The following is a 144179-nucleotide window of genomic DNA, read 5'->3' as shown; positions in this document are numbered from 1 at the left end:
CCTAAAGATTAAAGAAACTGAGTGAAGTTCAAACAGGATAAACCCAAAGAAATCCCCTTCAAGACACATCATAATGACACTTCTGACAACTAAAGACAAAGGAAAATCTTGAAAGCAGCAAGAGAAAAATGACCATAGCTTTAGGGGAAAACAGTTGGATTGACAGTAGATTTCTCATCAGAAACCCTAGAGACCAAAATAAAGTGGCACAACATTTTAAAGAAAAGAACTGTAGATCCAGAATCCAAACCCAGTGAAAATAACCTTCAGGAATACAAGACAAAGAGAAATCAAGATATTCTATGATGAAGGAAAATTAAAGAATTTATCACTAGAGACCTAACCTAAAAGAATGGCTAAGGGGAGTTTTCCTAAACAAAAAAAGAAATGAGAAAAGAATGAACCTTAGAACATGAGGCAAGAGGAACATGATAAGCAAAAAATATGGGGACTGCAGTCTTCCTCTTTTTGAATGTTCTAAATTATATTTGTTTGTGGAAGCAGGATTTTAACACTGATGTGGTTCTAAATGTACATAGAGGAAATATCTAACTGAAAATATGTAAACAGCTCATACAACTCAATATCAAAACAAACAAACAACCCAATCAAAAATGTGACAGAAGGTCTACATAGACATTTCTCTAAAGAGGACACACAAATGGCTGACAGGCACGTGAAAAGATACTCAACATTACTAATTATTACAGAAATGCAAATCAAAACCACTGTGAGGTTTCACCTCAAACCGGTCAGAATGGCTATTATCAAAAAGTCTACAAACAATAAATGCTGGAGAGGGTGTGGAGAAAAGGGAACCCTCCTACGCTGTTGACGGGAATGTAAATTGGTGCAGTCACTGTAGAAAACAGCACGGAGATTCCTTAAAAACTAAAAATAGAGCTACCATATTAAACTAGCTTATTTTAAAATTTATATGGAAAGATGAAGTAGAATGGATAAACTGATTTTGAAAAATAAGAATGTCTAAAATTAAAAAATAGTGACAATTTCAAATGCTGATGAGGAGGCAAGGAAACTGAGTCACTCATTCTTGCTGCTTGAAGTATAAAACGGTACAGACCCTTTGTAACACAAGTTGTTATTTCCTTAAAAAACTTATCATACAACTACCATATAAACCAGGAAGTTCACTCATGGACATTTACACACACAAAAATGGAAACTTATGTTTACTCAAATGACCTGTACACAGATGTTTATAGCAGCTTTATTTTAAATAGCCAAAACCTGGAAAGATGTCCTTTAAGGGGTGAATAGTTGATAAAAAAGAAAAACTGAGGTGTACCCCATCATTGGTTGCTTTCAGCGATACGAAGGAATAAACTACTGGTATACACACAGTGTGGCTCAGTTTCCAGTAAATTATGCTGAGAGAAAAATTAACATACTGCTTGGTTGTATTTATATACCATCCTTGAAGTGACAAAATTATTGAAATAGGGAACAGACTAGTGATTGCCAGGGACTAAGGAGGTAGTAGGGAAAGGAGAGGAAGTGTCTGTGTCTATAAAAGGACACTATGAACGATACTTGTGGTGATGGAATTATTCTTCACCTTGACTGTATTGATATCTTTATCTTGGTTGTGATATTGTATCACTACTATAGTTTTCCAAGATGTTACAATAGAAGAAAACCAAGTTAAGGGTACACAGGACTTCTCTGTGTAACTTCTTACAGTTGTATGTCAATCTACAACTATCTCAAAATAATAACTCAATTAAAAAGGAAAACATGGTAAGGATATATATTTTTTTAATTACCGAAAGAAAGAACCAGGCTTACCCACTACCAAAGAATAGTCTTCAGAAAAAATAAGCACCTCTGAGGAGGCAATATGCATAGTCCTACCAGGAGCCTAATAAGGGTGCTGAGAAAAATATTGTCACATAAAGTGTGTAACCTTTCTAGAGACTCAAGGAGATAATTTGGGCAGCTACATGTTGAAGAACCATAAAAGCAGTTATACGAGATTAGGACACCTTTAGAACATGAAATGGTACCAGAATTATATCACATCTTCCCCTGAATAGAAATTTTATTTTATTTTTTCTATTATCAACTTTTTGTTTTCATTCTCTTTTTTTTTTAACATTGAAACCAGATAGGGTTAAAAGGTTATAGTATTAGGGACTTGGTGTTTCATAAACTGATTAGGCGAGCAGCATTTGATTAAGTGTTGATTGAAATAAAGACTAGAATTCCATTTTTTTTTTCTTTAACTCTCCCTGCCTCAGGTGTTGTCTCTTTATTTCCTATAAAATTCTTTTATTTTCCCTGAAAACCTAATAATGTTAATGCCTTAGATTAGGGGAAGAAAGGCATAGTTGTACTCTTAAGAGTGTTTAAGGTTTGGATTGGCATAACACTATGTCAACACTGGGAAGAGTCAGCAATGTGAGTTATGTGTAGAAGAGGAGAAGCCTATGGAGAGTGTACTCTGAGTTGACCATATAGTCAGTCATTTCAAAGGGATATTTCTGTACACCTGTAGAAAGCATTCTGGCATAAAAGACTGCCAACAAGTTTCTTTTTCTCTCTCTCAATCTCTCCCTCTTTTTTTTTTTTTTAAATGCACATTTTTTTAAAAATTAATTAATTAATTAATTTATTTTTGGCTGTGTTGGGTCTTCGTTTCTGTGCGAGGGCTTTCTCTAGTTGCAGCAAGTGGGGGCCGCTCTTCATTGCGGTGCACGGGCCTCTCACTATCGCGGCCTTTCTTGTTGTGGAGCACAGGCTCCAGACGCGCAGGCTCAGTAGTTGTGGCTCACGGGCCTAGTTGCTCCGCGGCATGTGGGATCTTCCCAAACCAGGGCTCGAACCCGTGTCCCCTGCATTGGCAGGCAGATTCTCAACCACTGCACCACCAGGGAAACCCCTCTCCCTCTTTTTATTTACTGTCTCTATTTCATTCCTTCCTTTCCTTCCTTCTCTGCCTCAGTATTTTTTAAGCTTCTATCTTGGTGTTTGTTTGTTTTTTTTTTGGAATGAGGTCATTGCACCTGAATCAAATTCTGTAGATAATTCTTAAGTTTGGTTCTATGTTTCAGGAAAACAAATAATATTAACTTTTAGGTTCGCATTTCTAGTGTTCACACATAATGCAAACATTGTGCCATTATTTATCACATCCATCTCCCTGTGGGCTGAAGATAGAGATTGTTACGGTGGACATACCAAAAGAAATAAATCACTTTTAAAATAATATCAGAAGCAAGAACTTATATAAGTTCTAAATCCTAAATCTTTAATGCTCCTGATACCCGCTCTCTTATACCGAATCAGGCCTGGTGAACTAGATCAAAGACTGCTCCAAACCATTGTCACTTCAGTTTTTCTCCCCATTTGTCCACCAATCCACTGAGCTTTTCTTTTTTTCCCCAGGTGATTCTCTATTGAGTTTACATAACAAAATTCATTATTTCAGTAAATCTCTAGTCAATACACTCAAGCATTTCTTCTCTTCTTCCATATTAATATAATATATGCATATAAAATATTCACATAAATATAAAATAAAAAAATTATGAAATAGAGAAGAAAAGTAAAATCTTTCTATTTTTGATGATTTCCTGCTTTCCAACTGGGCAGGTCAAAATATACATTTAGGGTCTAGTCCAGCAATAAAGATCACAGGGGTGTATTTATATTTAAAATAATCTTGATAATTCACTTTTTGGCTGACATCATGTCAGAGATGATTAGATTAGACAATTATTTTTTCCAATCATTTTTATATTGTACTTTGATCTTATTAGTAGTATATTCAATATTTTTGGAAAAAAGATTTTAGACCATTTATTCATTAATGAGTCTTAGCTAACCCTAGATAGTGTAATATAAATGTATTTTACTGGATGCATATGAATTTCTAAATGATGCTATTCACCGTGAGAAATAAAAAGAGCAAACATGACACTTTTCCCCTCTGTATTCTACAGAACTTCTTTTTTCTCAAGGTATTTTACTTCAAATATACTCTTCTTGATCTCCATAGATTAGAGAAACCAGTAATATATGAGAATTTCCCTTTCCTCATATCCCTAACAATAGTTAGCATTCTCACACATTTTGAATTATATAAATATGGTGGATGTAAGCTGGTGTCTCAATAAAGTGTTATTTTATACTCACCTGATTATTAAATCAAGTTACTTTTCATGTTTATTCACAAGCTCTTCAGCTTAATCTACCTCGTCACTGAGCAGAAGATCAAGGTCACATATCTTATAAACATGAATGTGTTAAAACCCCAATCTCCATTCATAAGTCCTGTCTCTTGAGCTGTCATGTTGTCAGCTCAGAATTGCTATTCTGACTTGTGTTTTTGAATCCCCTCTTAGTTTCTGGTCGCTCCATAAAGAAGCCTTTCCTCATTACTCCTTCTGATTGGGCTAGCATGTTGTTTTTTCTTCATTTATTTCTGAAAACCATTCTGAATACATATTACGTGCCAGGCACTACGTCTTTTCTACTTTCTGAGAGCACACTGAGAAAAACAGCTTTAAAATGTGATTATATAGCAATACTTATCATCTTGTTAAATTTCTTTTTTATGTCCTTGTGTCTTCATTGGACTCTATGCTACTTCAAGTTATAGACGTTTTCCTTTAGGTGTTTATCATTGTAGTGACCTCGTGAAAATCCAGTATTAAAAGAATTAGCTATAAAAAGAGATTCAGTATATATGCACATGTCATTTGGTGTAGTTAATAGTGCTTCTGTTTCTGACATGCAAATACTATTTCATATGATACTCAATAAAGCATCAAATTGTTTTAATTACCTTCCTTTCATCCCATTGTTAAGGGAGGGGTTTCCACCCTAGGGTTATGAGGATGGCCAGACCTGACACACTGCATGGGACAGATGAGACTGACAGCAGGTGATTAGTCACATATACTCACGGGTCAGAGGAAGAGGACACCATATACTAGGCAGGGCCATATGGGGTTGTACTTGAGAACAGGGTAAACCAGGGGCTCTGGGAGGTTGCTGGCTTTGTAGTGTCAAGGGGTGGGGTGCCCCTGTTTCCCATGGAAGGATGTGATTAGCTTGTCTGAATAATTCCAGAGACTGGCAGAGAACTGAAACTCACTGCTCATGTATAAGCAGGAATTGTGTCTCACCCCTTAAAAGAGGAGGGTTGTTTTTCTGGGGAACCTTATCCATGGGAACAGAGTGGGGAGGCCTACTTGAAGTTAGGCCATTTGAGGCCATCCCAATTTTACTAACTGTCAAGGCAGCACATAATATTGACCTTAGTTTTAGGCCTTAAACATCACACAAATCCAGATATATAAACTGAGTTTATTCTAATTAATGTTACTTTCATGCAGAGATTAGCAGGTTTTTGGTTCCTAGCACTGGTTAGAATTTTCAGTGACCACAAACTAGAAACATTATATGGAATTTTATTTAAATTTTGTTCCTATAGAAGGAGTGTATTTCCACAAATTAAAATCATTCATAAATAAAGTTTTCTTCTTCTTAGTTGGTCTTTACAAATCCACATGATTGTAGAGAAATCTGCTCTCTGACGGTTGTTGAAAGCTGCCTCTCAAGGTGAAGAATATACACAAGCTAAAAAAATAATGCCAGATGCACATTAGTTATCAAAACGAATGCTGTACAAGCACTGAAGGAGGAGAAGTTCCCAATATCCACAACTGTTCCCTGAACACGATTCAATGAATAAAAGTACCTGTGAAATTGCTGAGTCTCTAGAAGAACTAAATATAAATAAAAGATTTATGCCATTTTCAGGGCACTACAGAAACATAGTAGAAAGAAAAGTCTGCATAATTCAAATTTGGATGATACAGTGAATAGTCAGGGGAGCATAGTGAGAAGGCTACGTACTTGTAAATTGATAAAACAATGTCACAGCAATAAATGGGTATTGGAAATACACGAGTAAAATCCAATGGGAATAGTAATGAAACATTTAGTTCATTTTTATTTTGTCAGACTCAGAAGGCAAGTTCTGTTCAGTCTAAATTGATTGCTATTTTGATGGATTACATCTTACAAAGTTAACCAATGTGCAAAATGTAAAACAAAAATATAGTATATTCAGTGGGGAAATCAATTTGTGGGTATAGGGTACTATAACAAAGCTCAAATTCTGAGAGGAACACAAAACATGTATGGAATTAAAATAACTGTGTTGAAGGGATAGAGGACATGACAATTTACACAAGGTCATACACTAAATCAGATATTGAATAATTACTTTCCATAGAAGTTCCAGATATATAATTAGCTTTAAGTAATATTTCTTGATTTTTTAAATTTGCTCAGTCATTTCTTCTACCACTAATTCATGGTTTACTATGCATAGACTTTCTGATAAAAAAAACTGCAAACAAAGTAGAGATGGTTTCTATTGTCATGAAACGTACAGTATAATATGAAATTTATGACTGTAGTTCAGGAATCAGATAGCTGTGGTTAAAGTTTCAGGTAACTTACTATTTCTATCTCATTAAATAGCCAAATAGAATCTTCTGTGATGATGGAATGTTCTAAATCTGCTCTGTCCACTAATACTGAGCACTTGAAATGTCACTAGTCAGACTGAAACTTTAATTTTGTTTAATTTTAGTTAAATTTAAATGTAAATAGCCACATGTGGTTACTGGCTACCACACTGGACTGAGCTGTAGAACTACTGTAAATATCAAATATGCATATAGCAGTTAATACAGTGCCTAGTACATAGTAAGTGCTTATTATCAAGTAACTATTAACATCCATGATGATAACGATAATGTAATTTGGGGGGAAAGAGATTAAACAGTTTCAAAATGAGAAAACTTCTCACAAAACCATCTAGATATTAAAGTTCAGTAATAGGCATTGATTTCTGAGGAATCATAAGGTAAATATTTATCACTGATGCTTATGGTCACAGTACTGAAATTTAATATGCATACAATGAGTATATTAAAAAAAACACAATAAGATATAATCCTTGAGTGGCCAAAAATGATGTCAGATGCAAATAGCATTCAAGCGTTGGGGCAGATACTGATATCCACAGATGGGAGTCCTGAAGATTCTTTTCCCATTCAAAAAAAGGGATATCTATAGAAACACCTCTCCAAAGAGCAGTAGAATTATTCATCTTCTTCAAGTCTCAGCACTGCAATTTACATTGGTGTAGTGATGCAATGCCTCAAAATCTCCTACCACGTAATGAAAATGTTCAATAATTATTAGAAATAGGTCACACTGTGTGTGTGCTAGCTTTGTAATGTTTGGAAACTGTTCATCTCTTTAATGATACTGTTTCTTAGGGTACAAATATTCTATAAGGTAAACAGATTTTCAAAACAGCATGATATCTAAACTGGCTCAAACTTGAACTAGAGAACATTCTTCACAAAATGGTACACACTCAAAAGGACTGTCACTTTCTTCATCCATACACTTTTCCAACTTTAGAAATGTGTAAAGGATTTCAATCTTTCTCTTGGAAACCTTCTGCAATCTGTTCCAACTCCACCATCCATACATCACCATCATGGTCTGTGTTCCAGAAAACAGTTCTGTTCTGACTAAACTCCCTAATCCTTTGGTTTATGTTTGGGATTTGGAAAATAAGAAACTCCAGAAAGAGATTAGGGGGTGGGAAGAATGAATCCTTACCCTATATTTTCAGGGCTAAGGAAGGTAAAATTTCCCTTATTTCATAGCCTTAGGATATCTTATTGGTAGTCTTAAACCTTGTTCATAATTTTTAAAACTTTTGCTTATTAAATTTGTCTCAATTACTTTACAAGTGTGAATTGTTTGCTGCCAAGCCCCTGACTGATACAAGAACCAGTCTTGGTATAAAATTGTGATTTTTAACTCATGGAGAACCAGGATAAAATATTGGACGCATGTTTGCATGAACAGACCTTTAAGAATTTCTTCCAAATCTGTGCTTTTGGGATTATAAATCTTAACTGGATAAAAGACACATTTTTATATAAGACAGTTTGCCAAACAGCTAGATCATAAGACACAGAACAAAAATATGGACAAAGAAAAAGAAGAAAGAGACTGAATAAGATCAAGTGGAGATGAACATTACGGCAGGACCGTCATCACGATAGGTCTAGAGCAGAAAAGTCATCGGGGTATTGAGAATGAGACAGCAGGTGATTACGTGTAAAGGAAGACAAGGTAATTGTATCATTAAAATTTGTAACTACAGGCATAAATAAAATATAACGAGACATAGAAGAAGAATAAAAATAAAGCTTAGTCCTAGATAATTATTATTTTTATATATTCTTGTTTGTTCATATACCCAGAACTTCCATGTACAGTAGAACAAGTTGTGTGGTATTTCAGATTAAGTGAAAAGTCACAGTAACAATGAAAAATATTAATTTGCATATTGACCTATTTTGTGAACCACTAGAGTATATGAAAATTAATTTTAATTCCAGATACAGAATAAATAGAAAGTATGTGATGGTATATGTATATTTACTTTATCCTGTGAATGAGAATAACTTTATGTCATAATTCTAATCATGACAACTCTTCCCATTCAACCCACTCCATCTTAAGACCCAGGACAACTGAAAAAAGAAATTTTTGATCAATGTTGCAAGTTCCTCCACAAATTATATTTCCACAGGTTTTTCTCTCTTATGCTGAACAACACAAAATGTAAGGCATTCTAACAATACTATAATACACTGCTAGAGATAGACTCTGAAGCCAGATGTCTTGGTTTACTTTCCAGTCCATAGTTGCTATACTGCATTGGTAAAGTTATCTAAGCTCTCCATTTCCTTATTTAGAAAACAGAGATTATAGTAGTCCTAAACTCTATGTTGTTATGATTATTAAAGTTACTTCATATAAAACCACTATAAATATTAGTTATTGTTTTTATTTTGGCACCATTACAAAGGGCTGAATTTCAGACTCATGATACACAAGCCTTATTCAACTCTGAGCTTTACTCATAATTAGCAAAGTATGCTATTAATAAGGAACCACAACAAAGCTGCATCACTAATCACAGGGCTCTGAATTTGTCAAATGCAGCTTCCTAAAAGCACTTTTCTCCTCAGGATGTGTTTTGGGTTCACAGAGATGAACACCAATCATGCATGGTACAGTCAGTGCTGGAATTTCTACTTTTTCATGTATTGCTAGTCATAGCTAGAGATATGATAGATTCTTTCAGTAGTATGCTGTGCGGCACGGAAAATGAATAAACTATAGCAATATATGTCTTCAATGCATGAATCTAATAAATATATGAGTTAAAGAATAAAGAGACAAAAGCATACTTAATGTATATATTCATTTATAAAAGGTTTGGAAGTAGACAAAGCTCTAATGTAATGCATATTCAGATATAATCTTGTAAAGAAAGATGTGATTACTTTAAGCCTAGATAGTGATTTCCTTTAGGGAGACTGATGGATTTATGTTTGGTGGGAGAAAGTGGATTGCTTCTGGGGTTCTATTTCTTATCTTAGGTGATAATGATATGGGAAGGGTTTTTCTTTTTGGAGAAGGGGTATGATTTTAAGTAATCCATATTACACTGGACTCTTACATTTTCCAGTTTTCTCTACATAGATCTTACTTCTCAATAAAAGAGCCAAAAATAATAGACTAAATTTATAAAAAGGAACGAGAGGGTATTTTTTCCATAAAAATAGATGTGTATTATGCACTCAACTGAATATAATTTTTAGTCACATCTCTGATTGGTATGGAAATCTACTTTTGAAATATTTTTTGACTTGATAGGGTAAAGGTTTGCATTGGAGTAAATACGCAGATTAGTCGTCTGCATTTGTGCGGTTTGTTTTGTTGCAATGGCCATTTACTGGTTTTGCAGTTTGAAAATAATCGACGATAAAATATTTAGAGAGAGGTTCTGATTGACTACTATCTCAGACTTTTGCAGTGACTTATCTTTAAATACCATGTCTCTATATCTTAGGAAGACAGTGGATACTGTTGTCTGCTTCACTCATCTGCTACTACATCATTGTTTTGCAGTGTTGTAGTATGAGTGAGTTTGATTCCATCTCCCATCTCCTAGAAGGACCATGATGGCAGATCTTTTTGCAAAGTTTTCACTTCAAAATCTGATCCTAAATTATTCTAAATGGAATCAAGCCCAGAACGTTGGGTAATGGTTGAAAAAAATGAAGTTTTCTCTTCTGGACAGTGTGTAAAAGGAATGTGAGATCTTCGAGTTGCAGCATCAATTTTACTACTACCATATAAGCCAGCCTGTGGATGAAGGTAGCATCTAGAAGAGTTCAGAAATGAGATAATTTCAGTGATCTTGAGTGGTCACTTGTTCTAAAATAATCTGGGTCTTTAGTGATTTGTGAGTTGGAAAAGATCATCTCTGTGGACCCTGTTCTTTGTGAGAACATGAGGCAAGTACCTAAATATCCTTTGTCATTTGTCAGTGTGAGTTGGATTTTCTGTTGTTTGCAATTGATCATATTTTACCTGATGTAATGAAGACTGGATAGTGAACAGAACATCGTCTATTATGCTTTCATATATTTTAGATTTTATATTTGTGGATCTTTAAATTGTTTCAGAGAGACTTAGATTTTCAGTAAACAAACATTATCTTCTACTCACATCTGAATAAAATCACAATGGTATAGGATACATAATAAGTAAGCAAATGCTAATCTAAAAACTCTCTGCTATAGGTGATTCAACTCCGTAATCTTCAGATTTTGACCTATTTTGTCTTTAAGCTATATTTCAAGTTTGAAAAAAAGAAACTATCTCTGAATGGTAAATATAAAATCCTTGATAATTCCAAATGAATATAAAAGGCTTTCTATGAAACTAAATGATTTTTGGCATGTGTGCAGTTGTTCATCACAATTTTATAAAATAGTATTTGTATTATGTGAAGCATAGATGCAGTTATTTATTCCTGCCAGCCCTGACTTCTCAGACATTAAAAAATTTAACTATATGTTCCTGCCCCAAATCCCTTTCATACATGTTTTCATAGCTCTAGCCCCACTCCTATGACCTAACAGAAGAATATCTCACATTTGAACTCACAATGGTATTTGTACAAAAATCTGACTTTTCAGGAAATATTAGAGATTGCCTTAAGAGACAGAGCTTAACAAGAATGTTTTGCAATTGTAGTAATTAAAGTCCTGGTTCTTAAAATTGGCCATTGAGTGAAGCCAGAGTCAGCAACAAAGTGAGTAACTATAGGCATAACCTTGTTCCAAAATGTAGGTAAATAATGGAAACTGAACTATTAAAAAAGACTAATACATTTCAGTAGGAATACATGCCTCAGTCTGAATTGAAAAATTAATTCTAGGATTTGTTAGATATGTTAATTGGTTCAAATCGCAATTAACATATGAAAAGGAAAGGAAGAGACACTGAAAATAGACTGTGAATTAAAGCAGCAAAAGAAGTAATAGAAATAAACCTTACATGTGACAGCTTGTCACCTCCACAAAATAGGGCTGTGTGGCAATATGGCAGCCGTTGCAAAGCACTGTGACACTGATATTCAAGAACCACACCAATGTTGGTCACATAGACATTTTCTTTGCAAATATTCATGTCATTAATCTTCTTTCAAAAATCGCTGAGGTATAAACATGAGCCAGACTTGCATTTGTGCACAAAGAATGTGCACAAAAATGAGTGTGTTACACTCACTTTTACTGTTTCTGTTTTACATACATTATAGCAAGTATATGCAATATGAGATGAGGCCAGATGTTCTGAATAATTGGTTTACCTGCCATATACATAGAGCTCACACTGTATACTAAGAAATTCAGAAACTCATGATTTGGTATGTACTATGTCTTTTGTTTGTTTTACAAAGTCTTTCCTAGAATGGGTTCTAAATGAGATTTGCATTATAGCAATCCCATTTATTTCTATATTGTGGTATAATAAACTATTCATTACTTATGTAAACATATACCCACAGCTATAGATGGAGGGAGAGAGAGAAAAATTATTTAAATAAAATTTAAAAACACAGCATACAATAGAAAACACAATACATATTCATTAATGCATACAGTTAGCAAATATCTACGTATATGCTCAAAGCACTGTGTAAGAGGCTAAAGAAGAACGATGAATTCCTGCAAAGAGACTCATCATCTCAGATTCCAAGCAAAAAGAACAAATCAAATGGAATCCTGTTGGTGCTCTTTTGGGGGTGTAAGCAAAACATTATTGAGGTAGAGAGGAGAGAATCTGTTTTAAGAAATGGCAAAAGGCTTTGTAGAAATTTCCATGAAAGAAAAGGCATGTGCAATTCAGGTAGAGACACAGTATATGGGGCAGATAGTCATATGGCCAGGCTATTACGAGTAGCTTATTCTGGCTCTGATATAGTTTGCATAGGTAAGTACAGCAAGATGATTCTGGACAGCTTTGCTGGACCCAATCACCAAGAGTTTTTATATCTCCTGGAGAGTCTGAAAGATCACAGTAGGTTGAAACAAGGGCAAATGCACACACTAAACTCATTTTAACTGCAATGCTAAAGACTAAATGCGGCGGTACAGGAAGGTGGCAGAGAACCTATTAAGATATCAGTGTTATTGTAAGTGAAATTTGACAGGGGCTCTGAGTAGGACAGGGGCAGTGGGGATGAAATAAGTAGAAATGTTTGAAGAAGGTATTTAGAATTGAGCACCCACGGGATTTAAAGTTACATTTAGCAGTCAAAGGAAAGAAAGGCACTCATGACCATCCAGGTTGTAACTAAAGTGACTGGAGGCTGATGATAAGGAACACTAGACATGAAATATTTTTTAAGGAAAACTAAAATGAGTTTAGACTTCGGACGTACATATTGAGATTCTTATGGGACATATGTGCTTGTGTTTGATTTTCAGTTAGTCATAATTTCTGAAATTTGAGGCACAGTTTAGCTCTCATATAGAGGCATTAAAGTTATTACTAAATTATATATAATATATAATGTTATATATTTTACTATATTACTATATAAAAATAAAATATCTTGTCAATCAAAACCAAAGATTCAGAGCTATAACTTATGAGAAGTTATAATGATTAGAAAGCTAAATTTAGAAACTATGCAAAGATAGTCTGATCTTTACTATTCAACTCTCTAGCTGACCGCTGTTATGTTGACCTTGTGTGCAGAGAAAGGACACTCAACCAAGGAGGGGGAAGAATGATATAAGTCATGAGTTAAGTGATTACTATAGTATTTTAGATTTTTCCCACCATCAGATAAAATTTATTTCACATAATAGGTAAGTTTACTGAATATCTTGTTTCAATTTTTAGGAATACCAACATCTTTTGCTAAAATAGTAATATACAAATCTGTTGTTTTTAATTTAGTAAGAACTTTTCATGCTAACAGACTCACAAAATCATTTGTCAACATTGAGAAGGATTGTAAGATTAAGGCCCTAGAAACCGTGAATAGGTGTTCTTAATGGAACACTCACCCCAAAACTTTTAAAAGGATTTGAATGTAAGCACCTTAAGCCAAAACATCTACTTCCTTCTTTTATGATTTTGTTGTTGTTGTTATCCCAAATTCTGTACCTGGGACATAGCATGCACTCAATAAATGTTTACTGAACTGAGCTCTGCAAAGTACCAATATTACATTAATTTTACTTCGTACAGTTTATTATTATAGATACAGAAATTATATATGTTGTACCATATTATTGTTAGATAAATTCATTGAAATGAAGCAAACATGTTGTTATTTCTAATTTACTAAGTCAAGCCATGTAGAGTTAAAGAATTTGGGCATGGTTACATGGAAACAACAGTACAGTCAAGACTAGAACCAGGGAAGGAGACGAATCTCAAGGAAGCCGGCTTCGGCCCTGCGGCTGCTGCCGTCATCACCGTGGAGAAATTGTTGGAGCTGGCAGCCTAGGAATGAATCTCCTCTCAGCCTCTAAGCTCACCTGGTCAGAATCCTTGGATGCGCCTGTGGGACCCTTCCCTCTAGCCCTGTGGTTTGGAACCAGTGGCTTTGGGGCTGTAAGAGGATGGGCAAAGATTCTCAGGGGCTGCTGGATTCATCCCTGCTGGCATCAGGCACTGCCATCCGCTCAGAGGATGAGTCGCCGCTGACAGGGCAGAAGCGGGCCTCGTCACAGGCTTTGGGCACCACCCCTAAACGGAGAAGCTCCTCCAGGTTCATCAAGAGAAAGAAGTTTGACGATGAGCTGGTGGAGAGCAGCGTGGCTAAGTCCTCTACCTGGGCGAAGGGGGCCAGTGGGGTGGAACCAGGGTGCTGTTCCGGGAGTGAACCCTCCCTCCTCCAGCGAGAAGAAGAAGGTGTCCAGGGCCCCCATCATCCCTGTGCCACCCAGCGCAGCCCCAGCCCTTGGACTCACCGAGCGTGTGAAGAAGAGCAAACAGCCACTCCAGGTGACCAAGGATCTGGGCCGCTGGAAGCCTGCGGACGACCTGCTGCTCATCGATGCCGTGTTGCAGACCAATGACCTGACATCTGTCCACCTGGGCGTGAAGTTCAGCTGCCGCTTCACCCTGTGGGAAGTCCAGGAGCGCTGGTACGCCCTGCTCTACGATCCTGTCATCTCCAAGCTGGCCTGCCAGGCGATGAGACAGCTGCACCCAAAGGCCATTGCCGCCATCCAGAGCAAGGCCCTGTTTAGCCAGGCTGAAGAGCAGCTGCTGAGCCAAGTGGGATCGACCAGCCAGCCCACCTCAGAGACCTCCAGGACCTGCTGCACAGACGCCCCAATGCCTTCTACCTGGCCCGTACTGCCAAGGCTCTGCAGGCCCATTGGCAGCTCATGAAGCAGTATCACCTGTTGCAGGACCAGACAGCCGCTGCCCAAGAGGGACCAAGTGCTGAACTTCTCCGATGCAGAGGACTTGACTGACGACAGTAAGCTCAAGGACATGTGAGAGGAAGTCCTAGAACATGAGCCAACAGTGGCTGACCGGCTCCAGAAACGAGAGATTCGGCAGCTGGAACAGGAACTGCATAAGCGGCAGGTGTAGTAGATAGCATCACAGGCATGAGCTCTCCGGACTTTGACAGCCAGACCCTGGCAGCGCTGCGGGGCCGCATGGGGCGGTGCCTGAGGCGCTTGAGAAAGATCACCGTAGGCAGAGCAACCGAGGAGAGCCAGATTGACGTGGACCTGTCTCTGGAGGGTCCGGCCTGGAAGGTCTCCCGGAAGCAAGGTGTCATCAAGCTGAAAAACAATGGTGACTTCATTGTCAGTGAGGGCCGGCGGCCCATCTACATTGATGGACGGCCTGCGCTGTGTGGCTCCAAATGGCGCCTTAGCAACAACTCCGTGCTGGAGATTGCCAGCCTGCGATTCGTCTTCCTCATCAACCGGGACCTCACTGCCCTTATTCCGGCCGAGGCTGCCAAGATCACGCCACAGTGAGAAGTGGTGGCAGGACCCATGGGCTCTCTCTGGCCTCAGTTTCCCCTGCCATCCCAGACCCCTGGAGCTGGGAACTCAGGCTCCTGGGAAAACCAGAGGGGGCTGTGGGAGACTCAGCTCCTGGTCCCTTGATCTGAGCCTCTGTGGGAGGGCGGGGCTGGCCCTGGGGAAGCCCCTAGAGGCTGGGACCCTCAGGCTTCCTTGGTGCCAGAGCCCCTCCCCTTCTCTCCCTGAAGAGGACCCTACCCTTTCCCCCAGATTCCCACCTTTGCCCCGTGTCTCCAGCTGATTAGCTTCACACTTTTCCTTTATTATTTTTCTTTTGTAAATACAAAGCACTAAGTTCCAAAATAAAAAAAAACTAGAACCAGGTATGTTTACCTCTAAGGTTAAATTTCATTCAACTATTGTTATCACATTTGTGACACTGCAAATGCATAAGTAGCCTTATTTATACCCTTCAACGAAGAACCTATATAATAGAAAACATATACAAAACTTCAGAAAGGGATATAATAATTTACTTCATTTTAAACTATTATGAATGATACACTTTTAAACCCTCATGTAAAATACAATATTACTCTTCCACTTTTAAGAACACATTACTGAAGATATATTAAACAAATAGTAACATACAGATGATAATTTAATGAATATAGTAATTTGGTAAAATTGTTTGAATTTATAAAGAAATAAGACATTTTACATATGGTTGGAAATTCTTTTGCAAACTTCCCTAGCATCATTCTCCTCTCACCCAAAGGTAACATTAAAATATTCTAAAATTAGTATTTAAGATCCTGAACATATTACTTAATATGATGGCAGTCATAGATAGTAGAGTGTATTGTAATTTTTCCTTTACAGTAGCAAATACTTATTAGAATGCATTATAAAAACAAAGACACTGCATACAATTATCAAAAAATGATAAAGTGTCAAACTACTAATAGAGCATATATAAAAGTTATGGGGAAAATTTAAATGTTTTATTAAAATATATGAAAATGACCATGTATAAATGGATGGGCTATCATATTTATGAAAAGGATACATCTATATCATGATTATTAACACTTTATAATTTGTTCTACTTAAAGGGCTTCTAATAAAAATTTTAATAGGTGTTTGTGTCTGTATTTGTGGGTGTGTAAAATTCAAAAATCTTTTATAAACCTTTGACGTAAGTTCTTAAATTAACAATAATTAAAAGAAGAATTATATTGAGAAAATTGCTTTACAAAATATGTAAAAAGATATATAGTATAATATTAACACAGGGATAAAGAAAACAAAGGAACGTATTAGAAAACTGAAGGAATTGTTCCACATATATATGGAAATATGTAGGTCAAGAACAGCAGCATTAAACTGAGAAAATTCATTCCTTATAAGGAAAATAAAAGACAGATATCTTCTCACACCACAGCTAGATGTACATTCTGTGTGGATTATAGATATAAATGTGAAAGCTAAAACTCTAAAACGTGACAAAGACAACTTCTGCTCTTCAATCTGTTCTCACTTTTCATAGTAAACAGCTTAACAACAACAACAATAAAACAATAAAAGACAAAAATATGGCTCACATGTGGGCACATAATAAAGAAACATATTCAAAACTAAATTGTGTTTAGTTTTGAAATTAGAAATTAGGTGTGACCATGTAAGTACATTTTCTACAGTAGAAAGCAAACAAAGGTTATGTTCAGAAATTCTGGGATAAGACACTGAAGACATCCTGTGTGCATGTCTCTTCTCGCCTTTCGTTGGTTGGACAGAGATGATAGATGCTCTACAGGGGACGATCCCAGAATGACTGCTGTACAGCACAATGGCTGGATCTGAGTAGGCTCAAACATTATGACCAGCAGTAGTGTAGAACTCATTACTCTAGAAAAATGGTACAGATGAACCTATTTGCAGGGCAGGAATAGAGATGCAGACGTAGGGAACATGTGGACACACTGGGCAGGGGGAAGGGGGTTGGGATGAATTGGGAGATTTGAATTGACGTATGTGCACTGCCATGTGTAAAACAGATAGCTAGTGGGAACCTGCTGTATAGCGCAGGGAGCTCAGCTCGGTGCTCTGTGATGACCTAGATGGATGGGATGGGGGGTTGGGGGGAGGTCCAAGAGGCAAGGGACATATGTATACATATAGCTGATTCACTTCATTGTACAACAGTAACTAACACAACATTGTAAAGCAACTATACCCCAATTTAAAAATAAAGTATATCACTTTGTTAAGATCCACATATATCACGGTGTTTGCCTGAGGCTGAACGTTGAGATAATAAACGCATATATTCCTAATATAAATGGTTACGCAGAAATCTGGTGCCTCTTTTTAAAATAGCACCTTGGCAAGAGCTTTCTCATTCCAGTTCCTGCAACACGAAAGAAGTACAAATACGTCCAAATAAGAGGACTTAATCTATGTACCCAAACTTTTATGTGTATGTAGCTGACAAGTATGGCTGCCACAGGAGAAATTACTGTGGGAATGAGTAAGTGATGTGAGCTAAATCTACTTTTCCCCATTTACCTTCTGTACTTCCTAAATTTTTAATATGTGCATATAAACCATTCAAATATATACGTTTCAATATTTGTGTGCATTACATAAACACACACATTAAGCAAACAAAACAAAAGTTTGAATTCACACTTTGGCAAGGGAAGGTAATGAGGAATTAGTAAACTCAAACATTGATCCTTTGATATATATTTGTAAATTGATACAACTTTTATAGGGAGCTATTTAAATATTAATCTCTTTTAATTATAAATACACTTACCCTTTGACCCAGAAATATATTTCTAAACATATATTTTATTGATAAACTTGCACATATATAAAATGATTTTTTCTGTTTAAGATGATTATTTTCAGGATTATTTGAAAGTTTAAAAAATGAGAATTAATCTAATCCATCTATAAAGACATTGTTAAATAATTATGATAAAACCCAACAATGATACACTATGTACCTGTATCAAAGAATAGGTTGTTTATGTTCTAAAATAGAAATTTCTTCAAGATTACATAGTAAAAAAAAATTACATAGTAAAAAAAAAATAGTGCAGTATGGAACAATGCGTTTAATGTGCTGCTATTTGGGTAAAAATGCAAAGAATCTGTACTTGCTTGTGGATACAAACATCATTTTAAGAGGACTCAAAAGGAACTAATGGTATTATCTTCCTTCTGGGGAAAAGAAATGTGAGGCTGAAGGAAGTAGCCGCAATGCAGACTTAAACTTTTAAATGTTGCCCTATATGAATATATGACCCAATAAAACAGTAAATTAAAAAAATATATATACATTTATGGGATAGGGAAGAGATGGGAGGCAATGAAGCAAGTCTTCAAAAAGAAAATGGAAAGAGTATACTCTATGACCCAGCAATCCCTTTCAAGGTATATACCTTTGAGAAAACTAGTCACAGGTCTCTAAGGGGATATGCAGGAAGATGAATTATGAAGAATGCATACTATAGGATGCTTTTCTGCATTTAGAGAAAAATAACACTAATTATAAGCAAAATTGGTAGGTCTTAAAAACATGTTGTGGAAAAAGGAAACAGAATGGCATCTATAGCACAACGGCATTTTTATAAATTAAAAATACATGCACAAAAAGCAAAATTATGTATCTTTCAAGGATATATACTCACAAAAAATCAATGTCAAACACATTAGCATGGGTGACTAAGGTGAAAAGGAAAGTATTAGTGATATATTGCTTCTTAGCAAATAACTCCAAAGCTTAAAGACTTAAAGCAATAATGATTTTTACTTCACAGTTTCTGAGGGTCAGGAATCCAAGAATGGCTTAGTAGGGTGATTCTGGTTCAGGATTTCTCTTGTTGCAGTCAAAAGGTGGGTCAGCCCTATAGGCATCTAAAGGCTTAACTGGGACTAGAGGACCAAATTCCAGAATGGCTTGCATAGCATATGGCTGTTGGCTGGTGACCTCAATTTCTTACCACATGTGCATCCTCACTGGGCTTGCTTGAATGTCCTCAAGACATGGCATCTGGCTGTCCCCAGTGCAAGTGAATTCAGAAAGAAAGGGAGCAAGATGTAAACCCCAAGGTCTTGTAAGACAACATCAGAAGTTAACATAACATTCCTTCTGCAATATTCTCTAGGTCACACAGCCCTACCCTGGTAGATGTGGCAGGGGGCTACACAACAGTTGGTAGGAATCATTAGGGGCCATTTTGAGTCACAAATAATAGATAATAAAAAGATCAGAAAAAAGGGAAAAATTAATATACAATCAAATAAAACAAAATTAATCATATACTGCCTAATGATCATAGTGCCATGAAATGATATGGTTAGTTTAACTTTATGTACATGGGTAGAAAGGAAAACACACATACAAATGTGTTATTCATACATATGCACATAGCTATTTATATATTCTCTTGCTGATAAACTTATTTCCAATATGTTTTTCTATTACAAATAATGATACAGTAAAAATTTCTGTATACATCTTCTTGTGTACATGTACAAGAGTTTTAGTGAAAGATATATAGTTTTAAGTGGAAATATCAACTTTTGTATGTACATCTCCAACTATACTAGTTGGTGCTAAATTTCTTCCCAAAGTGGACATAATGATGGGCAGTCCCAACAGCAGTAAGTGAGAGTTCCCATATTTATTATCCTTCTTAAATTATGGTACATACCAACTTGAATCTGGTGGATATGAAATGGAATAATATTATTGTTTCAAATTAGTTTTTCTTCCTGATTAATACTGAGTTTGACACCTTTTCACCTTTATTTCATATTCATATTTCCACTTCTGTGAATGGTCTTTTCAAGCCTTTCTTTTTTATTGGAGTTTTTTGTTCTTCTATTATTTGAGAGTTATTTTTATAATCTGATTACAGATCTTTGAGTCTGCAATGTTTCTATAATTATCTCTAAGTCTGTGGGTTGTATTTTTTATTTTGTTTAGAGTTTCTTTTGACGGATAGAAATAATCATTGCATGGTAGTCAAATTTATACAGTTTCCCTTTATGGTTAGTACTTTTGTATTTTGCTTAAGGAATCCTTACCTAAGATTATAAAGATTCTTCTCTACATTTCTAATGTAAATTTAAAGAATTTATGTTCAGTTTAAATTTTTAATATGCCTGAAACAAATTTATGTATGTTGTTGTAATAGCATAGAATTATATTTTACTTTCTAGGGTGACAGCCAATTGCCCTACAATAATTTTTGTAAGTTCTGACTTTTTAATGTATGGTAAATACATCAGCCTAGACGTATAATAGTAAAAACAACAATGACAAATGTACCTACTCACCAGTCAGACTCATTAACTTTGGACTTTGCGGTCATTGGCTGAGTCACTAGAACTTGAGCTCTTGTGAATTCCTTTTTTGGTCTCTCACTTCAAACCATTTATTGTCCTGCTGAAAGAAGAAATGTAAGAAATAGGACTTAAAATTTCTTGAAGTCAATACCGGACTGGCCCGGTATGATGTTTAATTGTATATGTCAACTTGGCTGGGGCAAGGTGCCCAGACATGCGGTCAAATGTTACTCTGGATGTTTCTATAAGAGTGTTTTAGATGAGATTAACATTTACATCACTGGACTTTGAATAAGGCAGAATGCCCTCCATAATGTGGATGGGCCTCATTCAATCAGTTGAAGGCCTGAATAGAACACAAGACTGATCTTCCCAGAGCAAGAAGGAGTTCTACCAGCAGACAGCTTTCAGAACTGAACTGCAACGCTGACTCTCCCTAGATTTCTAGCCAGCACATCCTGTAGGTTTTGGACTTGCCAGCCTCCATAGTCACATGAGCCAATTCCTTAAAATAAATTTCTCCGTATATGTATACATACATCCCTTAGGTTCTGTTTCTCTGGAGAACTCTGGCTAATACACCCCATGTGCTTTGGTCTTTGCTAACTGACCATTTCACTGGTGCTACTGGCAACAATCCTATATGTTCTAGTCTCACTGTTTAACTGGTATCACAGTTAAACCCTCTCGCCCCCATGTCCTGCAAGAAGAGAAATAATGTGATGGAATTAGTTTCCATTGTTTGCCTCTTTGTTAATTTTATTTTATGCCTTAGAAGATCAACAACACCTTACCTTTCTCAAATGCATTGGAGAACCTCAGCTGGGAGGTCCTCAGCTACCCAGTTCTAGCACATGCCTCTTCCTGAATACTTTCTCATGCATATGTATATAACAGGAAGTACCTTTCTTTATACTGTCCATCTAGTGTCACATTGGGGCAATTCTTGACGTCCATACTCCACTAAACAAACGTGATAATGTCCAGTTCCCAGGACTACTTTTGGGACAACTCTTTATTTTTTTCTTGTATTATTAAATTATAATAATATTATCCTTAAATTATAGGATTTATATCCAAGCAAGGTCTGCTACTAGAGGAAACTTTTATTAAGTATGATCTTATTGATATTACGTCAGATATTACTCTAGCAAAATTAAATTTGCATGGGGATATTTGTTAAGTTTTACTTGTGAAATCTGTTAAATTATAGATTTATATTTAAGAGTATTACTTCATGTTTCTCCCTAATAAGAGCCTGAAACTGATAAACTATTTTGATCTTTTTAGTTATATGGCATGGTATGACTTAATGATATAACTGTTCCCACATTTAACTCTGACTACTTTTTTGGAATACATAATTCTTATGTTTATTAATCCTACCTTTGTCAAATAATGTGTTTTGTAAAATATCAGTTCACTAAAAAACACAATTACCTGAAGTTTATATTTTACCTTTTTTCCCTGTCTAGTTAATGACTGACACATTGCTTTCTTCCAAAATGGTTAGAAAAGAGCTTGAAAATGCATAAAATACAACAGTCAGCACTATTAGTCAAGATAAAGAAAATGAAGTGATAAAATAAGAGGAAACAAACCTGAATTTAATAATTCAGCCTAAGAACTTGTTTACATTGTGGAGTTTGACCACACATCTGGGCCTCAGTTTATTAACAGAGCAAAAAATAAACTTCTTCATTTTAGAAAAAAATTCAGTTGCTAAGAAGAAAACACTCAATTCTCACACACTGAAATTGAGGCATTATGAAAATATACACCCAATTATGAATACTGGCTTCTTTTGTGATTTAATTTAAGAAATGTGAAATAAAGTTCCAAAAGTCATGTAATACTGTTGATTTTTTCTATTAGCACCTCTCTCACTTTTTATATTAATATGGTACTGAGTTCCATAAATTTGTAAGTTCCATAAACTTAACTTTTGTTTTGGACATTGATGTTATCATCTGCTAATCTGAAGATGCATGTCTGTGTGTGTGTGTATGTATTTTGAATGTACTTATGAATTATTCAAATATTTCTCAGATTCATTAGAATTCATGAGCTGACTTCCTAGTTTTACTCGACAAAGTTTTGTAATGTTTTAACGTATGAAAAATCTAATCTCTAATAAGAATAACTCGAGACAGATGTTTCCTATTTAATAATTACAATTATTTGTTTCAAACAAATGTCATAGAAAGAGAAACTCCTCCTAAGGGACAAATACAAGGACACTCAAAATGCCATTTTCTGTTGAAGGCATATCAGTATAGTTAAATTTGATTCTATTCAATAAGCACACATTGAGGAACTAAATTGGGAGCTTTAAAAGCTATAAATTTGGTTTTCATCTTCAAAGAGCTTACTATTAAGAACTAGTAGACAGGTCGTGAAAAATGGGCTGGGACACAAAACTTGAAGAATGAATGAAAATTTAACAAATTGAATGAAAATTTAACAGACAAAATGGAAAATGTAAGCTCCTTGCAGGCAGTAGTTACCTGTTTTATTTAATGTTGTGTGTAGTGCCTGGAACAGTGCAGGAAAAAACAGTTGATTCTCCATTAATGTCCACTAATATCTTAACTGAATTAAAAAAATTTCAAGAAAATGCCTTTGTTAGCATAGGAAACAGCACAAATGGTTTGTGTATGATTTTTACATTTTAATTTAAAAAAAGATCCAATTCTTCCACATAATAATTTCCTGGAAAAATACCACCATATTAAAGATATCAAGTAACTTTTCTTTTATTCAGTAACTTTTTTATGTCTTTAACATGATAATTGACTTGAAGGGTGCATTAGAAATAGGTTATAAATGATAGAAATGATACACAGGTTAAAGAAAGAGAAAGTAATGGAAATGACAATGGAGATTTAGCAGATACATGTTCTATTTATTTAGCTTTCATTCTTCAGCTTCTTCTATGTGGTCAAAAGATAGCATATCTGTTTTGCTGTGGAACAAATCTCTTGTTATACAGAATTCACATATATATTGGAAACTCAAAAACCTCTACTTTCATTTCCAGTTTAAAATGTCATCTGGCTAGTAGGCCTGAAGCAGCCTCCTCTACCTTTTCACTAAAGTAGTTAGGAAGAGACTTAAAAAGATGAAATTGCACAACACTGTGAACTGGGACTCACTGTCAACTTATTGTTAGAATACGAGAGGAATTTCCATTAACTACAAAGCTAAGGGGAGTGGATTAAATACATGATATAGTACGATGCTGCTAGTGTGCCTGCCTGCCAGAAAGTAGATAGAAAGACCTTTATTCCTTCCCTCTTTCTCTAATTCCTGGATCAGAAACAAAATCTCAACAAAGCAGAAAACTGAATAGCCATCCTTCTACTGACTGCATGCTAAATTTTAGGCAGTGTTTCAGTTTCCCATGCCCCCTGCCCTGACCCCTAATACTATGTCTCATTCTTTATCTCTTCAGATATTATAATTTCAAAAAAATGGAACAAGGGAGGGAAAAGAATTATTGAAAATGACTTGAAAGCTGAGACTGATTCTTGTGACTAGAGTACTAATTGAGGAGGGGAAAGGAAAACATGGTAAACCCTAATAGGACTCTTTTCTGTATTTGCTCTCCATCTGTTAAGACTGTTAGACACATTTAATGTAAATGAGAGAAGACCCACATCAACCGATGAAAACACTCATCAAATAAATGGCAGATATATGTTGGAAATTGGGCTGGGAATTATGTATACTACACTCTGTAACTTTATGCAATTACTTGCCTAAGTTGACAGGATTTGGATATCCACCTCCCTTTTTAATGATAGGAAAACATGAATAACGATATTAATAATAACAACATCTATCTGAGATGCCCCTCCCCTACACACATGCACACACATTGTCACTCAATTTCCTATTATCCTGCAATATTTTTCTTTATAGTACCTATGACCTCTGAACTATGACTTATTTATTTATTTCTCTGTTAATAGTGATTTTGCTGATGATTATATGCTCAATGAGTGCAGAATCCTTTTCTGTTTTGTTCACTGTTCTCTTCTCTGCACTTATAAGAGTGTCTGACACCTAATAGGTGCTTGACAAATATTTATTAAATGAAATAGTGAAAGAGAATGAACGAATTCCAAGAATTCAGAGGAGAGAGCCTCACTGAAGTGACCTACTCTAAAAATACAGTATTTTAGACAGTTTAGCATCCTTGATAGGACATGAAAAGTAATGTCATATATTAAACGGGTACAGGAAGCGTAGAACACCTGATTAAAAAGCCAAAAACAAAGCTAAAATGGAGATTGAGGGGAAAAGATTGCAGATAGCAAAAATGCATAGATAGGTAATTATCTCCTGCTAAGCCTTAGATCATGAAGTAAACTTATACCTGTCAACATTTACTGGAATTTCTAATGTCTTTCCTAGCTGTACTCAACTGATTTAGTTAGGTAGTAATGCCATACAGACTTTAAAATAGAAGGCTATTCCTAAAGACTATCAAAATATTAAAACATGATACAAGAAGCTTCTTCCTCAAACCTTGACCCTAATTATAAGCTACTCCATGCAGATATATTTCTGAAGTTATATGATTAAACCCCATTTCTCTGAGGCAAAAACAGTGATTATGATGCTTCTGATGAATCTTCAGAATGAATATAGGTCAGGGCCTCTTGTTCGACCCTGATTTTTTTTTTTTCTTTTTTTGTCCAGAGAAGTCAGATCTTCAGGATCATCATAGAACTCCTAGCAAAATTATTTAGTGCATTTATCTTAGCACTAAAACCAATATTCTGGATTTTTTCTCTTTATTATGTTTGTCATAAATAAGACATACTATAGCATTTGTATGCCATATTTACACATAATGTTATATGCTTTCTGCTAAAAGATCTTATTATATGAATTAATATAAATATTTCAGTAGACGCTAGAACTTATATCTGTCATAAGGTGTATCAACAAATATAAAGATTTTAAATTATATCCTATTTTGATTATCATAATAAAATTCATATTGGATATATTTAAAATAAGATATTATGATGTGGAAAAACATATCAATGATGTTGATAACCAACTTAGCGTTCTTTTCCAGAATGAAGAGAAAAGATATGAGAGGATGAAAAAATTGGAAAGAGCAGTTATAATTGAGGACAGAGAATCAAGATCCAATATAAGAATATAAAAGTGTTTTTGACAGAGACACCTGACAAATTTTTGGAAAATTATCATATAAAACATAGCTGTGGGGAGTTCACTGGTGGTTAAGACTCCGTGCTTTCAATGCAGGGGGCGCAGTTTCAATCCCTGGTCAGGGAACTAAGATCCCACTAAATCCTGCATGCTGCATGGCACGGCCAAAAAACAGCTGTGAATTTACTGGTTTAAAAATAATATATAAACATTTAAGTTGAAAGTCACACTGCACTCAACAGCAAAATTAATGAGAGAGTCTAAATGATAACACACTTCCTGGTCACATTTTTGTTGTCTTCATCAACTTGGGACAATAAAAATGCTAGAAGGAAAGTAATCAATGCTTACAAAATTTTAAGGGAAGACAATCATGTTCCCCAAATTTTATATCCTGGGAGTTTTCTTTCCATGTATATTATCAGTCCCAAACATACAACTCAGAAACTATTCTACTCAACTTCTCTTACTCTTAAAAGCAAGCATACATACAAACAAAACCACCTAGGGTTTTTAGAAAAAAAGTAAAACCCACAAATCAAATCTGGATAGTTTAATCAGTAAATTGATTTATTAAATGATATTAAGCAATTTTCAGAACTGCTTGGAAGTTTGGAGGAATCAATGCTTTACTGCACCTGCTATTGCTGCTAGCATTGATGTGGTCCCTTTGCTGGAACCAGGTTTGCTAACACTGAGAATTTGTGGTCACTACAGATAACTCTGCTACCACTGAGGGTTGATATTCTGCCCCTCACCTTGCCAGCAAAAGTGAATGTCCTACAAAAGCCTATTTCATCACATGGGTCACTTCTGAATTAAATTCTTATGCAGGTGTTCTGATTGGGAAATTAAGTCACATAGGCATGATTTTACTGTAAAGGAGAACGGGTACTTAGCTCTGACTTTTCTGTGTGAAGAGCATGTCAGATTGAATACATAGGAATTTATCCAAATATTGAAAAGATTATTCACAAGATGAGAGACAGTCATGAATATGGAAATTACCCATGACAACACCACCACAAACAGCAAAATAACACAGGAAAGCAAACTAATCAACCCATCAACCAACAACTGAGTGCTAATAAACGAGATTTATTCCTGTTGGTGGAGGCATGAAACATTAACATCTCAAGAGTGGGCATGTCTTGATGCAAAATAATTCCACCATTTGGGCTGAACTATAAACTTAGGAACCTTGAAGCATCATGTGTTCTCAGTACAGGTTGTGGAACCAGGAAATGAATGCTAGACCTACTTCCCAGAGCCATTCCTTTTCTGGTCAGTTTCTTTGGAATTAGGTGATAACATGCCTTGCTTCACATCTTTCAATCAATAATTTAGAATACATTTTATTCCCAGGATTAGTAACATCTGAAAATGAATCTTCCAGGACTTGTTAAAAAGTGATTAAACCATTGACTTGTTTGGGAAAACGGTGCTAGGAGAATTACTGAACAAAAGTTTCAGGTGCTAGAAGAATTAATGAACAAGAGTTTGTTTCATCTTCAGAAATGCAGCAGTGCATAAAGCGACATAATTGCCTTCTGCGTTTCCAAGAAACTTGAAAATTGTTTCCTCACACTTAAAGCTCCGATTAAGTATGTAGTTATTGGATAAAAAATATGTGAAATTGTAGCTACACAACACAGCCATACAATTGGAAGGGAACCCCCAACTTCTAGGGATAATATACAGCGTCAGTTTAAATCACATGTGTGAATTAGCTTATGATATGGAGGGATATGGGGCAAAAGCACCCAAATTTTTAGTAAATATAGTATAAGATGGGAATGGTGATGCTGAATAGTTTATAGTTTTTCTGTAACCCCCAAACCATTATTTTCTCTTACTGCAGGAAAATAGAAAATAACAATAGCATGACAAAAGAAAAACTAAATATGCTGGTTAGCTAGTATCTGTCAAATTAATTAACAGATATTGATGACAGTGGACATATGGATACTAGTTTTGGATAGGACATTAAACATTAAACCGCTTTAACTCTCAATTTCCCCATCTGTAAAAACGTAATAATGGTACTTAACTCACAAGATTTTTGTTAGAATTAATTGACATCCTTTACAAATAGCAAATACTAAATAAATAGTATATCATCATTATTATTATCTTTATCGTTGCTAATAACCCACCTTACCACATGTATTAAAATAATGATGAACACTCTACAGAGAAGAACCAAGTGAGTCATATCTCAGTATTCAATAAGTGATAATTGAATAAATCAAATAGAATTTCCCTGACCCCTTGACATGGGCATGTAAAATGAATAACTTCATTGACACATTTCTTGTTTAAAATTAGAAATCTGGAATTAGAACATTTTGATGTGTCAGACTACTGTAAGATGAAATAGACTTGAGTGTGTGTGTGTGTGTGCACGCGAGCGTGTGTGTGTTATTATTCCTCCTAGTTAATTGTTTATGAAGTATTGTGGTCAGGAAAGAGTGGTTTCCATTGATTCACTAGAACTTGATATATCTAGACTTTATAGCTAAAAAAGTGTGATCCTTGCTTGTGTCATGTACATAAAGAAAGCTTCAGCCCTAAATAGGGACAAAACTTCTTGAAATGAAAAGTATAACAATGCAAGGAAGTTTTATAGTAAAATAAAATATGAATTCTCATGCTAAAATTCTAAGGTTTGCAGCTCCAAGAGTTGTATTTTAGAAAATATGTCCATATAGTTGCAATAAACAAATTATTTCAACATTAATCTGCAACTTTAAATTTTAACAAAATAGCAACTGTGTTTACCAATAGGTTAGTAACCAGGTATTCCCTACACTTCAGTCCTCATAATGAGGCCATGAGGAGTTATCAGCCCCCGCATTATATTAATGAGGAAACTGATGCTCGCAGGAGCTGACTTAACCAATAGAACACAGAGAGTAAGTAGAGAAGCAAAACACACCTTAAAATCTGGCTGCAAGCAGTGCCTTGGCTTTGATGCCATTCTGTATGCATTCAACAGTGTCACCAACCTTCTCATCAGTCATTTTGAAATGGCAATTTATCAACTAAAATACCATGCCTTAATTGATGAAGCAACATAGAACTGAAAAGTTAAGTATCTACGCTCCAAAATATTTCAAGTTGCCATGCTATGAATCCTGGCTCTGCCCCTCATATCTCTGTAAACTTGGCCAAGTTTATCTTTGTGCCTCCATTGATTGATTAATTGATTGATTGATTTATACAAGTCAAAGTGTTGATTTTAGTTTTTATTTTTTAAATGAAGTATAGTTGATTTATAATATTATATTAGTTTCAGGTGTACAACATAGTGATTCAAGATTTGTATAGATTATACTTCATTTAAAGTTATTACAAAATAATGGCTATATTTCCTGTGTTGTACAATATAACCTTGTTGCTTGTCTATTTTACACATAGTAGTTTGTATCTCTTAATCCCATACCCCTATCTTGCCCCTCCCCCCATCCCTCTTCCACTGCTAACCACTAGTTTGTTCTCTGTATCTGAGTCTGTTTCTGTTTTGTTATATACACTCATTTGTTTTATTTTCTAGATTCCACATATAAGTGATAATATAGAGTATTTGTCTTCCTTTGTCTGATATATTTCACTAAGCATAATACTCTCTAGGTCCATCCACGTTGTTGCAAATGGCAGAATTTCATTCTTTTTTAAGGCTGAGTATATTTCATTATATATATATATAATGTATATATATCACATATATATATCACATCTATATATATCACATCTTCTTTATCTATTCATTGTTGATGGGCACTTGGCTTGCTTCCATATCTTGGCTATTGTAAATTATGCTGCTATGAACATTGGGGTGCATGTATCTTTTCAAATTAGTGTTTTTCATTTTTTGTTGTTGTTTTTGGATATATACCCAGCAGTGGTATTCGTGGACCATATGGTAAGTCAATTTTTAGTTTTTTGAGGAATCTACATACTGTTTTCCACAGTGACTGCACCAATTTACCATTACACCAATAGTATACAAGTGTTCCCTTTTTCTACATCCTCACCAATATTTATTATTTTTAGACTTTTTGATGATAGCCATTCTGACAGATGTGAGGTGATACCTCATTGTGGTTTTGATTTGCATTTCTTTGATGATTAGCAATGTTGAGCATTTTTTCTTGTACCTGTTGGCCATTTGTATATCTTCTTTGAAAAAAATGTCTGTTCAGATCTTCTGCCCAGTTTGCAGTTGGGTTGTTTGCTGTTTTGATATTGAGTTGTATGTGCTGTTTACATATTTCCTGTGTGCAAAACTTTTAAGTTTAATTAAGTCCCATTTGTTTATTTTTGCTTTTATTTCTTTTGCCTTAGGAGGCAGATCCATAAAATTATTGTTACATTTTATCTCAGAGAGTGTCTGCCTGTGTTCTATTCAAGGAGTTGTATGGTTTCAGGTCTTACATTTAGGTCTCTAATCCATTTTCAGTTTATTTTTGTACATGGTGTGAGGAAACGTTCTAATCTCATTCTTTTACATGTAGCCACCCAGTGTTCTCAGCATGACTTATTGAAGAGACTATCTTTTCTCCATTGTATACTCTTAACTGCTTTGTCATAGATTAATGTCCAAGACTGTGTGGGTTTATTTCTGGGCTCTCTATCCTGTTCCATTGACCTATGTGTCTGTTTTTGTACCGGTACCATGCTATTTCAATTACTGTAGCTTTGTAGTATAGTATGAAGTCTGGGAGCATGACACCTCCAGCTTTGTTCTTTTTCTCAAGATTGCTTTGGCAATTCGGGGTCTTTTGCGGTCATTTATTCTTATTTAAAATAGAAAATAATAATCACTCGGTGCATACATTTTGGAGATAGTTCAATAATTTAATACATATAAAGAACTGACAGTGCTCTTATATGTAAGAAGTGCTGAACACAAGTTTATTATTATTAAAATAATTATTTATTTTTTAATATTACTTTTTTCCATATTTATGGTCTTTTTGTATGGAGTCGCTAAATTATATACAATCAATTAGTAATATGGAACATCCATTCCATACCAGGAACCATAATCTGTTATACAACTTTCAACAGAAAAATTTTACATTAGTGCAAACTTTCTGCTTGTTAATAGTATCCATAATTATTAATATAAAACATTTCTAAATTTCTATTGCCATGTTTTTATAAATAAATCAAGTAATATGCTTATATTCACAGTATCTGTAAAGCTAAGGAAATCTAGGTATGTAAATATTTTTACAATTATTACAGTGCAGACTTTTCCTTCCCCAAAGTAAATGACACTGTGCCAGCAACCCTGTAGATAATTAACATATGTTTCTTAAATTACAATGAGATATTAAAGTGTTTTCTGTCACTGTCTAAACCTAAGTGGCAACAGATTGTTAAAATGTACATCCTGTACTTCCAGAATACATTACACAGTTGCTCTGTGTACTTGGAATCTACACAGTGAAGATGCATTTGAATCTACTACTACTCTTGAAGGGCTTTGCCAATTTGGAAGCAGAGATTATTATTATTAATCCGTGTCCCTGCTAGAAGTGAACCTCTTCTTGGCAAGTTTTCCTTTATATTCTTCAATTGTGATTGTGCCAAAGGAATATAAATTAAATAATGAGATCGCTGGAGCTCCCCAGATGCTTGTCCTGTTACATGATTTTCATGGCCACAATTCAGATCCTATGTATAAACAATAGTTCTGACAATTTCCCTGTGGAAGTGCCAATAATTGTGCATCGGGGGAACTAAAGCAAATAGAAAAGCTTATATAATCAGAAAGTTTACTTTCTCCAAGATATTCTTTAAAATATCTCTAAGATATTCTTTCAAATAAATAGATAAACCTTAAGCCAAACTAATTTTTTCTATATTGCAGTAAATCATAAAATATATACATTGTAAGAATGGAGAAAGGAAGGAACTGGTAAATTAAAAGTGAAAAGCAAAGGGCAATGCAAATGAGGGAGAAAATTGTAGCCATAAAAATAAATTCTTAAAGTTTATCTTGAAGTATAATTTTAGAAATAGATAATTTTGTTGATAGAAATATATTGCTACATTAAGAAGACAAGTTTTGATTTAATAGAAAATAAATAATTCATTTTCTAAGTCTCCATACCGTTTAACTATGAATACTTCAACAACAGTTTAGCACTGAATTTGAAAACTATATTTTGTTGTTCTTGAGAGAAGAAATATTTAATAAATAATTAAAATAAACAGTCAAAAAATGGAGGACCTATTAACCTCTAGCATATATAATAAAAAATAAACTTCCTACTATATACAGTCAACAGTTATCAAAATATAGAGATTTACTAAGTTCCTTTACATTATACTACCAGTTTTTATAAAATTTGATAACCTTCTTTAGGAATATAGAGAATAGTTTTTAACACATTTTAAAAACTACAGTTTTTTGGTATTTATTCAGAAATAATCTGGAAAATGCATATGTTTTAAACTACACCAGGACAAAGTAGTACTTATTTCTTTTTCTTTTTTTCCTTTTCTTTATCTTTTATTTTATTTATTTTTTTGATAAATGACTCGGAGGAGGCCTCAGCAAAAAGATAACATATCTTAAAATTTATTATTGTCAATAGTCTGCATGACCTTTACTTTAACTGCATTGTTGCTGTCAGTAATAATCCAAGGCTGCACTTTCAATGATAAAATGAAAGACTTTGCATATTGAATCTCTGGGTCTCCTTGAAAGTGTTCAGATATCACAGTCATTTATTCCCATTGTCAGAGCAAGGTCCATTATGAAAGGCCATCTGTCTTTACTTGAAGATGAAGAGTGGAGAAACTCCACTTCTGCCTTGAATCAAGTACTAACTACTTCAGGGCCCTCAGATGTATCAACATACTGACTCACTGTAGGTGTGAGATATTTCTCTCTCTCTTTCTCTCTCTGTGTATGTGTGTGTGCCTTCCTCTTTTGGCTCTGGGCATGGGTCTTTAAGAGTTTGCTTTTCCTTTATAATACACAATTTCAGTGGCACATAAAATAATGCTTTATCACATCCCTGAGAGTATCTTTTGAACAGGGCTTTTCGTTTGTCTAGTTTGTTTGTTCTTTTGTTTTTCCCAACTTAAACTGGCAGCTAGATTACTAGCAGAATTTTGAAAAAAGCTTGCTTTGCCATCTTTAGTAATAATACCAACAGGAATCATAATAATACCTTTTATAAATATGCAATTTCAAAATTTTACTTTGAAATAGGAACAAATTTCATGTATTTATGATGAAATATTCTTATTTAATAATTGGCCAGAAGATATAACAATATCTAAATACTGCATGGAACTAATCATCCCAACTTATAAGAAAATATAGGAAATATATACAGAATAAAGATAGTAAATACCATGGTGCACATACTATTAGATGATGCATTTGCCCCAGACTCTAAGTCAGATAAATATCACAACTAAGTCTGTCATAGGGAATCCCTATTTTCCTAAAATTGTCATGTCTGAATAACTTCAGACCAAGCACTTAATTTTGGCTACTTCACTCCCTATTCCAACAGAAAAACTTGTGTCTCAGATTTTAGTCTCAGACTTCTTCAAGGTAGGGAAAATAAAGAAAAGATTGAAAGAATTTTAATTTGTCAACATACCTGAACCTTACCTAGCTGGACACTTGACACTCAGAAGAATGTAAAAGAGAAGGAAAATGTCCAGGCCTTTGCCAGAAGAAAACAGCCAGGGGATGAGACTTGAGTTTTCCAGGGCTGTTGTATCAAATGACTAAAACCTGGGTGGCTTAAAACAAACGAATTTATTCTCTCGTAGTTTAGAGGCCAGGATTCCAAAACCAAGACGTCAAAGTCCATGCTGTCTCTGGAGGCTCTGGGAGAGAACCCAATCCTTGTCCCTTCTAGATTCTGGTGGCTGCTGGCATCCTTTGGCTTTTGGCGTCATCACCCCAATCAGTACCTCTGTCTCCACATCACCTTCTGCTTTGTGTTTGTGTCTAATCTCCTTCTGGTTCTCTCTTATAAGGACACTTGCGGTGGCATTTAGGGACCACCCTGATAAGCTAGAGTGTTCTCCTCATCTCTAGATCCTTAATCATAGTGGCAAAGACCTTTTTTCCAAATAAGGCCACATGTACAAGTTCCAGGGATTAGGACATAGACTTATCGTTGGGGTATGGGTGGCATTTTTCAATTTACCCCAGGCTATTTACCATTATTGGCATGGAAGCAAAAGGAAAATGCCACCTCTAAATGGTGATCTTTTTACACAGCTTCAATTATGGTGAAATACATATCCTCACATACGACCAGTTCTTCAGGGGGTAAAAAGAGGTTTTGGAGAGCACTGACAACTCTTTTATGCTATAGCAAAATTAATATTGAGCATTTCCAAAGTACTAAATAGTTTAGAATAATATGGAGGTTTTTGGACAACTTCCAAAAACTCCCTTTAGAATATGAGCATATTTACTTGGTTCTGATTGATGCAAAATAAGAACTGAGAAAACCACTATTTTTACTTACTTAATATTTTATATAGAAATATTGCAAAATAAATAAAAGTGAGATTGCATAGATAAACATCTAATACAATTGAATGGCTAGTATATGTCAATGGCAGGAGTAGATAAGAGGTGGATTTTTTAGTGACTTTAATGATGTTTGAATTGATTCCTGGGGGAAAAAAAGAACTTACATTCATTTTCTGTATGTAATGATAAGTCTTTAAAAATGTGAATTAATTTAATTAGCCGGCGGTCCTTGATTGTACCTTAAAAAAAAAAAAAAAGCACTTTCTGTAATGCTTTTGTATTTCTTTAAAGAGCTGAACTAACTTACTTTGATGCAGAAGTCGGCAAGGAGAACTCATCTGCTAAAATGCAAACTAGGGATGCTTTTCTATAGCTATTCTTGGGTGCTCTCAAATCAAGCTTTTTGAATCCTAGATCAGCTGCCTCAAACACCCCCTTATTTACATAAACTCTGGGGCTTTTGCAGTCATCTCCATTGTGCAGTGGAGTTTTTCTGCATGCATTCTGATTAGACTTGTGTAAAAATGCATAAATTTCTCATCCAATCAAAGGCTGACCTGGCGAAAACTGGCAGGGAGTGGGCAGAGTGGCAGATTACTAAATTGGCAATACCTTTTTAACTCTAGTTCATTTGGATGAAATGAACCAGATCTTAAAAAGGGCAGCAGTATTGGTCTAAATAGGATAAAATGCCTTTGACTCCTGGAAAGGTACTGCTGCAAGAAACACACAAAGAATCATCAGGAATAGAAGATCAAAGATCAAAATGGGTATTTTTCTAGAATATAAAACAAGTAAGATAGCCCAATGAATATGTGAATTCTTCATATTCTATAACAATGTATTTGTTATAAAGTAACTTACCAAGACAATAGACTCATTATAATTTATTACTTCTTCTTTTAATTTCTATCAAATTCCATTGGAGAAGGAAAGGTTTGACCGTAAGGTTAAGTATTGTAGATTATTTACACTTTTTGTTATCATGTCAGATGTTTGGATAGCACTTGATAATAAAGCACACTCAAGAAGAAGGTAAAAATCCCCATGCATTTCTCTGTATTCTATTTCAAACAAATATGAATGTATTATAGGGCATTTTGAACTGTGGAATGTAAAGAATGATGAAAATATATAAAATATATTAAGAATAACACCCCTATAATTATCATGACTACTTAAGTATTCTAAAATGACTCTATATTACTTCATTTATTGAGAGGAAATACACATATTATAAAAGTTTTCTCTTAATCTGATAAGAAAGGGTGGTCCTTAATGACTATGATTTTTATGAAATACCAGCAAGAATTTTTTTATTTTCAAATCTTACCAAAGTTAGAAATATCTAAGGTCAAATCAATCATATAATATTATCAGTTAAAGGGATATGGGTCGTTGCAAACAAAAAGAGCAAGGTGAGGGATATATATTTTGGAAGCAAATTTATAATATGCCAGAATAAAAAGTTATTGAATAGTACAATGATTATTAAGTGAAAGTTGGAAAATGTTAAATTATATTTTAAATTATTTTATTGGTAATACAAAGGCATATATGAACATTTATGTGGTATGTGCATGAGCCTCACTTTAGATTATGGTACAACTGAAAGAGATGTTAAAGAAAGTCAGAGCTGGACAAGAGTTAAAGAGGTAAAATGAGATTTTATTCAGAAACTATTGCAATAGGGGAAAAGAGACCTCAGAATAGAACTGGGCTCAATTCTGCATATGACAAAGGGCAGTGGGGATTTATAGCCAAGGTACAGGGTTGGGTGGCGGTCAGAGGATGGAAAATTACTAAAAGGAGACATCAGAGGTAGAGGGGATTCTTCTAGACCTCCGGAACAAGATTCTTGCTGAAGGCAGGCCAGAGGGATCAGGTATCACCTGGGTGGATTGTGGAGGGTGAGACTTGATTAAATATGGAGAGTGATCAGATAGCAAGGGTGGGAGATTCACTCTACACTGACTTCGCAGGATTCTGGCTAAAACCGGGCTGTCTCAGACCTGTACAGCCTGGCAAGCGTGGGGCCTAGTGGAGCAGAGCATCAGAAGAGCCTGACTAAAGTTGAGTCAAGGAGAGGGTCTTTGTCAGGGCTCATCTACATTTATACTGACCTTGTTTGAGCTATCCTGTGTGTATGAGGAGAGGAAGAGAGAGGGAAGGAGAGAGAGAACCCTATATGTACATATGTACATATATATATATATATATATATATATATATATATATATATGATTCAAATGTTAAAAGGTCCTTAATTTTCAAGTGGAGTCAGTCAAAGTACAAAGCAAGTTTTCTAAATAGGGAACCTACATTCAAATTGGAAACACTACAGAGGAAACAATAGGACGATAAAACTAGCTTCCCTGAAGGACTAATTGGGCCATTAGATGCTCAACCATAACCTGAGGCCCTAATTACCTCTGCTTTATATAGAAATTTCTGCCTGAGAAGACATCAGTGGATTCCTGATCTAAAGGTATTGTTACAAAATATTTAGCTTGTATGAAGAAAAGTACTTGTCTTCTCCAGAAAGAACAGTAGATAGCCGTGCAGAATATATTATGCCTTCTGTCTTTGCTCCTCTGCAGTGATTTATTTTTTAAATTTTTGTCTTCTTTTATGTTTTTTACATTTCCATTCTTTTTTGAAATATTTCAAGTTGAGGAGAAAAACCAAAAAGGGATGACATGACTTTCGGTAATTACAATCTCTCATCATAAAGTGTCAGTCTAGAGTTCTTCCAAAATGTTCTCTCACCCATGACTTCAAACCCCAAACCTACACTCCCCTCCCTATTAGCTTATCAGTACACTAATATTACTCCCAAATATTCACGGGAGTAAGAACACAACAAAACCTTTTTCTTCCTATCCACCATCCTTCTCTTATTTCTCTAACAGCAAAAATTTTAAATATATGTATTTCATGATTACTACTTTCAAGTCATCATTTTCCACTGCTTTTTAAATCCAGTAATTATTGGCTTCTATTTCAAGCTGTCACTGAATTAATAGTCATCAAAGACCTCCTACTATTAATTTCAGTTCCCAGCTGACACGTTACTCCACTGCAGTTGCTTTTAACATGGTTGTCTAATCTCTGCTCTGAAACCTGATTTTTAAATTTATGAACACTACTCATTCTCAGTTCCTCTGCTTTATGGGCCTCCACGTCTTTCCCTATGTTCAAATATCACCAATCATTAAAATTCTGCCATCTTTCCTCTTCCTAATCTAGATTTACTCCGAGTGATTAAAGCTACTGCTACAGCTTTAGTGAACGCCCATACGTTGAAGAGTGAAAACCCTGAATCTCTATTTGAGGCTCCAAAATCGTATATGCCACTGTGTAGGCAGAATCTTCCACAGAGATTTCTCACTCATTTACTCTCCGTAGAGGACATGTGTCATTGTTTAATTATTTTATTTTTCAGCCAACTAACATCAGAAAGCACTTTTTATTTGAGCAGAACACCCTAGATGTTTTCCTGGGTGACAGAGCAGGATTTTGTCTTCTAGGCAAGAAGCCAGAAACCTCTCCCCAGTGCCAAACTCTGACATGTTATGTAGGCTTGGCTGGTTACTTAGCTTTTATCTGAGACTTGAATCCATAGTGAAGGGCAGGGAAATTCAGTACAAAATTGTCCGTAGTTAATGGTGCAGGAGGCTGTGATGACACCAAGAGACCACCAGCTGGCATGCCACAGCAATGCTTACTGACACTGTCCCTGCATGGCACAGTGGCGTGTAAACTGTCACTGCCTCACGTTCGAAGATTTCTGTCAACTTTGTGAGCCTAGTTCTGTAGACGTCATTGATTTTGTAACCCATTCAATAAGATTCAAATAATTTCAATTTTCTGTTTAAAAATAACCGTTTCTATTTGAAACGTTTGAAAAAAGAAGGTCTGATGGACACCATCCCCCAACTTCCCTCTCAGGCTAGCTACACACTGAACATTTCACATCTTCACTGTTTATTATTGTAGTGATTTGCACTTTCACCCAAAAGTCATCCACACCAGAAATATGAGTGCAATCTTTGTTCTTCTCTCTCTATATCTAATTATTTGCTGAATGCTATTAATTCTATAGATCTTACATATCTTTTATGCCCAATGCCTCCTTGCCAGACTAATTAATCTCTTCTTACTGAAGGCCCTAGTAATATTTCAACTAGAGTGTTGTGAAGCTTATAACTGCATTCTTTGTTTTCCTTATCCAAAACATATATTAATGCTGGCAAAATATTAACATTAATGACAGACAAATATTTCTAAAATACAAATCTAATTATTTTATTAGTCATCACCTTTCTATAGGTTGGTCAATGGCTACCCATTGCTTTTTTTTTTTTTAGTGTAATCTTTTTTTTTAATTTATTAATTTATTTTATTTATTTTTGGCTGCATTGGGACTTTGTTGCTGTGCAACTATCTCTAATTGTGGCAAGCGGGGGCTACTCTTCGTTGCGGTGCGTGGGATTCTCATTGTGGTGGCTTCTCTTGTTGCGGAGCATGGGCTCTAGGTGCGCAGGCTTCAGTAGTTGTGGCTCGCAGGCTCAGTAGTTGTGGCTCTCGGCTCTAGAGCACAGGCTCAGTAGTTGTGGCACACAGGCTTAGCTGCTCCACAGCATGTGGGATCTTCCCGGACCAGGGCTCAAACCCGTGTCCCCTGCATTGGCAGGCCGATTCTTAACCACTGCGCCACCAAGGAAGTCGCTACCCATTGCTTATTGGATAAAAATCAAAACCAGAATTAGAACCAGTAACAACCGTAGCATTGTTTTGTTACATGTAATACAGTAAGTACATAGACATACACTTGTTCTCTCATTAACACACAATGTATGTGACTTACATCCTTATCATACTCATGATCTTGTGTTGGACAAAGTCTCCAAAGTCTTCAAGCAAGGCCTTCTATACTGAGCTCAGAAGATTTAGATTACCTATACCACCACTTTATTGGAAGTGTACTACTGCAGCCTCTGATTAAAGCATAGAGCTAGGAGGCCAGATGACCAAATGTTTTTTGAACACAGCTTACTGACTCAAGGGTGGGCATTTTACCCAACCTAAGCCAACTGATTTCTCTCAAATTTGAATTAAGAAGCACATGGTTAGGTCTATAGTGACAGCCACTGGATTTAAGAAGTTCATGTTGAGTCAAGGACAGGACTGGGCTAGTGATAACCAAAACCACTTCGCCACTGTGAAAGAATAGACGTAGCAGCCTTTAAAGAACAAAAGCTGACAGAGAGAGAGAGAGCGAGAGGGGAGAGCAGAGAAAGGAGAAGGGTTAGGGAGATTAAACAGAGAAAAGAGATACAGAGAGTCACTTAGCCCCGCTGTGTGAAGATTTCCCTACAGTGAGGTCCCATGGGTTGTTCTGATGCATTATCATATTTCCTCCTTTATGTAAACCCATGTCATGGGCTCTTGTCCTTTGCAACTTAGTTATCCCTAGATTAGATGCTATGCCAAATCAATGTTTCCTAAATTTAAGGTATGTTCTTTATCTTCTCTTCATCTCAAAACATTTCAAATACTCTAACATTTTATTTTCCTTTTCATCTGTGTTGGTGACTATTAAAGGATTATTTCAATATCAACTTTGACTTCAAATTTAAACCGATGTTTTCTTGTGTGTGATGTTTATATTACTTTATCCTGTGAGTATATTTGTGCTGATTATTTTAAATTAAAATAATTTTTCTAATGTTCTCTCAGGGTGCAGCTTTAGTTAGTAAGACTTTTCTCCACTCGCTGCTCTCATAATATTTTTTCTGCTTCTCTCTTGACCCCTTTGAAATAACATAGTCATGTTTGCTGCTTTCAAATCCTCTAGAATCTCTCCCAAGTCTAGTGAACTTTAAAAAATGTCAGTTAAAGGTTCACTGGTTTTCTTGTTCACTTCCTTTAAAATTCATGGAGAGCCGCCATCAACATCGCTGCTCTGTCTACTTGAAGCATAGTGCCCTTAGCAGTTCTGCTTTTTATCTATACCTTTCTCGCTCTTTTTCTTACAATTTTATGAAATCTATTCTTGGTTGAAAATATCTTATTTCTTATTTTTTCTGAACACAGATTTAAATAAACATTTTCACTTCCTTGACTGAAATGATAATGATATAGTCCTGTTACTGGGGAAAATGGTTTTTATTATACTGAAATTAAAATAGCAGCAAATACAAGTAGTTTAAAACGAAGCGTTATTAATTATTTTCTAAATATTTTAAATAATTTATTGAAAGTTATGCTTATGTGGAAAGTTTCTGGGGAATTAAAAACCTATCCTTTTATTCCTTAGAAATCACGTGCAAAGCATTACTGCCTACTTTAAGATAAGCTTTTTTCTTGAGGTAAAGGAGTTCAGTGAAGCAATAGGTGTATATATATACACACACACACTCCCCTAAAAAGGAGACTCTACAAATCAGATTTCTATTATCCAAACACTATACATTTAGTCATGTTAGCTATGGCTAACCAAAAATTCCACAGGTGAATATAGAGAACTATGTTGATATCTTAATAGAGATATATGTGTATATATATAGCCAAAATAAGAGAAGAGTAATTCTCTAAATAAAGATTTAATACACACTGTCATGAATATAAGTTTATAGTTTCAATAAATAGTTTTATCTCTAGGTACATATTCAGAGACTTACCATCTAGGTCTTAATTAATCATTTACTTGGAATTTGAGAAATTTTATATTAGGCAGTCCAAACTAATATTTATTTTGAAAGATTATAAGAAATATTTAATTTTTCATGTTATTTTATAGTAGTATATTCGTGGAATAATATAGTCAAGTCATATCATGAAATATCCCCAAACTTTTAAAACTCCTTAATCAGATAACATAGGCCACATAGACAGGCCTGAGGTTTATTGAAATGTTTGGTTTTCCATGACAGTTTAGATTAAAAACACCTGTTTATTTTTGTGGAAATTGTTCTACTCTCTCTGTGTTTGTAGGTTCTGTACAAGTATACAAAAAAAGGGCTAGTTTTTGTATTATGGACTCACCTGCCTGGAAATAAGTTACCATCAGAAATGTCTATTGGATACTGACAGATTAGATCCTTGCATTTTCTGAAACATAATGTGACTCATGTTGTCAAGAAAAAATGTTTTATTCAACATAATTGCTTCATACTATATATATTACAAGAAATTAATGTGAATGAAACCTTGTTTATACGGCATGATAAAGAATTCAACTTTTTTTAATATGACACCTCACATTTTATTATTTTTTTTAATATTAAAAGAACAACATTTCCATATTTTTTTCTTCACCTTCTGGGGAGGGTTTCAAATTGAAACTTTCCTTGTTTTTGAGGAAAGTTAGACTAAAATTTGTCATGGCTAATGATTTAAGTTCAGAATTTAATAGACATTAAAGAGAAGGGGAAAAAAAACCCCACTGGCTTGGGATTGGTACAGGAGTTGAAGAAAGGAGGAGTGTTTGGTGGGAACTAAGGGAGGAAAAGATGGTTTTCCCCAGCAATAAATTGGGTCAACAAGTTGAAGAAAAATGTTTCAAAAGGTTTTGAGCTATTGAAGGGCTAAACCTAATGATTAGCCTGGAGGGGAAGCCCAACAAGGGGGAAGGGCTGGTGAGAAAGTGATTAAAGGCCCTGTTTGTGACAGTGGTAACTCACAGAAATGCGCTTTGAATCATTATCTACACTGCCCCATCCGCCTCAAGTGGGCAACACCGCTGGCTGTGTCCCGGGACTGGAAACAGTATCATCTATTCCATTCCTCAATATCCACTTGCTCAGCACTCTACAGCACCTCCAGAGGGATCCAAGCCTTCCATGATGCAAGAATTTTCCAAATCACATTCGGCTTGGAAACTCTGCTTACAATTACGCTGGGATACCCATTCTTGCCATTGTTGGTTCACATCCTCCTCCAGAGGTTCCTGGGTGAAATGTGAAAGGGGCCCTGTACTCAGAGAGGGCAAGGAGAGGCCAAAGAAAGAGGCCAATCACTCCAGATTGGTAGGTGGCAGGCTTAATAAGCAAGAAAACTTACTCAGGAAGCTTGTCTTGGGCGACCTCAAGATAAGTAGATTTCCACACTTGCCTGCCAGAATCTTAAAAGTTTCTGTAGAAGCTTCAACGGTGTTCAGTCACGTGTGCCTTGCAGATAGTCGCAACACCTCACTCTCCCAAGGTTATGTCCTTGGAACAGCTTACACTGTGGGAAGGGTAGGGAGAGCACACATTCCAAGAACAGGAGAGGGAGGGAGGAGCCTCCGATTGTCCAGGTCCATTTCTCAGGACAGTCAGTGATCACATCCTCAGTTACCTCCTCCAACACCCTTGATGCGTTATTTTTTAATATACACTGATGGATTCAGTTTTCTAATATTTTTATTACAGATCTTGTATTCACATTGACAAGAGAGATTGGCCTACAATTTTTCTTCTTTCTTTATCCTTATGTTGCTTTGGAATTAGGTTTATAATAACTTATAGGTATTAAGGAAAGTGTCACTTGAAAAAAAATTCTCTAGAGGGATTTTTTTGTGAAAATTATATGTTTTTCAGCAGTTACAAAAAAATTCTCAATCTTTTCTTTTGAACCTTGGAAAAATTTAAACTATTGTTTTGTTTTTAATGATTATAGAATAATACAAATTTTCTTTAAAGTTTTCTCTTTAGTAAACTTTCACAAGTTGCATATTGTAGAAATTTTCCTTCTCCCAACTGATTTTGTTTATTCGTGTCTTTTATTTCTTGACAAATTTTGCCAGATATTTATCAATGTTTACAGCTTATTTCAGAGAAAAAAACTTGTTGGCTTTGTTGCTCTCTTCATTATGTTTTTATTTTCAAATGGATTCATTTCTACTCTCAAGTCTTCATATTTATAACTTCTTTTTTCTATTTTTTGTTCTTATTTTTTTTTAACATCTTAAGTGGTGGGCTTAAGTAAATATTAGCTTCTCTTCTTTTCTGATATAATCATTGAATGCTAAAAATTTCTAAGTACTATGTTAGTTTCATTCTTTCCAATTAAATATGTAATGATATATAATTGTTTAGCTCTAAAATTTTTAAAATTATTCTTATGATTTTTGATGCATGGTTAATTCAGAAATATTTAATATTTCCAAATAATTATAGCTTTTAAAGCTATGATTTTGTTAAGTTATATAAAAGCATTTCCAGGCTTTTCTTGTCATCTTTCTCTTCTTTGCCTTCATTTGGTTTATGTTTTTATATTTCTCAATTCATTTTTATTACCACTCATTTAGGAATTATTAACTCTATTACTGTCTTAAGTGGTTAAAACATAACTCTGATTACTTCCTTAGTGAATTACATGATGTTTTCTGATATTTAAACATTCTCTCTTTTTAACCCAATAATTGGTGCATTATTTTTACTAGCTTATATGGTCAGTGTCTGTTTATATTTACCTATAAAATTACTGTTATTTTTTGATAACCATATTTTTCTTGCATCTCAGACTTTATTCCAGGATTGTTTTTCTCCGTACTGGAATCCCTCCTTATGAATATCATTTAGAGTGGATCTGCTGGTGGTAACCTCTATCAGTTTATATTTATGGGAAACATCTGTTAGTCCCATACATTAAAAAGAGTTTCACTGAACCATTCTCTATTGGCAGCAATTTTCTCACTATGTTCTACATGTCATAATCACATTGTAGTCAAACTCTGGAATACCAATGGCAATGAGAACCCGCAATATTTTGAAGAGCATTTCAAATAGGTTTGTTTTTCTTTTTTGCATATCTGCTTTTTCTTGAATATTGATTGACTTTTTACCACTTCTTATTTTGTAGTTTTATAATCAGATCATTTATTTTATAGCCATTTCCCTCCCTATTCCTCCCAGTCTCTATGTCATCTTTATTTTCTTATATTTGGTTCATAATATGTAAACAGAAACTTTATATATTGATACTTTTTAAAATGTTCCCTGGTAAATAATTTCGTATTTTTATTATTTCTTTGATTTCTCATAGAAATTGTTCATTTCTCTTATGAAGCAAATTTTTTATTGACCGTACAATGCTTGTGTGTGTATGTGGGCGTGGGAGGAGCTTAGCTCATCTTTGAACTTGGAAAGATCTTTACAGACTTATTTTCAAATATGTAGTTTATGTTCTCTCTTTGAAGCTCTCACTTTACACTTGGGTGGTGATGGAGTTCCTACCTTAGACTTTTAATAGATGCCAAAGTGGCGTGAAAACTCTTTGGTCAAGAGTTTTCTAACCCAGTAGATTGGTTGAAATCTACTAGGCATTTTCTGGAATTATTTCACTTTCTTGCCTGAAAACATCCTTTCTCACTGTCAAATTTATGTAACTCTGAGGAGAATATTTGCTTTTGGTTAATTTCAGGCAGTCCCTATTTTTAAGTTTATTAGAAGTGATGCATTGAAAATTACAGAACCAGTTGTTCAGTGTACTGGGGCCTTTTTTAGTGTCTCCACACATTGCCCTAATATCCCTTGTTACAATGGGCCGTAATACACATCTTCAAATCACGGCCCTATAATATTAACTAAAGATTTAAAATAACTTTAGAAGTAAAGGATATGTGGAATCTATAAAACAAACAAACAAGAACTTGAGCTCATAGATACAGAGAACAGATTGGTGACTGCCAGATGTGGGGCGAAGGGTGTGGGCAAAATGGGTGAAGAGGTCAACAAAAAATAAAAAGTAAGGCGAAAATTGGAGATTGGTCAGCAATGGAAGAGTGAATGGAAATGACCCTGTCCTCATCACAAAGCTTATGCTCACCATAGAGATAATGACTAATTTTCTGGCAGAGACAGATTCTGTGTTTTTGAAATAGGAGCAGTGCAGGTAGCTAAAAATCTTGTCCAATCCACTATCTGTGTTATTGTTACTTTCTTTCAGAGGTCAAAGTTCCATTTATTTAGCAGATGCTTATATTTCTTTTAAATCTCTTTTTTCCTGCTTTTTTTTTTTAATTGGGGTATAGTTGCTTTACAATGTGTCAGTTTCTGCTGTACAACAAATCAGCTATATGCATACTCTGCTTTCTCCTCATTCCTTCGCTGACATAATTTTCTGGCCTCCCTGTTTTTGTATACATTTTTAAATTTTATGCTCACAACATCATGTGACATCCTTAGTATTTATTATGTTTTATTTGTCCAATTACCTTATTAATATAATAAGCCAAATTCAATGAGCAGCCATATATTGAATCTGTTTGCTATTTTATCCATAAAATCTATCAAAGTAAGTGGTATCTAGTTGTACTAACTTGATTTTATGAATAAATTGATTAAATAGTAACCAACTAGATTAGACTCTGAGATATATTGTATCTTGTTATCACTAATGTTGCTTTGTGACATCTTTCAAATTTTAGTTAATTATTTGGAACTACTTTTCTTAATGTTTGTTTTAAAAATTGATCCGTATGACAAAAGAGATTGAGTCTGTAATACCATCCTTGAAACATTATAGGTGCTCAATAAATATATGTTGAATTAATGAAGAATGGAATGCAGGCATACCTCATTTTACAGCACTTTGCTTTATCGTGCTTTGCAGATACTGTGTTTTTTACAAACTGAAGGTTTGTGGCAACCCTACGTTGAGCAAGTCTATTGGAACCATTTTTCAAACATCATTTGCTCACTTCCTGTTTTTGTCTCACTATTTGGTAATTCCATCAATAGTTCAAACTTTTTCAGTATTATTATATTTGTTATGGTGATCTCTGATCAGTGATCTTTGATGTTTCTATCACAATTTGGGTGCTCCAATAAACTACTCATATAATAAGTTAATTCATAAATACACATGTTCTGACTGCTCCACCGAACAGGTGCTCCTCCACCTCTCTCCCTTTCCTTGGGCCTCCCTATTCCCTGAGACACAACAATATTGAAATTAGGCCAATTAATAACTTTACAATAGCCTCTAAGTTTTCAAATGAAAGGAAGAATTGCATGTCTCTCATTTTAAATCAAAAGATAGAAACAGTTAAGTTTAGTGAGGAAGATATGTCAAAAGCTGAGACAGGCCTAAAGCCAGGCCTCTTGCACCAATTAGTTAAGCCAAGTTGTGAATGCAAAAGAAAAGTTCTTGAAGGAAATTAAAAGCACTATTCCAGTGAGAAAATGAATGACAAGAAAGGAAAACAACCTTATTGCTGATATGGAGAAAGTTTCATTGGTCTGGATAGAAGATCAAACGAGCCACAACATTCCCTTAAGCCAAAGCCTAATCCAGAGCAAAGCCCTAACTCTTCAATTCTGTGAAGTCTGAGAGAGGTGAGGAAGCTTCAGAAGAAAAGTTTGAAACTAGCAGAGATTGTTTCATGAGGTTTAAGGAAAGAAGCGATATCTCCATAACATAAAAGTGCAAGGTGAAGTAGCAAGTGCTGAGGTAGAAGCTGCAGGAAGTTATCCAGAAGATCCAGCTAAGATAATTCATGAAAGTGGCTACAAGAAACAACAGATTTTCAGTGGAGATGAAACACCCTTCTATTGGAAGAGGATACCATCTAGGACTTGCATAGCTAGTGGGGAGAAGTAAACACCTGGCTTCAAACTTCAAAGGACAGGCTGACTCTCTTGTTAGGGGCTAACGCAGATGTTGACCTTAAATTGAAGCTAATGCTCATATACCATTCTGAAAATCCTAGGGCCCTTAAGAATTATGCTAAATCTACTCTGCCTGTGTGCTATCAATGGAACAGCAAAGCCTGATGACAGCACATCTGTTTACAACGTGGTTTACTGAATATTTTAAGCTCACTGTTGAGACCTACTATACAGAAAAAAAAAAAAAGATTCCTTTCAAAATATCATTGCTCACTGACAATGCACCTGATCACCCAAGAGCCCTGATGGAGAGATTCAAGATGAATGTTGTTCTCATGCTTGCTAACACAACATCCATTCTGCAGCCCATGGATAAAGAAGTAATTTTGACTTTCAAGTCTTATTATTTAAGAAATATATTTTGTAAGGCTATAGCTGTCATTTATATTGATTCCTCTGATGGATCTGGGCAAAGCCAACTGAAATCCTCTGGAAAGGATTCACCATTCTAGTTGCCATTAAAAGCATTAATGATTCATGGGCACAGGTCAAAATATCGACATTAACAGGAGTTTGGAAGATGTTTATTCCAACCGTCATGGATGACTTTGAGAGGTCCAAGACTTCAAGAGGAAGTAACTGCAAATGTGGTGGAAATAGCAAGAGAACTGGAGTTAGAAGTGGAGCCTGAAGATGCGACTGAATTTGCGCAAACTTTTTTTTTTTTAATTAATTTATTTATTTATGGCTGTGTTGGGTCTTCGTTTCTGTGCGAGGGCTTTCTCTAGTTGCGGCAAGTGGGGGCCACTCTTTATCGCGGTGCGCGGGCCTCTCATTATCGCGGCCTCTCTTGTTGTGGAGCACAGGCTCCAGACGCGCAGGCTCAGTAGTTGTGGCTCACGGGCCCAGTTGCTCCGCGGCATGTGGGTGGGATCTTCCCAGACCAGGGCTCAAACCCGTGTGCCCTGCATTGGCAGGCAGATTCTCAACCACTGCGCCACCAGGGAAGCCCTGTGCAATCTTATAATCAAACGTTAACGGATACGTTGCTTCTTATGGACATGCAAAGAAAGAGTTTTCTTGAGATGAAATCTACTAGCGTTGAAGAAGCTGTGAAGATTGTTGAAATAACAATGAGGAATTTAGAATATGATGTAACCTTAATTGATAAAGCAATGGCAGGGTTCGAGAGAATTGACTCCCATTTTGAAAGAAATTCTACTGTGGGTAAAATGCTATGAAATAGCACTGTGTGCCACAGAGAAATCATTCATGAAAGGAAAAGTCAACTGATGCACAAACTTCATTGTTGTCTATTTTAAGAAATTTCTACAGACACCCCATCCTTCAGTAACCACCACCCTGATCCATCGTCAGCCATCAACATAGGGGCAAGACCCTCCACCAGCAAAATGTTGAGACTCGCTTAAGGCTCAGATGATTATAACAGTTTCTTTAGCAATAAGGTATTTTTAAATTAAGGTATATACATTGTTTTATTAAACATAAAAAAGGTGTGCTGTCATACACTTAATAGATTAAACTACTGTGTAAACATAACTTTTATATGCACCAGGAAACCAAAAACGTGTGGCTCGCTTTATTTTGACGTTTACTTTATTTTGGTGGTCTGGAACTGAACCTGTAATATCTCCAGGGTCTGCCCATACTGTGTGCGCACGTCTTGTATAGTTATCTTAAAATAGCATTAATCCTAAAATCTTTGATTTCAAATTTAGAATTTAATTCTTACTGTTTATCTTGAGAGGTCACAGCTTGAATAATCTTAAATATAAGTTGACCATTTCTTCACAGTTACCAAAAGAAAAATGTGGGGTGAAGTCTAACAGAGGTGCACATAGACAATATGTCAATAGCAATAATACATTCCTACAGAGGTTCGTAGGGACACACAGAGACCCACCCAGAATCAGGTCAAGTGTCCCAGTGGTGGTGGTTTCAACCCCCAAAGCAGAAATCATTATTTCTTTTTCCCTTATTTTGATGTCAAGCTTTGCCAGGACCACTGTCACCTGTACACCATTATCTAAAATGCCTGAAAAGTGCAATTTTCTTTTATTTCCCCATTTAACTCTAAGCTTAGCACATGGCCTCTGGTTCTCTCTGGGGACAGAGGAATGTGGACTTAAGTTCTACTTCAGTTTACTTCTCAAAGTTAGAGGTCTGGGCCAAGAGTGGCAGAGACCTCCGACCCCTCATCCCCCTTCCCTGCCCAGCCCATGGGGGATGGGTGGAGGAAACAGAGCCCTTGTCAGTCCCAGGGCTGCCCAGCAGGATTTAGGCACTGGTTCTCTGGGTTGTGGCGAGGAAGGTGGAGAGCTGGGCGGAGCGGCCAGCAGGAGTGGGCAGCTGTTTCCTGGCCCGTCTCCAGGCGGCTGTGCAGGGCAGGCGGGGACTGCTGCTGCAGCTCGTGTCATTTCTTGGTAGCACCTGCTCTCTGGGTGCTCTGAGGAGGGAGTTTGTAGCAACTGCCCCACACTTGGCCACTCTCCCTTCTTGGCTTGGGCAAGATACCTCTGGAGAAGATGCAACTAAATCTCTAAGGTGTCTTTGCTACTGGACAAATCAATACTGAACAGCTGTATACTCTCTCTCTTTTTCTTCGGAAATTTCTACAGCTTGCTGCGCTGCTGAGTTTTTATCGGCACCTGCTTAGCGTTACTCAGCTCCCAGGAGTCCCTCAACCACCTCTGGTCCTATTGTTTGAAAGCCACAAACAGTGTCTAGGGAACTGCTTCCTTAGTTTTTCTCAAACTCTTCTTTTGGATTTCTAATCTGACCCACTAAGTGAACTTAGCCAGGGATCAGGGTCAAAAGAGAAGGATCAAAGATTCTCCTGGGAAGCAAAAGAAAAGAAAAAAGAAAAAAAAAACAAACCACTTATATCAACAATGCACTAGCATCCCCCAAGAATGCTACACTGCTTCTGTTACCACTCCCATGACCAGTTGCCACATTACGTAAAGTGCCCATGAGCTATTGTAGCAGTTTCCAAGACCTATTGGTGAAGTCCTCATGGGACCCTCAGACTCTTGCAAATAATCCACTAGCACCCATGTAGAATGTGCCCCAGACTCGGAGAGGTGCCTTGCAGGATTTTCAGCCATTTCGCTCTTCGCGATGGCATTATGCTTAATGAACTACCCTGCTCGCTGAGCCAATTGGTCTAGAGTTCATTTGAGCTAGAAAGAGAGTTAAATTGCCAAGTGCTGGAGTAGTGGATTAAAGCAGCAAGTCAAAATGGAAGACTTTAATTATTATCAAGACTTTAATTATTATCAAGACTTTAATTATTATCAAGACTTTAATTATTTACTGTTATAGTGTAAGCAAGAGACTCAACCAGGGAAAGCATCAACTTCCCCGGTTCCATTTTCCCACACAGAACAATGCACCGGTCAAGACTATATATACAATAGATAAACAATAAGGACCTACTGTATAGCACAGGGAACTATATTCAATATCCTGTAGTAACCTATAATGGAAAAAAATCTGAAAAGAATATATATATATATATATATATATATATTCCTTTTCAGCTATAGCTGAATCACTTTGCTCTACTCTTGAAACTGACACAACTTTGTAAATCAACTATACATCAACTTAAAAAAAAGAAAATTAAAAAAAAGAGTCAGGTGAATCAGCACAGACCTGAAAGCCCTCTCACCTCCAAGGGAGCCCAGAACAAAAGGCTTCTAAAGTTTTATGGACCCAGCAGTCAGAGGAAGGAAAAAGGGAGAGGGCTAGGAATAGAATACTTCTAGATACTGAGAGCGGAGAAAAATATCTTCAAGGTACCCCCTACCCCCAACCCTCTGGCCCATGACAAGGCTTCAGCTGAGGTGCCTGAAGAAGATCTTAGCTGCAAACCTTACATAAATAAATTTAGGAAGGTAGGTGCCTGAGCCAGGAATGCAAACTTCATAAGAGCGTGGCTGGCCAGAGTGGTCTGAATCCTTGACTGCAATCCCTCCAGAGACTGTAATGCTTGCATCAAGGGTAGTGTGGGGAGGGCAGCTTCCCCCAATGAGGCCTGCCAGGTAAAGCCATTGTAGTTGTCCATGGTCTGGCCTGAAAAGTCACAAATATATTTTTGGCCCCCTCAAGTGGTAGAGACAATACTTGAACATGTGTAGTCTGACTTCAGCTACAGGGTGTTTAACCATTACATTGTGATGACTCTATGTTACATGCTGTTAGGGAGTGAAAACTGCTTGTAAGACACTCTCTTGATTTGGGGTTCTTAGTAGTTTAAGTTGTGGCCAAGAGTGGTTTTCTTCAAATTTAAGCCATTGGAGTTTTGCTGAGATTCTCGAATTTATAAATTTATGTCTTCCAGTATTTGAAGGTAATTTTAAACTATTAATTTTTCAAGTATTTTTCTGCCTCATTTTCTTTTATTTTTCCTTCTGAGATTTTAGTTACCCACATGTTAGACCTTCTACATTGTCCTCCAGGTCTATGGGATTCTGTTCATTATTTGTCCATTTTTTCTCTCTCTTATTGGATAATTTTCATTGATTTATTTTCAAGTCCACTGGCCCTTTTCCCTTTCAACTCCTTTCTGCCACTTAATCCACCCAGGGATTTTTTTTTTTTTTTATTTAAGATCTTGAATTTACAGTTTTATAATTTCCTTTTGTTTCTTTCCAATATTTTTTATTTCTCTGAAGTCTCCTATCTTCTTATTTATGTTAAGAGTAAATTCCTTTACCTTATTCCCCTTGGTTAAGATAGCTTCCTTCAAGTTCTTATTTTATATTTCCAATAAAATATAAAATGTATGTGTGAGCCATCACAGGACGAACTCTATTGATCATCTTTTCCTTCGAGAACATTTTCATGCTTCTTCGTATGTTGAATGATTTTGAATTATACTCTCAACATTAGAAATGTGTTGTGTAGATTGTTGATTCTACTATATTCCTTTGTAGACTATTGCTATATTTGTTTTACCAGGCAATTAACTTTATCAGACTCACGTTGCAAACTCTCTCTTGCCTACCATGGATGGTAGCTCAAATTTCAGTTCAGAATGACCTCAGTTCACCCTTCAAATGCATGGTTCAGATGTTGTCCTGAGATCTGGGTAGAATTTATCCATACATTTTGGAGTTACCTTTCTCTGGCTCTCTCCTTTCCGGGTAATCTTCCCCCCAACCTGTCTAGGAGCCTTAGTTGCCTTGACTCTTTCCCCTGATACTGTAAACCAGAATCCAGAAAGTCTGTGGGCTGGGCAGAGCCACTGAAATCACAAACTCACCCCATGCTGTTTGCTTTCTCCATGTACCATTTCCCCTCTAAAATCTGCTTATTTTGTTCACTCTCCTTGAGCTCTCTGTGGATGACTCCATGTCCGTTCTGTGTTTGTGTGCATAAGTTTTGATAAATATTAACTTTTTATAGTGGATTTGTGTATATTTTATGGTAGCTAATGATAAAATAGACTAGTATCTGCATATATTTTATGCAGTCATGACATACCTAACTTTTTCTTAATTTTTTCAATATTTATAGGCTACTTTGTTTGCAAGTTTTTTCAAGTTGTTTCAAATCTCCAAAAAAATTCCAATATATTCAGTTTAAAAATCCACATATAAGTGGACCCGCACAGTTCAAACCTGTGTTGTTCAAGGGTCAACTGTATTTCTAAGGTAAAGTTGAGAGAATTTGCTAAGCAATTTGATTTTTGATGTGGAAAAACAAACTAATCAAGAATTAACTTGAGAAAATAAATATGTAGATTTGTTATTAAATGTTATGGGAGAATCTGAGAGAAGAAGCCAGTTGGGATTCAGGTTTGACTTTGGGTGTATTAATTTTACATGGCCTGTGTAGCATTTAAGAGATCATTCAACTGTGTAATTTAGCTAAGATGATTGAATTGGAGATATAAATTTGGAGTTATTGGTGTATAGATGGTACTTAAAACCATAGTGCCAGATGATATCACTTAGCAAGGAAAATAGTTAGAGAAGGCCCTTGGACAAACATCAGTCATAGCCACATTTAGAGGTCAGGAATAAGAATCATTCATACTAGAAGACTGAGACAGAAATGCCAGTGGCGTAGGTGGGTGCAGAGGATTGTGTTACCACAGAAGCCAAGGGAACAAAACACTTAAAGAAGAAGAGAATGAGCCAAAAGTTGCTAATATTTGTCAAATATGTGGGCTTAGAATTGATCACTGAATAGTACAATATTAGCAGGTGACTTTGACAAGAGTAATATTTTAGAAACAAAATGGATGTGAGAAACATGATACAGAATGAAGACACCTCCCTTTTGTGCACTTTCCTTTAATCAACTTCATCTCTGGTCTAAGTATTTTTCCCCCTTTCACATACCTGTAACTCTTTGGCCTACTTTCTGAGCTCGAAGGCCTCAGCATGCATTTGGAAGCTTTTGCAAAGTATGGGTTAAATAAAATGTTATGTTCTCCGTGAAACTTACTGCAATCTTTCCCATTCAAGGAACTCTTCCCCTTTTTAAGTGCCAATGGCACATCAAAATCCCATTCTGAGACTGTCATTTTGTACTTTGTATTATCTGTCCTCGTAGACTGAGGACCATAGCTGTGTCTTTTTCTAATTCCAGCCCCCACTAGTACCAGGCATGCCACTGTTTGTTAAATCAGATAAAAATGTCACTCAAGGAAAGTATAATCCACAGAGAACCTGAGCTGGATCAGGATTTACGTTAACTCTAAGCTTTTTGCTTATGCAGAACATTTCCTTATTACCACAAAATTTGTTCAGAAACACTAAAACTGAAGCATAAATCCTGAAGGTAGCTAATAGGTATCGTCCCCAGTTGATCGTATTTCAAAAAAAAAAAAAAAAAAGAAAGAAAGATAGTTATACTTCTTTTTTATTTTTGGGTTTATTTCTCCATTCATGTTTTCTGTACTCATTAGGAAAATAAGAATATAAAAGTGAAAGAAATAGGTAAGTTGATCAAAGGTTCCCAATTCCTTAGATTGTGGTAATATGATACACAAGTTCTGAATAATTTCTATGAATGTAGATCAGAATCTGAACTTCTTCTGTGTTCTTTGAGCTGGAAGATAGGGAGCTGGAGCCTCCCTTCTGAGTCACTCCAATATTACACAAAGATTAAGAAATATTAAGGTAACAATTTTTAATGCATAGGTTTGCTGGAGAAGAAACGGAAATAAACACTCTGGGGGAAAAAAACCTCTATTTTATTTATAGGCAAATACCCTCGGCAATTAAAACATTGTATATCCATTTAAATTGTGTATCATTTATTTGCAAATTAATCATGTTGGGTCATGTTGGTCATGAATAAGAATGAGTAATAATTAGATGTGTTATTCTATTTACTTTAAAATGTAATTCTATCACAGTCACAGTTTGTCACAGAATCGGGGGAATTTAATATCTCAGTTTGCCACTGTGAATTTAATATCTCAATTTGCCACTGTGAATTCTGTATCATGATAACCAGGGTAAAAATTGCTTTTATCCATGTTATTTTTGAGGCCATAAAGGCTGGCTCTATCAAATATGTCTGATAACGTTGAGTCACATTTAGTAAACGTAGTCTATTAGCTAATTGTAGAACAGTTAAACTCAAATAGAAACAGTAGATCCCATTTTGAGGTAGAGGACTTTTATCCACACTTCTTTGTTATCCCTAAACACTCCTGGATTCTTGCTCCACATTGGTGCAATGAGTTACCTGGCAAGCATACAACATATTTGTCAGATTTCTTAATTGGGTAGAGCTAATCTAATGAAAGGTCACAAGCATAAAGGACACAGGAGCCTAGATTCCTAATGCCTAGATTCAAATCCTGGCTCTGCCACTTACTCCAGTATGACTTTGGGCAAATAAAGACTTTCCTCATCATTAAAGTTGAGACGATAATGCTAATACTTATATTATAGGGTTTTATTGAGGCTTAAAATAGTTAATATATTTAAAAGTGCTTAGAAGACTGCTTCTAGGTGTCAAATGGCCTGACCCGCTGACCAGGTACATGGAAAAGAAAAAGACTGGAAGATGGTAGACAAGGAGGTCTGAGTAAGAGGCCCTGTGGGTGAATGTGGACATAGAGTGTGAAGATTTTTGTGTCACATATTAGTTCTCATGATAAAGCATCTGCCATGGAAAAGGCATGAACAACCAAACAGGCAAAACGATTCCATTTACAAGCCAGGCTTTGTCATTGTTCATCCTAGAACTAGCCAGAGGGCAGGTGGATATCGTAGCCACAGTGGCAGAGAAGGAGGCTGTAGATGGGTACAACGGCAAGGTATCCTGCCTACCAAGGCTGTTCTATCCGCTATCAACTGATTGCCCATCTTGCCAGCAGAGAGACTTCCATCTCCCAGAGGAACCAAGAGTCACAGCAATCTAACAGGAACCCTCCCTCAGTGTGTTGTCATATACAAACCAGATATAAACCACTCTCTCCTCATTGCTGTTCTTACAGTATAAATTCTTCCCCATACATTGTGTGGCTAAAACTTCCCTTGAATTTTGAATTTTCAATTCTTAATTCAGTCATAGGAAACACTCTGTTAATCAATATTCATCTCTGTTTTTTGTGTTGAAACTCCATCTCTCCGTTAAAGCAATTTAATCTGCGTCTAGACAATAATTTCAGTAATACACCCCTAGTAATCCCTCAAAGTGCTCCACTCGTATAAAGTTTTGCTTGTATTTTGTTTCCATTTTTCACTCTTTTCTCTTTCTTTCACTCCTTAGAACAATATAATCTGGGTTTTGTGCCAACATTCCTCTGAAACAACTAATCTCAACTAAAACCTCCATTCTGCTAAAAACAATGAGCATCTTTCACTTAGTACCTTACTTTCACACTGAAGAGTTCAACCTCCTGTATGAACTCTCATGTTGCTCTTTCAAAGGTACCTCAAATTCAATGTATTGAAAGTTGAAGCCTCACCATCTTTTTCAAACTCAGCCATCTTCCATTTTTTGCCTCTTGATTAAAGACCTTACCTTCCACTCTATGGTATCCATCAGTAATATAAGACTTAGCTTTAATGTCTCACACTCCCACCATTTTATGTTGAGCACCAGCCCTGTTGACTTTAACTTCTGTCACTTAATTTGCCCTTTACTCAGAATCTTCATTGCACTGTCCTTTTCTAATTCACCTTCAGCTTTCGACACTGGAACAGCCTCCTAACTTAATTTCTTTCATCTCCTCTAGCTTTCCTCCAAGCCATAATGATACTGCAGCAAATATGATTTTATCAAAATATAATACAATAGCACTGCATTCCCTTCTGATAAAAATTCACCTCAAAATATTACCATTTCTCTTTGAACTGAAGAACAGTCACAAAGTGGCCAGCAAGGTCCTGCAAGTTTGCCCCTATCTGCTTCTCCTTCTGCTTCCATGCTATTCTCCACCCTGATGTCTGCATGTAAGTCACTCCAGCTGTCCTTCAGTTATTCAGCAGGCCAGGCATAGATTACCATGGTTTTGCCCAGGTGGTTTTACTCATTATTTTAGCTCAAAATGTTGCACATTTACTTTTTTCTCACTTAAAAATGTGTGTGGAATGAATGGGTAGGATGAATACCTTAAATTATAGGTTAGTGGGAAGTGTATCCAAGTTCAAAAGTCGAGTCAAAATTGTGAATCAAGCAACAGTATCCACAAAGAGGATAAATGGATATTTAAAGAGAAAAAGGGGCACAGTTGAACAAAGGATTGAGATACATTGGGAGATGATAGATAATTTAAGAAATCATGAATCTTGTACACACAGCACTTTGTACTCTTTATTTAGAGCCAAGCATATACATATTCAGAAATCTATTAATCATATATTTCCTTATTCTTTTGTTCCATTCCTGAATTTTCCTCTCCAAATACACGTTTCATCCTTTCAATATGATTATTCAACTATTTAATTACCATTAATAATTATTAATCATTTGATAGGAAGTAAACATGGTATCACTTCAACTTTCTTGGAATATTTTCTTTACCTGTTGACAAAATTTGTGTTTATTCAACGTTAAGGAGGACATTTACCATTCAATGTATATAACCACTCATATGGTTGCTTATACCAACACTACAAGCCCACATACAATTTGATAAAATATTTACGGAGAGTGCTAATATATATTTAGAGAAATTGTAGCCTATATTTCAGAAACATATACTGAGTTTTTACAAATACTGGTAACATTTTTTGCTGGGAACTTTCATGCTTTCCACTCTTCGGGTGCTACCTAGCAGAAAAATTACTTAATTCTCCTATTTATAAGAAACATACGTGATAACAGGAGTAGTACTGAGTAAAATATATATTTTCCAATTAAAAATTTTTTAGATGTTTATTTAAAATTTAATCTTGAAATGAAGCTGCATTTGTTTACTTGTTTTGATGTTATAATACATATTTGTTCATTTAGATGGTTAGGACATTTTAAAGCATATTAATTGCCATTATAAATTTCAGTACAAAGAGGAGTGAATGTGATAACACTTATAAGTGAATTGATCTGGTGGGTACTATGGAAAAATGGGTGGGTACTAAAGGAAAATGCATTAATCTTAAGTAGATACCATTGTCTCATTTCAGCCAACAATGGCCATTATTTGTACATGTTTTGCACAGGTCTCTTATTCTTCCAGAGAAACACAAAATATAGATATGTATTAATTTTCTGATTTGAAGTGTTGGCAACAACTTAATTTCAAGATGTTCCAAAGTATGTATGCAAAAGTATTTATCACATATATAAATTAAGTACAATATATCATATATCAAATGTTATATAAATGAATATGCAAAGATATATGAAACACACATGATGATAATTTTAAAATACCTTTGCGTGTCCACTTAGTTAAGAATGGGATTATCAAACCATTTAAAGCCTCCAGTGTGCTGTTCCTTCATTCATATTACTTCCTTCTCCCAGTTCCTCATCTCAAGTAAATTCTATTAGGATAGTAATGTGAGATTGTCATTCCCTTGTTTTAAATACAAGTCTAAACAAATTTTAATGAACATTGAGAAATATTCATAAGCTATGTGAAAAGCATGAATAATAATGATAAAATGAAAATCTGAGCACTCATAACAAAGCTTAAGGGAATAGTTCTGCTGTCAAAATTTTAAGTACACATTATGTCCCTCCTAGATCCTCATAATCCAGAATTTTTTGTTTTAATTTGTTTATTTTATAGTTAAAAATGTGTATGTGTATGTATCCTAAACATTATACTTTTTAGTTTTGGATTTTTAACTTACTATAAATTTAACTATATGATATATTCTCTTCTAGAACTGTTTCTTTCATTATTATGTTAAATCAGATTTATCCTCATTAATATCTATATTTGTATTTTAGTCATATTAATTCTTCATAGTATATATTGGATAAAAAAACCAAGTATATATAGCTATAGGCATTTAGGTTGTTCCAAGTTTATTTATTTGTTTATATATTTGTTTATTATTACAATATTGCTATTTATATTCTAATTTATGTCTCCTTAGTTAGACAAATATGCAGTAGTTCTCTAGGGTATGTGCTTGTATGTGGACTCACTGGATCTCACTGTATAATCTGTTACTTCATCATTCACCCATATTTTTCTTTACTTACATGAAAAAAATATATTTTATAATCTGTGTATGGCAATTCCAAATGTTATAATCTCCTTCTATTAGTTCTGGTGGGGATTGATCTATTGCTGATTCCTGAACAAGGTTGTTTTCCATTCTGAAATTAAATTTTACTGGGCAGTAACCTATAGAGAGTAACATGCACAGTTATTAAGTATATAATTTGATGTACAAATGTATACACCTGTATAACCATCACACAGATCCAGGTATGAAACATTACTAGCATTTTAGAAGCCTCCCTCTTGCTTTGAATATACCCTCAAAAGTTATTAGTATTCTGACTTCTATCAACAAATACTAAGTTTGCCTGTTTTTGACCTTCTTTTAAATGGAAAAGTATAGAATACATGTTTTGATGTCTGACTTCCTTTGTTTAACATTTTGTCTATTATTATCATCCATGTTATAATTATTATAATAATTCATTATTTTTACTGGGATATGGTATTATGTTTTATAAATAGACCTCAGATTATTTATTCTTTCTATTATTGATGGATAATTAGAAGGCTTCCAGTTTTTCATTTTGAATCAAGTCAGTATGAATACTATTGACCCATATGTTGCACAGACACCCGTTTCCCCTGAGCATATAGTAAATAATATACTATTTAGTGAACCGTAGGGTATGTGAATTCCAGTTTTAGTAAATTCTGCCAAATTGATTTTCACCATGGTGGTAATCCTCTAGTTTTGTATGAGACTTCCAGGTGTTCCTCTAATTTGTTAACGCCCAGCTTTTAATTATTTCTTTTTCAGGGATTTTGTTGGATCTGTAGTATTATCTTGGTGTGATTTTATATTCACATTTCCCCATTTCCCCACTCCCCATATGTTTACATTTTATATTTACATTTCCCCATGTTGCTAAATAATTGAGCAACATTTCATGTGATTATTGACTATTTGGAGATCCTCTGTTCTGAAGTGATTGTTCAAGGCTTTGCCTATTTTTTAAATGATTGGGTTACCTACTTTTTACTTATTGATTTGTAGGAATTCTTTTTACAGTCCGTTCACAGTCCTATGTAAATTGTTAAATGAATCCTTTTATGGATAAATTTTACAAGTATAAATTTTTCTCTCTCCTCCCTACCAAACAGAAGGTTTTAAAAAATTAATGATATCCAAATTGTCCATACATTTTTTGATGGTTAGACTCTTGTGTCACATTTAAGAAATTGTTTCCCCTAATCTGATATACAGAAAATATTTTCCTATACTACCTTCTAGAAGATTTATTCATTTACTTTTTGCATTTAGGTCTCAATCAATCTGGTCCCAATCAATTGAAAATTAAATCAATTAATTTTCATGCATGATGAAAAGAATGGGTCAAAGTTTATTTTTTTCCTTATGGAAATCCAATCGAGTATCTATTAGAAAGGCCATTCTTTCCCCCTTAAGGCATGTTTGCAGATTCAATTGCTAACGCTTTTTCTTGTTGCTGTGTTTGTGGAATTTTTGTTGTTTTATTTTATTATAGAATGAACTCATGTTTTATGGTATACTAAGTCTTGGAATTCTTTAAGGTCTTTTATCATGGTCTATTCTTTTAGATATTACTTTTTTTCTTGTTGCTGCCAGTTTTCTGTGGGCATCAATAACCTTAAATGACTTTAAAGAAAAAATTTTTCTTATGGTTTGTGCCCTCCCCCATTACCTTCTCCACCCCCAGCAACACAAGTTGTACAGATTCCACCTTCAAACCCAGTTGAAGACGGAATTATGTTTATGTTACACATTCTCAGATCAGGCTTCTTTCCTTCCCACCATCAAACAGAACCAAGGCCAAGAAAATTAAAAGTTCTTATTCATATTTTTTTTTTCCCTCTAACGTTTGGTTTTGATTTGTTTTGTTTTTCCTGATCACACATTGAGGATGACAGTTTCTGGAGTCAGAGCTTTATGTAGGAATCTTTTTCTGACCTATGACCAATAAAATCAAATATCTAGGCCAGCAAGTATTGACGGATGCCACAGGTCATTGCCAGCCTCGGGACTCACTCTTCCTTCTGGCTTAGTCATTTTCAGTTTTCTTGTTGTTTTTAGTCTCTAAGATTTTTCTTCCTTTTTTTTCCCCTACCAGGTCAACGAAGCATTTAAATCTTGTTGTTTTGTTGTTGTTGTTGTTGTTATAAAGTATATTTTACTTGTGTTGTGTGCTTCTTTACTGATACATTAACTAAGAAGGTCCAGCAGCAGGTGTCACGACTGATTTTGAAGCCGCAGACATGGAGCAGAATCCGTATTATCTGCAACAATTGTAGCATGATACAAAAATATCTATGGTTTAAATTGGCAACAGTGTCAGAGGCAATGCAATCCTGCTGTAGTATCACCATGTTTATTTCATAAAGAAAAGAACTGGTAAATTTCAGTTGGAGATAGATTAGGAGAACAAGGATGAATTTTTCCCACCCAAATTCACAGAACCCAGATGAAGAACCCCTGCTCTAAAGTAAAGAGAAATAAGCAATTGTGTAAAACATGTTATTTTAATACTTAATCTAGTCTCTCTCTGTGTCTCTGTCCCTCCCTCAAAACATTTTTTTAAATTAATGATATCTAAATTACCCATATTTTTTCATGGTTAGACTTTTTGGTGTAATATTTAAGAAATTATTTCTTTCAGTATGGTTATTGCAGATATCTTGTCTGCTATATAAATCAAAACTATGACAAGTTTGGCTGAGACAATACGAATAAGAGCACAGAAGAACCAAACAAAACATGTCTTTAGACCATATTTTAATTCTATTTTGAAAAAGACATAGCCATATTGGAAAAAGTTTATATTTCTGTGAAGGAGTACTTATAAGCAATTCTAAATACCTTCTTCATTATCAAAACAATTAGTAAAATTACAACTGTTATATTTAAACAAAATATTCTGAGCCTTGATGAGATCATATTCTGCATACACACAATCACACAATTCATAGTCTTGAATATGAAACTTATAGAATTTACATAAGTATTAATATTTTTAAATATAGTGATGTAGAAACATCCCCTATATAAACATAAAAGATAATTTTGTATTTGTTGCTGTCTTCAAATTTTAATAACAGAAACATTAAGGCCAGTTTGTTTTATGTTGCTTAAAAACCATCTTTCTCCTATTTCTTAGTGATACCAGTAATAAGTGTGGGTATGATCACAGATTATTTTATCATTCAAGAAGGAAAAAAACTAAAAATTTTATGAGTTTTAGTTTTTCTAATATTTTCATAGCACTTAAATGAACATAAAGTAATTGTTTTACAATATCTTGTTACTCAGTTTGGAATTGAAGCTTATCATAGTTGTCAGTGAAAAAGGACAAAGTGACATCAAATGATTTATCTTTATTTTTAATCAAAGGTAAGACTTGGTAATTCTATTCTAATGTTTAATTAAAGACCATTCTGGTATCTTTGGGAAAATTATACAATCATTTAATTATTGTAAAAAGTACACGTAAATTATTCTAAATCAAAGTTAATGAATCTAATGATCATAAATATTTTCTCATTCTTTTTAAAAATACTATTCATGGAAGAATCAAAAACTTCAGATTCTCATGGTATTCTTAGATTAATATTATATAAATATTACAGAATCTAGCATTTTTAGGCAAGTATATGTCAAAACATCAGGCAATAGATTTTATAATATAGTAACAAAGTGAGAGGTTTTTTTAGTATAAGAAATATGGAAACAAATGGAATTTATATTCATTTGCACTAAACTGTCATTACAGAATTGATTTCATTGGTTGAAATTTATTTCCCTGGTCTTCAGAAGCCCTGTGCTGTTCAAAGATAGTAATTTGCAAGCACAGTATAGAAAATTAAGTGCAGAGCATACAAGCACTGACTTTTCAAATAATTTTCAGAAGCTATGCCTATACACTAGTCAAATAAAATGTTTAAAAAATAGGTAAAACTGGAAAAATTGCCTCATTCATTGATACAATTGCCATAATATCATCTAATTCTACTGATTTTTCTATTCTCTTGAACAAACTACCTATTGAGATTTTCTATTTGCTCTAGTCCAGACATGATGACCGTGAGCTTTCAGAGAGATTACAGCTGATAAGACCTTGGAGAGCGTCTCTTCAGGGGTCCAGATTGAACTTGTGTCTCGCTTTTATACCTGGCCTAATAGCCTGAAGAACTCTTTTGATGCCATTGCAGCAGCAATTGCAGCAACAGCATTAGTGGCATTGCCCCAGTGGGTAGTAATGCATCAGCCAACCATTACTAAAGAAACAGGAATGAAGAAGAAGCCTAAGGATGCAATGGCAATGGTAGTAGTTACTCAATTTCACTTCAGGGAGCAAAACACTGTAGCCACCCTTTGCTTTAGAACTTTCCATTTGTCAGTTTCAATTGCTTATTCATTGGCATTATTATCTGAAAATTTATTTATAAAATAAGTAACATAAAATTCTATTTGTGTAGCAAGTTTATTACATGTTTACCCATTTATTACCTGTATACTCATATTCAGAAAATGGTGATTTAGTGGAATCAGAAAACTCCATTGTTTTCAATACCAAGTTATGTTTTGTTTTGTTTTGTTTTGTTTTGTTTTGTTTTGCTTTTGGGTTATCCAGACAATGCCAGTAAGGTATATTCATGTATTTGCTTTAAAATTAAATTGAATATAGATAACTTGGCTAGCCTTAACGTCTTAAAAAATTCTTTAAGTACCATATTCAAGCAAAAATTGCCCATATGCTTACATCTGTACTAACTTTTGGTATTCATGTGATTCGCCTACAATTCACAATTTCTGTAAGTGAATTTTTTATGCTTTGTTTATAAAGCCTGGTCTGAACACTTGAAATTTGAGATAAAGACAAAGTACAATTTATAGAAGAAAAAGAAACATTTGAATATTATACATTAAGAGAACATGTGGCTTCAAATAAAATCTAAATATTCTAAATACTCTAAACAGAGTCAGGAAGCAGCTTGAAACCGTCTTCACTGTGTTGTAATGTTTTATGAAGAATTTTATATCCCATGTGTTGTACTGTCATATTCTTCTGATATCAATTTGGACGCGATGCAGGAAACAGTTCATGAATTTAGAGTGTGTCACAAGATACTACCTGGATGATATCTCATAAAACTTATGTCAGAAGGGATATCAAAATTTATTGCATAATTCATATTCTTTGTCCAACAGTTTTTAGCATTTTGTTGTATACAATTTAGCAATATGTCACAAAGTATTCAGAAATTGTTTCCTGATTGCTTTAGTTAAAGTACAATTTATAACTACTCACTTAGAACATATTTTTTTCTGTATATGTAACTATTTCAAACATTGCAGAAACTCTAGTAGACTTGTTAATATTTGTATTGCATTGAAATGAATTTAAGAATAAGTCATAGTTTAAAATGGCAGCCCAGATCATTTGTTCAATGAAAATGAAGGACATATGGTCATAGATATTTGTTTTTGTGTTCTCTGAAAAAACTTTTTAAAATATCTAATTATATTACAATGGAAACAGACCATCAAATCAAACTATTTTGGCAATAAATATAAAAAGTCAAGAACTAAGTCCCCAAATTACTGAATTAAGCATATAAAATATAAAAAACATCTTGCAAATTCATGTATGTCAGAATTTTGCATTTTGCATATTATGTAATACCTCTACCAGAGTCTGGACAGCTCCATGTTATTATTTCTAAGTAAAATATATGAATGTTCATTCCAACCAGGAGTAATGAAGTCTATAAGTAGCCTATGTAAGTTTGGGTTGACACAGATTTCACCATACTTTGCTGCCAAATGAGCTACAAAGTTTTGATTTTAAACATTTTTCCATTTCACATTTATGAATAAAACTGTCAGAACTGAATTGGGTTGTATGAAAAAGAAATGGTCTCAATGTAGCTTAAATAAAAAAGCAAAATTTACTGTCATAAATAGAAAAGGATTATGGAAACTAAAGAGCTATGCATCAAAGAACAGCGAGAAGGGAATCTTACTTTGGTGCACTTTAAGTATCTTTATGTTGCAATGCTAAAGAACAACATTCCCTTGTGTCTTTTCATTAAAAATCCAGGAAGAGAATTCAAATGTGTCACATGGAAATAGAGTGCACTCAAAAAAGATGTTCTGGTTTTTGATAATCTACCTAAAAATAATCCTCTATTTCTGTTTCTCTTACAACTATTATATTTTTGGGATTAATGTACATACATTTCTAAAAGGAAGAATCAGGCATTGTTAATTTAGACCCAGAATCCATAATCTGGTGAATACATTACTGTTTGTCTTACAGAATCATGAGATTTATTTCTGTATGACATTTTGTAGATGACCTGTTAGTAACCAGAAACATTTGAAAAAAAGTGGTAGAAAACAAACAAACAAACAACATGCTGTGATATTATCTTGTATGATGTGTTAGTGTACAATAATATTTTATCTTAATGATCAATCTTGAGGGAACTAAATTTTATATTTGTTATGGACTAAAATATATCCTGAGTGTAAATTACTTATTTGTCAAGGCACAAAAGAATAGCCATTAGTCTAAACTACTAGTATGAACAACTATTAATATAATGATCAGTATAAGACTTCCATCATTTTTAGCATAATAGATTATTTATACCTAGAAATATGTCTATATTAACTCAAATTACTAACAGCAAAGTAGATTTTCGAGAAAAACACTGTTAATTTGTAGGTAAGGATGTAAAGGTAGATGTTTCTTTAGAACACTTCATTTTAACAAGAGGCATGTTACATAATTAATTAGAGTGAAGACCAGATCTAGCCAATACAGTTCATATTACCTGACATCAATTGATCTTGATGATTTTTAAGACTGAAAAGCCAGATCAAATGCAAAAAGAATTTTTGTTCAAAATGCCATTTAACACTGAATGTATTCACTTAAATACATTTTATATTATCCCACAGAATTTCATATGAAGAGTCTGAAAGTCAGAGTAATAAATGATTTGCCCGTTGTCACATAACTAAAAGTTGTAGAGATGACATCTAAACCCAAGCCTTCCAGATACAAGTCATTACTCTTTTTGTAAAACAACATAAGCCAATATTAAACACAAATGCCTGTTGTCTTTGGAAAGAAACCTGGTTAATATTTCTTATAACGTCATGGAGATTAAACATAAAAAATACTAGTAAAGTAGTAACTGATATTCACAGACTTCATCCTCACCAAATTCCAGACCTACAGAGTTCTTCTTTATTCAGAGTGAAAAAGAAAGGAGGTGTATTTAATAAAGGGTGTTTGGCAAAGATATTTTTAAGTGTCAACCATATTGGCTACCTATGAAGTACCTTATATAAAATAACAGTTAATGTTAAGTATAACTATTGCTTTTTTCTGTTTTCTAGGTAAGCATACAAGTCACATGGAATTACTTGCACATAAGAAATGGAGGGATTAAGATTCAAAGCCAAGCTTGCTTGACTACAAAACCAGGACTTTTGTTAGTATTTACGTTATTAATAAATATTCATTTTTTATATTAACTTAGTTAATGTGACATCAATCTTTGATGGCCAGAAAATAATTATTTACATAAAGAAATTTAGATTATGTCTTCACTTTAGAATTCTGGTTGCTCTTGAATTTTTTTCGAGTGCTTTTATGTGGGCATTAAAATATAAATCAAATTATGGTATTATGTGCTAACAGTGGTTTGATCATGGGATCAGCAGGAAAAGGGCACAAATATACAGCCATCCACATTCAGATACAAATGAAAGAGAATTTCCAATCCTAGTTTCATTGACCTCTGTCTGCATGCTGCTCATCCCATTCTATACAAATAAGTTACATATCAATACAATTTGTTATTCCCTCCTCTAAATTCACATCTAGGATGTGAAGTGTGCTTTAGAATACTAAATGACTGTTATGTTTTTTCCATGTTTTATACAACCATCTCTAAGTCACTTCTCTGATTACTTGAAAAAAAGTATTACATTGCATTGAGATTTTCAGCTTAAGAACTATTTCTGCAGTCAAGTGGCTATTCACTTAAGTTCAACAAAGAGTTGTCTACTGATTCCTGAGTGTAAACTAGCACATCAAGATGAATAGGTTATTGTTCCTCTAACATTTATTACAGGTAACCCTCAAACTTATGATGTTGGATCTGTGTTTTAACTATGTCAAGAAACACAAAGGTATCAACCACTTAGTACTCCAACATAATGCTATTTGTAAATTAAACAATGTACAGATTGACAAAGAAATCCTTCTGTCGTGGAAGTCAAGAGGTTCAACAACTACTCCTATAGGTAGGTCTGACAAGTATATTGTTCTTTAAGGATAGACCTATGCTCTTAATCATTTCAAGTATATGCAGTGCTGAAGTCTATTGCTGAATAAATATGTGTATATGAATATGACATTTAATACAAATTCAGCTTGAGTGAATCCCAGATTGTGTTGTACTGCTTCTATCAAAAATTTTTATATTTTAAAACCTCTCTGGTCTAGCTCACCTAACTGTTCATATTTTATCAATAGATATTCAGGATCTTCAAATAATTGACTTCTTGCTATGGCTATGAAAGTATACCTGGAAGGATGCTTTTTGAAGAATTCTTGTCATTTACTTGTCTAACCCTAAAATATAGGTATTACTAGCTTAGTGGACGGAATGGATGAATGAAAAATTCATTAATCAATGGTTTAATAAATGAATAAAAGAATGAAATGGGCACCACTGATTTATATTGAACATTCTTCATGAAGCCTATTTCTACATAGCTCTCATTAATGTATTGATAAAATTTATGAGTGCTGACTTGTAATACTTCTTGCCTTAAAATAAAGAGGAAATTGTGTATTCATATATATACTAAGTTTACTACACTAAAGGAATATGATAATTGTCTTATAATCTTTGATCTATAATCAGAAAGAGTTTCAAGGATCATTTCAATATAGTATGTTCTTTTTCTTTTCAAAATGGCTACAAGCATTTAGGTTTTGACTATAAAAATCTTAGATAACAATATGAGTTATGTATCTATTATTTTCAGTAACATATGTTGTTAAATTCATTTTTTCCCCTAGAAATAGATTTGCCTTTAACTCAGGAATAAATGTAAAGGAAAACTGACTATCACCATAAGACTCTTAATTTTCTTCAAGCAGATTATTTGATTTTAATAATACATTTTAGATAATAAAACATTTTTAGAGATTTAAAATTAAGTATCAATTTTGTATCTGCAAAACTGATAGTTTAAGCTGAAAAATATAACATTTTTTGGATACTTTATTGATCAACACACAGTGCTGGATTTTAATAAAGTTATTATCTCTAGACAAGAAGAAATGTTCTCAAAGAAAAAAATATTGAAAAACTGTTTATTCCAATTGCATAGACGTCGCCACCCTACTTTTTACCAGATGCATAACCTTAGCTTGCTTCACTTTTTTAACCTTCAATTCCGTCTTCATGTGAAATTGGGCATAATACTCACCTCACAAAATAAGGATTAAAAAATTTAATAATGTGTGTAAAATACCTAGCATAAAACCTGGGACATTGTAGGCTCTCATTAAGTTTTAATAACTAAGGGAATAAACTAAAATGGTTTTCTGACTAATTGGGGTCATAGGCCTTTTATCATCAAAAATAATTTGAGCTAATTTCCCACAGTATACCAACAGATTCATGTTGACCACTATAAATAAAATGTTTAAAGGATGATTTATCTACAAGAGACTTACTAAAACTATCTTTTTGAAAACCACATTGTGTTGATTTTTGTGGGTAAAAGCTGTCGATGACTTATGGGGAATATAAAATAAAGGAAATAAATGCTGTAATTCAGCCACAATGCTGAACTAAAATCATCAGGTACCTTTAGTCCTACAAGGGAATAAATAGTCTCTATGATAGTTTTTAGTATTGCACTGTGTATGGTATCATTGGCTCACTGGATAATAGTGTAATACACTCTCATACTTAGGCCTATCTGGCACATAGGTAGATGAGATTGCTCCTAGAGCTGGATATCTTCTAGTTGTCTGTCAATCACCTAGAAAAGAGATTTACCCTCATGGCAAACTGGATGTAAAACACCAGATCTACGGCTTAGAGAGATGTCTTAGGTTCTTGGGCCAACAATACAACAATGGGAATTATTGCTATCACAATTAGCTAATGAAAGCAAAACAGGGAACAGCTAGTAGACCAGAAAAGATATGTTACTTTCTTTGTTTCTACTTTGGTACTCCTTCTTTTAAATTCTGGCAAAGTTTTGTTCAAGAACTCCAAGCTTCCCTCAGCTATGCTAAAAAGCAAATAGGGAATAGGCATCTAGGTTTGGGGAAATGTATTATAAAAGGGAGTGTACCTCAGACCAGCAGGAGAGTGACAGCAATAATTTTACTAACAGCGCTTCAAGAGTCAAGTTTATCTCCTGTAAGATATAAGTAAATCAACATGGAAATTTTTAATTTCCATGTTAGAAATTTGATTGTTTTACTGTTGTTAGATTAACTACTTCTGGAATAAAACAACAACAAAAAATCTTGTTAATATAGATTGTGTTGAATAAATACAAAAGTGTTGCATATTCCAGGGAAGGATATACAACAGAAGTATAATATCCATGTTAGAAATTGTGCTAAATCTCTAGGCCTCTCTTGAGTTAGATGGGATTTTAAGTTTATCGTACAGAAATCATAATTTTTTTCAATTATGCCCAGTGCAAGTATAACAAAACAAAGTAGTTCACAAGTCACACTGAAGGTCTCTTGCTTTCAAATTCCTAAAATAATGATCAGTGTTTTACATAAGAATAAAAAATCATTTCACCGAATATAGTTATTCTTTGGAAAAAATTATTTATTTAAAAACATTTTTAAAGTATTTCAATTTTTGCCAGAAAAACCAATTAATTTCTTAATGTAGCAAATATGAGGAGGATAATGTAGAGGAAAAATATAGAATTTCCAAATACGTAAGCTTATAAACATTGATGAATAAACTGAATATTAAGATTTTTAAAATAAAACTTTATTAAATGTAGAGATATACAACAACTTATGGCAAGATAACATGAAACATTGACTTGTGAAGTGATTCTAAAACAAAAATACTTGAAAATGTATGTCATTAATGTGAAAATTGTGGGTAGTATCTTAAAACAAAATATTGATATGTGCTTTTAAAACTTCTTTCATAAATGATAATAATAATATAACTATCAATTTCCTTCTGCTTAGTTAGACTTATCACTTAAGAAAAGATAAAACATCATTTTTTTCAATCACTTCCTCCTAACTTTTGATGCAAAAATTAATATAAGTTCCCTTAATTTATTACTTATATAAGTTTGATAAGAAAAAATATTGTAACAATTTATATAAATACGCATCTCATGAATATCTAACTCACGCATTTAGTATAATTAATTCTAGTAGAAGCAAAGACTTAAAGCTACCTAAAATTAGTGGGAATTACTTAAAAGGTATTTGTTGAATTATATTTCTAAAATAACTATCCAATGCTCAGTCCTTTAATCAGTAAATTTTTTTAAAACATAATGTGTGAAGAGTTAGAACTTCTAGATATTGTACTTCCAGGCAACTGCAGACCATGAAAATCACTATTATGCTAATCCACTTTAGTTTCTTCTGTCTAATTAGTCAAATAAAAGTTAAAAGTTAGACAGCAGGCTTGGGAATACTGAGAATTCAATGTCTGACAGTTTATAAACAGAACAGGTAAAAGTACGTTACAAGTATATAATATGTCTTCATTACCAATTCTCATAAATCAGAATTTTATGGCTAAGGAACAATAGACATCATTTAATCCAACTGTCTTATTATAAACATCATGCTATGACATCCTGAAAGGTTAAATAATGTGCCCAAGGGCCCTCCATTATTAGGTACAATGCTTCATTTCCATGGCTGACTTCTTTTGCAATGTTCTTTTTCATTATAGCATATTACCTCTCCATCTTAATCAATTATTTTGAAATTACTTTTAATCAAATTCTTGGAGACATCTGTTATTTCATCAGATTTAGGTTAAAATATGGTACACACTCAAATGGCAATTTAAGATTTTTAATATTCCCTACCAGCATACAATAAGAAAGGAAATTTGTAAAATAAAATTTTAAATAAGAAAATCAGTTAATAATAAGAAATATTCGAAAATGTTTTTTTAAAATGTCCCAATATTCACATTAAACAGCAAAGCCTAGGGGCAAGTTGTTACATAGAGCCAGTTTAGAAAATACATAGCAATACATAAATTTTAAAACTAGAAAAAATGAAGGTACATTTTTTTCTTCCCAGTACATGGTAGGTTGGCATGTCCTCCCTCTTTTTATAGTTAAGTATGGTCATGTGACTTCTTCAGCCAAAGAAAGATGAGTGGTTGTCAAGTGTGTCAATTCTGAGCAAAGGTTTTATTCACCAGAAATATCTCAGATGTTTAATTCTGTCACCCTGTGAGTCTCAATAAAACTCAAATGTATCAGAGCCCTCAGACAATCATCTGTGAATGTGAATAAGGAATAAACCTTAAGTAGAGGAAGATATTAAGATTTGGGGATTGTTTAATTATGTAGTATAAATTAGCATATCTTGACTAAAGACCTATTTGTATTTAAAAGATGAAATAAATTACAAATATCTAAGCCCAAATTAAGCTGAGTAAACCTATAACAAAATAATCACTTTTAATATAACTATCACTTACCTTTAACTCAGTTCCAAAACCATTTACCACAATCGAATGTTGAGTTAATATCAAGTGTTAGAAAGATGAATAAAGATGTAATAAATATTCTTAAAATACTTATATAGTATTCAGCAGGAAAATACAATAAACACACAGTTTTATTAAAAAATTGATATGGACAATTATTGGAGTAACGTACAGCTTCCTAAGGAACAAGATAACATAAATGCACATTTATTGAGACAGAAAAAAAGAGGCACCGAAAAAGCTCTTACTTGCAGTTTCTGGTCTGGAATGTAAGGAATTTCAAAGTCATCACTCTGTCCTAAAAACAAATAAAAGCCTAAACAAATGAAAAATTAGCAACTCTTATTAGATTTGTCAAAGGATTGAGGTTACAGGACGAATCTCTGCCAGACCCCCACAGCCCACAAACTGGAAGACACACAGGAGGATACAGAGAATCACAACTTACCAGAGCAGAGACACACAAGCAGAGAACCTCCATGGAATCAGTACCGGGTTCCTTTTACCCTATATATCATGTCTGGCTTTGAACAAAAAATTACAAGGTATACTAAAAGACTAAAAAACACAGTTTGAAGAAACAGAGCAAGTATCAAAACCAGAGTCAGATATGGCAGACATGTTGGAATTATCAGATCAGCAATTTAAAATAACTATGATAAATGTTCTAAGTTTTCTAGTGGAAAAAGTAGACAACATGCAATAACAGATGGGTAACATAAGCAGAGAGATGAAAATTTTACGAAAGAACCAAAATGAAATGATAGAGATCAAAAACACTATAACAGAAATGAAGAATGGTTTTAATGGGCTCATTAGTAAACTGACGTGGCTGAAGAAAGAACCTCTGAACTTGAGGACATGTTAAGGGAAACTTACAAAACTGAAAAGCAACAGGAAAAAAAGACTGAAGAAAAAAAAAAAACCCAAAATGGAATATTCAAGAACTGTGGAACAACTGCAAAAGTTGTGACATATGGGTAGTGGGAAAACCAGAAGGAGAAGAAAAAGAAACATAATAACTATTTGAAGCAATACTGACTGAGAATCTCCCCCAAATTAATGTCAGACAGCAAAACACAGATCCTGGAAGCTCAGAAGAATAAATTTCAACAAACTGCATCTAAGCATATTATTTTCAAACTATGGAAAATGAAAGAAAAAGAAAAATCTTGAAAGAAAAATAGGCATTTAACCATATTTAGTATATCAAACAAGATGTCCTAGTGGAGAGATGCATATTGGAGTTTTAAACAATAACAGAAGATACTGAGGCAGGAGACAGATGGCCTCCCCACGGTAAACAGTTGGAGTTCCCTGTGGACCAATACTCTGAGACAAGAATAGCAGGACAATTGAGAGAGGAGGCTGGGCCCTGCCCAGATAGAAGATAAGAGACCACATATTCCACCTTCTGGAAGTCAGGGGACCTCCCCAACTACACGTGCGCAGAAAGGCTCCTTGGAGGTCAAAAGTGGAGTGATGCTAAGTCTACCCATAGGCCTCTTCGGTGGAATCCATCTTGGCTTAGAGATGCATGCACACACATGGGAGGATCCTGAGATACACCAAATACAGACTTTGAACCAGGCAAATCAAAATGACTGGCCAAAGGAAACCCAGAAGAAATGCCCCATATAAGTGATTTAAAATGCCACGAGCCCACGACTCTCTCTCTGAGTCCTCCCGTGTGTCTATCCACACGTACTGTACTCTTTTTCCTCCTAATAAATACTTTACTTGTTTCACTACTTTCCATCTTTGTGGGAATTCTTTTCTGCAAAGCCGAAGGGCCAGGGGCTTGTCACTGACCGCTGGTCTAGTGGCTAGGTTTCGGTACTCTCACCGCTGCAACCCGACCTCAGTCTCTGGCCGGGAACCGAAACCCTGCTTCAAGCTGCTGCAGGTCGAGGCTACCCAAGATCAATACCATACTGCAAAAGGTAATGTGGAAGATGGGCCAGACAGAGTTAGAGCAGCCAAGGCGGAGCTGTGATTGTGGTGAGCATATGCACACAGCTGCCTGTGTTTATTAAGTGGCAAGGATGACGACGGAAGAATAAGGCTGGGGGAGAAGGAAAGAGGATACTGGTGTTTCAAATATTTTAACGTTGTTACGTTATAAAAGGCAAGTTTGGGGTAACAAACGTGAGGACAGGATGAAGTGCCACTGAGAAGATGTACCAAGCACAGGAACATGTGCAAATTTGCATTTTAAAAGCAACACTCTGATGGCAATAAAGAGGATGATGTGAATGGAGATGACCTGGAAAACAGGAAGATCTCTTAAGATATCTATTTATTTATATTTTTTGTCAAATTGAGATGAGTATGTAAGTTTACGACTTAGAAAGCCACAGGATTAATAGACAAACATAGATAAAATGTGAAAAGATCAAATATCTTGAGAAGTTAAAAAACATGGGTTTGAAGTCAAAAGCTCATATACACCTTGTTAAAAATAAGACGATAAGCTCCAAATGGAGTCATTTACGCTAAGCCCCATATCACCAAACTAAAACTTAATTATAGTTTCAACTTTCCCAGAAAAGGAATCTTAAACCACTCAATCAGGAATCACCTGATCGACACTAGTTAGGTAATCTGCCTGATAGACGCCTGTCATCCTCTAAAGGAAATTAATCTTGCAGTAATGAACCCATTTTTTTTTTTTTTTTTGGCTCATATAATTTCCTTGTTCCTGCTCCCTTCTGTCTATAAAAGCCTCATTTTGTACAGCTCCTCGAAGCTCCTTTCTATCTGTTAGATTGGATGTCGCCCTATTCCGATCATATTTGCTTAAAAGACTCTTAAAATTTTTAATATGCCTCAGTTTATCTTTTAACAACATATATGTATAGAAAGAGACAGAGACAGAGAGAAACAGAGACACAGAGACAGAGAGAGTCAGACAGAAAGAGAGAAAGAAAGAAACAGAAGAGTTTTCAGTTGTAAATTGAGTACCAGCAAATTCACTGGGTTGTGAAGCCTCAGATATTTCATCCAAGGATAGTTTATTGGTTCTTGAAATGTGATAGGAATTTTATACATTTTAGCTATTCATATTTAAATGTATTTAAACATTTTCAACATATTATCAGCTATATTTAATATTTCAAGATATTTTATCATAAATTTATTTTTATGTTTTTGTTTTGTTTTACTTTGTTTTTAGTTCCTTGTTTCAAACACCTGAAAAATTTTTTAAAGTTTTATGAAATTAAGGGGAGATCACAAATCTCTCATTCTTTGCTTGTAAAAATTTAACTTATCACTTCTTTTGCAGAAAACTCTGAACAAAAGGAAAGAACACGATTTCCTGTTATTGTCTAATGCTTAAGTTGTATGTCACTGTTTGAAATTTTTAAAACCTATAGTAGCTTGCTTAAAATTACAAAAGAGAAAAAAGCGTTCACATAAAAATAATTTTAAAATAGTGGATTTTGAGCATCATGTCATTTTAGAAAACAGCAATAAAATTGCAACATCATTTTTTGGATCATATTTATAGACAAAATTCATCACTTTGGATCATTTTCACAAATCTTTTAAATTGTTACTTGTAAAAAGTTACAAATAAAAGTTGAGTTTTGCTTCATAGTCTACATCTCTTCTTATGTAGGTGTTTTCTCCTATTTCAGTAAATGTATTGCAAATTTGGAATTTATAGTGGATCATTCTTTTTAGTACCCTTGTATATGTGTATTATTTTACTTTTGGCATAAGTAATTTGAATTTGAATTTCAAGCTTCTAAACTGTGTAATACAGATATTTTCATAGTTTTATGTCAATGAACATATATTTTTCATACATTTCTGTTATCCTTTTAACAGTTATTGAGATTCTGACCTTTGATAAAAAATATAATATATGATATGTAACTTCAATAAAAAAGAATACATTTAGCATGTTCTAAAGGTATTTTTCTCACAATTTTAAAGAAAATTCACCTTTAAAAATATATATTCTAAAGTACAGTAGTAAGAACAATAATTGTATACATAATGTGCTTGATGGAAGATAGGAAATCTATATCTTTAGATGTCAAGACAGATTTGTAAAAGTACCACATAAGATGAATATTCTATTTTTTCCTTGTATGTCTGTGGTTCCATTCCTTATTGTTATATATGATACATCAGAGTCAAATTTGAAGAAGGATTTATTATAATTGTCAGAATATTCTATACAGTACATTCATAATGCGAAATTCTCATCTAGAATTCAGGACATTATTTTATGAAAAAAAATATTATATCCAGAAGTTTTATGATATGTTAGTACCTTGGCAGTGAAAATATAAGCAAATGATGCTATACTTCAATATGTAAATCTCTACTAAACACCCTGCAAACCCGTATCTTATGAAATTGTCTTCCTTTTGCTTTTTACTAAAACCTTCATTTAGTTCCTCACTATAGCTTTTATTTCCTCTTTAAAAATTAAGTTCTAAACATACTTTGAAATACTTCAGCCACATCCCTATGTCACATAAAAAGTTTCAAAACTTCTATTATTTACAGTTTTCAAGTACTTTTATTAAACTTGAAAATGGGATCATAAAAGCATGTGAACTGATATCAAAACAAACACATTTATCCTTATAAATGCTCTTACAATGGTTAAGAGCATAAAAGTTTTCTAGCATTATTTTAAGGACTTTTATAAGAAAAAAAAAAGCAATAAAACAGATTCCTCAACTTGATGACAAGAATTAAGTGCTAGTAGTTTTTAGAAAAATACTAAGTAAAAAAAAAAAGAAATAAAGAAAAATACTAAATAATCCAAGAATGTGCTGGCAATTTAGGAGGTGTGATAAACAAAATCTTCTTATAGACCAAATCTCACATTTCATTGGGATATGAAATATAAACATAACAATAGTACACATATATGTGATTTTGAGGTAAATTAGATGTTTAAGTGATCAAATTTTTAAGTAGTTCAGACCTATTTTTGCTTCACTTTGAAACAGGCATTTTAAAATGAACTGCAGAAAATGAAGTTACCATATTCTAATATAATGAAACTTCAGAGACCTTTTCTAAATATTATCTAAAAGACTTAAACCAGAGGGAAATAGAAAGTCATCTTTTATAGTTTCTCTTCAACTCTTTATGAATATATTCAGTATATTCAGGCCCTAGCTCAAAATTAAATCTTAAAAATATTAGCAGGCCCTTGCCATTCTTGAAGCAATTCTAGAATATCTTGGTGGGATTAGGGGGAATCTTTAAAAAACTATTTGATGTATTTTTCTCTTTTGCTCCTCTTCTGAGTTCAGGTGTAGTAAAGTTAGAAGAGAATGAGACATGAGGTAAGCCAGTAGGTATTGTGACATTACAACTTAAAAGTAAGTTTTAATGTAAAATATACCTTATTTTATACCTGTAGATAATTTAGAGATCAAGTTGAATGTTAGGGAAGTACACATATTCAAAATAAAATGATGGAGAGATTTCCCTGGTGGACCACTGGTTAAGACTCCGTGCTTCCTATGCAGGGGGCACGTGTTCGATCCCTGGTCAGGGAAATAAGATCCTGCATGCTGCATGGCATGGCCAAAAAAATTTTTTTTAATTCAAAAAAAAAATTAATATAAAATGATGGAAAAGAAAATTGGAGCTTAGGAATTTTTTTAAACATTAAATTTTAAAAACTTAATTCCTGATAAAGTGCATTTCAAAACAAAGTACTAGAGATAAAGAGGAATATTACATAATGATACAAGTTTAATTTACCAGAAAGATTTAACAAATAATAGAGTCCCAAAATACATGAAACGAAAACTAATAGTTGAAAGACATCTAGACAAATCCACAATTTCAGTTGAGTACTTCAGTACTTGCCTCCCTGTAACTGATAGAAGTACTATACAGAAATTCAGCAAGGATATAAAAGATATGAATAACAGAATCAATCAATAGGATTTAATTGACATATATAACACTACATCTAAAAAATTGTTAACATTTATATTCACTTAAAAAGCAGAATGAACTTCTTTTTTCAAATGCCAATAGAACATTCACCAAGGGATACCATAGCCAGGGCCATAAAACAAACCTCAACACATCTAAAAGAACTGGAACCATATAGCGTGTGTTCTCTAACCATAATGGAATCAATTACAGAAAGACAATAGGAAAATCTTGAACAAGTGGAAATAAAACAACTCATTTCTAAATAATCCATAGGTCAAATAGGAAGTCTCAAAGGAAATAAACAATACATAGAATTAAATGAAAGTGGAATCACAATATATTAAAAGTTCTGGGATGCAGCTACAGCAGTGCTGAGAGGGAAATTTATGCCATGAAATTCTTAATTAGAAAAGTAGAAAGGTCTAAAATCAATAATCTAAGTTCAACAATCTAAGTTCCTTCCTCATTTAAACTAGAAAGCGAGACCAAAATAAACCCAAAGCAAGCAAAAGAGAGGAAAGTATAAAGAACAGAGATCAATGAAATTGAACATATAAAAAAAAATAAATGAAATATAAAGCTGATTCTTTGGAAAAAATGAATAATATAAATTTCTAGCCAGGGTCATAAAAATAAAGAAAAGAGAAATCAATATCAGGAATGAAATAAGTATATCACTAACAAATCCTGGAGCCATTAAAAGGTAGTAAGAGAATCCTGCAACTGACTTAATACAGTACTATTTACAAAAACAATGAAATATTTAAGTATATACTTAATAAAACATTTCAGATTCTGATGCTGAAAATTGCAAATTCTTGATGAAAGAATTCTCTAAATAGTAGAGAAGCATATCATATTCATGGCTTGGAAGATTCAGTAAAGTCAACATTCCAATTCTCTCCAATTTGATCTACACATTTAATATGTAATTTCTACCAAAATCAAAGCAAGGCTTTCTGTTGACATAAACTCATTCAAAAATTTGGAATTACTAAAACAATCTTGACAAAGAAGAATGAAGAGGAAGGAACTTTCTACCCAACATTAAAGGTTTACTATATCTAGAGTGATCAAAGAATGTGATATTGGAGGAGAGATAGACATACAGATCAGTGGAACAGAAAAGAGGACTCAGAAATAGACCCACAACAATATGTTCAACTGATTTTTACAAAATTGCACAACCATCTCAATGGAGGGAGGATAGTCTTTTCAACAAATGGTACTAGAGCAAATTAAACATGCAAAGGTAAAATGTATCTTAACCCAAATCTCCCACCTTATGCAAAAGGATCATGGACTTAAAATATAAAATTATAAAATTTCTAGGAAAAAGAAAGAGAAAATCATGGGATAATGGCTAAGTAAAAAGTTCTAATACTCTGCCAAAAAAAAAAAAAAAAAAAAAAAAATTGCCCACAGAAGAAAAAACTGTTAAATTACCCCCAATCAAAACTAAACATTTTTGTGCTTCGAAAGCTCATGTGAAGAGAATGAAAAAAATAAGCTATAGGTTGGGTAAAAATATTTGCAGCCTGCATATCCAACAATTGACTGATATCTAGAATATAAAGAACTCTCAAAACACAACAGAAAAAAACAATCTGATTGGAAGATGGACAAATGAAATGAATAGACACTTCACCAAGGAGGATGTATAAGTAGCATATAAGCACATGAAAATATGTTCAGCATCATTAGCCATTAGAGAAATGAAAATTAAAACCACGTGATATCATTACACACCTATCAAAAATGGCTAAAATTTTTTAAAAACGTGTCAATACCAAATAGTGGAAAGGTTGCAGAGAAACTAAATCACTCGTGCAGGGCAGTGGGAATATAAAATTGGTATAACCACTTGGGAAAACAGTTTGGCAGTTTCTTGTAAAAACTAAGTGTATAATCACCATACGACCCAACAATTGTACTTTTGGGCATGGATCAATAGAGAAATAAAAACTTATTTTCAAAAAAACCAGTACAAGGATTTTATGCCAGCTTTGTGTCTAATCGACAAAAACTGGAAAAAGCCCAGAAGTTCTTCAACTGGTGAATGGTTAAGGACACCTTATTATATATCGGTTATATCCATACAGTGGAATACTAATCAGCAACAAAAGAAAGAAGCTATTGATACATGCAAAAATTTGGATAAATCTCAAAGGATTTATGGTGAGCAACAAAACAAAACAAAACACTAACCTCCAAAGCTTGCACACTGTATGATACCATTTATATAATATTTTTGGAATAAGAAAATTTTGGAAGTAGAGAACAGATTAGTGATTGGTATATGGTAGAGATGAGGAGCCAAAGACAAGGGAGGCTGGGTGGTTATAAGGGCAACAAAAATGATTCTTGTAACTGTTCAGGATCTTGGCTATGGTGGTGGATACAGAAAACCACATATACGATAAATTTGTATAGAACTTCATGAGCACACACCAATAAATATAGGTACAACTAGGCAAACCTGAATAAGACCAGTGGATTGTATCAATGTCAATATCCTGGTTATGATATTATACAATAGTTCTACAAAGTATTATGCTGGGGAAAGACAGAGCTAGGTGTACAAGGGAGCTCTCTTTGTGTTATTTCTTACAACCTCGTGTGAATCTACAATTATCTCTTTAAAACATTGTTTCAGTGTATTGTTTTACCCAAAGTTGTAAACAGCCCTTTTTTGTAACATGAATTTCTGTGCCTGATTGCTAAATAGGGAAACATCAGGAAAATGTAGAAGTCACCTTGTTTTATCCACAATCTCTCCTAAGCAAGAAAAATTAAAATAATAGGGGTGCAGTTAAAATTTCCAACAGAAAAAAGGCAAATGTACTTTGCTGAAGCTAGACCACTTTGGGCTGTATTTCAACAAAATTAAAAATGGTCCTGGGGTTTGTTCTACAGGGAGATGTACTCTCAGCCTTGAGCAGCTCTCGGCAGCCCACAAGATGCATAGTCCACTGTGGTGACCTGAATGGCAGCTCAACTAACGCAGGACTCCACTTTCGCCCATCCTCACAGTCGCTGAGTAGCCCTAGCACTAAGGAAACTGCTGTCAGGACTTCTAGATTGTTGCTATCGTGCCTATTTCATATTGCAGGGGCAGCCTCTAACGAGGCTGAGATGCCTAAGTGGTCCAAATTATTATCTCCCCCAAGGACCAATTACTGTTTACCTTACAGCTTTGGTACAGACTTGTATGTGTTCTGAGTTGTCTTTCCTCCAACTTGTTTTCCCATAAATAGGGTGATCTGAAGTCCGGGGTGGCCCCTGCCAGTGCTGGGTTAAGTTTTTTGTCTCTGGCATAATTATGAATAGCATTGTCTTTCATTCTCAAAAGTGCCCTAGTTTAGTTGACAAATTATATGGTTACCATATTTGTAGCTGTATATTTTTAGTGTAATTTTACAGAATGTGAAATTTTCAGGAATACATATATTAAGTTATAGCAAGAAAACTATACTCACCTGGGTATACACATGTAGGATAGTAATTCTCCACCTGAAGAATGGATGTTTTATTTATTTATTGTTAGTTGATTGATTTGTATCAGAAAGGAAAATAGAATTCTCACCCTAATACCAAGTGATGTTAGAGAATGATTCAGAAAGAACCACTTTCACAATTCATTATTCAAGTAAGTGAGTTATATAGAAACTATCAAAACTTTGATAAGGCTAACTAAAAACTGTAACAATTATTTCTGTATCTTATAAATATTTAATATGCAACTCCTCATGTAGAAGGCACCTATCAATCTTGTAATCTCATTTAGAAGTCAGCACACTATGGCCTTCTAACTGGCTGCCTGTTTTGTAAATAAATGTTATTGGAACACAGCCATATCCATTTGTTACATGTTATCCATGGCTTGTTGCTCACTATAATAGCAAAGTAGTTGCAGCAGAAATCATATGTTGCCTACAAAGCCTAAAATGTGTGTCTGGCCATAGAAAAAAAGATTGCTGACTCCTGAGCTAAAACTATATAAATGTGAAATGCTCCTGTTCTATCATTTTATTTTCTCAAGGCTAAGAGCTGTTAGAAGCATGGAATTTTTTCCCCCCACTTCTATTGTGAAATAGTTGACATATATCACTGTATAAGTTTAAGGCATACAGCATGATAGTTTGATTTAATATATTGTAAAATTATTGCCGCAATGGGTCCAGGTAACATCCATCTTCCCATACAGATACAATGAAAAAAAGAGAAAAGAAGAAAAACAATGTTTTTCTTGTGATAAGAACTCATAGGATTTACTCTTTTAACAACTTTTCTGTAGCTCATATAGCAGTGTTAGTTGTAGTCATCATGTTGTGCATATATCCCTAGGACTTATTTATCTTATAATTGGAAGTTTGTAGCTTCTGACTGCATGACTCCAATTTCCCTTCACTCCACACTCTACCTCTGGCAATCACAAGTCTGATCTCTCTTTCTAGGAGTTTTTTGTTTGTTTGTTTTTTAGATTCTACATATAAGTGAGATAATACAGTATTTGATTTTTTCTATCTGACTTATTTTATTTAGCATTTTTCAAGGTCCATCTGTGTTGTCACATGGTAGGATTTTCTCATTTTGGAAGACTGAACAATATTACATATATATGTGTATATATATATGTGTATATATATACGTGTATATATATATATATATACCACAACTTCTTTATACATTTATCCATCTATGGACACTTAGGTTGTTTCCATGTCTTGGCTATTATAAATAATGCTACTATGAACACAAAGGTGCAGATATTTAAGTTGGTGTTTTCATTTCCTTTGGATATATTCCCAGAAGGGGAATTGCTGGATCGTATGGTAGTTATACTTCTACTTTTTTGAGGAACCACCATACTGTTCTCCATAGTGGCTGTACCAATTTACATCCCCACCAACAGTGCACAGTGGTTCTCTTTTCTCTATATCCATGCCAGCGTTTGTTATCTCTTGTCCTTTTGAGGATTGCAATTCTAACAGGTGTGAGGCGATATCTCATTGTGGTTTTAATTTGCATTTCCCTAATGACGATTGATGTTGAGCATCTTGTCATGTACCTGTTGATCCTTTGTATATCTTCTTTGGAGAAATGTCTATTCAGGTCCTTTCCCCATTTTTTACTTAGATTTTTGTTTGTTTGTGTGCTATTGAGTTGTATGAGTTTTTAATATATTTTGGATATTAACCCCTTATCAGATATATGGTTTATAAATATTTTTTGCCGTTTCATAGGTTGTCTTTTCACGTTGTTGATGGTTTCTTTTGTTGGGCAGAAACATTTTTAGTTTAATATAGTCCCACTTGTTTATTTTTGATTTTGTTGCTTGTGCTTTAGGTGTCATATCCAAAAAATCATTACCAAGACTCATGTCAAGGAGTTTTACTGCTGTTTTCTTCTAGAAGTTTCATGATTCCAGGTCTTACATTTAAGTCTTTAATCCATTTTGAGTTAATTTTTGTTAGTGGTGTAAAATATGGGTCTAGTTCATTCTTTTACATGTGAATATCCAATTCTCCCAGCACCATTTATTTAAAAGACTGCCTTATCTCCATTGACTATTCTTGGGTCTCTTGTCAAATATTAATTGACTGTATATGCTTGGGTACAAATCCAGGTATATACATCCAGGTAATCTGTTGTAAGTTAAAAACATCATAAGTCAAAAATGCATTTAACACACCTAATCCACTGAGCATCATAGCTTAACTTCGCCTACCTTAAATGTGCTCATATCACTTACATTAGCCTACAGTTGAGCAAAATCATCTAAAACAAAGCCTATTTTATAATTAAAATATCGATATCTCATGTGATTTATCAAATACTCTACAGAAAGTGAAGAACAGAATGGTCGTATGGGTACAGAACGATTATAAGCGTATTGGTTGTTTCCCCCTGTGATTATGTGGCTGACTTGGGAGCTGTGGCTCACTGCCCCCTGCCCAGCATCATGAGAGAGTGCCTACTTCATATCACCAGCCCAAGAAAAGATCAAAATTCAAAATTCGAAGTTCAGTTTCTACTGAATGCATGATCGCTTTCATGCCATTCATCATGAAGTCAAAAAATTAAGTTGAACCATTGTAAGCTGGGGACTGTCTGTATATAATATTATAGCTCATATATAATACATATATATCATATATGTTATATAATAATGTGTACAATATAATATAGTTTAACATGGATGTGCATTTCTGTGAAATCTCAGAGGAAAATGCTGGTCATAAGTCTGGTTCCACAGAATCAGATTCTAAGATGAGGATTTACCAGGAAGTTTGGTGGAAGAGTAAGGTCGAGAAGAAAGAGGCCACACCCCTGCTTCCACCTTTCCTTTTGCACTCCAGGGCATCTCCCGAGTGTAAACCATGACCTAATGTATCCAAACTCTAGGAAAGGGAGTTGAGTTTTGATTCACCCCAACCAGTCACTTATTGGCTAAATCCTTGTTCTTTCCCTTCACCCCAGCAATGAAAACTCCTAGGCACTTCTCTCTGAAAAGCAGGCTAAATAACCTGGCATAGTCATCAGAAGAGAATCCTATATAAGATGCATGTGAAACAAACACAGATGCCAGAGAAGTTGTGCATAGAAACATAAAAGAGATCAATGGGAATCTGCGAAGAGCACCAATGTAATCCCCTACAATTCTGCGGCAAGAAAATATTTGTACTTCCATTGAGGCATAACCTGGATACTTGTTTTCTGAAAAGATAGGCTATCTAATGAAAAGAGAACTGGTTGGGATGGTAACAGAGATAAAAGTGTATAAAATTTTCAGAAGGTTTAGAAACAGTCAAAACAGTTGCTATCGTGTATAATCTAATCAGTGAAGTATAAGGAAAACTCAAAGATCTATTCCTCAATTTAGAAATAAAGGAAAGAGAGAGAATTGATCAGAGAGATATGATAATCACATTGTAATATAATCTTTGACTCTAGTGAGCACTTCTCAGCTCAAAAGACATAAAAAACATTCTATCAAGAAAAATGAAATCTATATCTGTCTACATAAAAACATTTTAAGAGCTTGTAATGCAAAAACATAAAGTACAATACTTTTATATATATTCTTGTATTTACTTGTATATATATATATTACAAAAACATTTTAGATTCTAATTTTCTCAACTTTTTATTGAGAAATAATTTCAAGTACACTAGTTAAAACAATTTATACCACAAACACCATTATAATCACTGTGTAAATTTTAAAATGTTAACATCACATGTATTATATAAACTAACATTACATTAAGTTTTCTATGATTTTTATTTTTTAAAATTATTTCAGAAGAGAAGAAATGGGGTATATATGTATGTGTGTATATACATAGATCAATACAGTGTATATATATTAATATAGATTTATTAATATCTATATAGATACCTATATCTACCAAAATATAGATATCAAAATAGATATTTGTATCTATATCTATCTATATGTTCCATTAGACTAAGTTTTTTTTTCATTTTTAATTAATGACTTCACTTTAAAAATATCAACTAAAAAATATCTTAATAACATATTCATTTTAATAGTGACTATAAAATTGGCTTAGCAAAGAATTGTTGAATGGAGTTATATCTATTATTTATAATTTTTTTAAAGTAAAAGTATTTCTGTACAATTAGCCACAAGATTATTTATAATTCTTTTAGAGTAAAAATATTTCTTTACAATTAGCCACAAGATATTTACATTTCATTTATTTAGTTTTAAGATGGTTGAATATGGCAGATGGATGGTTTGTTAAACTGATATTTTTCATCATATAGACATGCCTTGTGAAGTTGAGAATGGATTTGATTTCCACCATCTGCACAAAGATTTTTTTTGCATATTTAGCATAGTGTGACATCTAATTTTGTTACTACAGTTGCTCTTCATCTTTCTAAATTCAAAGAATTATGATTTATTTAAAATTTTCTATATTATACAGCATTATTCACTCTGCAAAGTAGCCTTGAGAATGAAAGATTGAGATTGTTTTCTACTTTACAGGGCAATTATCTGTGTTTTACATTTTTTCAAAAATATTGACAAGATAAAAATGAAAAAACAGCAAGTTAATAACACAAAATTATGTGTCTGTATATTTAAAAATATGATACTGGACGAAAGGGGAATATCCTTTGCTACACTTCCTCAATGTTGTATTCCCAAGAAAATAATACATTAGAAAATTAAATTTGATGTTGAAGTCCGGCTTTTTAATTCCAGTTAGAAGTTGAAAGAAAAACACACATCTGTGGTCCTAAGAGTCAATATTGTAGTTTTTGTGGTATTATTGACCCTATTAGTCTAAAGAAATAATGTGGGGGAAAAAATAGATCTGGCATCTAAATTCTTTATACCAAATGCATTTCCCAACTTTGTAAATTTTTATTTATTTATTTATTTGTAAAGGTGGAAGAGAATTATGTGAAATGTGTGTGAAGTTTTATCTTTACTTAGGCTACGTATTTGTGTAATCAAGCAGATTCCAGGAGAGCAAAACACTACAGTGGTTTATTCAGAATGTGGCTTTGTGAATTCATCATTGCTATCATGCTGTACAATAAATGGTATATGTATCAGTCAAATTTTCACATGATAATGATAGAATTTTACATTTCTTTTGATTCTGTTTGGCACTGGCACTTTTAATTTAGAATGGCTAAGCAAAACATGAAGAAAACAATATGTTTCTATGAGATTAAAATAACTTCTGGATTTGTATTTTGATTAAAATTTCCTAATTGATGTCTACAAAAAAGGGAAAACATACTATTGAGATAATCCAAATAGTTTTCATCAATGATATTTTGATAGAATTCACCATTAGTTTGTAATAGTAGTATAATAAGAATGACTTATTATTTGCTTCTTATATTTATACATATATTTAGGAAGACTTTCAATATTTGAAAAACATAATTCAATTCATAACTAGACAATAATAACACATGGCTAAGGGAAAGAAACCTTTGGCTTATTGTTTCCCAATATTTTTATTTGTCAATTAAGGCAGATGGTGGAGGGAAGCCATGCCATCTTCAGCTTCTAGTGATGTATTCATTGTCAAAAGTCCAAATAACCTCGTTTACGTCTTCAAGTATCATTCTCACCCACAGCCAGGTTTTTTCCACTTGAGGCTTTCTTCTTTGGATCCTGGCCAATGTACCTCAAGACTTCATGAGGATGAGGAAGCAGTATTGATTTTCCTTGTAAACTAATCTTGTGTGAGTCTGGCACTCCTTCCCTTGCTATGAATGGAGGGGCACTGGAGAAAACCAGCTGCAGCACTTGCAAGGCAGAATTGCCTCTTTGGTCTTGACCTGAGCTGAATTCCAAATACTGAAGATAAAAAGGAAAACCGCAATGTAGATAGACCATCCTTTCAAGGCAGATACACATTCAAGAGTCTCTAAAAGAATGTTCTTGGGAAATAGGGAATTTGCTTGTTACAGCCAGTGAAGGAGATTCCTTTTATAAGACCTGGTACACTTGTCAGCCAAGATAATGATTACTTATACCGGAGCATTCATGGATTAACCAGGCTGTAAAGTTATTTTTGTGTTAAAATTATAAATAGGTAGTATTATATATATGATATATATATATATGCATAAACATATATGATGTAGAATAAATACATGAAGATTTTGCCATCTTTGTGTTTTATGTAAAATCTAAACACTGATATAAAAATAGTTCTTTAATTCAGATAAATTAATGTTAATTAAATCTATTAATTTCTGTGTTGGCGCTAGCATTTTATGGAGGTAGTACCATCTGTTAGCATGAAAAATATTATAAAATTTTACCATTTAAAAGTCTATTGACATATGTAGATTTATAATAATATCATCTTTTACTATTTATGTCTCTTGGCTTTATTGACCTTAAGAAAACCTAGACTACAAGAAAGAAAATTGTGAAATCAGGTTCAGCAGAGCTTAAATCTTGGTCTCATCTAGTCTGCTTTGGGGAAGTTGCTTGGTCTTTATTGCCTCAGCTTTTTCTTTCCCCCAAAATAATTACCACAATGACTACTTTCCCTTACGACACCTATGGAGGACTCATAATAAGTAATAGAAACTTCTTTCTCTCTTTAAAGCATCCCTGACCACTCAAAATGTTGTGTTACAAAAGGACATAAGATTTACAAATTTCATCTTACAAGAAATAAAATGGTTTAATTAATTCACGATGAACTGATGTTTAAATTGCCACACAATTGTGTAGAAGGATTAATGAAAAACTATGTGAGTGTTAGATATTCAATTCATATGTTCCCTATTTGACACATACAAGATTTAAAAATCCTGTGTATATTATGACGCTCATAACAGCTTATTTTCTTTTTGAGTTTTGTTATGTGCTCAGTAGGCAATGACTAATATATGCTATTTTGAACAGGAGCGTTGGGCTCCAATACTGCCTAAAAGTCTCTTCCTCTGACATGAGGACACCACCGTTCTGCCTATGCTTTGTCTGAACCTTTACTCTTAGAGTAATTTCACCTCTTCTGTGGTTAAAAATAGTGTGGATGGAGGGAGGCATGCTGGCATGAATTGGACATTGAATAAATCTTAGTCATTTTCTGTTATTTTTATGTTGGCATGGATTAGATATATCACCTAGCCAGGTACCTTGCAGGCACAGCTGCTGCCCAGGGGCCTGAGATGCTCATTCATTCATTCAAAGTTCCAGCGTAACACTGACAAGGAAGACACATCTCAAGGAACACAAGGCCTGGAGTTAGAAGTTTTCCAAAGAGAACATTGAGACTGTGATAAGAAATTTTGGAAATGAAACCCTATTTTCTTCACAAGTTTGCCTATGCTGGGCTCTACATATATGAAACAGATGCATTTTCAGTGTCTAGAGCAAATATATTTTTGCAAAGTCTTCAGGCATTCCATTCTTATTTAGACAAATGTTGTATGGCATAACCCACCTTAAGTTATTTTTTGGAATGTGGAATATGATAGGTCAGGACACGTCATATGAAAAATATACATAACAAGTAAATTAAAAGATGAATATAAAAAGAAATACATATATAAATTGCTTAGTAAACTACTTACCACCATTAAAACATGATTGAATATAATGAGGGAGATACCTTGACAATATCAACTGAACATTTTTTTCCTACTAAACTATTTGACCCTACTCCACCTACTGTTTTCCCCCGCTCTGTCCTATAATAAGATATAAAATGTTTTGATTTTGTGTATCATTAACTTCAGTTAACTCTCTTCTCTTTTATAGAATATGCAAAAAATCATGGAATCATCTGGAATCGGAGGTATGTTCAGTGTGTTTACTACATAATGTATAAAAGATTTAAATTTGTATGTGTATCATTACCATCCTAGTAGTCCATTTTCCTTTAAATTTTGTTTGAAAAAGGTTATTTAAAAAGGTTATTTAAAAAGTATTCCCCCATTTATTGTACTTTCATGCACATGTCTCCCTAATTCAATCTTCACATGGCAACCAAAAAAATCTGTTAAAACAGAAATGTGCTTACATAACTCCTACATAAACCATTCAGTAGCTTCTACTGTGATTAGAGTAAGATCCAAAATACTTACATGATACAATATTATTTAAATTGTGTTTCCCAAGTGCACTTTCCCTTTTCAAATGAATCGTCACATCTATTTTCTTTGTTTTTTGAACGTTTTTCAGTATATCCCCCAAACTCCAACTCTAGTTTGGTGGTTCTTATGGGACTGACCCTCTGTGGCCACAGTAATGAACGCGTGTGACCTTATTTAGGACAACCAGGAGTTTACAAGGATTTTTATTTTATATATTGGATGTGAGAATATAAAGTCTTTTTTCTCCTGTAACACGAGGAGTGACCCTGGCTCCTGACTCAGGAAGAAAGGCTATCTGTTAGAATAAAGAGAGAAACGGAATGAATCCTGGTGGCTTTTCAATTCTGCGTTCTGGTCCCTGAAGTGACCTGAACAGTCTTGGTTTCAACCTTCTTATAGCTTTACTTCATTGATTATTGCTTTGGTTTCATTGGCTATCAATAATCTTCTGTTATTCCCATTTTTACTCAATATTCATTTATCATAGTTTTATCATGTACCAGAAAGATGAAATAATATAACAGCATACATTTTTAAAGTATTATGTACTGTTAAAATTAGAGAAGGATTCCACTTCTGGCTGCATTAGTTTATATCCAATTTATTTGGGGGAATTTATCTGATCTCTCCTTGCCTTCATATGAAAAAATGTGATAACAATGATTTTTAATAATATATTTCTCAATCTTTTGAATGACTTCTCCTTATGGAACTTGGGTTACAGATTCCTTGATATACAACAGTTTGTACTGCCTCGTCCTATATGCTTCATGTATTTTTCTCTGTTATTCCACCTCTCTAACTCTTTTTACTGTCCTTAGAAAGGCTACAGGTTCTTTCCCCTATCAGAGTGCTTTAAATAATCATAAATGTGAAAGATTGAATTTGACCATTTATTCCAAGTCTCATATATTTACACACAGAGTTAAACAGACTCATATTAATGGTTCTCAATAAATGTATTTGAATAACTAAATTCTGAACACAACAAAATGCCACAATATGATTGGACCTCAGTGTGTCTAAACTGGGTGTTAGTTTTATATATTGTGTAACATTTGACAGGGTGGGTCTAACTAAAGCAATGACTTAGTCAAAATGCACAACAATAAGTCTAAGCTAGTCCTAAGGACATGAGTTTTGGGGAATGCCTCAATGGAAGAAAATGAAAGATCGTAAGGGCTTAAACCTATTGCCTAAAAAGCTTCATTGCTTTTAACTTACCTGAATTAAGTACTAAGTACTGAGTTATTGCCTGGTTCAGTAATTAAATCAGTTAGGATATGTTTGGTGGTGAGTAACAGAAAACTTATCTGCAGAGAATATTTATTACTTATATGTGAAGAAATCTTCAGGGTTGATTCAGCAATTTAATATCATACAAATTCCGGTTCCCTCACTCCTTTTAATTTTCCAACTTTAGTGGTGGGGCGTTATCACCCTTCAAGTTTACAAAAGAACTGCCACGTTTTCAAACATGAGATTGTCACACCTCAGTATTCTAAAAATAAGGAAACAAAGAATTTGGGGAAGGAGGGGACAAGCACCTAGAGAAACATAAAGACTTTCTCCTCATCTCAATTTTGCATATCATCAAAAATAAAAAATTTTCCCTTTAAGTCTAGGTAATGGCTATTTAACCTCTAGCCTAAAGGATGCCACTATTGGCTTAAGCATTAAACAGCTAAATATTTGGAGGTCTTTAATAGTGTTGATACTGGCTTGTATCAGTAACCAATTAGTCCAAAACCTCCAGGGCATCAGCATTCCATAAAAGTTCCTCAGGTGAATATAATGTGTACCTGGGTATGAGATTCACCGGTTAAAGCATAATGTAATCCATCCCCTTTATCAGAGAACATTTTACCAGAATAAAATGGGAGTTCTGTAAGCAAGGAAGAAACAGGGATAATGAATCCACGTATGAATATCATTCAGAACCTTAATATAAAACACACCTATGACATCTCACCTGCTTCAACTGTGCCTGAAGGAAAGTAAAGCTCTAAAAGAGGTTTTACCCTAAGAAAACATCTCTGAGTCCTTCCAAAAACCTTCTAGGAAATAAATCTTAAAAATTTATCTTCATGAGAGCCAAAGTTAGCACCAAGAACATGGCTTACTATGAATTTCAAAGACTGTGTGCTTATGATAAGAGTGGGTATGTGTTTCATGAGCCTAAGGGACAGAAAGCCTATATCTGAATGAAAATGCTATTTTTTATGACTTCATCCTCAAGATCCATTTCAATCAGAATTTTATACGTGTAATGTTATTTTGTAGTGGAGTAAAAATATTCTTTTGAGAATTTTTCAGGTGTCCCAAACTGACAAACGTGTTCAAGGAACATTTCAATCAGAATTCAATCAGAATTTTAACTTCTGATTCAAGATCTAGCTTGCTGTCCAAGCCAGATTTATTCTTGTAAATAAATGGTGATTTAAAATGTAAACAACGAAATGATCACATAATTATAGTAATTCAAAACCTAGACAATATAGGACAAAATATGATTTTTAAAGTCTATATATTTATTCTTTAAAGTATCTATATTTATACATAAATTTGTATGTTGTTTGGTGATAACTGCAGCACATACTTGGTTTAATGTTTAAAGAAGGTATTGGGTGGTTGTTCACCATGTAGAAGGTCACTACCAAATACCAAACGATGTGACCAGCTACTGGGGTAAAATGTAAGTTAGTGGAGAAATAGTGAGAGAGTAAACAAAGAGGGCTCAGAAAGTAAAGGAAAACAAAACAAAACAAAGCAAAATGAAACAAAAACCCTAAAATGTTGCTGCCAAAGTCTGTACTTGAACAAATGAAGAAGCTGATGAAATCTATGATGTGCAAAAATATTCCAAACAGATGATAATGCTAATGCTTGAGGCTAGTCACAGAAAGAAGAAAATTGAAATGAACAACAAGTCAAAGGAGAGAAAAAAAGTCTTTCATTAACAATGAGTTAATCCTACAATATTATGTAAAACTTTTAAATTCAAAATTCATTCTAAAATATGGCACAAATGAACCTATCTACAACACAGAAACAGACTCACAGACATAGAGAACAGACTTGTGGTTGCCAAGGGGGAGGGGGAGAGAGGGAAGCACTGGGAGTTTGGAATTAGCAGCTGTGAACTGTTTTATATACAGGATGGATAAACAACAAGGTCCTACTGTAGAGCACAGGGAACTATATTCAATATCCTGTGATAAACCATAATGGAAAAGAATATGAAAAAAAAAGAATGTCAATTTGTGTGTAACTGAGTCACTTTGCTGTACAGCAGACATTGGCACAGCATGGTAAATCACGTATACTTCAATAAAAAACAAAAAAAATTTTTAAAGTTCTAAATAAATTCCTATTGTGGAAAAATATCAGAAGTGTCCCATAAATAATCTTAAATAAAAGATTTTAATTTTTTAAAATTTATACACATAGATTTTAAAAATGTATAAACATATTTTATATATCAGTCATACGTGTAATGTTATTTTTTAGTGGAGTAAAAATATTCTTTTGAGAATTTTTCAGGTTTCCCAAACTGACAAACGTGTTCAAGGAACGTGTCTCAGAGCAGCATCTTTTCTTAGAGGTTTTAGGGACATTTTCATTTTAATCGGTTCTTAAGTCAAGCATCTCTGAGAAATATTCACCAGAAAAATTAATGAAATCTCATACAGAAGACAATGAGTTTCAAATAATCTTCCACATACTTTTTAAAAACAAGTGATAAAGCATTAAAGTATTAAAATTTTAATATATTTATGGTTTTTATAAACATTGTGGCTCCTATTGATATGCTTTCTCTGGTTTCAAAATCTATACATTAAATTGCTTAGCAGGTAATCATAAATAAATACTTACATGACACATTTAATTTCTTTACTTGAAATATTTTAATCCTGATGACTATTTCAAATACTAAGTAGAAAGGTGAAATCATCTCTTAGAGATTAAAAGAATCTATTATTTAAAATATAGAACATTAAAAAATAGACTATGAATAAGAACTTACAAATAGTCTCATAAAAAAGGATGAAAGAAAAAGTGAATTTAAATTAATGATCAAATCTATATAAAAAGTTAGTGTCTTTAATAGTATACTTTAAGTTGCATTCTAAGCTTTCAGAAACAAGAATGACAGTAAAAAATGATAAAAATTGGCTAATGGTTTATAAAAATATAGGCAAACATCACTCAGAAATAGTAACTCAATATATTTACCATGAACTCAGCCATCTCTTTGGTAATCTTGCATTTATTATAAACAAAACTGTGTCCAAATTTGAAAGAAATGCTGATAAAAAGCAAATTAATCTTTTTTAAAAAAGTTAATACGTGCCTCAAAAATTTTTCTAAAGTTCATTATTACAAAAATGAGATGAAAAATGATAATACAGTATTTGGAATGGAAAGTTCTATTTTTTCCTTTAAAGTGATTTAAAACATTAGAAGAGAAATTGCTTCGCCATTTTATATTAACTCAGAGTTGTCATTGTTTGCTGTTGGACATGAGTTCTGACAATAACTGATCTTTCTTAATTAGTGATGTTTTTGTAAAAATTTTGCCCATTTAGACTTTTCTTATGTGATTAACTGAAAAGTTAAGACAGACAAAGTTATATGTGCCTAGGCTGACACAATTTTAAGCTAGAGGTCCTATGAAAGGAGGAACAGTAGGGGAGAAATAAAATTAGAATAGTGTCTCAACATGATCACTCTGCCATGCAACCAAATAAATAATTGATTTTTTTAAACATCTTTATTGGAGTATAATTGCTTTACACTTGTGTGTTAGTTTCTGCTTTATAACAAGGTGAATCAGGTATACATATACATATATCCCCATATCTCCTCCCTCTTGTGTCTCCCTCCCACCCTCCTCATCCCACCCCTCTAAGTGGTCACAAAGCACCGAGCTGATCTCCCTGTGCTATGCGGCTGCTTCCCACTATCTATCTATTTTACATTTGGTAGTATATATAAGTCCATGCCACTCTCTCACTTCATCCCAGCTTATCCTTCCCCCTCCCCGTGTCCTCAAGTCCATTCTCTAGTAGGTCTGTATCTTTATTCCTGTCCTGCCACTAGGTTCTTCATAACCTTTTTTTTTTTTTAGATTCCATATATATATGTGTGTTAGCATATGGTATTTGTTTTTCTCTTTCTGACTTACTTCACTCTGTATGACAGACTCTGGGTCCATCCACCTACTACGAATTACTCAATTTCGTTTCTTTTTATGACTGAGTAATATTCCATTGTATATATGTGCGACATCTTCTTTATCCATTCATCTGTCGATGGACACTTAGGTTGCTTCCATGTCCTGGCTATTGTAAATAGAGCTGCAATGAACATTGTGGTACATGACTCTTTTTGAATTATGGTTTTCTCAGGGTATATGCCCAGTAGTGGGATTGCTGGATCGTACAGTAGTTCTATTTTTAGTTTTTTAAGGAACCTCCATACTGTTCTCCATAGTGGCTGTATCAATTTACGTTCCCACCAACAGTGCAGGAGGGTTTCCTTTTCTCCACACCCTCTCCAGCATTTATTGTTTGTAGATTTTTTGATGATGGCCATTCTGACTGGTGTGAGGTGATACCTCATTGTAGTTTTGATTTGCGTTTCACTAATGATTAGTGATGTTGAGCATTCTTTCATGTGTTTGTTGGCCATCTGTATATCTTCTTTGGAGAAATGTCTATTTAGGTCTTCTGCCCATTTTTGGATTGGGTTGTTTGTTTTTTTGATATTGAGCTGCATGAGCTGCTTGTATATTTTGGAGATTTGCTTTGTCAGTTGCTCCGTTTGCAAATATTTTCTCCCTTCTGAGGGTTATCTTTTCATCTTGTTTATGGTTTCCTTTGCTGTGCAACAGCTATTAAGTTTCATTAGGTCCCATTTGTTTATTTTTGTTTTTATTTCCATTTCTCTAGGAGGTGGGTCAAAAAGGAGCTTGCTGTGATTTATGTCATAGAGTGTTCTGCCTGTGTTTTCCTCTAAGAGTTTGATGGTGTCTGGCCTTACATTTAGATCTTTAATCCATTTTGTGTTTATTTTTGTGTATGGTGCTAGGGAGTGTTCTAACTTCATTCTTTTACATGTAGCTGTCCACTTTTCCCAGCACCACTTATTGAAGAGGCTGTCTTTTCTCCATTGTATATTCTTGCCACCTTTATCATAGATAAGGTCACCATATGTGTGTGGGTTTATCTCTGGGCTTTCTATCCTGCTCCATTGATCTACATTTCTGTTTTAGTGCCAGTACCATACTGTCTTGATTACTGTAGTTTTGTAGTATAGTCTGAAGTCAGGGAGCCTGATCCTCCAGCTCTGTTTCTCTTTCACAAGATTGCTTTGGCTATTCGGGGTCTTTTGTGTTTCCATACAAGTTCTGAAATTTTTTTGTTCCAGTTCTGTGAAAAATGCCATTGGTAGTTTGATAAGAATTGCACTGAATCTGTAGATTGCTTTGGGTCGTATAGTCATTTTCACAATGTTGACTCTTCCAATCCAAGAACATGGTATATATCTCCATTTGTTTGTATCATCTTTAATTTCTTTCATCAGTGTCTAATAGTTTTTTGCATAGAAGTCTTTTGTCTCCTTAGGTAGGTTTATTCCTAGGTATCTTATTCTTTTTGTTGCAATGGTAAATGGAAGTGTTTCCTTAATTTCTCTTTCAGATTTTTTGTAGTTGGTGTATAGGAATGCAAGAGATTGCTGTGCATTAATTTTGTATCCTGCTACTTTACCAGATTCATTTATTAGCTCTAGTAGTTTTATGGTAACATCTTTAGGATTCTCTATGTATAGTATCATGTCATCTGCAAACAGTGACATCTTTACTTCTTCTTTTCCAACTTGGATTCCTTTTATTTCTTTTCCTTCTCTGATTGCTGTGGCTAAAACTTCCAAAACTATGTTGAATAATAGTGGTGAGAGTGGGCAACCTTGTCTTGCTCCTGATCTTAGAGGAAATGGTTTCAGTTTTTCACCATTGAGAACGATTTTGGCTGTGGGTTTGTCATATATGGCCTTTATTATGTTGAGATAAGTCCCCTCTGTGCCTACTTTCTGGAGTGTTTTTATCATAAATGGGTGTTGAATTTTGTCAAAAGCTTTTTCTGCATTATTGAGATGATCATATGGTTTTTCTCCTTCAATTTGTTAATATGGTGTATCACATTATTGGTTTGTGTATATGGAAGAAGCCTTGCATTCCTGGGATAAACCCCACTTGATCATGGTGTGTGATCCTTTTAATGTGCTGTTGGATTCTGTTTGCTAGTATTCAGTTGAGGATTTTTGTATCTATGTTCATCAGTGATATTGGTCTGTAGTTTTCTTTCTTTGTGACACCTTTATCTGGTTTTGGTATCAGGGTGATGGTGGCCTCGTAGAATGAGTTTGGGAGTGTTCCTCCCTCTGCTATATTTTGGAAGAGTTTGAGAAGGATAGGTGATAGCTGTTCTCTAAATGTTTGATAGAATTCGCCTGTGAAGCCATCTGGTCCTGGGCTTTTGTTTGTTGGAAGATTTTTTATCACAGTCTCAATTTCAGTGCTTGTGATTGGTCTGTTTATATTTTCTATTTCTTCCTGGTTCAGTCTTGGAATGTTGTGCTTTTCTAAGAATTAGTCCATTTCTTCCAGGTTGTCCATTTTATTGGCATAGTGTTGCTTGTAGGAGTCTCTTAGGATGCTTTGTATTTCTGCAGTGTCTGTTGTAACTTCTCCTTTTTCATTTCTAATTTTATTGGTTTGAGTCCTCTCCCTCTTTTTCTTGATGAGTTTGGCTAATGGTTTATCAATTTTGTTTATCTTCTCAAAGAACCAGCTTTAATTTTATTGATCTTTGCTATTGTTTTCTTTGTTTCTATTTTACTTATTTCTGCTCTGATCTTTATGATTTCTTTCCTTCTGCTAACTTTGGGTTTTGTTTGTTCTTCTTTCTCTAGTTCCTTTAGGTGTAAGGTTAGATTGTTTATTTTAGATTCTTCTTGTTTCTTGATTTAGGCTTGTATAGCTATAAACTTTCCTCTTAGAACTGCTTTTGCTGCATCCCTTAGATTTTGGATCATCGTGTTTTCATTGTCATTTGTCTCTAGGTATTTTTTGATTTCCTCTTTGATTTCTTCAGTGATCTCTTGGTTATTTAGTAATGTATTGTTTAGCCTTCCATGTGTTTGTCTTTTTTACGTTTTTATCCCTGTAATTCATTTCTAATATCATAGTGTTGTGGTCAGAAAAGATGCTTGATATGATTTCAGTTTTCCTAAATTCACTGAGGCTTGATTTGTGACCCAAGATGTTATCTATCCTGGAGAATGTTCCGTGCGTACTTGAGAAGAAAGTAATCTGCTATTTTTGGATGGAATGTCCTATAAATATCAATTAAATCTATCTGGTCTATTGTGTCATTTAAAGCTTCTGTTTCCTTATTTATTTTCATTTTGGATGATCTGTCCATTGGTGTAAGTGAGGTTTTAAAGTCCCCCACTATTATTGTGTTACTGTCGATCTCTTGTTTTATAGCTGTCTGTTAGCAGTTGCCTTATGTATTGAGGTGCTCCTATGTTAGGTGCATATATATTTATAATTGTTATATCTTCTTCTTGGATTGATGCCTTGATCCTTATGTAGTGTCCTTCCTTGTCTCTTGTAACATTCTTTATTTTAAAGTCTATTTTATCTGATATGAATATTGCTACTCCAGCTTTCTTTTGGTTTTCATTTGCATGGAATATCTTTTTCCATCCCCTCACTCTCAGTCTGTATGTGTCCCTAGGTCTGAAGTGGGTCTCTTGTAGACAGCATATATATGGGTCTTGTTTTTTCTATCCCTTCAGCAAGCCTGTGTCTTTTGGTTGGAGCATTTAATCCATTCACGTTTAAGGTAATTATCGATATGTATGTTCCTAGGACCATTTTCTTAATTGTTTTGGGTTTGTTTTTGTAGGTCCTTTTCTTCTCTTGTGTTTCCCACTTACAGAAGTTTCTTTAGCATTTGTTGTAGAGCTGGTTTGGTGGTGCTGAATTCTCTTAGCTTTTGCTTGTCTGTAAAGCTTTTGATTTCTCCATCGAATCTGAATGAGATCCTTGCTGGGTAGAGTAAAATTGGTTGTAGTTTCTTCCTTTTCATCACTTTAAGAATATCATGCCACTCCCTTCTGGCTTGTAGAGTTTCTGCTGAGAAATCAGCTGTTAACCTTATGGCAGTTCCCTTGTATGTTATTTGTCGTTTTTCCCTTGCTGCTTTCAATAATTTTTCTTTGTCTTTAATTTTTTCCAATTTGATTACTATGTGTCTCAGCATGTTCCTCCTGGGTTTATCCTGTATGAGACTCTCTGCGCTTCCTGGACTTGGGTGGCTATTTCCTCTCACACGTTAGGGAAGTTTTCGACTATAATCTCTTCAAATATTTTCTCTGGTCCTTTCTCTCTCTCTTCTCCTTCTGGGACCCCTATAATGCAGATGTTGTTGTGTTTAATGTTGTCCCAGAAGTCTCTTAGGCTGTCTTCATTTCTTTTCATTCTTTTTTCTTTAGTCTGTTCCGCAGCAGTGAATTCCACAATTCTGTCTTCCAGGTCACTTAACCGTTCTTCTGCCTCAGTTATTCTGCTATTGATTCCTTCTAGTGTAGTTTTCATTTCAGTTATTGTATTGTTCATCTCTGTTTGTTTGTTCTTTAATTCTTCTAGGTCTTTGTTAAACATTTCTTGCATCTTCTCGATCTTTGCCTCCATTGTCTTTCCGAGGTCCTGGATCATCTTCACTATCATTATTCTGAATTCTTTTTCTGGAAGGTTGCCTATCTCCACTTCATTTAGTTGTTTTTCTGGGGTTTTATCTTGTTCCTTCATCTGGTGCATAGCCCTCTGCCTTTTCATCTTGTCTATGTTTCTGTGAATGTGGTTTTTGTTCCACAGGCTACAGGATTGTAGTTCTTCTTGCTTCTGCTGTTTGCCCTCTGGTGGATGAGGCTATCTAAGAGGCTTGTGCAAGTTTCCTGATGGGAGCCACTGGTGGTGGGTAGAACTGCCTGTTGCTCTGGTGGACAGAGCTCAGTAAAACTTTAATCCGTTTGAGTGCTGATGGGTTGGGCTGGGTACCCTCCCTGTTGATTGTTTTGCCTGAGGCAACCCAACACTGGAGCCTACCTGGGCTCTTTGGTGGGGCTAATGGCAGACTCTAGGAGGGCTCACGCCAAGGAGTACTTCTCAGAACTTCAGCTGCCAGTGTCCTTGTCCCTACGGTGAGCCGCAGCCACCCCCGCCTCTGCAGGAGACCCTCCAACACTAGCAGGTAGGTCTGGTTCAGTCTCCCCTGGGGTCACTGCTCCTTTCCCTGGGTCCCGATGCACACACTACTTTGTGTGTGCCCTCCAAGAGTGGAGTCTCTGTTCCCCCAGTCCTGTCAAAGTCCTGCAATCAAATCCCACTAGCCTTCAAAGTCTGATTCTCTAGGAATTCCTCCTCACATTGCCGGACCCCCAGGTTGGGAAGCCTGACTTGGGGCTCAGAACCTTCACTCCAGTGGGTGGACTTCTGTGGTATAAGTGTTCTCCAGTTTGTGAGTCACCCACCCAGCAGTTATGGGATTTGATTTTACTGTGATTGTTCTCCTCCTACCGTCTCATGTGGCTTCTCCTTTGTCTTTGGATGTGGGGTATCTTTTTTGGTGAGTTCCAGTGTCTTCCTGTCAATGATTGTCCAGCAGCTAGTTGTGATTCTGGTGTTCTTGCAAGAGGGAGTGAGAGCACGTCCTTCTACTCTGCCATCTTGGTTCCGATTCTCGAGAGTTGATTTCTTAACAATATTGGATCTTCCAAACCAAGAATATGGAATAACTCATCATTTCTTTAGATTTTCTTTAATTTCTCAAATCCATAGTTTGTTTTTTTATCATATAGTTTTTATTCACCTTTTGCTAAATGTATGGTAACATAAGAATTTTGACACTGTCATAAATAGAATGTTTTAAATTTTATTTTCTTATTGCTTGCTGCTAGTGTTTGAAAATAAAATTAACTTTTGTATATTAACCTTGTAATCTGCAAATGTGCTAAATGCAATTATTTCTTGTAGCTTTGTGTGTGTTCTCCTTAGAATGTGAAATGGTAAGAGTGGTATCCTTCTGTGTTCAGTATTTCACCATGAATTATGATATTAGTTGTAGATTTATCATACTTGGCTTTTGTCAAATTGAGGAAGTTCCCCTCTATTAGTTTACTGAGAGGTTTTTTTTTTTAAACATCTTTATTGGAGTATAGTTGCTTTACATTGTTGTGTTAGTTTCTGCTGTATAACAAAGTGAATCAGCTATACTTATACATATATCCCCATATCGCCTCCCTTTTGAGTCTCCCTCCCACCCTCCCTATCCCACCCCTCTAGGTGGTCATAAAGCACCAAGTTTGTCTCCATGTGCTATGCGGTTGCTTCCCACTAGCTCTCTATTTTACATTTGGTAGTGTATATATATCAATGCCACTCTCTCACTTCGTCCCAGCTTACCCTTCCCCCTCCTCACGTCCTCAAATCCATTCTCTATGTCTGCGTCTTTATTCCTGTCCTGCCCCTAGGTTTTTCAAAAGAAATTAAAGATGATACAAACAGATGGAGAGATATACCATGTTCTTGGATTGGAAGAATCAACATTGTGAAAATGACTATACTACCCAAAGCAATCTACAGATTCAATGCAATCCCTATCAAACTACCAATGGCATTTTCCACAAAACTAGAACAAAAAATTTTACAGTTTGTATGGAAACACAAAAGACCCCGAATAGCTAAAGCAATATTTAGAAAGAAAAAAGGAGCTGGAGGAATCAGGCTCCCTGATTTTAGACTATACTACAAAGCTACAGTAATCAAGACAGTATGGTACTGGCACAAAAACAGAAATATAGATCAATGGAACAGGATAGAAAGTCCAGAGATAAACCCTTGCACATACGGTCACCTTATCTTTGATGAAGGAAGCAATAGTATACAATGCAGAAAAGACAGCCTCTTTAATAAGTGGTGCTGGGAAAACTGGACAGCTACATGTAAAAGAGTGAAATTACTGAGAGATTTTAACAGACATTAATGTTGATTTTTTTCAAATTATTTTCCTGTGTCTATTGAAGTGGTTTGTTGAAACAACCTTGCATTACAGAGATAACATTTACTTGGTCATAATGTATTATTCTTTTAACATGTTGTTGGATTCAATTGTCAGTATTTTAAAGTATTTTTGCATCCATATTCATGAACAATATTAGTTCATAAATTTCTTTTTTTGTCTTTGTGAGGTTGGGAGATTATGCTTTTTCTAGCCTCTTAAAGCAAGTAGGAAGGGATACCTCTTCCTGGATGAGTCTGTGTAAGATTGGTCTTTCTTCTTAAGTATTTGATAAAATTCAACAGTGAAACCATCTGGGTCTGAAATTTTCTTTGTAGCAAAGTTTTTAATGATGAATTCTGTTTCGTTAGTAGATACAGGGCTATTACAAGTTCCGATTTCACAGAATGTGAGTTCCGCTCAGTTGCATTTCCAAGGAATATGTCCATTTCAACAGAGTTTTCCAATTAGTTGGTATTAAGTTGGACAAAATATTATCTTTTATCCTTTGACTATCTATAGGCTCTACAGTGATAACCCCTCTCTCATCCATTCTATTATAATTTGTGGGATTTCTTTTTCTTTTTTCTTTATCAGTCTGAGTAGGTGCTTATAAGGGTTTTTGTTTTGTTTTCATTGGTGCATTTTTTAAAAATCTGCTCAAAGAATCAACGTGTGGCTCTGTAATTTTTCTGTGTGTCTGAATTTGGTATCCTATTTCTGTGGTTTGACTGTAATTTACTTTTCTTTTTTTATATATTTTAAGGTGAAATTTTGGGTGATTGATTTAGAATATTTTAGAAATTTTTTTCTCCTCCATTGTTAGCAAATAAAAGCTATAAGATTTTCTCTAAACCCTACTGTGGCTATATATCATGAATTTTTATATGATTTTTTTCATTATCATCAGGTTTGAATTTTTTCTAATTTTCTTATGTGACCCAACAATTATATATATGAATAATGCTGAATTTCTAAATAATTGGTATTTCCCATGATATCCCCTTGTTACTGATGTCACTTGCACTTAATGTGTTCTGAAACATGCTCTCTTTATTTCTAAGCCTTTTAAATTTATTGACTATTCTTTTTAAAGGAAAAATAGGTAGTTTCCCTGTTTCACATACTGTAAATATAAATCTGAATCTTTATTAGTGAATTATCACATAAACTTAACCTATATCCTCACTTTCTTAAAGACATCCTAAATTATGGCAACAGAAGACTAGCAAACTTGAAAATTACTACACTTTTAAGCAGTTACTACTTAATATGTTAGTACTTTGGTACAATGGAATTAACACACTGGTGGTGAGCATTAAGTTTTAATATTAATTAACATTAAGTCTATCCATTACTTCCTTCATAAAGTGTTATTTTGATGTAAATGTTAAAATGTTTCTTTATATCTTTAAACAAATAATCCAACCAAGTGTCTTTACATTTATATAGCTTAAAAATACTTCCAAAATAAAATGAAAGAAGACAAAAGAGGAGGGAAAAAGATTTGAGGGAAAGAAGGATGGGTCACCAAGCCCTATTTAGTCTAATTACTGTATTTTAAAGTAAAATAAATATCATTTTGTGAATCAACAGTTTATATTTTTCTAAAGTCATAGAACACACACACATTTTTATTGCATAATACAATTCTCCCCATGAATTGTTTCCCTATAATGCTTTTCTTTGTCACTGAGAAAAGATGGGTCTATTTATATTCCATTTAATTCATTTTTGAAAAGAATACTCTATCACCTTAATTCACAGAAAACAAAATCATACAGGCTCTCACCAGTATTCAAAAAAAAAAAAAAAAAAACCTTAGAAGATAAGAAGAGTACTTCGAACAAACTGAAGACTTACTGAATAAGCCATGAACAGGGAATTTCAGAGGAAAGCATAATGTTCACTCTATCAACAAAAATACATTTTGCCTCTGGCAAAGCTAAGGGCAGACATATCCCATATAGACTTGAGTCCTAAATACTGTTTAGAAGAAATTTTTATTAGATTAAATGTCAGTAGAATAAACAAAGAAATTTTCAACTGCTTGTATTTTAAATGGTGTTCAGTACTAGTGCAGGGTATCTACTAAGAACATGGACAGCTCTGAATTTAGTCATAAAAATGTGGTAGTCTCATTCAATTTAATAACCAATATTTGTGTTCTGAAACAGTAATATTTTGAATAATTTTTTGAAGATGATCCTCTTATAAAGCATGGCTTTAAATCACTTATATTCCTTTTCTTAATATACATAGCAGATCGCTTATTTGGCTTATGATTCATAAAAAAATACTGAAGCTCCTGGTTCACGCTCACATGGAAAGCTACAATTACCTCCCCCTTGGCCTCCCTGCCTCTCCCAGATGTTTTCCTCATCAGTTTATCATGGTGAAATAAAGAAGGCTTTCAACATGCAAACATGATCATGTATCTCTTCCACCCTTCCCCCCACTACTTTCCAAGTTTTTATTTGCCTTTGGCCTTAGATTATTATACATTTACATATAGACTACTATACATAACCTATGGGAACTCTACATGAACTAGCCTTCTGTTGTCTCTCTAGCTTCATATCTTATCACTCTACTACCATCTACCTTCTATCCTTCATGATTTTTACTCGGGGGAGTTAAATATTTTGTGGCTTGCAATTTCATGATCTTTCTTCCTTGTTTTGGGACATTTACATGTATCACATCTTCTCCTTGAATACTCTTCCTTACACCTCCTTTTCACCTGAAGACCTTTTACTTGTATTTTATGTCTCGTCTGGTATGCCATTTCATCTAATGAGACTTTTCCATTTAAAAATTCCTACTCTTTTTGTCAACATAGCATGTAATACATCATATCTCTGTCTGTGTGCTTGTCTGTACTCCTTTCTGAATTTATGTGTTTTCTGAAGAATACTTACTACATTTACAATTATATCCCTAGGAGCTAGTAAAGTAGCTTGCACATAATAAAATTTTTTAATATGTATGAATTAAATTGAGTAGAGCTCATATAGTAAAAAAAAACTATATCACGTTGCATTCTAAAATAATTTCTACATAGTCTTAATGTATAGTGTATATACACACATACATACACAGTCTTTGCCATTCATTTATTAAAATTATTCTATTTTAATTAATATAATTAGTTCCATCTTAAATGTACATACCACTCATTTAAGATCTATTGATATTCCTCTCCAGAATAATTTTTGCACATTCAACCTTGTTTCACCTATGTTCTCCTGTAGACATACCCATCTAGATGTGAGAAAATGTATACACACATTTTAAATACATTTTTGAAGAAATATGACATTTGATCATTTCATTAATCAATTTATTTTGAATATAATTTTTAACTTTGAATTCTATTTATATATAGTACTGGCCATATGTGCTATCCACAGCCTTGAACCTGCTGTTCCACTTGTGCTGATCAGGGTTACTGTGTCAACAACACATCATCGGTCAGGTACAAATGTTTTATCTCACGATGGCCTGATCCCACTTCACACTCTTATTAGTAGGTGAACAATCCAACACTGGGTAAGGTCTGCTTCATAATGAAGAGCTGATATCTAAGGACTAAAAAGCAGAAGTGCTATGAACACTTGGCCAACACATTGCAGTTATCCTTGTGGTAACTTTTCTGATACTTCCTGCTTAAGACCCCAAGGGTCAGAAGGATCTCAAGGACCTGATTTCACAGATTGTGTCTGTTCCAAAAAATCAAGCCCACTTTTGCCCTTCTGCTCATAGATGGGTCTGTCCTCCCTGAACTTACTTTAGGATATTACTGTTTGACTGGTGTACCATTCCCAGTCACCTAGGCTGTAGGTGACTAATCCAGGTATACTGAGCCCAACAGTAGTGTGGCCAGAATATTATGCCTATGGCCTGACATGAAAAAAATGGATGAACTGGATTTGCTCCTTTGGGAATTTTATCTAAGAAATTCTAAAGGATTGAGCCCAATTTTAGGGTTGACAAATTGGCAAATCTAAATGGATATGATATACAAAAAGTCAGAGAAACCATGATAGACAACCCTATACGTAAGAAAAATGATAGGGTTGGTAAAGAGAAGAGAAGAGAGTAGGTACAGAGAGAGATGTAGAGACCACATAAAAATGAAAATGGTCCATGTCCAACCAATAACTGTCTATTGGTTATATTCATTATTTTCAAACTATAGAAACAAACAATGACTAATAAAAATAGGAAAATAATTTATTGAGGTAGAGCACAGAATTGATAGAGAAAATGAAAATGACTAAAATATAGAAATGAACATTTTGTTAAACTCTAACATCTAGTTCTTGGGAAAAGCAAAACTGATATATAATGGACTTAATGTTAAAAAAAAAAAATATCGAAAAAAAAAAAATATCGGAATAAAACACTCCAAATAGAATTGATGATGGGAATTACATATTATGTATATTTTCACTTTTCTTTTACAGTGATTCTGTGCACTAGATTGGAGAATGTGCAGGTCTATTTGATTCTTAAGCAAAATAAATGTACAGATAATCTTTGGAGGTGATATGAATAAATATATCAGCACCTAAACTATCACAGGGAATTAGCTACCCAGCATCAAGGGTCCAGCCTTTTAGCACTGGGCTTTCTAAAAAATTAGAAAATGAGTTTCATATTGCCCAGAACAACAATCTCCATCCTCATAACCACTGTTTTTTGTTTGTTTGTTTGTTTGTTTTAAGCTAACACTTAGATAATCCCCCAGAATAGTTTTTATGAAGTCTGATTCCCCTGGGTGTGGGCTATACCTATACTGGCAGAATTTATGCTATACCATCCTAAACATTGGATTACTAAATAAAATTTATAAAAATAAATGTACAAATAGATTCATTGAAGTGAAACTATATCTCAACAAATTTTTGAAACTATATCTCAACAAACACAATTTCTTTGTCTTTTGAGAGAAAAGACAAATTACCTACAAAGACATGATTTCAAGACATTATTTCTCATTAACAAATATAGGTGCCAGAAAGCATGCAGTAATAGATTCAAACTGCTGAAAAGAAAAAAAAACCTCTTGATTTAGAATTTACATCTAAATTATCCATCATTTACAGATAAAATCAAATATAGCTAAATTATTACTATAAAAACAGAGTTTACCACTTGCAGAACGCCACTATAATAATTATCAAAGGTTATGCTTTACAAAGAAAAATAAACCAAAATTAAAAACTCATGGCTTTTACCTAGAGTCCTTGGATCCATTATCAAATCTGCCACAAATGAAGAAACCAGGGTGATTTTACTAAAAAAAAAAAAAAAGCCCACTTGTTTTAAGAGATGGCAGGAATTTAAAAATTCATGAATGTCTCCTTTGCCTAACAAGGACAACAGACGTGATTTTCAGGTAAGCATACACAGCTCCTAAGAGTTTGAAGATCTTGCAACAAGTAAAAGTTCATATATCCAGAAGCAGAACAAGGGCTGCTAATCACAGATCTTAAAACTTTCTTGTAACATGCTGCTATTTGTTAAGAAGAAGATTGTATCTTATTACTCACTAAATAGAAGTTGTCCTATGATTAACATAAGTATCTGAAAATATTTAAAATAAGTTTGATCCTGCTGCATTATTTCAAATACATATGGAGCAACTAAATGACAGAATAATGTCAACCAAAAAAAAAAAAAAAATAAGTTGTTGCCAAAATTCAAGCTAATATGTTATTACCTCTGGGCAGACAAAATCAGAGTTGCTTTATTGATTTCAAGCTGTTATTTTTAAAATCAATTTGAAATTATTTGCCTAAATGGGAAGTGTCTGGGTGAAATATAATGCATAGAAATGTACAGCATGCAATGTAGTACATGCGGAGTAGTGCATGGAAAAAGTACTTCTTCGCTACAAGAAAAAAACTGTTAATTCTCCCTTAAAGTGGGGTCAGTAAGAAATGTATGTTTGTTGACTCTTCTTTCTGTAGAAATTGAAATTTATTCGAAAGCGTTTTCTCAATGGGTAGAATCTGTGGTCTAACTTTTCTGAGCATTTAGCACTAGACTAGAGTAGAATACACCCCTGTGAGGGTCATAATGGGAAACCAGAAGTGACAATACAAAGTTATTTATTTCACTGTGTTTTCTTACTAAGTAATAAAATTCTGCAAAGGATATGTGGCCACTACAGACATGTGTACCCTGATGGTTATTCTCATACAGACTGAAAGATTTCACTTACATAAAAAATTGAATTTGTTATAAAAGTCAATCTTTAATTTCATGTATTGTGGTTAATTTGGAGCAGATCAATCATATATTTCAGAATCAATATCATTAATAAAATAAAAAGATATAAAATTCTGTTTCATGTGTTATAAAGAACTAGAAACTATTGCAAATAGGAATAGGAAAACTAAGGAAACTATAGATAATCTTTGAAATTTATTTTAGGTGATATAATTAATATTGTTGAACTACTAGACATGTAATGAGATTTAGTAAAATATAATAATTTCATATCAGTAATATAACTACCTCTCAATTTTGTTGATAACTCAAGTCAAAATGTTTGATTTTGTGATATATTTTAAATGATTGCTTTTGTTTGGCACATTTGAAAAAGAAGCATAAAATTGAAATTTCCTGAAGTGCCTTCAAAAACTCTCTCTCAGACTTATAAATCATGGAGCTTGAGATTGGTCCATTTCACATTGGGGCATTCATAAAGTTAATTCATTTTTATTTTCTGAAGATTGTTTTGACCTAGAAAATCTGACTTGCTTGCCTGTTTGAAATGCACTTTAATATTTGAATTAAATGTACCAGATTTTTTTTTCAAAACCCCTACTACAACACTTATTGAAATATATATATACATATATATTAGATCATATTCTCACTGTCATTTCATTTAAACGAGAGTAGTCCATATGATACTTTTTTTCCTTTTATTGAAGTATAGTTGATTTACTCTATATGATACTTTTAAGCTGCCAGTCAACTGAAAAATCTTGAGACGGTTTTCTGTCCAGCATTGCCTGTAGATATTTCTTCAGTCTTTTCATTAGTTCTCATTAGTTTTCATTAGTTTTTCTTTCTCTCTCCTCTCTTCCCTTTATTTTTTACTCCATTTTCAAAATACTTTTCTATGAAACGATTTGGTTTCTGTGCAGTGTATCTGGTGTAACCTATACTGTGCAGTGCCTTCAGCAAATTTCCTTTCTAAGTCTTTCGAAAAAGCAGCAGAGAAGGTAACAAGAACTTTATTGTTTACAATTTCTTTTCTGCTACTGAAGATTTGGGGAAAACATCATGCATAAAACATTTTGTCTGACCACCCTGACTATGCCCCTTCGTATATTTTAGGGACTTCCTCTCAAAGCTACCATATGGCCTGAAGTTTTGCTAGCATATCTAAATAAAGGCTTGGAAGTTCTTTGCTGTGTGCCCCCAGTCTCCAAGACAAAATTTGTGGATTGCTTTTAAAAGTCAATTTTAAAACTCTAGCCGTTGGTAAAAAACTAAATTAAAAACAGCTTGAGAAGAGTTGAACATGACAAAATAATAGTTCAAGGAGATTTAGAGATACTGTCAGAAGTTATGCTGAAGTTAGAAGAAACAATTTAAAGGTTATTCCAAGGAACTTGCAGATCTCATGTTAATGCTAATGAACCAAGAAATATTAGGCTAAGAGAGTTAATCCGTATTCAGAGCATTCAAATAAATTAAATGAAAAAGGTGCAGATGTAATGCAACTTGCAAATGCTGGTTTCAATAATTGTCCCATCAGCTGAGTATTTATCTAATCAGCCCTGCTAAATTTACCTTTCTCACTAATATTGCTTTTCTCTTTTGTCACATCATTTTAATGGCATTTTAGTCAAACTGAGGATTTCCCCCTGAATCAGTTGAGAAAGAAGACTCTAATGTCCTTATCTGTAGAGGGATTTATTTAGTGAGAAAAACTAGTGTGTGGTCATTTTAAAATACATGCTTCTCTTGTCAAGACCCATCCCTCTGAAGTACTTAGGAGTGTTAGTTCTTTTCTTTCTTCTTCATTCTGGAATCTTGTTTAAAATCTATATTTACACAGTATTTTCAAAAACTTCACGAGTGTATAACAACATTATATAGTTTTTAATCAAAATGATTTCTATAGTACCTTTTTTTGTGTGTATTTCACTATGGTTTCCCTACCAGTTTTCCATGTATCCTCTCTTCCCTTTCAATGCCATCAATCTTGTTTTGTTTTTTTTTTTTCCAAATTAATTAATAATAAAAGGATGTATCCAAACATTGGAATACGAAGTAATGCCTCTCAACATTTTTCAGATGTTTCACTCAAACAACATCTGTCCCGTACATGAGTAAGAGTATGAGATTTCTCGTGCTGTAAAGCAACCAGTCCAGGGCTCTGGTGACCCCAGACCCTGCAAGCCACTCAGAAAGACAAAGAAGCAGTATATTGGCACAAATGTAATCCACTTCGAGAACACTGAGTGAAATGTAAAAACAAGCTTTGCTAATGCTTTCTGATGTAGATTAAATGTGGACTTTGACTTGAGATTTCTTAAGACTTCTATGCCTATTCCTTTGCTTTCTTTCATAACCGGGAAAAAAATGATTCAGTTTGTCACTGGCTGATTCATTTATAGCATCTACAATGTTTTTATAAAAGAGTTAGGTTAATTTTATAATCTTCCACATGGTATGTTTCAATGAAGACGTCTTGGAGAGGTTCTTAATGTCAAAGAAATTTCACAGACAATATTGGGAAAAATAAATGTGAGAAAGGAAGTCATTTTAGGATTAGGGATAAGTGTGAAAAAGGGCCAGACCCTACTTATATGCCTAGAAAATAACTTTCAGTTTGGAGGTTATAATGCACATTAATTTTTTTTAATAAAAATGACCTTTTTAAAAAATGAAGAGGCATGCCTTCTCTTTTAGCAAGAATATTTCATTAATAATTGTCAAGCTGCAATTAGAAGAAGAGCAAGCTTTCAATTCTTATAACTTTTCTCTAAAATGTTGGCACATGAAAAGAAGTGCCCTGGACAGATGGGAAATTAGCATGTCATAAAAATCTATAATAGATTGGCTCATGCTGTCAATCTCATGAAAGTAATTACATCACGATGACTTTTCCTGAAAATTACGATGGACTTAACAAGGGAAATATGCATATAAGGCAAACAACAATACAAATAAATATTTCCTTTCAATACAATTTTCTAATCTCTTTTTAATTGTTTGCTAGGATGGAGGCTTTTAAATTATTTTTGGAGGGTAACATCATGCAAAAATTTTACTTTTTAAGAGGAAGATGTGTACATGACGAGGTGGAGGGTGGTCGGTCACCACACTGCTCAAGGGTTAGTCTTCAGATGATGTTCTCTGATACCCCTGGGGCCAAATGCAGAGGCTTTTCCCTTCCACAGCATTTCCCTTAAAAGTGTCTAGTGTCAAGGGTGGTCTATAGAGTGTTTGTTTGATAAGGCAACAAATTGCAGGGTCAAAAGTAGGCATTAAAACTCCTTGAACAGTTAGTGGTGACATGCTTGCTGCTTGTCTGTAGGAAAATCCTTATTAGCTTGCAAAGAGAAGGCAGCTAAATTACTTTGTTAGCATAGGTGATGTTTGGCAATCACAGGAATGGAGACTCATGCTCTCTGCCAACAGACTGGGTTCCCACAGGCCTCCCTAATTCTGGGGAAGGGTGCAAAGAACTTGGTGATCTCTTACTTTTGCCTCTTCTCCCATGTTAAAGAGGTTCCTCTTTCCTCATTTCCTCCAGCCCAGGGTTTGTCAACCTCGATACTATTGCATTTTGGATTGGATAACTGTATGTGGTAGAAGCCGTCATGTGCATTTTAGGATCTAGCAGATATAGCCTCTACCCTCTAGAGGCCAACAGCACCCCTCCGCCCTCAGTTATGGCAACCAAAAATGAGTCCAGGTATTGCCAAATGTCCCTAGACAAGGGATGTCAGACAGTGTTTAATATTCACTGCGTTAATCATAGTATTTTTTCTAACGGCATGAAATATAAAGCAATTCATCTGACATCTGTACTCTACTGGTTCCACAGAAACAACAGTTACCTTGAGGAAGTGAGTGACTTAGGTCTAGCTGCCTGGAGTTGGGTGGAAGATAGAGGCTTGGGAATTCAAGTGAAAAAATGCAATAAAAAAGGAGAATGACCTAATATTTCAAAGGTTTCTTCCCCGCCTCCATGTTCGCATGTGAAAAGAATATGTCCCCGATAATCTCAAATGAATGAATCCACTAACTGAACAAAACTAGATTTGTTTTACAAAATTTGTTTTGATATAACCTGGATTTTGAGAACTGTGATCTTTTTAGTAACGAAAACATTTTGTATAGTTTGAAAGTGAAACCATAAAACATACAGGTGTGTTCAATCTAGTTCAGACTAGCCAATTAGTAATCTCTTCAAAATATTTTTGGGATGAAAAAATAATATAAATACAAATCTATCTATCTATATATGTATAGATTTAAATGTATAGAATGTGTATATGTGCATATGTCATATATATATCATATATATATAATTTTTAAACATGCCACTCTTTTTTTTACATTATTGGCATGAGTAAAATCACTAAGATTGGCATATTCTGTGTTCTTCTGTGTAGAACTACTTCAAATACATCATGTCATGTCCACAGTTCACCTATCAAAACAGATATAGCAGAGGATGTTATCTGTGAATATGCCTTGTCTTCTTCAGCATTATTAACTTTTTATATCATCTACCTATATCAACACATATTTCAACTCCTACCGCCACATTCCCTGTAGGTATCTGTGTCAACAATGTGCTTCCAAGTTGATTAGACATGGTTAAAATCCTATTCACTTCTCATCAAGAATCAAGTATGCACCAGTGTCTTCTATGTGAGATGGCCCTAGATGCAGATAACGTCTTCAAAATTTTTTAAATGTAAAATAAATGGACTCATAACAGACTTTTTAACAAAGAATTTGTGATTTATTATCTAAATACATCTTTTGGCAAGATTAAATATTTATTCTGAAATAATTATGATTGGATGTATAAATTCATATTCATGTATATATGCTATGAGAATGTTATGTTTAAAAGAAAACATTTTACACAGCTTATAATAAATATGACTTTTTTTTGTTATCTTTAAAACACGTTGTCTCCTCAGAAGTATAAGAAATGTTATAAAATCATTATGATCACTACAAGGAAATTCCCACTTCTTAGTTAAGCCTGAGCTCCCATATGTCCCTTTTACAGCATGGCAGAGGGTGTTGATGGAGTGAAGGACTGTGTTCCTCACTCATTTTCACATTTCACATTTTCATATTATCCCCCTGCCATTTGAAACACTCTATCTTGGGCTCTCAGGAACTCCTCTTCTCTTCATGTTTTCAAAGGCATATTTCAAGGGCTTTTTCTTTTTCTTTTTTTTTCCTTTACTACTGAACATATGGGAAAGTTTTAGTTTAATTTTTTTTCTACTCACTCAATATTAACTTTGGAAACTTTGGTTTTTTAATTTTTTTCATAAATATCATACTTTGCTTGTTTAGATTAGGGATAAGTTAAAAAGAAAATAAAGCTAACCCATGACATCTAATGACTATCCTTCAGGGAATATTTGATTTAGAAAGTCAAAAAATATAAGTCCTGATATTTCTAGAATTCATTCACCCATTCATTCACTTATTGCCAAAAATTCACTATGTATATTATGATTTCTAGGAGTCAGTAATTATACTAGATTGTGTTTCTGCCCTAAAGGAGTTTAAAAAATATATATACATATAAAATACATATATATATACACACATATATGCAGATATATATAATCATATGATGAATGTTATACAAAGGAATAACTATACACATATATAGGGTGCATGTATTATATGCATATTCATTATGTAGATATACATATATATTCTTTTCTCTAATATCCATTAAACATATGCAACGTGCAAGGTACACATTAGGTTTATGAAAAAATAGCTCTCCTGAATTTATTTGAGAGACATTTTAAAATGTCCTAATAGGAGAGATAGAAACTTTAAATGCTTTAAAACTGATTTTGGTAAATTTTTTTTAGGGTTCATTCATGAAAATATGTTCTTTATAAGGTGCATGAGAATAAGCCTGTCACTGGCCATGTGATTGGTTGTTCAAAGTGTCATCCTAACTTCCTGGTAGAGAAGGTAGAGCAAATATCAGGCAGGCATTTCTCTAAATAATTTAGAGTGATCACAGTTTACTCCTTCTCCCTGGCAGAAGAGGATTAAGTAAACTATTAAAGATAAAACCCATAATTTAGGTAAGTTCAGATAATAAACTACATAAATATTTTGTGTATGCTTAAATACTGTGTACATTATATAGATATACACAAACAGCAGGTATGATCTCAGAATCATGAAAGCAAACAATAAAACTCTCTCAGAGTTTCACTGCTTCATTGCATTGCTACCTAAATGTGTTTCTAGTTAAACCCCAATTTTATACAAAAGCCTAATTCCATATTCTGTTTGATTTCCAGACTTTTAAATGAATAGAATGGGTCAGGCTAAGGGCATGTTTGCAGTTTTCCTTTGAAGAAAATAATGTTAAGCTATGAACATATTTAAGTAATGTGGTAAACCAGTGGAATTGCCTTCACTTACTAAGACTCAGCTAATTAAGGCAATTGTGAAGGTCACCAACACAGATTTCAAGTTCATACGAAAATACAGATATGCAGTACTAGAAATGTTCACAGTTTCATTAGAACCATGAAATGTGAACCTACAAAAACCTCCACAGTCAATAATAGGTAATAGAGACTTCTGAAAAAGCCACTTTCCTGAAAACACCATCTCATTGTGTCCTTGACTATATAAGTCTTGTGATGGTCAATTTTATGTGTCAGCTGGACTGGGTCATGGGGTGCCTGGATAGTCGGATAGTTGGATAAACATTATTTCTGAGTGTGCGGTGAGGGTGTTTCCAGACAAGATTGACATTTGAGTGAAGGCCTGAACACAAGGCTGAGTAAGGGAGAATTCTCTCTCTGCCTGATTTTCTTTGAGCTGGAACATTGGTCTTCTCCTGCCTTTGGATTTGGCCTTGGGCTGGAACTTACATCATCAGTTATTCTGGTTCTCAGGCTTTTGGACTCAAGCTTGGATTTACCAGCCTCCATAATCACATGAGCTAATTTCTTATAATAAATCTCTCTTTCTTCCTCCTTCCCTCCCTTCCTCCTTCCTTCCTCCTTCCCTCCCTTCCTCCCTTCCTTCCTTCCTTTCTTTTTCAAATTTTATCCAGCTCCAATAGAAGTCAAGATAGAGTAATCCCCTTCTGGTCACCCTCTATCTCAGTTTAATTTTTTTTTTCCTTAGCCCATCATGCACTGAGTAAGCTTGAGTTTTTGAGAAACCTGGCTTTGTACAGTCATTTCAGTTCCAACACTGCCAATTGAATGAGTGCAAGGTCTCATCTTCTTTTCCCTACCTGGCCATTAAAACCAGTGCCTTTAATGCAGTCCCAGGATTATTTCCAGCTTTCTCCCCTGGATACCTTCCTTCTTCTACATTAATTCATTTAAAACTTTAATGTTAAATTTAATTGAATTATCATCCATCCCCTCAGTTCATACTTGATCGTTAAAATTCAGGCAGCCCACGTGACGAAGCAGAACATGGTATCTTTAATTTCTTTCTTCTTCCCCACTCATTCTATTTCTTCTGCATCTATTTATCTTCTTCAGTGTTGAAGTGTGGGAAGAGGGACTGGGGAAAAGATAGAGATATTTGGTGTACATTTTTTGTAATCTGTAGCAACATCTTCAAGAAATTTCTTTGATTTTGCAGTCAAAGTGTAAGGTAAAGGATTGGAAAAATGCATTAACCAGCTTTAATAAAATGCACACTTCTCATTTATAACATATAGTACTCAAAAATTGTGTGCAATAAAATTCTTACAGTATTGTATGTAAAAATCAATGTATTTACTGCAATAATCTGAGGAAAATAAAACCAAAGTGAGGATAAAGTTTCATATTTTCAAATGATCCTAGGTAGTTAAAAACCTTGGGCAAGTCAATAAATTTTTCAATCTCAATTTCCTTTCCTATTAAAAAGAAAATTTAGATCAGATGATCACTAATACTCTGTCAATATAGAATTATAATTTTGTTGCCATAAATTACCTTTATTCTTACAGTGAAAATATTTCCTTCACATTTTATACTAGTATGAAAAATAAGATCTGAACTTCTTCAATAACCAACTTAATTTGAATAGCTAGCAGATATAATCATGTAATAAATAGACACTAAATGAAATTTGAGTCTATTTTTCTATTTTCTCTCTAGTAGAGATAATCGAAAATACTATATGCCTACCAATCAAGAGCAAACTAAATGTTATCCATATATGAAATTGGTAATATTGCCTGAATTTTAAAGTGCAATTATAATGAAAAGAATATTTTGGGCTGTACAAATTGGTTTAATGGAAGCAAATTGCACCCCCCACACACCCTTACAAATCATCTTAAAGTCTTGTTTTTCTTTTGACATTAGCAGAGTTGATTCTTCTTTTAATATTAAAATCCTCATTAAATAAACACTGAATCAATTTAAGAATTTATTAAAATTAAAGGAAAGAGTGGGGTAAAGTTATGCATCTAAGAAATCATTTCAAACGTTTTAACTATCTGAAACTGAGAGCTCTTGCTATTTACATATAAGATATTTTTAATGCTTCTAATATAATTGCCAATTTTAACGATTCAGCAAATTGAATGCCAAAGACCTTGTTTCATCTATCTTTTGTTAAAAAAAATTCCAGAACCTGAAACTGAAAATATTTAAGAGAAAAGTGAATCCAACTATGTAGTTATATACATTAATCTTAGGTTAGTGATTAACTAAAGAATTTTTTTAATTTGGTAAAATTCTTCCCTAATAAGTACTCCGATCTTTGTTTAAGTGTGTACTCTCAAATACTCTCCATCTACTATGTGTATTTTGTTTTTCATACGAGTTTCTAAATATTTCAAACACTATGATATTGTGAATTAGGTTATGGGCATGTTAAAAGTTTTTTAACATGTCCATAACCATATTTTACTGAGATCATAATGAAATGGGAAACAAGAAAAAAAAAGGAAAAACAAAATAGGAATGAGATAGGAAAAATGATAAAAACGGAGTATTTGGTTTCCTGTCTAAAATAGAATTGCAATACAATTAAATGTAATATAGTTGTTTTTATTTTGGCATTGCTTATTATCAAGGAGTATCAAGTCAGTATTTTGAGATTTGCCAATAAATAAAAGAACTAGGAGTTGAGAAACATAAATAATGTTCATAAATTTTTGTCCATGAATAAAACATGAGTTAAACAAAGAATCTGATAATTATTTCTCAAATGAGTATGATATCAAAATCAGACATAAGGTCATGAACTATGCATAGAAATTAATTTTTGGTTCCCAAATTCATCCTGTCATTTTTTACTTCTGTCCACATAGAGATACCCATCAATCTCATAGCATAGCTCTTCAGGCCCATTGCCTTGATGTGATTCTGCGCCATGCTTGGCCATGAGGGTCCTTCTGTGAGTCTACTTATAATCCTCCCTCTGCTGAACATAACTACCACAGAGCCATTTTATCTGTTTTCTTCTCACCTTCCTGACTTTCTGTTTGTATTTATTCCTATTGCTGCTATAACAAATTATATGAACTTAGCAACTTAGAACTACACAAATTTATCTTTTTACAATTCTGGAGATCAGAAGTCAGGAGCTGATCTCACTGGGCTTAAATCAAGGAATCTGCAGGATCCAGGACAAACCATTTTCCTGTCTTTTCCAGCTTCTAGAGACCACCCACATTCAGTGGCTCATGGTTTCCTTCTGATTTCAAATCAGCAAAGATCTGCTGAGTCTTTCTCACATCCTGGTCACCATCCTGCATCCCTCTTTCTCTTATAAGAACCCTTATGATTACATGGAGCCCACCGAGATAATACAGGGTAATCATCCCATCTCAAGATTCTTATCTTAATCATATCTGCAAAGTGCCTTTTGATAGATAAAGTAGACACATTCACAGATTCTGGGAAGTAGGAGGACACCTGGGGTTGGAGCATTATTCTGCTACCAAATCTCTGTGCTGGAAACCACCAGTATTTTGTTTTCACCAACTCTCTCAAATTCATAAAGGAATCCCCATTCCCAGCCCTAATCCTTCTCCCTTAACGGCTCTGTGCATGATGTACATATCTGAAATCCACCCCCTTTTTTAAACTAACTAGTACAACCTTATAAACACTCCTAGGAATTTAGGATTTAGAAATCAAACCCCCAAACTTACAGACAACCTGTGGAGTTTTGTTCTTTCTTATATCTTTCACTTGAAAATGAACAAAGAAAGAGGAAATTCAGGGAAAATAATAGAAAAGTTAAAAATATTAATATGCAGTTAAAATGAGGTTAATATTTAAAAATATCATAGAATCATATATGTTAATATTTAGGAAACCTAAATATGCTTGCCTCAGGGAAAAAGTTATGTAACATCAATACATTAAAAAATAATAAAATCTATCAGGATTGTTTTAACATCAATTATGGTAAAAAGATATTCTCATTAGTCAAAGCAGAATTAAAAGTAGAGCACTTCACACTGCAGATAATGAATATGGGTAATCAAGTCCCTTAAATAAATTTACTTTATTGTACAAATCATGCACCTCAATTATTAATTTGGCCTGTTGTCTTTAGATAATCATTTAATTCCCATGTGTGCAATTTTCCTCAGTTAGAATATGTGATGAATATGATAGAGATGGAATTTTCTAAATGTTGGTGTATTGAAGTATGTACTCCTGTGCTAATTCTTTTTAGACACATTATGCAGTTTCATGCATTTTTTGAGGGATAAGTTGTTTCGATTGCCTGAAAGCACTAATCCTTGTTGTTATAGGGACCCAGTCCTAGAACTGAGCCCAGTGCTAGCACAAACTAAATCCCCAAAGCTATTTTTATTTAGTAATTTAAATTCCATTGAAATAGTGTATGTAGGTCACCAGAAGTAAGAAATGTCTACACAATTATATCAGAATAACATATTTTCAATAGTGTCTACCAAATAATCTCTCTTATTTTATGCAAGCTAATGAAATATTTTGTATTCAGCACTTGGGGTCACGTCATCTGATTAGTGCTATGGGAGTTCTTAAATATTTAAGAACTAAACCTACTGCTTGTCAGCTAACCTTAGATTATCTTCCTCATAATACATGTCGTTCCAGTGCAAATGAATTACACACAGACCAAAGACTGGAAGGCAACAATAAATCAGGTCATCCCATTGGAGAATACATAGTAATTGGAGAATTTGCTAAAACTATGTAATTGGAGCAAGATGTGGAAATTTTCTAATTGTTAATAATACACTGTAATATCTTTTATTTGACCACAAATAACACTCTCAGTTAAAAGACAAAGCTTTAAAATGGCAAAATATTTCTAAAGCTGTTTGGTCAAAAACATATGTTAAAATATATATATTAAATATTTAAACCTAGGTACACTTCATACTAAAACAGTATTCTTGTCATTTAAATTCTATTGTAATTCTTAACCCAGGGCACTCATGAATGATATCTGAAACAAAGCTGTAGCTATGAAAAGAGTAGTTAAAAGCAAAGACTAACTTAATGAAGCATAACTTTTCTGAGGTCATTTTTCTGTCTCTTTGTGTGCGTCCTTATGTAATATAGAGAGCCTTTCCGCACTTAGGCCATCTGCCCCTTTGTCAAATATACTTGAAATTGTTGGTGGAATTAAAATGATTTAGTATGATAATCTCTCTGAAGTGAACTTTAAATGTTAGTTTCACACAAAAAAATGATTTTTAAAGTATAACAAATTTCTGATTGCCATTCAATATGAAATCTGAAGTAGAATAATTTAAGAGAGGTTTATTTTGTCAATTTCACCACCTGTAACTGATTTTTTTTTTTTTTTTTTTTAATGAGAGGCAGTTTTGGGCTGGGATTGCCTTCGAAGAATAATCGTGCCAATATCCTCCCAAGTCTATGTTTCATGACATCACATTGAAAGCTTCATATCAGCCATTTCGGGGGTATTTACAGTACATAAATCAGTAAGTGCTACAAATCAGGGTTCCTCCCCACCCCACCCAACTGATTATTGACCATTTACCAACATATCCCTGCGATGCTGACACTGGTGATTTCTGTTTGGCCTGAGCTACATGTCCCCAATTACTCAGGTGAAATGCTTCAAAATAAAGCAGCCTCTTGTACTTGTTGAATTCATATAGTTTGTTGCGTGTGGTTAACTTACTTCCTGTCTAAAGATGCCTAAGCTAAAGAAAAATGCTGATTTTACACTTTTTGTATTCCATTACCGCACTCGACAACTTGAACATATTTTCCTAAAAGATTCTGATTAATGGTTAAAAGGGGAGAGCCATTAAATTTAGATTGCTTATTAGTAAGTACATAATGATTGCTTATTAGTAAGTACATAATGAAAGAATCGGCAAGATCCAAGGTGAAAATGAGGTCAAATGCAGAATTTTTGACAGGATGTTTATTTAACAAATTTTAGTTGAATGCAAATGAATAAAAATACACACTATGCTATCCAGGGTGGTGGTAAGAAAATAAGTTATTATATTGAAAAGACAAACACCTAAACCAATATTTATAGAATGCTGTAATAACTACTTTCATAAATGTCCAGAGTATTCTGAAAAACCTAGAGACCCATCTGAGGTTTGAAGTCGTAGATCTGACCACCATTCTTTTTATTCATTTATTTTCATTGATATATAATTGACACACAGCATTGTGTAAATTTACAGTGTATACAAGGTTTTGATTTGATACATTTATATATTGCAATATGCTTACCACTGCAGTGTTAGCTCACACCTCTATCATGTCAGTAATTATCACTTCCTTTTTGTGATGGGAACAAACAATTAAAATCTACTCTCTTAGCAACTTTGAAGTTTATAATACAGTGTTGTTGTCTATAATCATTTTGCTGTGTATTAGCTCTCCAGGATTTATTTATCTGCTCTGCATATATGTACCCTTAACCCACATGTCTCCAATTTCTCCACGCTCTAGCCCATGGTAACTACCATTCTACACTGTTTTCACGAGTCTGGCTTTTTTAGATTCCACATATAAGTGATATCATAAAATATTTTTCTTTTTCTGTCTGACTTATCTCTCAGCATAATGCCCTCAAGATCCATTCATGCTTTTGCAAATGGCAGGATTTCCTTCTTTCTCGTGGCTGAATAATATCCATGTCTTTATCTATTTATCCAATGAGGGACACTTAGGTTGTTTCTGAATCTTGACTGTCATAAATAATGCTGCCATGAATATGGGAATGCGTGTATCACTTTGATATCCTGTTTCCATTTCCTTTGGATATATATCCAGAAACGGGATTGCTGGATTATATAGTAGTTCTATTTTTAATTTTTTGAGGAACCTCCATATCGTTTTCCATAGTGGCTCAACCAATTTACATTCTCAACACTGTACAAAGATTCCCTTATCTTCACAACCTGCCAACATTTGTTATCTCTTGGCTTCGTGATGATGGCCATTCTAACAGGAGTGAGGTGATATCTCATTGTGGTTTTAATTTGCATTTCCCTGTTGACTAGTGGTGTTGAGCATCTTTTCATTTGGATGTCTTCTTGGAAATATATCTATTCATTTCTTCTGCACATTTTTAACTCAATGAAAAATCACAAGGCACGCTAAAAGACAAGGAAAAAAGGTCTGAAGAGGCAAAACAGTCATTGGTATCTGACTCAGAAATGACACAGATTTTGGAATTAATAGAGAATTTAAAATAATTATGATTAATATATTAAGGGCTATAATGGAAAAAATAGACAACATGAAATACATATGGGAAATGTAAGTAGAATGCAATTCTAAGAAACAATCAAAAGGAAATACTAACAACTAAAAACATATAAATCGGGACTTCCCTGGTGGTCCAGTGGTTAAGACTCTGTGCTTCCACTGCAAGGGGAGCGGGTTTGATCCCTAGTCAGGGAACTAAGATTCTACATGCTGCATGGAGTGGCCAAAAAAAAAAAAAAAAAACCCAAAATCACAAAAACATATAATAAATGAAGAATACCTGAAATGGGCTCATTAGTAGACGGTACATGGCTTGAAGACATGTGAATAGAAATTTCCCACTGAAATGTAAAGAGGAAAAAAAAGAATGAATAAAAAACCAACATCATATCAAAGAACTGTTGGAAAATTTCAGAAGGTATAACGTGTAATTGGAATATCTAGATCAACAATTCACGTGAAATTGATTTTATTATGGAGAGAGCTAGGGATCAGGTTTTATTTTTATTTGAATATCCAGCTGATCCGGAACCAGAACTAGTTGTTCAAAAGGTCATTATTACAAGCTGAATTGTTACCCCCATCCTCAAATTAACGTGTTGAAGCCCTAACCCCAGTACTTCAGAATATGACCGTATTAGGATATAGGGCCTTTAACAAGGTGGTTAAAGGCTGTTAGTGTGGGCCCTAACCCAATCTGATTAGTGTCTTTATAAGAAGAGGAAATTTGGACACTCGAAGGGACACCAGGGATGTATGTACATAGAGAAAAGACCACGTGAGGACACAGTGAGGAGGTAGTCATTTGCAAGTCACAGAGGGAGGCCTCAGAACAAACCAAACCTGCCAACACCTTGATCTTGGACTTCTAGCCTCCAGAATTGTGAGAAAATAAATGTCTCTTGTTTAAGCTACCCAGTCTGTGGTATTTTTGTTATGACGGCTGTAGCAAACTAAAACAGACATTTTCCTCCTGCTGCTCTATATTGCCACCACTTTCATATAGCAATATTTTACACCAATGTTTTGTTCCAATCATTTTGCTTCGAATATCAAAATCCACATTTTACATGAGTTCAGCAGTGTAAGAAATCTTGATAACTGTAGAACAAATACTCCCACTTTCTTCTTCAAAATTGATTTTGCTATTCATGGCATTCTCAGTTTTATACAAATTTTAAGATGTGAATGTCAGAGTACAAGCATTTTGCTAGAATTTTATTTTACATTTTAATTGAGATTGCATTGAGCCTACAAAGCAGTATGAGAATTGACATTTTTACAATATTGAGCCTTCTTCCATTTCTCTAGGCTTTAGTTTCTTTTTTCTCAATACAGTATTCATCATATCTAACATAACTCTTTTTAGATTTATTCCTATGTATTCAATATTTACTGTATAATTAATATATATTGTCATTTGTTGCTTTGCTGCAAAATTAAGACTGATTTATCAATTTTTGTATATTGACCTTAGATTTTTATATATTGATTAGCAAACATCTAAACTGGATTATAAATTCTAATAATTATAATAGATTATTTTCAATTTTTATGTATACAATCATATTAATTAGCAAGTATAGTTTTATTTTTTCTTTTCCAGTTTATATAATTCTTTTTCTTTCTTTGCATTACCTTTATCGCATTTTAACAATTCTCATACAATGTTGATTAGAAGTATTAATAGCAGGCATCTTTTTTAGATTTTTGTAGTTAGAGGACATTTGTATGATGTGTGATGTAGGTAGACTTTTTAAGATGGCCTTTATAATGTAAAGGGACTTTCCTTCTATTCCTATATTGCCATGAGTTTCATCACTAATAAATTTTGAGTTGATTTTGTTATTGTAATACTGGTTCTAAATTTTCCATCTGAATTTTTTATGATTTATAGTTCCTTTTTCAAAATTTTAATCTCCTCTTTTATCTTTTCTAATCATATTAGACATATTTATTTTAAATTTGTGTTTGAAATCTCCAATATCTGTCACATCTATGAGTCTTCCATTTTTATTGTTTCTCTTAGTTTTCAGTTGCATTGTCCTGTCTCCTTGTGCCCAGGTTATTATTAGTATGTACCAAAAATTATATGTAAAAATTGTAGTAACCTTTTGAGACCTAAGATGATGTTATCTTCTATTAGGGTCACTAGTGAACTATCTTTCCTGGTTCATGGATATTGTGATAAATTAAGTTGAATTTCAGTCACTGGGAAGGCCAGCGTATTTCCACTTCTCTTGTACTTCTTGGCCCAATACAAAACTATGAGAGATAGCGTCGACTCTGATTTACCTAGTAGCCCTTTGTAACTGTTGAATTATTTTCTTAGCTTCTCTCGCTCAATGTCATCTCTTTTGGAATTAGTCGATACCTTGGTTGAAAAGAAACTTCAAATGATTGCTTCTTTGCCCTGGGTTTTACTTAGTCTTTAAGATCACATCTCCATAATTTTGAGCTATAATTATAGCTATGTGAAACTAACTCATTTTTTTTTTCCTCAAGTTTTTATAGCTATTCTTTTTGGGGGGCTGCTGTGCCATGTGGCATGTAGGATCTTAGTTCCCTGACCAGGGATCAAACCTGCACGCCCTGAAGTGGAAGTGTGGGGTCTTAACCACTGGGCTGCCAGGGAAGTCCCTAGCTATTCTTGATTTCCCAGAATTGGTTTGCTTTATTGCAACAAAACATAGTGCAACTTAATGCAACTGAAACTCTATACACATTTTTCCCTTTTATCTTTTGTGCTAAATTATATTTATAACAAGGTATTTCACCAAATGCAAGCATCTCTTTGTTTTCTATATAGAGTCCCTCTCTATAAAGCATAGATGTGAGTATTTGGGGTGGAATGTGGGTACCTACATCATACTATGTTCTCGTCACTTCCTTAACCCATTTCAGGGCCCAGATGTCTATACCCGATACTGCCACCTGATACACCTGTCCCTAACATGCAAGATTATACAAAGGCATATAGACAGACTATCAAGACTCCAACTGCTAAATCTGGGACTGAATTCTATTTTCACTTAGTATTGATTCTTGCTATACATTTTTGTAAATGACACCATCATTTACGTAACTTTCAGGCCAAAAATCTAGCAGTCTTGGACTCCTCAGTTTCTTTCACACCCTATATACAACCCATTAGCAAATCTGTCAATTTTAATTTCAAAATATATCCTAAAATCCTACAAATTTTCATTTTGTGCAATATTTAAACTACTTTTGAATATTTCTTTTTTCTCATCTTGACTACTAAAAGCACTTTCTTAATGATCTTCAAACTTTTGTTCTTATGCCTCTGTATTATATTCTCCGTAGGTTCCACATATGAATCACATAAACATTCTTCTGCTATACAAAAAAAAAAAATGGCTTTATATTTTACTTAGAATAAAATACAAAGTCCTTATTTCAGCCTAAAGTACCTTATGGTTGCTCCCCATGGATGCCTCTTTGGACTCACTTCATACTAACTTCATCCTTCAAATTCCACTATTGACCAAAGGTCATTAGCTTGTGTGACATTTTTGTTATCATAAACTAATATAACCCACTTCCTTTTTTTTACTCCACTTCTGCTCAACTCCAACCTGCTCAAAGTGGCAAACTACTTTGTGTGCCTGCTATTTGGAATGCTCTAAAAGAATATTTATTTATTAATCAAAATAATAAATTAATGGCCTTTCTTTAGTATAATCATGATTCCTTTTTTGTCAAATATGAGGTCATATTAGGGAAAATAGCCTTGCATATGCTGAATAAAATAAATAAAAATATTAATATTTACTGAGTTAGAAAAAGACTAATATGCATACAGAAATTTGTGGAACTCAGGCAATACCCAAAAGCCTAAGAAATATTTGGGCTCTTACTTTAGAAACCACCTCTGTAGAGTTTTCTATTTGTTGGAAAATTTTGCAACCTTCAATTGCTTTTCATACTTAAAATATAAAAACAAACGTGAAAACATTTAAAAAAACGTATACGTCTTGTAAATATTCCACATAAACGTGTAGCAGTTAGCTTCCTTATGTGTACAGTTCTGAGTTCTTTAGGAGGCAAACAAGACAATATGTTACTTCTTATAGCTTCGAGTTAAAAATGTAGTGATAGTAGAGAAACAAAGTAGGTTAATACTGTAAAAAGAATAATGTTCATCACTTCCAAAATCTTTAGCAATAATGTGTGTGTTTAATCTCTCGAAGGAATTTTTTAAGTTATGCTTTTCCACTTTGGTTTTGCTCTTAGATATAAAAATGGAATTAGCTCCCTTCCCAAACTCACAATGGAAACAATTTGGACTAACTTCAAATTCACTGCTTTATTCAAACCCGTCAGAGAGCTGAGGTTAAAAATAGGAGGAAATTCGGGCCTTCAGGAGAAAGGATAAGGAAGCATACCCTTACCTAGAGAAGATGCAAACAGGTAAAAGTAAGAAAATTTAGGTAAAATAGTTGACACAATGGAGAAGGCCAAGTGCAGGCTGGTGGAACAGTGTGAGACCCATGGGGGCTGCAGAAACTGAGGCGTCTGCACCCTCTTACAGATTCCTCCTCCACAAACCCCACTAAGAGCTGGAAGAGAAGTCTAGAAAGAACACTAAAAGCTGTCCCTTGTGGTGCAGACATAGAAGAGGGGAACATCAGGAGAGCGGGAGGGTCAAAAGCAAATCCCAGATCCCCTGCGATACTAAAGCACCACAACCTCAATCTGTGGGGAGGTGGCAAGAAGCTTAGCTGCCATTAGGATGGTGCTGAAAACTCACTGCAGTTGGAAGAGGAGGAAAGAGGGGGAGGCGTGGGGAGCCTGCTTCTGTGGGAGGGGTCAGGATTAAACTAGAGCACAACAATTAAGCATGGATTTTATGGAGCTAATTTCTTAGTGGACAAAGAAGTCATTTTAAAAATGAATAATTCCTCCGGTAAGTAATAGGATCTGTGTTAAACATACAAATCTCCTAAATTTCAAATTAAAATGAGGTGAAATTCAGTGCAGCTTAACGTAAGATTGTATTTTTCATTACAATATTTATTTTTGTTTAGGCTCTTGAAAATCTTCATTGCTTGCTGAAATGTATGTAATAATTACCTTAAAGTATAAGCTTTGTAGGTAATCTCTGTTCTTTAGAAATTGAATGAAGTACTAAGAAATATCAGATAAACAATACCAAGGCAATAAAGAACCAGAACAAGTTCACCATCACAGTGAATAAATAGAAGGGAGATGAATGCTTCCCAGGTAGCATAAGATAAAGTCACAACATCAGGCATATTTTCTTTTTCTTTAAAATATTGTATTCATTTTAAAATGTACTAAAATACGCACATAGACAAAACTCTAATAATACAAACAAGTTTAAACATTAGACACTTTTTGATAGCATTTGTTTTAACTCATTTGTTGCCCCTTTCCTTTGTAAAACATGCTGAACATGATTGGAAAAAGAACATTTTCACTTATGAAAAGTAAGAATGTTTTTAAAAGCTTGACAAAGTAGAGGCACTAAAAATATTTGCTGCTGAAAAGGTGTGGGTGAGACAACTGTAAAAGATCAGAAATAAAAAAACCAAAAATATTAAGGACGATACTGCATTTAGATATCTTTGCAAGTGTCTCTAAGTTCTCAGCTCACCTTAAAGAAACTGAAAATGGGAATTGTGGAAGGCATGCTGCAAGTAGGGTTTATAAAATAAAAATGATAGATACCTATCCTCAAAATAGGGAACAGAAGCTTAGCTCTATAACAAAATATTATGAAAAAATATAGTTTTATATATTTGATGTTAAAGTAAGATAATTTATTTTTCCAATTAACCAAAAACTCCTAATGCCAATGGATAAGAATTTTTGCCCTTATTCCCTCATTCTCAGGCACAAAAGACAAGGATTTTGACTCTTTACACCACTTCTTTACACCATTTCTTTTTATAGTACTTTTTGATTATTTTCAAGTAGTTTTTATTATTTGTCCATCTATATTTCTATTCTTATTTTTATTTTAAGTAAGACTTTTGGGGGGCAGTTTTAGGTTCACAAGAAAATTGAGAGGAAAGTACAGAGGTTTCCTATATACCCTCTGCTCTCATACACATATAGCCTCCCCCATTATCAACATCCTCAACAGAGTGGTACATTCGTTACAACTTATAAACTTACATTAACGTATTATAGTCATGCTAGGTCCGTAGGTTACATTGCTGTTATTCTTGGTGTTGTACGTTCTATAGTTTTGAACAAATGTATAATGACGTGTATCCATTATTAAGGTATCGTACGGAGAATTTTCACTACCCTAAAAATCCTCTATGCTTTGCCTACTCATCCCTCCCCCTTCCACAAGTCCTGGAAACTACTGTTCTTTTTACTGTCTCTGCAGTTTTGCCTTTTTTCAGAATGTCATATAGTTGGAACCAGACAGTATGTATGATATATACATAGCATGCATAACCTAATCCATTGTATTATTATTTTCAACAAACTGTTGTTAAATCAATAAGAAAAATAAAATTTTTATTTTACCTTTACTTATTCCTTCTTTGATGTTCCTCCTTACTTTATGTAGATCTGAGTTTCTGACCTATATTATTTTCCTACTTTAAAGAACAACTTTTAAGATTTCTATCATCTACTGTCAACAAATTGCCTAAAGGCTTTGTTTTTCCTTCACTTTTGAGGATAATTTCATCAGTACAGAATTCTAGGTTGGTGATTTTTATTTTTCTTTCAACACTTGAAATATTTCATTTTACTCTCTCCTTGCTTGCATGGCTTCTGAGGAGAAGTTGGATGTAAATCTTATTATTCATCCTCTGTAGGTAAGGCTTTTTATTCTCTCTGGTTTCTTTCAGGAGTTTTTCTTTATCTTTGATTTTCTGTAGTTTAAAAATGATATGCCTAGGTGTAGTTTTAGGGGGCCCTTATCCTGTTTAGTGTTCTCTGAACTTCCTGGATCTGTGGTTTGTTGTCTAAAATTAATCTGGGGAAATATTAGCCATTATTATTTCTTCTGTACTTTTCTCTGTTTCTTCTTCTTCTACCCTTCCCATTACATGTATATTTCCCCTTTTATAGTTGTCTCACAGTCCTTGGATACTTTTTTTTTTTGTCTTTGTTCTTTTTTCAGTATTCAAGGATTCTATTGATATATTTTCTAGATCAGAGACTTGTTCCTCAGTTTAAATTTAATTTTTAAAACTTCTTTCTTGTATCTTATTACACTAACCACCTAGTTTGATTTCTATATATTCTTTTTTATTATATTTATTTTTATTATATTATTGGGTGTCTTTTTTTCCTCCTATTTTTGTCTATTTTATTTCATTCTCTTACCATCACTGACTGTCTTCCCTCCAGGGTTTATTTTTCTATATTTTTTCTGGGTCTTTGAGTTTTATGTTTTATACAGATTTTTTGATTCTTGTATTGTCATTTACATATAAGAACAGAAAATAACTTTTAAAATATGACTGAGAGGTCTGTGTACATGTGCGGAATTTGTGAAACAGCTGTGGATACATGAGAAACGAATATACCATTATGTTGAGGATACACTAAATACCACCAGGAGAAAGTATCAAAACTAATATGAGTTCTCAGTTCCCCATTGTTTTCCATTATTAGAAAATAATTTTCTTTCTTTTGTGGTTTTATTTTCTTCTCAATTTTGTCTTAAGTATTTATTTATTTGTAAGCTTGTTTGTTCATTTTTCACCTGGGGTTAGATAAGTAAATGCCGGTGTTCTGTGCACTGGGTAAAATAGGAGTTGGGATGAGAGTTCTGTTTCACCTGTTCCTATAATCAGCCTACATCTCACCATCCTGTCCAACCCTCCAAGGATCTCCTGAACAGATAAGCTTCCTCTTTTGGGGTCACCCTCTTTGCTAGTAATTTAGGCAATGATTTCAGCGCCCTGCTTCCCTTCCTTCACCATAAGTTTAAAGGAATTGTGTGAACCAAATGAATGCTTTCGTTTTTTCTACCATCTTGAATTAAAAACCCTCTAGTTTCTACTGTTAAATTTTTTGTTAATCTATTTATACATTTGTAAAAAGTATTAAAGCACGTATTTCCAACTCTTCATTACTCTTCTATGAAAATAATTTTAATTTGTTGAACTATGGAGAAAAATGATGAGAATGATTTGTATTTAAATTTGAACATAATGCCTTCCGGAAGCGAATGTGCAGACTTTACATCAAGATTACCTAAAGCTGTTCAATTGTGATGGCTTGATTGCAAAAGCATCTAGTAGCACTCGAAACTCAATGTACTTTTAAGTTTATCCTGTCAATGATAAATGAAGCTGGATATCTGTTTTCACAGATTTTATTCAGTAGTTACTGACAGTAGGGAAAAATCTGACCCCATTCTGATTTGTGCAGAGAGGACAGGGGCGTTTTTTAGAAGGAGAATGAGAGAGTAGGGACGGAGAGCAAGCAGGGCTCAGGTAGTCAGGGAAGTGGAAAGTTACGAACGATTGGTCAGTGTTAGATGCCATTAGACCAGCTGTGTCTGCTAGCTGGCAATTATCAAATTAGGATTCTATCCTCCCACAGAGACTGGGAAACTACAGGTCCTATACTTCCTGATGATTACATTTCAAAAAATTGCTTTTAGGTCTTTGAGAAAGACACTCCTGAATTGGAAGATATATATGCATCTCAAATGGACAGAGGAAAGGTTCACAGGTATAAGTATTTTTTAGACTTACGCTCTAAGAAATGCTCCTAAATGCTCTAAGAAAAGGAGGACAGGGCCCTTTCCTCAGGTACTGGATAGAAGAAACGAATACTTCTGACAGCCCTGAGCCAGACAGCAGCTCAAAAGGGGCCAGAGGTGCCCCAGGGACTTGGCCTTAGGCTGCTAGAAGCCATGCTAGGGCTGGTCAAGTCTCTTAATGCAGGAGTTTGGACCTATTCTTATGTGCCAAGTGTTTTTTGTAGTTCTCAATCCAATAGTTTAAAAACCCATACTTACTCTAAGAAAAAAAGAACTGTGGATGAACTGGATATATGACATTATTTGGTACTCATTAAACATTGGGAATTTCAGAAATGTCTCTCTTAGCCTTACTAATGTGGGCATTAAATAGAGAAATAAATTGGAACAATAAATAAAAAGTACTGCTTACTTTTTCAAAATTTCAAAACATTGAATGTCATGCAGTTTTACAGAAACATTTTTTCGGCTTAAATGTGAAGAAATATAGTAAAATAAAAGCACATTTTATTTTTCTTCTCCTTTGTTCTTGCTTCCTTTTTGGCATTGTTGACTATTTTACATTCTTAAAATCCACTCATATATTGGACACCATCAAGCATCATTCTTGATGAACTTCTTGTTCATCCACACTAAAATTATATGTATTAAAATCATTGTAATTATTGTTAAATGATGTAATGTGCTTAACAAAAAGCCAGGTATTTAATTAGCACTCAATAAATGTTAGTTGTTTTGGTTGTGGCTGTTATTATTAACTGACTCATTCTCAGGTTCCTTTAGTGGCTATTTTGTATAGATTTAATTTCTTCTTGTCTTTTCTTTTTACTTATAAAAAGTTGCTTTTCCACCATGTCTATCTATGCTGATTCTCTGTTGAATATCTTCAGCCAACATTCCCTGTTCCATTCCAATCCTATAAATCCAAACACTTAAAAGTAAGTCTTACTTAACATAAAAAAATTCATAAGTTAACTCAACATTCCACCTTACAAATACCATCAGCCTTCTTCAATGTCTAATTTCCCTCTCCTCTACCTTCCCTTTCCAATGCATTGAATTTTCTAGAAATACCAAACCACCAAGCCTTTTTGACACCACACTCTTACATTAGCGATACTGCCTCCTTGGGAAAAAAATGGATTTGCATGTTTCACCAGAAGCATTTCCGACTTTTTTTCCTTAGATTGTATTATGGACCCACTGCTGTGTGGACAGAACTCCACTCTAAAACAATATAACATTTATATTTTAAGTAGTTACTTAATATCTATTTACTTACTTACCAGGCATTAACTCCCTTGTGTCTGAAGCTTGAGTGCTAGGATCTAGTTTATATTTTTAAAATACTTTTAAGTAGATGACAAATATGTAGCTGGTTATAACCACCACTAAAAGTTATACTTCTTAGACAATATCAAAGTATTTGCATATTTACCTTATGACATTATAATTAGTATCTATGCAAAAATGATGCATAATTGTGGTATGGCATTAGATATTAAAGATAGCAACATGAATGTCTTTAATAGAGGTTATTAAGCCTCATTATTCATGGCTTATACAATCCCAAATCCATTTTTTAGTTCTTCCTCACCAAGCACAGCTTGCTCTCTGTTTTTAATGTGGCTATATGCTCAGATTAGTAGTTGCACTTTCCTAAATTTCTTGCAACAAGGGTCATCCAAGTAACAAAATGCCAACTAACTTGACAAAAAGTTTTCTGGAGCTGGCTGGGAAAGTTTTGCTTTTCCACTACGTCTGATTTGTTGCTTCATCATCTTCCTGTGTAGCACACAGAAAAAAATGATGGAAATATTGAGGTATCTTTGTGAACATTTCACAATCATGAGCACACCTACTAAAGGTACCGTAACTGAATGATAGTATGTGACAGGGACATTTAAGAAATTGTGGAGTCATTGCACCAGACTTGGGTCACCTACTTTCAGACATGGTAGATGAAAAATAAAATCTACTGTTGATTAAACCATTCTAGTCAGGTGTTTCATACGCCTATAGTTAAATGAAATCTCTAAATGATTCAAAATACTATAAGCTGAATTTACTCATTTAAGGAAATTTTCAAAATAATTTGGAGATAGACTTAAGGACTACGATCTTCTAGATTTTATTAGAAACCAAACAAATTCTAATATCATTAATGAAAAACAGAGTATTTTTTAATTTTGCCATATACAGAATGTGAGAAAACACACTAAATTCAAAAGCCATCCTTAAGAAAACGATCAAAGCTAAACCTTGCCAAGTCAAATTAGAAACATTTTCTGTTTATGAAGTAGTTGTATGATTCCCTAATAAATAGGAAGGTATGGCTGACCGGGTCTTTTTAATTTCTTTGTTAATATACTCATAAATAATTATATGCATCTTGTTTAAGAGTTATCTGTCTCAAAATGAATTCATTCCTTTGAAGATTTGATAACTTTCTAACCACAAATACCAAGATTCAGTACTTTATTCCTACTTTCTTACCTTCATCATGTTCAAATGCTTGATAGCTTTCTCAGGATCCATTCATCTCCTCATCAACTTATTACAACAATTCTGGGATTTTTCTCTCTTGTGCTCAGTGCTTTAGTGTAATAAAATTTATATCTGCATTCATACATTAGATTAATTTATACCTGGATAAATTTCTTGCACATTCTATTCTTTTACCACACTTTCATGTTGCCTAGATACTTCCTCAAGGCAGGTCTTACATGCCTTCCTTACCTCCCATTCCCTAAATAAAAATATACTGTAATTTTTTTTTTTAATTTATAAAAGTGAATTATAGATTCTAGAGAAAAGAAAAGAGGCATATGAAGCAAAAATAGATGTTGATCTAGAGAATCACCCTTGCTAAAAGGGTTATTCCCAAAAGGGTGCAGAGCAAAATCTTTTCCTTAACCATGAGCTTCAAGCAGAATTTTTAGTTTTCTATTGCTGCAATAACAAATTACTCCAAATTTAGCAGTTGGATGCAACACCCATTTATTATCTCATAGTTCTGTAGGTCAGAGTTCAGATATAGCTTCACACAACTAAGTCCTCTGCTTAGAGTTTCATAAAGCTGAAATCAAGGTGTCAGCAAGGCTGCATTTCTTTCATGAGGCTCTGGACCCACTTCTAAGATCATTCGAGTTGTGGGCTGGGTTCAGTTCCTCCTTGTGGTTGTAGGACTGAGGTCCCCACTACGATGCCAGCTGTCAGTTTAAGTGCAGTCTTTGTTCCTAGAGGTTGCCACATTCCTTCTAGTGCTTTCCAAGTAGCCTCTGTCCAGGATACTGCAAGTTAAGTCTCTCTCTACTTCCAATACCTCCTGCTTCTCCTTCTGCTACACCCCTGGCCTCCAGCCAGAGAAAATGCTCTGCTTTGAAAGGCTCATGTGATTAAATTGGGATCACTCAGATAATCCAGGATAATCTCCTTGTTTTAAGGTCCATAACCTTAATTATATCTGCAAAATCCCTTGTAAAATATAATGTAACACATTCACAGATTTCAAGGATTAGAAATTGGACATACTGGGAGGCCATTTTTCATCCTACCACACCCACACATCAAGTTCTTGGAAGAAAAAACAACTAAGAAAACACCATTAATTTTACTTTTCAAATTCAAAAATGTCTCTATTTATTCACACGATTCCTCTCATTATTTCTTACTCAAGTTGTAATTTCTCATAATGATGGTAAATTCATATCATTTTCAGCTGTTTTCCTCTGGGTTTGAATGTTAAAGATAGTTTTGTGCATGTGTGTGTGTGTTTGTTTTCAGGCATAAGAGAATTTGAAATAAGAAAGCAAGCATAACTTAGATATTTGATGACCATGGCTGTTTTCTCTTTGCCACATTACCATAAATATTGTCACTTTCCCTTAATATACTTAAGCCAAAGATCACCAAAAACACATCTATAGTTAAATAAATTCAACTTATCACTCATTGCAGCAAGGGAGACACAGATAATGGTGAACCATGGGGTGTCTCCTTAAGAAGGTATTAGAAAGGACCTGTTAAAGGATTTGGGGCTTTGGCTGGGTTATTTGAGGGAGGGTGTAAGGAAACAAGTGTTTCCTCTAGACTGCATGCTGTCAGGAAGCGGAGGCACTTCTGTAGTTGTCTATCTCAATAAAATTTATCTACAGAAAGTAGAGACTAAGACAAGTATTACACTGTAATTAGTCAAGGAATATTCATTTATTTTGCCTAGAAAGTGGGGGAGGTGCTTTGTATTTTGGAGGTTTTACAATAATCTTGATTTTGTCTGTGCGTAGACAAAATTATGGCCTCTCTTTGTCTCATTTTATCATGGTCTCAGAATAACCCTGTCTGAGACTGCAGCTCTGTGAGATTGTTTATATCTAATGGGAAAATAACATAGCCTAGATGTGAATGCCAGGCCATCTTCTGAATGTCAGGAGATGCTCTTTTTTTTTTTTTCTTTTTTAATTCTAATGTGGTGAATGTCTGCTCTTTGTGTTCAGAGCAATTCACACAATATGAAGACTGATCCAATTAATTTTGTAAAATTTCCAAGCCTGGACCAAAACCTGTTCAACCAGTATCTGAATGGAGAATCTAATTTCACTTAAAACTTGTTTCAAGAGAATGCTAGTTTTGGCCAATCAACAAAATGTTTGCTGAAAAGAACACTTTGCATGAATAATTCCTATAAATCATTCCAGGGTATATTATCCAAAGTCTCAGTTGCAAAACAGAGCTGATTATTTAATCTATTTTTACAATCACTTTCACAAAAAAATACTACAATACCCTTCAAGAATATGTTGATATTTAGCATCTTCTAATTGTTTATCCTAAAATATCAACAGGTAGGTGTAGATTGAAGTGTAACATTGAAAGCAATATCTTGTAAGGATATTCTATTCTAAACATATTGAAAATTGTATGTGAATGCCAGGATCTTATTTAAATGGCAATTGTCATGGTATATTGTCTCTTGCCATCAAAAATACTTCTTATTATAACTATTTTAATTATTTGAAAGAAAGCTTAATGAGATTAAATGAGTGCTTATTTTGTGTTAGAGAGGATCCTACTAAAACAAATACCAGAATTTTAAAATTGTCTGAGGCCTGACCTCAAACAGTTCACAATTCTTCAGTGAGGTAGCAAAGGATGACATAAAATAATTAAATGCAAAATAATGCCCTCAGTCTACTTCAGGGGATAATATGTTCTTTTAGTGTGGTCTATTGGCTACAGAATTGCTTTTAATATAATAACAAGGGCAAAAGAATCGGGGTGGAAGTCATTTACAATTTATTTTTTTTTCTTGAAAGAGACTCCACCTCTTTTTTAAAACATTTTATTTATTTTAGGCTGCATTGGGTCTTCGCTGCTGCGCATGGGCTTTCTCTAGTTGCGGCGAGCAGGGGCTACTCCTCTTGAGGTACGCAGGGTTCTCATTGCAGTGGCTTCTCTTGTTGTGGAGCACCGGCTCTAGGCACAAGGGCTTCAGTAGTTGCAACACACGGGCTCAGTAGTTGTGGCTCACAGGCTCTAGAGCACAGGTTCAGTAGTTGTGGAGCACGGGCTTAGTTGCTCCATGGCATGTGGGATCTTCCTGACACAGGGCTCGAACCCTATGTCACCTGCATCAGCAGGCAGATTCTCCACTGCGCCACAAGGGAAGTCCCTAAAATTTCTTGTATTTTCTTTCTTAGTGGAGTACTCAAGGTTCAAGGAAACTGTTAGAGAGGATGGGAGTGAAATTGTATTCCTTGTTCTCATTATCAATGAATTTCACTAACCTTGAGCCTGTAAATAAGGAAGTAAATCTTAAGTGCCTGAGAGTAAAGCATGTAATGTTTAAATATTAATTCTACAACTGAGATAAATTACAGGTTTTTTTCCCTTGGCTTAACACTCTCCAGTTCATCAAAAGCATAAGCCAAAAAAAAATTGAGGTATAAAATCTCTCTATAAAGATGAATCATTGACTGTGAGCCAATAGGAAGAACGAGACAATAAACACCTTGTTAGTGAGAGTGTATCAAGGAATAAAACACACATCTAACCATGAGCATGGAAACTATGAATGTCGTCATATTCTCCCTGACAATTATCTTCCATTCCATCTATCTAGAAGATGGGTACTATCATTTCCATATGCAATGTCAACGGTAAAAGGCAAAACTTAACAACTGTTAGTCTCATTCTCTATTCTTTCCGTTCGTTTGCATTAAATTATGATTCCTGGAACATTATATGTACCAAAATTTAAAAACAAATATGAAGGCGAATTTTACCTAACGTTTGTCAAGATAGCTTTTTTGTTCTCATCAAACGTTCTAGAATCTAAAGGGTCCAATACAAAACCATACCAAAAAAAAAAAAAAAAAAAAAAAACCAGAGCTAAAATTATCTTGCTCTAGTTCCTAAAAGAATTATCAGAAAGCACTGAACGGAACCATTTTTACAGATATCTCTCCTTTCAATTTCACCAACTAGAAATCTATTGGATTTAATATACATTAAAAACATTGATGACCAATCAGAAACCTTAAGTCTATTGGTCATTCAAATTGCTTATGGAGTTTTTTAAGTTTAATCGTTAACGAAGATCAACAATCATCAAGAAATGAAAGTTTGATATGAACAGTGGATAGAGATCTGAGAAAAACGTGGGCAAGGTTAGCAACTGGTATTCCCAAAAGCCTTCGTAAGAGTACTGTTGTCCAGTGGATTTAAGAGCAAAGTTAAGAAGGATCAAGAGATCTTGTTTTGAGAAATGAAAGACTAGCAACTCTAGACTGCTTACCCTGGCAGTAGTCACATGTTATTAACAATTGACTATTTAGTTATTGATGTTGATGTTTAGATATTAGGACGCTTGAAAGGTTTAAATCTCAGATTGCAAGCAAATCAGTCTTTTTGAATGAGGCTAGTCCAATATATGTTAGCAGTTAAAATGGGTGTTTATTTGTCAAATCCACTTCTTCCTCTTAGAAACTTTTCGCTCAACTTTGGAATGGAAAGCAAAGCAAAAGATAAAAGTCAGCAGTACAATTTATTCATTTGCCAATGTGTTTTATTTAGTTTATACTTCAGAGTTTTTTGGTTGGTGTTTTCCAAATATCCAGAAAAGAATACTGATTACTCCGAAACAACAGTTTTCCTGCAAGTTACAGGTGTTAGGGGAAAAAGGTTTTACTGTGTAAAAAGACTTAAAAAGGCTTAAAGACACCTGGAATTCTTGCAGCTGTTAGAATGAATGAGAGGTTCTAGCCAACGGGCCAACAGACGTAGAAGAGAATAACAAACACATTTGGATCCTTGATAATATTTTTGAATTAAAGTGCCCTGTAATTACCCTGCCTTCCTCTATGTGAGCTAATACAGTCTACTTATTTTTTTTTTAATTTATTTTAATTTATTTATTTTTGGCTGTGCTGGGTCTTCGTTTCTGTGCGAGGGCTTTCTCTAGTTGTGGCAAGCGGGGGCCACTCTTCATCGCGGTGCGCGGGCCTCTCACTATCGTGGCCTCTCTTGTTGTGGAGCACAGGCTCCAGACGCGCAGGCTCAGTAGCTGTGGCTCACGGGCCCAGTTGCTCCGCAGCATGTGGGATCTTCCTAGACCAGGGCTCGAACCCGCGTCCCCTGCATTAGCAGGCAGACTCTCAACCACTGCGCCACCAGGGAAGCCCCAGTCTACTTATTTTTAAACCATTTTTTAGTAGGTTCTTGGTATTTGTAGCCAGAAGTGTCCTAACCTACCTTGTCCTTCTTTATTATTATTTATTTCTGAGGAAATTTAATAAATGTTTATCTCTTGCATGAACATGCACCAAAAAATTGAGAAATAAAATAATGAACAGAGAAGAGAAAAAATAATGGAATTCAAAGTTGTCAAGAAAGTCTTTAGGTAGAAAGTGAGACCAAGGATTGCGCTTGATAGATGAGAAGGTAGAGGGAAAGTGAGAGAAGGAAATGTCTATATGTCTGACTGAAAAGCCTGATTTGACAGCCCATCACAGTACATTTCAAATATATTTCTTATATGTCAATGTGGCCTATTTTCATGTCCTGACAGAATTATTATTTCTGTTACTCTTAGTTGGTACTTCAGAGCTTCTGAAAGTTGAATTCTGTTTATCCCATAGCATGTATAATATTTATTTAGTTATAGATTCTCGTCTAGATTTTCTCACTAATAATGATGCTTTATTTATCTGAAACCAATATTTATTACAAAATATAATTCCAGGTATACTATGTGAACACAGATGTAAAACTCAATTGGTTATCTCATGAAAAAAATTCCCAGTAATCATGAAAAAACTAGAGAAGAAACAGCAACAAAAATTTTTTTCTCTAATCATAGAATTTTTTTAGTGAGTCTTTGAAATAAATAAAAATTTGGATAATTTTAAAAATTTCAGAAACAAAGCAACATATGATTTTGTGCTACTTTTACATTTCAGTTATCTAATTTTAGGACTAACTTTGCCAGTTATTGGTCCACTATTCACAGCCTATACATTCTTAGCATAGCACTATTTTTATCTATTAATAAAGGCATTTCATTAACATATTCACAATCAACACTTTTAAAATTAAATTGATATTTGCTTGCATTTGCACTTGCATTTGAGTTATAAGACAGGTTTATAGATTTGAACAAATCAGATCACATGTAGGGTAAAAGCAATTAGTAATTTTTTGGACATTGACAAGTAAAACATTTTTGTTTTGTTGAGCTTTTATCATCAATGATGAGTTTCCTATCATTAACCATAAAGCTTAACTTCCAAAATTATAGCTATATTTTATTTATGTTACAGAACATAGTAATATAAGAGATGGCTTGTTTACATGAGTGTCTTAAATGTTATTAAATCAAATTTTAATTGCCAAATATTGCTTGTTTATTCAAAACCATCTTTTAAAAACTACTTAATATTTAAACATGTGAGTGTTTTGTTGTATTTATATGTGAATACTAATGGTACTAATACTGATTCCAATCAGCTAACAACAAATACACACTTAGTACAAAAGAGTACAGTTAAAAAAGGAAGTATAGACACAATCTCTTACTTAAAAGAAATTACATTATTCTTGTGATTTGCTATATGATTAATAAAATTTAGGGGGCATTAGTTTTTGTATTTGAATATTACTATATCAACATTAATGTGAAATGCAATTAAAAAACTTTTTTCCATCAGTGTCTGTAGTTATTACTTGTAGAATTTCTTTTAATATCTTCTTTTATATGTCATTGTATATTCAGTCCCTACACTTTTTCCTAATATGTTATCTAATTGTTACAGATAGATTTAGATTTATTCTGAAGCAACATAATTCCATTAAAAAATTATAAATCTCTAAAGTAGCGATTATTTTACCAGCAACACTAATCATGGCAAAATACAGCTATAGTATATTGCAGGTCATATATTTTTAAGCTTAGACAATTGAGTGTTCTACATATTTATTATGTGTAGTTATAAATATATATACATATATATATGGAAGGGCTTATAGTAATACATGTATTTTTCATGAGAGAATGAGATTTAAATAACATTTAAAGTACTGCATTATGCAAAATTATATGATTATGCAAAATAATGCAATTTACTATCTTCTCTGAACTGAGATTATCCCATTTACTTGTTAACTTGGCTTCTAATTTGTTAACATTTTTTATAATATTTTTATTTTTATTATGGTGTTAATATGCTAAAACTTTTTTTCCCATTCATATTCTTTGGAAATTTACATGTTATTTTTATAATTTTATTTATTTATTTTTATTGGAGTATAGTTGCTTTACAATATATTGTTAGATTGTACTGTACAGCAAAGTGAATCAGCTATACATATATATATATATATATATGTATATATCCCCTCTTTTTTGGATTTCCTTCTCATTTAGATCACCACAGAGCACTGAGTAGAGTTCACTGTGCTTTACATATGTTATTGACAGTCTTAGTTTTGTCATTTTAACATGATTGATCATTTAGTCACTTGAATATTCTCCTCTTTCAGAAACAATGCAATAAATATTCTTCAACAGGTAAAATTATTCACTTTCACAAGAGTTTCTCTATGATTTACACCCAGAAAAAGAATTCTTGTGATTTAGGTTATATGCATATTTCTAAATACTAAGAAAAAACTATCCAATGTGTTATTTCTATTTACATTCTCAGAGTATAAGCTTTATTTCTCAAAGGTATTTCTCAAAGTTAAAGACAATTTGGGGACAATTTCAATTATGGTTGCATGCAAAAACCCTAGATAAATATTTATAAATTGAATCCTTTTGATTTTGAATACTCTCTTTATATTGAAGCAAAACTTGGATTAAGGTAAAAGTCATGGGGCCTTATTTATTTCCTTCATAATATTATAAATGCTTCTCATCTGAATTCTGGAACTATTTACTCTTACTGTGGAGACATATGAGATCAGGCTAATAACACTCCTTCTCTTCCCCTTTGTAGGTAATCTGATTTTTCTGTCTTCTATATTAAACTTGAGTAACTAATGAGTTTATTTTAATATTGCTTTTCCCACATTAACTTAGGTAGAAGACAGACCTTTGTATTGTAATATTCATATTTTTTAAAAGATTGTTTCTCTGATATTCTTTTTTTTTTGCATTATTTTCTGTTCTCTTATTTGGGACCATTATTTTTGTGCACATTGGAACTTTTCTGTTTGTCTTCCAATTCTGCAATTTAATATTTATTTATATCTTTTCGCTTTTCCCCAACATTTGGTATGGCTTTCAATAGGTATTTCAAATGTTCTCACTTGTAATTTTTTGACTTTTAATGTTATAGTAATCTCTAAACTCTTTTTATTCTTCTCTTTTATGTTATAAGTTGTCAACTTTTTAATCTTTTTAAAAAATTGTTTCATCATTGAGTTGTTGATGTATTTTTTCAATTTTGTTTTGCTTAGTAATACAATGCTGTCCATAATTTTGTTGAGTTATTAATTGGAATTATGTCTTTGAATAATCCTTCTCGGCTATAAATTCTTTATCTTTTTTATATCATATGTAATTGTATCTTGGAGAATATTACTTATTTTTAAATATATTCATCAATTTACCGAAAAATTTTATTGCAGAGAGATAAAGCAGAGAGGTAGAGACATGAAAAGTGTCCACATAAGGTTCATGTTTGTTGTTTTAAATATTCTCCCATGAAATCTGTTTTTTTCTTAGCGATAGTGCTTTCAAAGGTTAGTATTTCAAAGACTGGTGCTGCAGAAAGTAAAGCCATCAAAATCACAAGGGCATTTTGTGTTTCCTGGATGTCTCTGCTTGCCTTCCATTTTTAGAAACATCTGGCTAGGTTGCTAAATTGAAAATAGAAATTTAATTTAAGCAAAATGTTTACCTTGGCACCATTCTCTCTTCTCCATGGGGAAATGTTTCATTTCATGATTTGATCAGGATTCTAAGACATACTATTCTTTTTTTTAAAATACATTTATTTATTCTATTTATTTATTTTTAGCTGCGTTGGGTCTTCGTTGCTGCGTGCGGGATTTCTCTAGTTGCGGTGAGTAGGGGCTAGTCTTCGTTGCGGTGCACGGGCTTCTCATTGTGGTGGCTTCTCTTGTTGTGGAGGATGGGCTCTAGGCATGCAGGCTTCAGTAGCTGTGGCACACGGGCTCAGTAGTTGTGGCACACGGGCTTAGTTGCTCTGCAGCATGTAGGATCTTCCCAGGCCAGGGCTCGAACCCATGTCCCCCGCACTGGCAGGCAGATTCTTAACCACTGTGCCACCAGGGAAATCCTAAGACATACTATTCTAATCAACAGAATTTTAGATGGGATTTTCAAGACTAATAATGATTTCTAGAAAAGTGTGCATTTTGTTCTGGGTTACATTAGTTTTTTGTTTTTCTGACATATTTTTTTCTACTTTAGTGCAACTACTACAGAATTTGACAAGAACACTCTCTATAGCTTAGTTTCTTTAGTTGTTTCTTTGTTTCATGGAACACTTGTCTTTTAAATATTGGGGTTTTTTTTCATTTTTTGTAGGTTTTAGGGGAGATAGATGAATTAAAAATTACTTTAGGCAACTACATTTCACAAAATTTCCAAATATCAACTTTAAAATTATTTCTTTCCTAATGTCTTCACAGTAACAGAGCCTATAAGAAATAATTGAAAGGAAAACTTTACATACACACACACACACACACACAGAAGAAACAAGTGCTATCAGTGACTGTACACATTGACACTATTACCATGTCTTCCTCCAGATAGAAAGTAAAACAAAGTTTACTGCTATTGAATATTTTGTTAACAGAATTATAGTGGAAACATGATGTGTTGATGCTTAAAAACTGAACCTTTCAATTGAAGTAAAAAATGAACATAATAAAACATTCAATGAGGGAAACATATGCAGCTATAAATTCTGAAGCTATGTGCTTATATACTTACTGTCCCTTCTCATCAGGAAGAGCTATATAAGTGGCAGTTGCGTGCCCCTAGTTCTTACAACCACAAAGCTAGATACATATTAATTACATTACTCAGAGCAGGACAATTTATCTTAATGTTTCGAACTTGGCATGTGAGTTTTACATAGCTGAACTGTGTAAATCAGGAAACATACTTATTGTAGCATCCTGGATTCAGGAGTTTACACATCTTCTTATCAATTTTAAAAAATGAATTTAACATCTCTTTGACTACTTGGGGATGTCTACTCTCTCTTGACTCTTCCACTTTATTTTCTCAGTCTCTCTGTACTCCATGTTTTTCTTTTATCTGCAACTAGTTCATAGGTTATCACTTCAAATATGATGAACCCAATTACCTTGTCACATTGTCTATACAACATATTTGTCTAGGAAAATCCCAGCCTTGAATAAAATACTCATTTGTGGAAGCCAAGTCAACCTTGTTAGAGAACACTTGACTATGCAGATTGGCTCCGTTTTAAACTCATGATCACCGGATTCAAGTAGACCCTCAACAATGCTCCAGGTTCATCTTTGCTTTCCTTACCCTTTCTTTTTCTTTCTTTTTCTTTCTTTCTTTCTTTCTTTCTTTCTTTCTTTCTTTCTTTCTTTCTTTCTTTCTTTCTTTCTTTCTTTCTTTCTTTCTTTCTTTTCTTCCTTCCTTTCTTTCTTTCTTTCTTTCATTCTTCCAGCTTCCCTCCCTTCTCCCCTCCCTCTCTCCTCCCTTCTTCCCTTTCTCTCTGTCTCTCTTTCTTTCTCTCTCTCTCTCCCTCCTTTCCTTCCTCCCTCCCTCCCTTTATTATGATTATTTCAAAACATCATCTATATTCACCTAAAATTCTACTCTAAGAAAATAATCTCATTTTTTACTCCAAAAAGGAATGATAAGCAGCAACATAGGAATCCCTTCAAATTGTACCTCTGAACCAAAAATCCTACTTGCACCAACACATTCATTCCTCTTTTATTACAATGTAAATTAGCCTTCTCTTGCTTTCCAGGTTGATTCCTTCTAACAAGGTTCTGATTTCTATCTTTGCATCCTTCTCAAGAACCTCACTTTGTCATTTATTTGTTGTCTTCCTTGTATCTTCAGTCTCAGGCTCTCTGGTGACTCATTCTCATAAGCTTTTAAATGCGCTCCAATCTGTCACCAAACCAAAAAAAAAAAAAAAAAAAAAACTTCCTGAGCTACAAAGATGCTGACACATATATAAAATTTCTCTGGAGAACTATCCATTTATGTGTACCATAGGCAGGTAAGACCAATATTTATAAAACAGAAATAGTAATCTTTACAGCTGGTCCTATCCTGCTCTTCTTCTGTATTTTCCTCTCTAAATGAAAGTCACAAACATCCACCAGACAACTAAGAGATGAAGTGAGGCTTGGTATGATATATAATATATATGTATATTATAGAATGGTACATAAGTATATTGTGAAGAATTTGGAGTTGAAAGGATGATTTTTTAGTTTAAAGAGAAATTCGTTATCAAATTAGAGAAAAAATAAGACAAAATAAGAGGCTATTTCTAAAGATGGACACTTCAACGTGAATAAGTACTTTTACCATGAAACAATTCATAAATTAAATGTTCAAGGCATTTTTCTCTATGTAGAATTAGTTGCATATGTAATCTTAAAATATACATATTCTACTTTAATTTTTATAATATTTATACATGATGTTGTATATGTAATTTTAAAATAAGAAATTTTATTTAGTTACTATTTTTTAGTATTTTAGGATGTAGAAATATTGGCAAGGAAAAGTTAACAAAAAGTAAAATAGGGGAT

General features: G+C 34.0%; 1 pseudogene; it reads left to right on the top strand.

Moving 5' to 3' along the window:
• Positions 1 to 14069: 14069 nt before the first annotated feature.
• LOC118895964 lies at positions 14070 to 15454 on the top strand (annotated as a pseudogene).
• The last annotated feature ends 128725 nt before the right edge of the window (positions 15455 to 144179 follow it).

Source organism: Balaenoptera musculus, chromosome 5 (assembly GCF_009873245.2).
Source record: "Balaenoptera musculus isolate JJ_BM4_2016_0621 chromosome 5, mBalMus1.pri.v3, whole genome shotgun sequence".
In the NCBI taxonomy this organism is placed as follows: Eukaryota; Metazoa; Chordata; class Mammalia; order Artiodactyla; family Balaenopteridae; genus Balaenoptera; species Balaenoptera musculus.
This window is presented reverse-complemented; position numbering and strand designations above follow the sequence as displayed.